The sequence below is a fragment of the Canis aureus genome, chromosome 26, assembly GCF_053574225.1.
Source record: "Canis aureus isolate CA01 chromosome 26, VMU_Caureus_v.1.0, whole genome shotgun sequence".
Classification (NCBI taxonomy): Eukaryota; Metazoa; Chordata; class Mammalia; order Carnivora; family Canidae; genus Canis; species Canis aureus.
The window spans coordinates 48,883,036-49,024,186 of record NC_135636.1 but is presented as its reverse complement, the minus strand read 5'-3'; the positions used below and the strand labels follow the sequence as shown (position 1 = coordinate 49,024,186).

The 141,151-nt window shown below is 51.8% G+C and overlaps 2 protein-coding genes and 2 long non-coding RNA genes across 16 annotated transcripts; 2 read left to right on the top strand and 2 right to left on the bottom strand.

Moving 5' to 3' along the window:
* Window positions 1–34,859: 34,859 nt before the first annotated feature.
* Window positions 34,860–52,013, bottom strand: NPEPL1 (aminopeptidase like 1). Of its 4 annotated transcripts, none has more exons than XM_077873743.1 (12): window positions 51,826–52,013; window positions 51,377–51,562; window positions 50,811–50,924; window positions 47,081–47,170; window positions 46,581–46,662; window positions 44,673–44,815; window positions 39,578–39,655; window positions 38,025–38,125; window positions 37,125–37,248; window positions 36,693–36,869; window positions 36,110–36,220; window positions 34,860–35,586 (listed from the first exon to the last, which is right to left on the bottom strand). In XM_077873743.1, the coding sequence occupies exons 1-12, from the start codon at window positions 51,973–51,975 to the stop codon at window positions 35,428–35,430; spliced, it is 1,515 nt and encodes a 504-aa protein (XP_077729869.1). In that variant the 5' UTR covers window positions 51,976–52,013; the 3' UTR covers window positions 34,860–35,427. The 4 variants fall into 4 exon arrangements, with proteins under 4 accessions (XP_077729869.1, XP_077729868.1, XP_077729870.1 ...); XM_077873742.1 differs by having other exon boundaries at window positions 50,754–50,924; window positions 51,826–52,012; XM_077873744.1 differs by lacking the exon at window positions 51,377–51,562 and having other exon boundaries at window positions 50,754–50,924.
* Window positions 52,014–52,280: 267 nt separating this feature from the next.
* Window positions 52,281–56,297, top strand: LOC144298607 (uncharacterized). 3 transcript variants are annotated; one of them, XR_013365552.1, is made up of 4 exons: window positions 52,281–52,592; window positions 52,737–52,978; window positions 53,519–53,793; window positions 54,052–56,297. It is a non-coding gene; the product is annotated as an uncharacterized LOC144298607 (long non-coding RNA). The 3 variants fall into 3 exon arrangements; XR_013365553.1 differs by having other exon boundaries at window positions 52,289–52,750; window positions 54,052–56,294; XR_013365551.1 differs by having other exon boundaries at window positions 52,289–52,978; window positions 54,052–56,294.
* A 6,617-nt stretch (window positions 56,298–62,914) lies between these two features.
* On the bottom strand, window positions 62,915–89,256 carry STX16 (syntaxin 16). 8 transcript variants are annotated; one of them, XM_077873734.1, is made up of 9 exons: window positions 88,411–89,252; window positions 80,204–80,215; window positions 73,241–73,348; window positions 72,712–72,852; window positions 71,600–71,765; window positions 70,448–70,539; window positions 69,744–69,887; window positions 68,369–68,449; window positions 62,915–65,980 (listed from the first exon to the last, which is right to left on the bottom strand). In XM_077873734.1, exons 1-9 carry the CDS (start codon window positions 88,489–88,491, stop codon window positions 65,876–65,878), a joined length of 930 nt encoding a protein of 309 aa, XP_077729860.1. In that variant the 5' UTR covers window positions 88,492–89,252; the 3' UTR covers window positions 62,915–65,875. The 8 variants fall into 8 exon arrangements, with proteins under 8 accessions (XP_077729860.1, XP_077729864.1, XP_077729863.1 ...); XM_077873738.1 differs by lacking the exon at window positions 80,204–80,215 and adding an exon at window positions 73,472–73,587 and having other exon boundaries at window positions 88,411–89,251; XM_077873737.1 differs by lacking the exons at window positions 80,204–80,215; window positions 88,411–89,252 and adding exons at window positions 73,472–73,587; window positions 79,104–79,764.
* On the top strand, window positions 83,693–88,697 carry LOC144298605 (uncharacterized). Its single transcript, XR_013365550.1, has 2 exons — window positions 83,693–84,211; window positions 88,284–88,697. It is a non-coding gene; the product is annotated as an uncharacterized LOC144298605 (long non-coding RNA).
* Window positions 89,257–141,151: the final 51,895 nt, after the last annotated feature.

Sequence of the window (141,151 nt, the reverse complement as noted above, 5' to 3'; positions counted from 1 at the left end):
TGCCGAGCTATCCCGTGACCCTTACGGGTCGCATGCTCCAGGCTTCCTCCGTCCTCTGTCTTCTCCCCACCCCCACCCAAGGGGCCACACTTGCAGGCCCAGGGCCCTCCAGATGCTTTCGGACGGCAGCGATCCCTTACACAGGCAGGTGCCAAGGGGAGGGTCCCTCGCAGACACAGCTCCCGCCGACAGACGAGGGACACCACCTACCACCGTCCCCAACACCCCGCACACCTTCAACACGACCTCACAGCTGCGGGTCTAGTGCTGGAATCGAGTTAGGATGCGGAGGGGCAGAGTCCTCAGGCTGTCTCCCTCCAGTGCTCACGCTCTCCCAAGAGTGTGTTTGCTTTTGGGAGTCTGAAGGAAGTGATTTAAGGTGCTCCCGCGGCGCCCTGCACACAGTAGGTGCTCAGGAAACATTTGCTGATTGATCCCAGTGGGCTCTGGCCACGCGTGTTTCTATTATTTTGATTTAATTTTATGTTTTGGCATCTCGGACATGATTTACCACCTGCTTTCTCTCTGGTGTACTTTCTGACTCAGATGCAACATTTGTAAACTTGAAGACAGCTTGTCCGCGAAATTAATTAGAGCAAAAGTTAAGTGCCAGTCATTAGGTTCTTTCTCCCATCACATCATTTTTATAAGGCTGTCTGAATGAACTATTGGTCCCCTGCCCCCAAGCGTCCTGGGCGGGGAGGAGGGGGCGCCTCCTGGATCTGAGGCCCCTCCTTGGGAGTCACTGGAAAACCCTCGCAGGGGCAGCCACTAGCCCTGGCTCTCTCTGCTCAGGCTCCTTATGCTCCGATACCCTAGCACGGCATGAGGTAGAAGCAAGATTTGCACTGGAAAAAAAAAAAAAAAAAAGAATAAATGCCATCACAAAGAATATTTTAATCCACTGGAAGGAATGTGCTTTTAAAAGTCCGTGCTATGTTTTTTTTTATTGTTATATATAAATAGATCCTCCTAATTACAAATGAAACATCTGGGATCCCTGGGTGGCGCAGCGGTTTGGCGCCTGCCTTTGGCCCAGGGCGTGATCCTGGAGACCCAGGATCGAATCCCACATCGGGCTCCCGGTGCATGGAGCCTGCTTCTCCCTCTGCCTGTGTCTCTGCCTCTCTCTCTCTCTCTCTCTCTCTGTGACTATCATAAATAAATAAAAAAAAAAAAAAAATTAAAAAAAAACAAATGAAACATCTAATTTGATTTACTGCCTATTGCTAATTCCAATAAAATTTAATTCACCTAAAAGTACTCCTATAATTTTGACTTTTGGTTCATACCCTCTCTTGGTCTGGCACATCTGCATGGTTTCATGTCCTGCCCCGTCCTCTGTCCCACTGGGGTCTCTGTACAGGGGTGTGTCCCAGGTTGTCAAGAGAGGGGGCAGCGGGCCTAGCAAGAGGCGGCTGAGGTCGTTGACTGGGGTCCACATCCCCTGCCACCACGTGGATGGACAGCTGCCAGGGGTCGACAATATCTTGACATGCGTGGCCTCTTCCTAACCCCCCACGGGACCCTGGGGCAGTGGCCGAATCACCCCAAGTCCTGCCAAATCCGAGGTGGTTCTCAGGGTGAAACCCACCTGCTCCTGCCCAGGGCCCGGGAAGATTCAGCTACTGTGCGCGGGGCCCACCTCCGGATGGAGAGCACCGAACAGGGTGTTTTGTGGAGAGGGACCCACAGACTCCTGTCCCAGGAGGTGCCCTGTCGGGGGTTTGTGGGCCCAGAGACGGCTGTGGCGTCTCCGTTCATGGTTCACCTGAACTAGGGGGCTGATTATCCTTCCCTGCGTGGACTGGCCAGCAAAAATATGTGTTTCTGCTTAAAGAGTGATGGAGGGTCCCAATGGCAAGTGCCCCCCAGGCCCTCCAGGCCCACCCCCTGATCTTACAGACGAGGAGGCCAACAGGCAGCAGGTAAGACGGGGGCCTGACCCCACCGGAACAGGGGCTCTCCACCTGCAGGCCTGACCCCACACGGCCCAGTGCCTCCCACCCCTGAGGGGGGGCCCCCTAGGCATGAGGCAGTCTACCTGGCTGGAGAACCTGAACTTTTAGAAGTTTGTAAACTGAAGCATTAAAGAAATCCCAAGACGCTGCGTGTGCAGCATTCCCTTCCCTGGTTTGGGATAAAGAACGGCCTCCCTCCCTGCGATGCGTGACAATCCAGCAGTGTTACCAGGTTGGGAACTTGGGGGTGAGCTTTTCCTCTTGCCAAAGGAAACAAAGCCACTTTTGAGCATTTTCAGCATAAAAAAGACAATCTCTTAAAATCACTACCCCGAGACTCGCTTGGGAGAGGGGACGGGCTGGGAGCACCGACTTAATCTGCCTGCCATGCATCAAATTGATTTAGCAGGCAACAAATGTCAGGAGAAATTAGAAAGCGGGTAATAGCTCAAAGAAATGAAAGAAGGCTGAGCGGCCTTCAGCAGCGTCGCATGGGGCCAACTTGTGTATTCACGGTGGTTTCTGTTTTTTTTTTTTTTTTTTAATTCCCCTTTAATCTCTAGCCTCTGCCGGCCACCAGAACGATCCCTTATGTTTACGAGGCCCGCCCGCACACACCAGGTGCTTTCCCGGGCCCTCACTTGTTCCAGGGCACGTGTGCGTGCATGCGCGTGTTTGCATCGGGCTGCTTGCCAGGAATTTATCTCTTTCTTCTTTTCTTCGTTAGGCCATTGTTGTGGTCAGATATTTTTTGCAGTTTGGACTCTTTCCCTGGACCACAAAACGACATGCTGGCCTCACCAGGGAGGAGCTATTCTCTCTGCCAGGCCTGGTGGGGATTGGACGGGGGGTGGCTGTGGTCGCTCACCTGCTTGCCGCCGCCCCCCTGGGCTTCCATTCTTCCCGGGCCGTCGTCTCTGGTCACCGAGGCGCGAGCTGGACCGACCAGGGCCAGAGTAGTGGTCCCGGTGCTGCCGATGAGGAGGCCCTGCCCCGGGGCCACCGCTGCAGACACTGTGCGTCCTGCGTGCCTGGTTCAGCATCTGGCTGCGCTGTTCCCGGTTCCAGGGTCTTCTCTCTTAAAGGGAGTTTTAAATGATTAGGTTTGAGGCTTTCCTGATCCCTGGCACATGCCTGCAGGAGTCGGAGCATCTCACCTCGTGCGGCCCTTGCCCGGTGCCCGACCCCGGGAGCCGTCCTTGCACCCCAGGGGGCGCCTGCCCCGCCGGTCTCCAAGCCCCCGGCTCCCTGCCCATGCACTGAGGCCCTCTGCCCGGGTCCCCTTCCTGTCCAGGGACCTATTTCATGCCTCTCTCCTCTGCATCCTCCCCACCGAAGCCTGCATGGCACCGGGAGCGAGGCTGGTCTGAGAGGTTGCCCTGTTGCACAGAAGGCGGTGCGCCCCCCGTTTCTGGAGCAGCCTGCAGAAGCATCCTCCTGCTTCTGGGTCCTCCTTCCTCTCTGGCCTTACCGCCTCCCAGTTCCTCCCAGGCATCCCCCGGCCAGCTCTTCCCTGCAGGTGCCAGTCTAGGTGTGGGGACACAGCCATGAGAACAGTTCACCATCAGCTCCTAGGTTGCTGGAATCCCAGTGTCGGGTCCCAGGAGCGGAGGGTGAACCTGCACACCTCACACCTGTTCATCATCCGGGGACCCTCCTGCGGCCACATTCCGTCTGTCTGGTTTTGGAGCAGCCCCCAGAAGAACGTTTTTACGAGACTCTTAGAGCCTTTGCTGAGCATCAGACTAATTGATTGTTGACTCCGTGGGTGGCCAGGGTGGAGAGGCGGCCGGGCTCTAAGGCCCCCTGAGCCCTGAGGCTGAGGCCTGCTTGCCGGCCCCTCTGCCTGGCAAGGTCTGCTTCTGCGAGGGGTTCAGGGCCTTAGAGCCGCCCTTGTCCCTAAGAGGCAGGGTGCACATCCTTCTGATCCTTTCTCCCTCCCTCCTGCAGATGCCCCTGTGTCCCTGGCTGGCATCCTTCTGGCCCCTGGCTAGCTTGGGAGCAGGCGTGTGTGGTCTGCGCCCCATGCGGTAGTGGCAATGCCCCACCACCTGCCTCATCCCTCCAGGGCTTGGTGCTACGGGACCAGCCGCTGGCTGACCAGGCTTGTTGCAAAGAACAGAAAAGAACAGAAGGAAAGGAAGCAAAGCTGGCAGAGGGGCTCCAGGTGGTGGCCGCCTCCAGAGACAGGCCAGGCAGGACCAGTCATCCCACGAACTGCCACGGCCACTGCCAACCCACTGCTGGGCTTCCTGTGGGGGACAGTGGGCCATGCGAAGCAGGTGTAGGTTTGCCCTGAGCCCCTGACCTTCAAGGTCTGGCCCAACGAGGAACACTCATTAGTCTCAACCCACTTGTAGAGTCTGGAAGAGTGTGGGCCACTGGGACCCCCAAGCCCCTGGGCTGGGAGGGGTCTGTTGGCCACCGCAGACTTCCTCCTCGCCCCATGACATGTCTGTCTGCCAGCTTCCCCACCCCACCAGGCTTCTTCTCTCTAGCCTGTGGTCCAGACCAGACCCCTTGGGATCAGGGGAGGCAACAGAGCAAGCTCCTGTCCCCAGCCCAGATGCTCACGGAAGCCATGTGGCACCGGTCCCCTTTCTCCCAGCCTAGGGTGGGGAGCAGGATGGTCCTGGCTAAAGCAGCTTCTGAAAGAAAAGGTCAAGGGGAAGGTCTGTATCATTGTGTCTTGCCAGAGGTTCCCCAAGACCCAGGATCCAGGAAGAGATGGGGCCTCGTCAGGAAGTCCCCATTCAGACAAAAGCAATCCAGTAGAAGGATGCTGATCTAGAAGCCACTGGAGAAAGCCAGGAAGCTGATCATTAAAAGGTGATTAGGAAAGCTCATTCAGGAGCGGTGGGAGAGCCGAGTCTAAGAGGAAGCCGATGAGGTGGGAGTCTCCCCCTTCCTCACGAACCCCTGGCTCTAGGTAGAACTGACCTGAAAAGCAGAGGTCCACAGTTACCACGGAGCCAAGTGCTCCTGGGAGGAAGACCTGGGCCCTCAGGTCTTAGAGATGGAGTGGAGCTGGGCCACGGGAAGAGCAGACATGGGAGTCAGGTGCTAGGCTTGCATCTGCTGTTACTGAGAGCACCCACCCTTCTGTCTTGCTGGGCCCTCTGTAGGACTGCAGAAGACCATGTGTTCATCTTTGTTTTTGTCCAGGCCTTTGTCAATTCGTACTTGTCTCCTTCTGTCTGTCCAATCATTCATCATCTAACCGTCTTTGATCTGGGCAACCACCCTCCTTCTATCTTTCCATGCTTCCTCTCTTTCACTGATCTATCATCTCTATTCCAATCCATCCATCTATCCATCTCCCCAACCACTGGGCCACCCACCTTCCCTTGCACTTGCCCACCAATCCATCCATCCATCCATCCATCCATCCATCCATCCATCCACTCCTCCTTCCATCCAGCCATCCACTCATCCATTCATTCATCCATCCATCCATCCATCTACTCACCTTCTATCCATCCACTCATCCATCCATCCATCTACTCACCTTCTATCCATCCACTCATCCATCCATCTATCCATCCATCCACTCATCCATCCACCCACTCACCTTCCATCCATCCACTCATCCATCCATCCACTTATCCTTCCATCCATCCACTTATCTGTCCACCCATCCACTCATCCTCCCACCGGGTTCCCTGTCTGCCACCCTCATGTTCATCCATAGGAGTTCCTGTATATTGCAGATAATCACACATGTGCATAGTATTTTCTCATTTCTAGTGCTGTTTCGTATTGACTCCAAAATATTATCTTCAAAGCCACCCCATGGCATAGTCAGGTCAGGGCTCATCATCCTCATTTAGCTTGGAAATAGAACAACTTACTTAGTTTCAAACAGTAAGGGTTAGAATCTGGTAGCATCCTACCACACCAGGCTGCATCTGACTTGCCTTTGGGTGAGACCCTAGAGATTTTGTGGTTGGGTTAGTTATGAGGTTTGACTAGGAGCAACCAGTCCTCATGGAAATGAAGGTATTACGAGAAAAAAGCCTAGCATTTGCTCAGAGGTTGGTCCCTGAAACCAGAGCAGCTTCCTTCTGTGCTCTTTGGAAATAAAGGTTTTGGGAAAATGAATCAGCTTTCCCACCCATCAACCAGCCTGGTGTGCAACATGTGTGTCCTCATGTTTTTGGTGGAGGCACTCAATTTTGCCATTATCCTATTTGGCTACTGGGCCTTCAAGGTAAGCCAGTAAGCCCTGGGCCCACGCATCTCTCCCCAAACTGCTAAGCTTAGCACTTTGGTTTTCTGGGAACAACTGCCCAGAACTCTGGGTTCACGGAGCTGCACTTCCCCTCTGTTGTTGGGGGGCAGGGTGGTCATCAGTTGTCTTTAATAACCCAGGAAATGACAGTACAGCTTTGCCATTGGCTGTCTTAATAGCAGAGAGCGGTCTCTCTCTCTCAATCTCTTTCTCTCTTGAATAGCAATTCCACTGACTCTATTACCGAGATGGCTCTTGCCTTCCATGTCCTGTCCAAGTTGCTATGTCGTTCTTTTATTGTTTCTCTGAAAAGCTCTCTCTAATTAAGGTAAAAGCCAGACACAAACCGGGCTGGGCTGTGTTGTGAGGCACCTGGACTGAGCTGACTGCACAGGCTGCCTTAGGGGCCCTGCAGCTGTCACTTCCTCTTTGTCCAGGGCCTCTGGCCTCCCTTGAGGATCCATTGAAGCCTGGGCCGTCACCCCAAGATGTGGGGGGCATTGGCCAGCCAGAGCGGGTCTGCTGGAAGAGACCGGACTGCCTGTAGCACCCTCCACTCTGCCTGTGTTCTGTGGCCAGAGGGCAAGGGGGGCGGTGACCATGGGAGCAGACAGGGTCCCCTCCAGCTTTGGATCTCAAGTGTTATGTCCTGTTCTATGTCTTGAGGTTCAGAGAAGTGTCAAAGGCACTGAACTGAGGAAATGGGACAGGTGTCTGGGAACAATAAGCCAACAGTCCAAGCTGGAGAGCATCCAGCACCCTAGGGCCAGGAGGCTGGTCAAGGTCCTGGGGCACTCAATGGATGATGGCTCTGCTTAGGGACAGGAGAAGAAAGGTCAGGGGTTTTTCTGGAGTCAGGAGACATTAGAAGAAGACCTTGAAGATCAAGTCAGGAGAAAGAGACAGAGAGAGCACGCGAGAGCAGGAGAAGGTGTGAGAAATGGATCCCCAGCAGTTTTCAAGGAGCAAGGGAAGGACCACACGCATGAAGGCTCATAGGGCAAAAGACCAGCAGGAATTGGAGGTTGGTGCCCAAGCACAGGTTGGAGGGCGGTGGGGACTCCAAGAATCCAAGCTAAGAAGGGGACGTCTTCTGAGTCAGGAAGGTGCACTCAGCCCCGGGTTCCACTGCTCAGCCGCAGCCCCCCTCCTAGGCCAGCCCTCTGGTCCTGGTAGAAATACTCAGCCCGACATGGCCGAGTCCCCTTGGAGGACAGGGTGGCTGAAGCATTCCTGGTGATGGTGCTCATCCAGTTTGGCACAATGCTGGTGGGCCAAGCCCTCTACCTGCAGAAACCCTTGCTGGGGAAGTATGCGTCCCAGGTCACCCCAACCTCAGCACCCACTTCCGCTCTCCCTCCTGCCCCGTGTCACTGGGAGGTATCTTTGCTGGCCTGTCGGTCCTCCCTGTTCCCTGTCCCCGGGAAGAAAAAAAGAGACGAGACCCACCTGCCAAGGAAGCATCTTGTAATTCCAAAGGAGTGAAAAGCCAAAGGCTTGCTGCTCATGTGTCTCTGCAGCTCCCCCAGCCCCAGCAGCTTTGTAAATAAGCCTGAGGAATATTTATCAGGCCTCGTAAACTTCCCCCAGAGAGATTCCCCCAGGGACCACCCTGGCTCGGCCCAGCTGCACGTTGCTCCCTCCCTACAAAGCAGGCTGGCTGGGGACACAATGAGCTGTCCCCGGGTCCCAGCAAGGAAGCGGTGGGGGGACGCAAGGTGGTGTCACCTGCTGCCCTCCTCCTCCTCTAAGCCCAGATTTAGAGGAGCAGTGCTACAAACCCTCCCTGATGGGGGCCCCCGGGGCCTCACCCTAAACTCCTCTCAGGGGGAAAAAGATATTTGCAGGGAGCTTACTGGGGGGCTCGTTCCTCCCACTTGTCCGGAGCTTCCTGAAGCCCCTCCGATCAGATGGTGTCCATTGGCCCAATGAAGAAGATTTAAGGATCATCTTAATAATAAATCAGCAACCAAGCAGCAGACAGCCCCGTAGCGGCGAGGCTTTAGCACCTGCGGCCGGGGCTGCGGCTCCTTTGTCAAGAGTAGATGAGGGGGAATAAAAACTCGCTTTTTTCAGGAAAGCAAAGGGAGCCCAGGTGTCCCCAGGGGCCATCTGCCAGCTGAATCATTTGGGGAAAGGTAGTTTTATGGTTTTTCTTTCTCCTCCAACTAACAATTACTCTTGAAAGCAAAACCTCCTTTTCCCTCTCGGCTTGGCTGAGCCCAGTGAGCTACGGGGGTTCCCGAGGGGTCAGGACAGCAGAGCACCGAGGCCCCGAGGCCCGGGCCCTGGGGGGGACCTGAAGGCCCAGTGGCAGCGGGATCACCAGCTCTCCGGGGCATGTGCAGGGCCTTAATCTCGACTGTGTGGCTCGGATCTGCACGGGATGAAACGCATCCACTGCGGCCAGTCTGCCCCTGCAGCCACCAAGCTGGATCCGTGGCAACTTCCTGACCCAAAACTTCAACTTGGTCAACCTCGTCTCGTTCCGAAGTGGAGGGGAGAACCAGCTTCAGATGCACCGGCTGGGACCTGCCAGGGGTGCGTGTGGCCTTCCCCGGGGCCACCTCTGGGCCCAGGTCTGGACGACTGGGGTCTGTTTGATGGGATGGGGTCCTGGCCTGAGCAGGACCCGAGACCTGAGCGCAGGCTGAACCGCAAGAGGGAGAGGCCCTGTTCCCATATCTTCTTGCACTGATTGTCCCCCTACTGGATTCAGACTGGGCGCAACGTGTCCTCCACGCCCAGAGAAGCCACCAGGCATCAATCAGTTCCCACCTTGGCATCTCTTCCCCCTACATCCCTACCAGCCATTTACACTTGATTAACACCACAGTTATTCAGGTGGGATGGGCTCGGCCCAGGAAAGGGGCCGCATCGTGCCCTGAGGCAGGGTCCCCCCGCTGCCACGCAGCTCCTAGCAAAGGACAGACCAGAGGACATCATTCTTGCCGAGATCATCAGCCATGCCACCGGCCACTGGCCCCGCCAACCGAGCAGCAGCGGTCGGGCATCCCACGCCACCCCATCCACATCGGCACCTTCTGGACCAGTTGGAGGAAAAGGCATCACCCAGACCCTCAGTCCTGTTGCGACTCCCCAGCCGAGGAGCTCTGATCCCGCGCCTGGGCAGGAATCACAGGGACTGACCTTGAATGAGGCCGCGCGGGACTCAGGCACCGAGTCGGGCCATCCGTGCGTCCTTCCTTTCTCCGCTGCTCTTCTCTCCTCTTCCTTCTTTCAAAAAACAATTTCTATGTTAAATTTATCTGCCGTTTGCCAAACCTTTCTCTATGGTTAACTTTGGAGGATTTGTTCTATTTTAAATTCTATAATAGTTGAGAACCATGGAGTCAAGTGTATATACACTCATGTATGCATAGATATATAAAGTAAGTGCAAAGGGGGATGCATTTCCACAGGCCGAGCACACGTCGTAACTGGCACCCAGGCCCCGAAACAGACCTTGGCCATATCCCGGAGCCCCAGTCGTGCTCCCCTCGGCGGCTACCTGCCCCTCGCGATGGAACCCACCGCCCCGACTTCCAACAACGCAGATTAGGGTTTGCCTGCTTTAAAAAAAAAAAAATCAGTCGCTATGTTTTGCTTTGTTTTACTTTGTGAGACAGAGTACCATTTGTTTTCTTTTTAATTACACGCTTAGAAAGAGCACGTTTTAAAAATGGACTTTCTGAGGGACAAACAATATGTTACTTGTCCCCAAAATACGTGGGCAATATGTTAATAGACATTTTATTATCGTTTTGCTCTATGATCTGTTTTGTGGCTTGTCGCAGATTTTCTGAGCAGTGAATCTGGAACATTAAAGGGGGTGCGCGAGGGTGCGGTGGGGCTCGCTGCAGGGGGAGCAGCAGGATGTATTTGTGGTAGCTCTTTTATCCAGGCAAGAGTTACAGGCAGTAAATCCACACACAAGTGCACAATTTAATGAGTTTTGAGTAATGCGAATGCCCGTGCACCACCACTCCCAGCAAGCCAGAGAACATTTCTATTGTCCCAGAAAGTGCCCTCGTGGTCCTTCCGGGTCACACCCACCACAACCACTGCTCCCATTTCCATCGCTGTTGATCACTCTCCCTGCGCATGAACCGCATCCACGTGTAACCAGAGAACAGGTGCTCATTTACTTTCAGACTCATCCCTACTGTTGCATGTATCAGTTTATTCTTTTTTCTTCTACATTGAGTATTTCATTGTATGAACACATACAATGTGTTTTACGTTAATAGACGTTTCAGTTGTGCCCATTTTTCGGAGGGACGTATATTCTTTTCTCTTGATGGGATGAAATTGGTCCGTGATGGGCTGGTTGTGCGTCTACCCTTGTAAGAAGCTGAGCAACAGTCTCCAGAGTGGGTGGACCACCCTGCAGTCCTACCAGCACATTCTTGGGGAGTTGTTCCCCATCCTCACCAGCAAAACATACGATCCGTCACTTGGATGTCAACCATTCTGACCGATGCTGAGACTGTCTCATTGTGCTTTTGTGTTTGCCCGGTGACCGGTGAGACCAAGTGAGTTTGCATGGGCTTATCGCCCATTTGCGTGTCTTCCCTGTGAAGTGTCTACTCAGGTCTTGTTGTGTTTTTGTTCTATTTCTCATTGAATTTTAGGAATTCTTTATTCTGGATAGAAGTTCCTTATCAGATACATGGATTGCAAATGTTTCCTTCCTCTCCGTGACTTGCCTTGTTACATACTCGGTGTTGACTTTGAGTGAGCAGAGGTACTTGTCATTCTGAAGAAGCCAAATTGGTCAATACTTTATTTTGATGGTGAGTGCCTTTTGGGTCCTCTCTAAGAAATCTGCCTGCCTCAAGATCATGAAGATACTCTTGTATGTATTCTGCTAGAAACTTTATAGTTCTAGCTTGTGTGTGTAGGTTCTCTGATCTGCTTCAAATTAAATTTTATATGTGGTGTGAACTAGAGGTCAAGGCTCATTTTTTCCTATATGTTTCCTGCTTTTCCTAGTCCATTTGCTGAAAAAACATTTCTTTCTCATTGAAGGTGCCACTGCCCTGACACCTCTGTAAAAAAATCAATTGACTGAATACATACAAATCTATCTCTGGATTCTTCATTATGATCCATTGATCTATTTCTCTGTGATTCCATCAATACCACACCATCTTGATTACGGTAGCTTTGGATGCATTTTGAAATCAGAAAGTGTGTGTTCCCCAGCTTGGGTGTTTATTTTCAAGATTGTTTTGGCTATTCTAGGTCCTTTGCATTTCCATTTTAGAAACAATTTGCCAGAAATATTCTACAAAATGTCTCACCGATATTTGGATTGGAATTCTGTTGAAACTATAAATCTCCATAGTTCGGTTTGAAAGAACTTGTGCCTTGGCAATACTGAGTCTCCGAGCCATCCACATGGTTTATCCATTTAAGATTCTTAATTTCTCTTAGCATTGTCTTCTACTTTTTTATATGCAGATGCAGGTTGGGACAACTTTTTAAAAAAAATATTTATTTATTTGATAAGGAGAAGGAGTGGAAAGAGAATGGGAGAGAAAGAAGCATGAGCTCTGGGTAAGAGGCAGAGGGAAGGGGAGAAGCAGACTCTGCCACTGAGCAGGGAGCCTGATGTGGGGCTTGATCCCAGGACCCCATAATCGTGACCTGAGCTGAAGGCAGACATTTAACCGACTGAGCCACCCAGGTGCCCCTGGTGCCCAACTTTAAAGTCATTCTCAAGTATTTCGTGTTTTTTGATGCTATTGTCAATGGAATTGTTTCAAAATTTCATTTCCAATTATTTGCTGCTAGGATAAAAAATATAATTGAAGGATCCCTGGGTGGCGCAGCGGTTTGGCGCCTGCCTTTGGCCTAGGGCACGATCCTGGAGACCAAGGATCGATTCCCACGTCGGGCTCCCGGTGCATGGAGCCTGCTTCTCTCTGCCTGTGTCTCTGCCTCTCTTTCTCTCTCTCTGACTATCATAAATAAATAAAAATTTATTAAAAAAAAATATATATAATTGATTTATATATTTGTATCCTATGGCCTGACTAAAAGTACTTATTAGTCCTAGTGGTTACTTTCACATATTCTTTTAAAAATTTTTTAAATTTAGGGAACCCTGGGTGGCGCAGTGGTTTAGCGCCTGCCTTTGGCCCAGGGTGTGATCCTGGAGACCCGGGATCGAATCCCACGTCGGGCTCCCGGTGCATGGAGCCTGCTTCTCCCTCTGCCTATGTCTCTGCCTCTCTCTCTCTCTGTGTGTGACTATCATAAATGAATAAAAATTTAAAAAAATTCAAAAAAATTTTTTAAATTTTAAATTCAATTAATTAGCATATAATGGATTATTGCTTTCAGAGGTAGAGCTCAGTGATTCATCAGTTGCATGTGACACTCAGTGCCCATTACATCATGTGGCCTCCTTAACACCCATCACCCGGTTACCCCATCTCCCCGCCCACATCCCCTCCAGCGACCCTCAGTTTGTTTCCTATGATTAAGAGTCTCTTATGGCTTTGTTTCCCCTTTGATTTCTTTTTTTTTTTAAAGATTTTATTTATTATTCATGAGAGACACACACAGAGAGAGAGAGAGAAAGAGAAAGAGAGAGAGGCAGAGACACAGGCAGAGAGAGAAGCAGGCTCCATGCAGGGAGCCCAATGCGGGACTTGATCCTGGGACTCCTAGACCACACCCGGAGCTGAAGGCAGGTGCTAAACTCCTGAGCCGCCCAGGGATCCCTCCTTCTCTGATTTCATCTTGTTTTATTTTTTCCTCTCTTCTATGATTCTCTGTTTTGTTTCTTAAATTCCCCATATGAGTGAGATCATATGATAATTGTCTTTCTCTGACTTATTTCACTAGCCTCTAGTTCCATCCATGTCATTGCAAATGGAAGATTTAATTTCGTTTTGATGGCTGAGTAGTAGTCCACAGTGTGTGTGTGTGTGTGTGTGTGTGTGTGTGTGTGTCCCCTACATCTTCTTTTTCCGCTCATCTGCAGATGGATATCTGGACTCTTTCCATAGTTTGGCTATTATGGACGTTGCTGCTATAAACACTGCGGTGCAGGTGCCCCTTCAGATCACTACATTTGTATCTTTGGGGTAAATATCTTAGTAGTGCAATTTCTGGGTCACAGGGTAGCTCTATTTTGAGCTTTCTCAGGACCCTCCACACTGTTCCAGAGAGGCTGCATCAGTTTGCATTTCCACCAACCGGGTAAGAGGGTTCTCCTTTCTCTGCATCCTCGCCAACATCTGTCATTTCCTGACTTGTTAATTTTGGTCATTCTGACTGGTGTGAGGTGGGATCTCATGGTGGTTTTGATTTGTATTTCCCTGATGCCGAGTGATGTGGAGCATTGTTTCATGTGCTTGTTGGCCATGTGTAGGGCTTCTTTGGAGAAATGTCTGTTCATGTCTTCTGCCCATTTCTTGACTGGATTATTTGTTCTTTGGGTGTTGAGTTTGATAAGTTCTTTACAGATTTTGGATACTAGCCCTTTATCTGACCTGTCATCTGCAGATATCTTCTGTTCTGTAGGTTGCCTTTTGGTTTTGTCGACTGTTTCCTTTGCTGTGCAAGAGCTTTTTACCTTGATGAAGTCCCAATGGTTCATTTGGCATTTACTTCCCTTGTCTTTGGAGACGTGTCTAGCAAGAAGTTGCTGTGGCTGAGGTCAAAGAGGTTGACACCTGTTTTCTCCTCTTGGATTTTAATATTTTCCTGTCTCACATTTAGGTCTTTCATCCATTTTGAGTCTATCTTTGTGTATGGTGTGAGGAAATGGTCCAGTTTCATTCTTCTGCATGTGGCTGTCCAATTTTCCCAGCACCATTTGTGGAAGAGACGGTCTTTTTACCATTGGATATTCTTTGCTGCTTTGTTGAAGATTAGTTGATCATAGGGCTAGGGTCCATTTCTGGGATCTCTATTCTGTTCCATTGATCTCTGTGTCTGTTTTTGTGTCAGGACCACACTGCCTGGATGATTACAGCTTTGTAATAGAACTTGAGGTCTGGGATTGTGACGCTACCAGTTTTGGTTTTCTTTTTCAACATTCCTCTGGCTATTCAGGATCTCTTCTGGTTCCATAGAGATTTTAGGATTATTTGTTCCAGCTCTGTGAAATAAGTTGATGGTATCCTCATAGGTATTCCACTGAATGTACAGACTGCTGTAGGTAGCAAAGATATTTTAACAATATTTGTTCTTCCAACCCATAAGTATGGAGAGTTTTTTCCATTTCTTTGTTTCTTCCTCAATTTCTTTCATGAGTATTCCATAGTTTTCTGAGTACAGATCTCTTGCCTCTTTGGTTAGGTTTATTTCTAGGTACCTTATGGTTTGGGGTGCAAATGAAAATGGAATTGATTCCTTGATTTCTCTTTCTTCTGTCTCATTGTTAGTGTATAGAAATGCCACCGATTTCCGTGCATTGATTTCATATCCTGCCACTTTGCTGAATTTCTGTATGAACTCAATTTTGGGGTCAAGTCTTTTGGGTTTTCCACATAGAGTATCATGTCAGCTGCGAAGAGTGAGAGTTTGACATCTTCTTTGCGAATTTGGATGCCTTTTATTTTCTTTTGTTGTCTGACTGCTGAGGCGAGGACTTCCAGTACTATGTTGAACAGCAGTGGTGAGAGTGGGCATCCTTGTCGTGTTCCTGACCTTAGTGGAAAAGCTTTTAATTTTTCCCCATTGAGAATGATATTCACTGTGGGCTTTTGTATATGGCTTTCTTGGTATTGAGGTGTGTTCCCTCTATCCCTACACTGTGAAGAGTTTTAATCAAGAAAGGATGCTGTACTTTGTCAAATGCTTTTTCTGCAGCTATTGAGAGAATCATATGGTTCTCGTCTTTTCTTTTATTAATGTAGTGTATCACATTGATTGATTTGTGGATGTTGAACCACCCTTGCAGCCCAGGAATAAATCCCACTTGATCGTGGTGAATAATTCTTTTAATGTACTGTTGGATCCTATTAGCTAGTATTTTGCTGACAACTTTTGCATTCATGTTCATCAGGGATATTGGCCTGTAATTGGCGAGGTCTTTCGGATCAAGGTAATTCTGGCCTCATAGAAAGACTTTGGAAGCTTTCCTTCCATTTCTATTTTTTGAAACAGCTTCAGAAGAATAGACATTAATTCTTCTTTAAATGGTAGAATTCCCCTGGGAATCCATCCGGCCCTAGACTCTTGTTTGTTGGGAGGTTTTTGATTACTGCTTCAATTTCCTTACTGGTTCTGGGTCTGGGCAGATTTTCTATTTCTTCCTGTTTCAGTTTTGGTAGTTTGTGCATCTCTAGGAATGCATCCATTTCTTCCCAATTGCCTAATTTGTTGGCACATAGTTGCTCATAACATATTCTTATAATTGTTTGTATTTCTTTGGTGTTGGTTGTGACCTCTCCTCTTTCATTCATGATTTTATTTATTTGGGTCCTTTCTCTTTTCTTCATAAGTCTGACCAGGGGTTTATAAATCTTATTAATTCCTTCAAAGAACCAGCTTAGCTTCGTTGATCTGTTCTACTGTTCTTTTGGTTTCTGTTTCATTGATTTCTGCTCTAATCTTTATTATTTCTCTTCTCCTGCTGGGTTTAGGCTTTATTTGCTGTTCTTTTTCCAGCTCTTTGAGGTGTAAGGTTAGGTTGTATATTTGAGATCTTTCTTGTTTTTTGTTTTTGTTTTTGTTTTTGTTTGAGAAAAGCTTGTGTTATTGTATACGTCCCTCTTAGACCATCTTTGCTGCATCCCAAAGGTCTGATTATTTTCACATATCCTTTAAAAGTTTTTTACATGGTCATGACATCTATATGCATAGTGAGGTTTGTGTTTTCTTTCCAATCTACACAACTTTTATTTTTTCTTGCTTTATTACACTAACGGGGAATGTCAGTACAATGGTGAACAGCCAATGGTGAGGGCAGACATTGTTGCCTTGCTACCAATCTTAGAGGAAAAGCCTTCAATGTTTCAGTAATAAATAAAATGTTAACTAGGATTTTCATATATGTGTATCCCTTATCAGATTGAAAAGGTTCTCTTTTTGTCCAATTTTGGGAATAATTTTGGCCATGAATAAGCACTGAACTTTGTCAGATACCTTTTCTGTATCTTTTGAAATGATTTTACCCATTTATTTTGTTAATATGGTGAATATTGGTTGATTTAAAATCCTATACCAGCTTTGCATTCTTTGAAAAGACTCTACTTAATTATGATGTATTATCATTCTACATGTCACTGAATTCAGTTTGCTAACATTACGTTGGGATTTTTGCATCTGATGCATGAAGAATATCATGTGTATAGTTTTCTTACAATGCCTCTGTCAGGATTTGGTGTCAGGATTACACTGACTTCCTAAGATGATTTGATAAATATTTTTCTTTTGTTTTTTTCTAAAGGAGTCGTGTAAAAGTTGTATTTTTTTTTCTTTGTGTGTTTGATAGAACTCACCAATAAAGCACTTAGGGCCTGGAATTTCCTTGTGTCATCTACATATCTTCTTTGGTAAAGTATGTGTTCAAATATTAAAGCTATTTAAAAAAATTTTTGTCATATCATTAAAGAATTATGAGTCTTGGGGATCCCTGGGTTGCTCAGTGGTTTGGCACCTGCCTTTGGCCCAGGGCGTGATCCTGGAATCCTGGGATCAAGTCCCGTGTTGGGCTCCTGGCATGGAGCCTGCTTCTCCCTCCTCCTGTGTCTCTGCCTCTCTCTCTCTCTCATAAATAAATAAATAAATAAATAAATAAATAAATAAATAAATCTTTAAAAAAAAGAATTATAAGAGTCTTTATGTATTGTGGATAAGAGTCTTTTGTCAATGATGTGTTCTGCAAATATTTCTCCCAGGCCATGACTTGCCTTTGCCTTTTCTTAACAGAGTCTTTGGGGAAACAAATGTTTTAAATTGTGATGAAACCCACTAGGATAATTCTCTCGTGATCCAAGCTGTGGTGTGTTTCAACAGCTAGGTCCTTTTCACTGCTGAGTAGTATTTCACAGTATGGACATACCACAGTTTATTTAACCATGCTTCCAGTGAAGCCCATCTATGTTGTTTTCTTTTTTTTTTTAAAGTAGGCTCCACACTGAGCTCAAATGTGGAGCTAAAACTTACAACCTGAGACCAAGACCTGAGCTGAGATCAAGAGCCTTCACCAGCTGAGCCACAGAGGCATCCCCATGTTGTTTCCTTTTTGTCTAGTATGAATAAATCTGCCATGAACATTTTTGTACAGGTTTTTGCATAAACGTTAAGTTTTCATTTCTCTGGGTGAACGAACGTCCAAGTGTGCGACTGCTGGGGCATGTCGCAATCAAGGTTCGTAAGAAACTGCTACATCGTTTTCCAGATTGGCCGTACCATTTGGCATTCCCACCATTGAAGTACGAGTGACCTGGTTTCTCTACATCCTTCCCAGCATTTGATATTATCACTATTTTTTAAGCCATTCGGATAGATACACCATGATAGCTCATTAGAGGTTTCATTTGCATTTCCCTAATGGCTAATGGCGCCGAGCAGCTTTCCATGTGCTTATTTGCCATCTATATACCCTTTTCAGTGAAATGTCCATTTATGTCTTTGGCCTATATGATAATTGGACTGGTTGCTTCTTAGAGTTTCAAGGATTCCTTATGCATTCTAGATACAAGTCATTTGCTGAATATGTGGTTTGCAGTTATTTCCTTGCAGTGTGTAGCCCGTCTTTTTATCCTCTTAACAGTCTTTTGCAGAGGAAAATTTTAAAATTTTGATGAGGTTCACTTTATCAGTTTTTCCTTTTACAGATCATGCTTTTGGGATCAATTTGAGGAACTCTTTGCCTAGTGCTAGACTCTGAAGATTTTTCTCTTCAGCATTTTTCTAAATGCTTTATGTATAGTATTTAGCTCAATGTTCATTATTTTGCCCATGGAGATCTAATTGCCTGTCTAGCACCATTTGTAGAAAGGCTGCCCTTCCTCTGTGAAACAGCTTTTTCACCTTTGTCAAAAGTCAGTCAGGCATGCATGTGCGGGTCTATTTCTGTGTTCTCCATCCTATTCCACTCATCTATGTGCTTTTCCCTCCACCGATCCCACACTGTCTTCATTCTGTAGCTACAGCACAAGCCTTCATATCCGGTAAAGTAATTCCTCCCGCTTTGCTCTTCATTGCTGTTTTAGCTACCCAGGGCCAGTACCTACGTAAATTTTAGAATATGCTTTTTTTTTTTTATGTCTATCACACAAACTTGGACTTTGATAGGAATTGCATTAAACCCATAGATCAGTTTGGGGTGAACTGACATCTTTATTACATTGAATCTTGCCATCCATAAATATGGTATGTTTCTCCATTTAGTTAGGTCTTTATTTCTTCAGCATTTTATAATTTTCAGCATATAAATCATGCCCAGGTTTTGTTCCGTTTCCACTAAGGATTTGGTTTTCCTTGGAGCAATTGTACGTACTACTGTATCGTAAATACTTTTTTCTAGAGCAGTTTTAGGTGCACAGCAAAATCAAGCAGCAGGTGTAGAGTTCTCATGTGACCCCCCGCCCCCGTGCCTGCTACACACCCCCGCTACACGCACAGCCTCCTTCATTGCCAATATCTCCCAAGAGTAGTACCTTTGATGCAGTTGATGAGCTACCCTGGCACGTCCTTACCACCCAGCATCCACAGTTTATGGTAGGTTTACTCTCAGGTTGTATGTTCTATGGGTTTAGACAAATGTGTAATGACCTGTACCACCACCCTAGTATCATACAGAGTAGTTTCACTGCCCCTCAAATCCTCTGTGCTCCATCTGTCCATCCCTCCTTGCCCCCAAGCCCCAATAACCACTGGTGCCTCCATAGTTTTGTCTTTCCCAGAATGTCATATCGTTGGATGTAGCCTTTTCAGATTGGCTTATTTCACTTAGTAATATGCATTTAAATTTCTTCTTCGTGGCTTGATAGCTCATATCCTTTTGGCCTTGAACAATATTCCATTGTTTGGATGTACTACAGGTTATTTATCCATTCCCTCACTGAAGGACACCTTGGTTGTTTCCAAGTTTTGGTCATTATCAACAAAAGCTGCTACAAATAGTTGTGTGCAGGTTCTGTGTGGAGGTTTTCAACTCATTTTGGGTAAAATACCAAGGATCATGATTGCTGGAATGGACAGTAGGAGTACGTTTAGGTTTCTAAGGCACTGCCTACCTGTCTTCCAAATGAGCTGAGCCATTTTCCATTCCCACCAGCCGTGAGCGAGCGCGTCTACTGCCCCACATCCTCGCCAGCATTTGGTGTTTTCAGTGTTCTGGATTTTAGTCTAAGAAGTGTGCAGTGGTATCTCACCGTTTCAATGTACATTCCCCAGATATGATGTGGAACATGTCTTCATACGCTTATTTGGGCGTATGGCACCTTCGGTCAAGGTCTTTGGCCCATTCTGAAAACAAGAGGTTTGTTTTCTTACTGTTGTGTTGTAAGAGTCTCCTGTATATTTCAGAGAACAATTCCTTTATCAGACATGCCTTTTGCACATAATTTCTCCCAGCCTGTGGCTTATCTTTTCATTCTTTTGGCAGTGTCTTTCACAGAGCAGAAATTTTTTAATTTTAATGAAATATAGCTTGTCAGTTTTCTTTTTATGAATTATCCTTTGGTGAACTTCAGACATGCTTCTCCTTTCCCTCCCTGCCCTCCCCCCCCCCCCCCAGTCCCCGTCTACCAGTGGGACAGAATGGCTCTTTTGGGCTGGAGTCAGTTATTCCCTTCCTCCAGATCAGCAAGGCTCAGGGTAAAACCCCAGCAAGTTAGGCTCCGGTTAAGTTGTTTCTCAGAGGGCTCGCGTTAGCGAGGAGAACACGAAGCTCTGTCTTATTTTCAAATGATTCCTACCCCTGCCAGGAGGATGAGGACATTTGTCTCTGATACTCACTGTGAGGACCTGGCTGACCTGAAGATGGAACACACAAAAGTGGGGGTGCCCCCAGCGACTAGATCCCCTTGGAGTCTTTATCTCTAAGACTCGCCCACACGGAGTCAATCATAGCTTGGTTTTCTTTACTTTGACCATGTCTCCTCTGGGGGTTTGTGGTTGCGGGTTTCTGCCCTGGTGAGTTGTGATGCTCCCTACTTGCCTGTTGGTATCTTCAGTTTGGTGGTGGGGGGGCCTACAGTTTGCCCTGTGACCTCACTTCTCTAACAGATCAGAGAAGACTTGTTGACCAGTCAGCCCGTTCATCTGGGTCCTCGGTGTAGGACACAGTGGCAACTCCCAGCTTCTCACTGCCACGCTGGAAACCAGGAGTCGAGCGTTCTGTTTTAAATTTTGGTTTCCACGCGTCCTCCGTTAACGTTTACAAATGTCATTGATTTTTGCACATAGATATTGTATCTTGCAATATTGCTGAACTTATTTATTGCTATTCAGAGGTTTTCGGGGGTGGGGGTTGGAGTTGGTTTCAAAGGTTATACTCAGATGCTCAAGTCACGTGCAAATAGAGACCGTGTCATTCATTTTTTGCACTCTGTATGCCTTTTCTTTCTTTTCCTTGCCTTATTACAGTAGCTTCAACACCCAGCACTATTTTAATCTTAAGGAGGAAACCCATCTTTTACTGTAAATTATGATGTTAGCGAAAGATTTCTGTTGTTCCTCATTGGGTTAATATCCCTTCTATTCCTAGGTGGCAGAGAGTTTTTACTGGGTATGGATATTGAATTTTGTCCAAGGCCTTTTGTGTACCTGTTGAGATGATCATATGCTTTTCGTCTATGGTCCATGGATATGAATTATGTTGATTTATTTTCTAACATCAAGGCAGGCTGAGTTCCCAGGACAAGTTTCCCCTCGTTATGAGATATTACATGTATATATGAATGGATTCAATTTGCAAGGATCTTGCAGGGGAGTTTTGCGTCTATGTTTATGAAGGATATTGTTCCGTCGTCCTCTGTTCTTGTAATGTTTGTCTGGTTCTGATTGCAAAGCACCGCTGGCTGCATACATGAGCTTTGACGTGCGTGCTCCTCTTCTATTTTCTGGATGAGTTTGCATGGAATTGGTATTATTTCTTCCGTAAATGTTCAGTAGAATTCACCAGCAAAGCTATTTGGGCCTGGAGTTGTCTTTGTGAGAAGGTTTTAAAGTTCAAATTCAATTTCTTTTAACAGTTCCAAGACTGTTCAGGCTCTGTTTCACCTTGAGTGAGTTCTGTGGTTTGTGTCTTTTAAGGAATTTGTCCATTTGATCTCAGTTACTGAATTTACCGACAAATCGTTGCTCCTAATATCCACTTGATGACATCCTTTTCACCTCTATGGGATTTCTAATTTTGATATTCTGATCTCTAATTCTGATTTTTCTCTCCCAATCAATCTGAACAGAAGTTTATCAATTTTACTGACTCAAAAAATAAACTTTTGATTTTATTGACTTTTCTATATTGTTTTTCTCCTTCCTCTTATGCTTTGGGTTTAATTTACGTTTTTTAAAAAATGTTTTTAAGGTGGAAATTTAGGTCATTCAAGTTTTTTTCCCCACTTTTCTCATATATATTTGAAGTTTTCTTCTCAGTTCATAAATTTTAAGTCATGTTTTTTCATTCAGTTCAAATATTTTATCCTTTCTACTGTGAAATTTTCTTTAACCCATGAATTAATTAAAAGTATATATTATAGTTTTAAATATTTGTGATATTCCAGGTATTTTGATATTTATTTCTAATTTAAGTCCACTGTGGTCAGAGAAGATCATTTGTATAATTGCAATCTTTCTAAATTTATTGAAAGTTGTTTCATGGCCCACAGTGTGGTCTAATTTGACAAATGTTCCACATGCCCTTGAAGGGAACATGAATCCTACTGTTATTACTGACAGTACCATTCAAGTGTTCTAGATCTTCACTGACTTTCTGTCTGTTTTACCAATTATTAAGAGAAGGCTGTTGAAAACTGCAATTAACTCTGGATTTGCTTATTTTTCCTTGAAATCTGTCAGTTTTTGAAGCTCTGTTCCTTGGTGCATACATATTCAGGACAATTAGTTTTTCTGGGTAAATAGTCCTCTTTAGGGGCGCCTGGGTGGCTAAGCAGCTAAGCGTCTGCCATTGGTTTAGGTCGTGATCTCAGGGTCCTGGGATCAAGTCCTGCATCAGGCTCCCTGCTCTGTGGGGAGTCTGCTTCTCCCTTTGCCTCTGCTCCCCCTGTCTCTAATGAATAAACAAATAAAATCTTAAAAAAAAAAACCAGTCCCCTTTATCCTTTAATATTCCTCACTCATCAACCCATGTTGTCATATTTAACCGGGAAGCTCCAGCTTCCTTTTGGTAAATTCTAGAATTGCTTCTTTCTCCATCCTTCCATTCTTCTGCATAAATCTTGCAGTAGGTTTTTTACAGTCAGTACAGAGTTGAAATTTTTTTTATATCCACTGCTACAGTCTCTTCCTTTTAACTGCTGTGTCTAGACTATTTGCATTTAATGTGAGAATTGGTGTGGTTGAGCTTAAATGATCTTGCATGTTTTTCCATCTACCCTCTGTTTGCCATTTCTTCTTCCTCCTTTTATTTATTTATTCATGAGATACACACATAGAGAGGCAGAAACACAGGCAGAGGAAGAAGCAGGCTCCGTGTGGGGAGCCTGATGTGGGACTCGATCCCAGAACCCCAGGATCACGACCTGAGCCAAAGGCCGATGCTCAAGCACTGAACCCCTCAGGTGCCCCTTCTTCTTTTCTTGTGGCTGGGGAGCCTCAGGGTCACAGCACAGGGAATGGGGATGCAGACAGCAGTCCTGCTCTCCATGAGCTGAGCAGAGTTTGGGGATCAGGGAGGCCAGGTGGTGAGAATCTGTTCCAGAAGAGGGAGAGAAAGGAGAACACGGAGAACACATCAGGCATCAGGAGGGGGTTCCCCTTGAGCCTAGCCAGGAAGCGCTGGAGGCGGTGGAAAGCCATTGGGGGAAAGCCTCAGGGAGATGAGTGCCTGCAGCTCAGGCACGGCCCCCACCATGGGAACAGTCTCACGGTTGCGCGGGGCCCAGAGTACGGCACCGTGGACCACCGTCTTATTGGTGACTTGTTTCTATGTGACCGGTTTCTGCCTTTGTTACTACTTTCTTTATCCTCTGACATGGCAGTAATTTGCTCTTCTTTTTTTAGCTTCTTGAGAGGTAAAATATATCACAGATTTTTAAACCTTTCTCTTTTCCAGTACGAATGAAAACAAACAGGTGTCCCTCTACCCCCTGCGCAGCCACGTCCGACAAGTTTTGACATGTTGAATTTTCATGACCATTCAGTCTAGTATTTAAAAATTTCCTTTGTGATTTCATCTTTGATCCACGTGTTATTTAAATATGTGTTGTATCAGGGCACCTCGGTGGCTCAGTCAGCAGAGCATCTGGGTCCCAGGGTCGAGCCCCACATGGGGCTCGCTGCTCACTGGGGGGTCTGCTTCTCTCTCTCCTCCCTCCTTGTGCTCTATCACTATCTCTGTCACTATCTCTCTCAAATAAATAAAAAAATCTTTAAAAAATTAAAATAATAAATATGTCTTGCATCGTTTCCAAATATTTGGGAGCTTTTCTATCTTTTTTATGGATTTCTAATTATGCACTCTGATTTCTATGCACTCTGTTCATAGAAAAATAAGACATCTGCGCAAGTTTTCAATCTTTTGAAATTTATGGAGACATTTTATGGCCCAGCATAGTGTCTATCCTGATGCATAGGCTTTGCTTGCCTAGGTCTTTCCACATCTACAAGGAAAGAACGTATATTCTGGAGTTGCTGGGTATGCTGTTCCACAAATGTCAAATAAGGAAAGGTGCTTGATAATGTTGGAATCTTTAATATGTCGATTTTGGGGGTCCAGTGTTACTATCAGTTTCAGAAAGCAAGTATTAAAAATCCATCTATGAAAAAAAATCTATCTATGATTGCGGACTTCTCTATGCTTTTGGTTCTGCTGAATTTTTCCTTCATGTATATTGAAATTTTGGTATTAGGTGCACATGCATTTACGGTTGTTATGCTTTCCTGATGGACTGTGAAATGTTTTCATTATCATTATGAAATGTTCCTTTTTATCTCTGGTAATCTTTCCTGTAGCCTACTTTGTGTGATATTAATGTGACCAGGCCAACTTAATTGTGCTCACTGTTTGCATAATCTATTTTTTCTATCCCTTTACTTATAACCTGCCGTGTCTTTATGTTTTAACTATTTCATGTACGCTACATACGGTTGGATCTTGCATCTTTAAATCTAATTGAACAAGATTTGCCTTTTAATTGGAGTGTTTAGTCTACCTGTATTTTAATATAATGATTGATAAGGTCGGTTTAAATCTACCCTTTGCTAATTTGATTTTAATGTGTCATTTTCTCCCTTCTCTGCTTTTTGCCTTCTCTTGGGTTAACAACATTTTAAAAGAATTTTTAATATTCCATTTTAGTTTCCTGTTATTAAAATATGCATCTTTACACTTTGTTTTTAATGTTTTTCCAGGGATCATAATATGCACTTTTTCCCCTCAATTTTTAAAATTTATGGTAAAATATACAAGCATAAAACCATGTATTCATTTTTAAGGGCACAGTTTCAGTGGCATTAAATACATTCCTAATGTGCTATGGTCACCACCATCCACCTTCAGGGCTTTCTTCATCTGCTAAAATGGAAACTCTGTCTTTTACCACTAAGTACCATGTTAGCAGTAGTTTTATTTTGTTTTGACTTTTGTAGATGCCCTTTACTGGGTTAAGGAAGCACCCCTCCATTCCTTGTTTAAATAATTTTTGCCAAAAGTGGATGTTAAATTTGTCAAATACTTTTCCCTCAACTATTGAAATAGGACTTTCCTTCTGTAGTCTGTGAATATGGTCAATTGCATTGATTTATTTTCTAAAGTTCAACAGTCTTGCGTTCCCAACATAAACCTCATTTGGTAATTTGGTATATTATCAATATTATCATTTTATATATTGCTGGATGTGATTTACCAATATATATTCTTTTGATCCACCAATATTTTGTTGATCTTTTTGTGCATATATATTCATGAGGTACATCGATCTTTAGCCTTCTTCTAACGTCTTTGGTGGTGACATCAAGGAGATGCTGGTGCTGCAAATAAGTTCGAATGTGTTCTCGCCTCTTCTATTTTCTGGAAGAGCTTATGCAGAATTGGTATTATTACTTCATTAAATGTTGGGAGAACTTGCCTTTGAAATAAGCTGGGCCTGGAGTTTTCGTTGTTGGAAGATTTTAATCTAAAAATTCAATTTCTTTAGTAGATATAGGCATATTCAGGTTATCTCTTTTGTCTTGAGTGAGTTTTGGTGTTTTGTGTCTTTCAATTAATTTGTTTGCTTCATCTAAATTGAATTTATGGCATAGAGAGATCACCTTACTATCTTTTTAATATCTGTAGCGCCTGCAGTGATATCCCATCTTTCATTTTTTTATATTTACAATTTATGTCTTTATTTTGTTCAGTTTGTCTAGAAAGTCATCAAGTGTACTGATCTTTTCAAATAACTTTTGGTTTCACTTATTTTCTCTATTTTTTGAATTCTCAATTATATTAATTTCTGCTCCTATATATTGTTTTTTCTTCCTTTCTTTCTTTGGATTTAATTTGCTCTTTTTCTAGTTTCTACAGTGGCATCCTAGATTATTTACTTAATACTTCCTGTGTGACCCACAGGTTATTTAGAGGTATGCTATTTAATTTCCAAATATTTGTGGATTTTCCAGTTGTCTTTCATTGATTTCCAGTTTAAGTCCCCTATAGTCAGAGAACATATACACTGTACAATTTTAATTCCTTTAAGGTTAATTTTGTAATGGCTCAGAATATGATTAATTTTCATGAATGCCCCATTTGCACTTGGGAAGAATAAGTGTTCTGTTACTGTTGGCGGGAGTGGTCTATAAATATCAACTAGGCCAAGCTAATGTGTTGTTCAGGTCTTCCCAAGCCTTGCTGATTTTCTGCCTTCTTCTATCGATTGCTGAGAAAGAAATGATTATGTCTCTAAATATAATTGTGGATTTGTCTATTTCTTCTTTCGCTTCAATCAGTTTTTGTCTCACCATGTCTGGTACTCTGCCATCGGGGGCGTCTGAATTTGGGACTGTTAGGTCTTGTGAGTTGATTCCTGCATCATTATGTAATGGCCTGTTTCTACCCGGTAGCTTTTTTTTTTTTTTTGAAGTCTTCTTTGTCTGCTATTAATGTAGCCACTTCTGCTTTATTTTGATCAGTGGTAACTTGATATATCATTTTCCATCCTTGTGCTTTTAATCTACCAACACAGGGAGCCAGCAACCTTTTTCTGTGAAGAGCCAGTAAATACATATTTTAGTTTTTGTGGCTACATATGGCTTCTGTCTCCTCTTCCTCCGCCTCCTCTTCTTTGCAACCCTTAAAACTTGGGAAAACCCAAGACAGGGCACAGGCTGCATGTGGTCTGTGGGCCAGTTTGTTGCTCCCTATACAATTATATTTAAGGTGCATTTCTTACAGGCAGCATCTAACTGGGCCTTTTTTTTTTTCTCTTTAATCCAATGTGGTGACGTCTGTTTTTAATCACCGTGTTTAGATCGTTCACATTTAATGCAATTATTGCTATAGTTGAATTTAGGTGTTTACATCTTATTTTCCTATCTTTTTCATTTTTTTCCTCCTCTGTTCCCTTTTCTGCCTTTTGATTTATTTGAAAAACTTTTTTAGTATTCCATTTATTTTGTCTATTGGCTTTTGGCTATATCTCTTTGTGTTACTTTTTAGTTGTTGCTTTAGGGACAATATACGTATCGAACATCTCACAATCTATTTAGAGTTGACGTTTTACCACTGCATGTAAAACACAATCATAGAATCACCTTTACTTTCTCCAGGTTACACCCTCACCTTCTCTCTGTTATAGTTGTCAAAGGTATTGTATCTACTTACATCCCATCTCCCAATGTCACGTTTGCTTTTTAGTCTCACATATTTTAAAGCACTACCAGGGGAAAAAAAAAAAAGTAGTCCATTCACCCAGATATTTAGTTTCTTTGTTGTTCCTCTTCTTCATTTCTGATGTTCCATGTTTTATCCTGTATCGTTTCCCTTTTATCTGGAGAATGTTCTTTCATATTTCTTTTGGGGCAGCTCGGCTAGTGAATGAATGAATGCCTTGGGTTTTGTTTCTTTTTTTCTTCTCAGTGTGTCTTCATTTTGCCTTCATTCTTGAAAAATACCTTTGCTGGACTTTGAATTCTCAGTTGACAGTTCTTTGGTTGTACATTTTTAAAGATGTTCTGTTTCCCTATCTTTCACCACTGTTTCCAATGACAAATCTTCCGTCATTATTTCCCTGCAGGTAAGGGATAACTTTTTCCTGCCTTCAATATTTTTCTTTATCTTTGGTTTATAGTAATTTGGTTTTGATGTGTCTGGGTGTGGTTTTCTTTGAGTTTATACTGTTTGGCATTCCGTAAGCCTCTTGAACCTGGAAATTTATGTCTTTTGATGTATTTGGGAAGGTTTGGTCATTATTTTTTTCAAAAACGTATTTTTTTCCCTTGGATGTTGGTGGAAACTGCAAATTTTGGGGCCATTTAAAATAAATATGTTCTGAAGATCCACTGTGATACAGAGGGCCTGTGATTAACAATACCGTAGTGTATAAACAGCTTGCTAAGAGTGTGAATCTTATAGGAGGTGCTCTTACCACAGAGGAGGACAGAGGAGATAGGGGACACTTAGAGGTGATGGAGGAGGTTGGCGCTGATAGTGACAATGCTGTCATGAGCATATGCTGAGCTCCAAATACACCAATTATCTATAGTTTATAATTTAAAATAGAATCTCTTACAATTTATAGATTATAAATCTATAATTCAATTCATTAAATATATATAGCTTTTTTTAGGTCAATCATACTTCAAGAGGGTGGTTAACTTTTTCTTCTGCACCAATTCCTTCCCTTTCAGGGGTTTCAATGGTAAGAGTGTCGACAAGTCCCCAAGATGCTCAGTTTTTGAAGTACTATTGTTTTTTTGCTCAGTTCTTCAGATTAGACAGTATCAATTGATATATTTTCTAGCTTCCTGTCACCTTCATTCTGCTACTAGCCTATCCAGTGAGATTTTTTACATTACATACTTTGTTTCCCAGTTCAAAAATATTGATTTAAAAAAATAAAATAAAGTAAAATAAAATAAAATATTGATTTAAAAAAATAAATTTTCTTTCATAGTAATTTACATACAAACATACGGAGTGTTTCCAAACAGCCCTCACCCCGTTTTCCCTAATGTGAGCATCTTACTTGGCCATGTCCTGTGGCATGTTTGTCAAAACTAAGATGCTAACATTGGCACGTGACTATTACCTAAACCCCAGACTCTCTTCAGCTTTCACCAGTTTTTACACGAATGTCCCTTTCTCGTTCCAAGATTCAATCCAGGATACCACATTGCATTCGGTTGATTCTTTGTTATAGTTTGTCTTCCTTTGCCAAAACTTCTATTTTTCCGTTCATCCCAAGGCTGTTCAGCTTTACCTCATGAAGGATAATTAGGACAGCTGCTGCTGAGTCTGTGTCTGCTAATTCCAACATCTGGGTCATCTCAGGGTTGTCATCTCTTGATTGCCTTGTCCCTGGAGGTTTGGTCAGATTTTCCTGGTTCTCGGTATGCTGAGTAATGTGGATTTTCATCCTGGACGTTTTGTTTGTTTTTGTTATGTGAGAAGACTGGATCCCGTTGAAAATGCTCTAGAGGATGTTGATCTCTCTCTCTCTCTCTCTCTGTCTCTCTCTCCCCGGCCTCCTCTTCTCCGGCCCTTCGGTGTCAGCAGGCGGTGTACCCAGCTGGGTTCACACGGCAACCCCCTGCTCTCCCCCTCACCCAGGAGGGGCACTGGCTCGTAGCGGGCACCTCCCTGTGGGCCCAGCCTGCAGGGGTGGTCAGCGGGGCAACCGGGAGGCTCACACTTTCCCTTCCCTGGCCTCTGGGGTCTGAAAATCACCGCTTTCTCTGTGAGTCTGGTTTTCTTGCTTAGGGGGCCAGGATGAAGCCGGTGCCTCAACGTCATTGTGGCTGGAACGGAGGTCAGACCAAGCTGTACGGGGGTGCTGACCATGGACATTGCTTCTTTGCCTTCAGGACATGCCCTGGCCCCCGTCACCACGGCCGTCCTCTGGCCCCGCAGCCCCGAGCCCCACCCTCTCACCCCCATCCCAGGAGGACTGCGCCCCCTGCGCTAAGGGCTGGGGCCTCCCCAGTGGAGGAGTCACCTATGGGGCATCCCTCCCATGGGCTCGCCCCCCAACCGTTTCTTACCGCTCGTCACTCATCAGTAACTCCCAACGGTTGTGTGCTGTTTCTCAAGAGTTTACACTTGCTTATCCAGGGGGTTTTCTATGACCACCAACACCGTTTTGACCCTCACAACCTCCTGCGAGGTGGACGTTAGTACCACGTTCTCCTTTTCCTGGTGAAGGGGCCGAGGCTCAGGGCCATGAGGTCACACGACCAGGCAACAGCCGAGCAGGTGCCAGCAGGACCACAAAGGGCAGGGATCATGGAGTGACCACCGCGGAGGTGGAACGTGGCTTTTAGGGTCAGGCACCTAGGAATCAAAGCCCTTCAGACGTTTGCTGTCTTAGAGCTCGGGCCTTCACTGGAGCTGGAGTTGGTCGCAGTTACTAGTGAGTGTGGTGTTGGGGGCAGACCCCTGGGGAGCTGGAGACACAGGGCTCTCTGAAAGGTGTGAATTCAACCTGTCTCTTGTCAGCTCAAAACTCCTCAATGGCTCCCATGGCCCTGAGAATAGAAACAAGTCCCACCAGTGGCCTGCAAGACTGCGTGTGCTTCAGCCCAACTCATCGCACCCACCCCTACCTCTCCGTACACCCACCCATCTCTCCTTTCTGGCCAACTGACCTCCTGTCTGCTCCTCTAGCTTGCTGTGGCCCAGGGCCTTTGCACACACGGTTCCCTCTACCTGAAATTATTCTTTCAGGTTCTGCATCATTTAAAACTCACTCATCCTTGCAATCTCAGTTCCGATCTCATTTCCCCAAGAAAAGCTTTCCCCAGCTGGCCCTCTCCCTTGCTGTGCCTGCCCCCTCTATCAAACCGCAGTCGGTGGGTTGTTTATTTACAGCACGTTTTCTTACCGGAGCCAGGGAGGAAATGGGACTGCGCTGTCTTGCATCCACAGGAGCAAACGGCCCTTCCTCGGGGGCCCAGCAGCCTGGCAGGACTGTGTTCACCAGGCCCTTCTGACCTAAGGCCCATTACCCGTGGATTACATTTAACTGGGCTCTGAAAAATTTCCTCCAAAAAAAGAAAGAAAGAAAGAACAGAAAAGAAAAAAAAAAAAGCCCTTTGTGGCCTGCCTGTGCTCAGAACCTCCCCAAGACGCTTTCCAGTGGGCAGCTGGTGGCGAGCGTGGGTGCCTGAGTCTTGCTGGTTAACCGAACTGCGGTCAAGCCACCGTGAACCCCCACTTGGAGCAGCCGCAGGTCGGCAGGAAGGCTAGTGTCCAGGCGCATGGCGGGCAGTGGGAAGCCAGGCTCTGACCGCCCCACGGCCTCTGCTGCGCCGAGCGTGACCCACCTGGCCTTCCTGCCCCCGGGAGCCTGCCCGCGTGCCCTCTCGCCGCTAAAGGAGGCGCAGGTGCGGCGAGGCCCATGGGAGGGCGCACACCGGGCTGGGCTGCGCTGGAGGCAGCCGATCAGGTGCAGGGCACTGGCCACCTGGGTTGAGGGTCTTGACACCCGCCCCCCATCCTGACGCACAGGCCAGCCTCCACACCCCACATCCTGGAGGGAAATAAGATCGTTTGCTACGTACTAGGCCGACTGCTTATGAAACCTTAGCTATTCAAGTGGTTGCCAGTAAGACCCTCGTGGCTGGTGCAAGAAAGTGAGCATTGGAGGTAGGCCTGCGGAGTCCTCCTGGCCCCCGCGCCTCACTTGGTGCACACCCCTAGGGTGCTGGGGGCACGGTCTCCTTCCCAGCACTCCCCCCCCCGCCCCAGCAGGGCTGGCTTCCCCTGTGAGGCTGCTGGAAACTACCTTGGCCAGAAGCTGGGTGCCCACAAGAGGGATGAGCTTTCCAGGTATTGCACACAGGTGGCATCTAATAAGTACTACTGGATGAGGAGGCCGTCTATCACCACGCTGGACCAGCCATGCTCATGGCCACCACTGAAAGCCACCCAGACTGTGGGAGGAGAGGGACTGTCTCGTAGTTGGGGACTCAGGGGCCGGGGGCAGAGTCCCCGCGCAGCCTGTCCCATCCACTGCTCGGCCAGAGGCCACCGCTTGTCCCCATCGTGCTGACGCTGAACGTAAACCAGGCCTCAGAGCTTTCCAGTTTGGGGATTTGGGTTTTGATTTTGTTTTCCTGCCCGAAGAAGGCTCTCTGGACTCCTCCCAAGAGCTCTCAGGACCACAGCGGGAACCCACTGGGAAACAGCCCCCCGGTGGGAGTGCGTGAGGATCTGTCCACCTCCTGGGCAGGGCTGGCTTCCCTGATGCTGATGCTCCCCTATGCTCTCGATGCTCCTGCGCTCACATACCTGGCCCCGTGGACCACCCCCGGCGGGGGGAAGGGAGGGCAGGTCAGGGGCATGAGGGGGCGGCCTGGCCCAGGGACAGTGCGTTCTCAGAAGCCGCGCCTGGCTCGGGGCGTGGGGTGCGGGGCCGCTCCGCTCGCTCCAGGATGACAATGCCTCACATGTGCGTGGGGCCTGGTACTTTTCCAAGGGCTTTAAATGCATTATCTTGTTGGCTCATTTGAGGCAAGGACTCAGAAGCAGACTGGAAAACAAGTGATTTACTGAATTCTGAGTGGAGAGGAAGCCGAATGCAACGTGTGTGTGTGTTTTTGCTGAATTTCAAACCAAAACAACCTTTTGTTAAAGAACAAACAAATAAACAAAAATGCCGAACACCAATTCACCAGGGAACACAGTCTGAACAGAGGTTCTGGGCAGAGAATCACGCAGCAAATCTGAGTGCAGCGAACATGTGCTGGGGGAGGGGCCGCTGGGGCCCCGGAGGTGCTCCCGAGGGCCCCCCGAGAGCTGTGAGGGGGCATCCAGCGTGCACCGGGACAAGGCTGGTGCTGCCAGGCGACTGCAAACACGGGGTCCTTGGGGAGGGAGCCGGGGGGAGCCCCAGGGGAGGCCCTGCACAGGGTGAGAGGAGGGGGTGCATTTGGGGCCCCCGGCCATGCTGAGCCTGAGGGACCCTGCGCTGCCTATGGGGGCAGCACCTGAAGGTCCTGGGGCCCCGTCAGCGCCACTGGGAGCACCACGGGAGCAATTCCTCGGGGGCCGTGAGGGGCGGTGGGACGTCCTGAACTGACTGGTCAGCATTCCCCGAATGGGGTGATTTCATCCGGTTTGAATTGCTTCTTTGAAATAAGTCCATTCCCCCGATTTTGGGGGGCACAGAAATGAGAAGTGACAGCTGGAAAGGTGTGCGGGTGTTTGAGGGTCGGGCAGGTCCGTGACCCAGGCCAGGCGGGAGGTGCAGTTGCTCGATGAGCCACGCTCCCCGAGCTGTGCCAAGGGGGGGCCCTGACTGTGGGGACCCCCGTCCCACGGGCACAAGGTCCCCCTGAAGGCCTGTGGTTTCTCCCCGCTGGAGGCCGACTTCCCGAGGCCAGCTGCTCGGGGAGTGGGGCGTGGGCGGACGGACAGACAGCCTGGCTCTGGCCTGGGCTCCATGGCCCTAAGAACCGCCCCGAGCCCTGGGGTTTTCAGACCTTCCTGGGCTCTGCCCACCGGCTCCCCAGAACTTTCCTGGGAGGGAGAGGGAGCTGGAGGCCTGTGCTCCCGACACCCTGGAAACCCGCTGGCTTCCAAGTAGGCAGGGTCTCGGCGCTGCCACAGAGGACGGCGCCACCCGCCCGCCGAGCCTGGGGGAACCGGGAATCCTCTTGGCCACTGCTGTCCTCTCCCCCAAAGAGGCATCTCCAGCGACGCCCGCCCGCAGGGCGACCTGGGACCTTGCTTCGGTCCAAGCAGTTGCCGGGGTCCCCAGGCCCACCCGCAGGAGGCTTCGGCCGCCAGGGCTCCTCCTTGCTCCTCCGCCCCCGGCCCCCAGTGGCGTGGGGCCGCGGCCTCCTGTCCCGGGGGGCTGCTGAGGCCTGCGGGGCGCCCCACCTCCGCAGGCCGAGTCCACCATCCTGGGTGCGCGGGGCTCCGCACCCACCTCCTCGGGACCACGAGCTGGGCGAGCTGCACCCTGCGCCCGCCAACCTTGTGCCGCTTGCTGGAAACCACGATCAAGGGGACCCGCCGGCGCTCACCTGCCCCCCCAGCGCCGGCCGCCCCTGACCCTGCTGCTGGGGCTCCGGTGTGGCCCGGGGAAGCGGCCGCCCCGTCTTCGAGCCCTTTGGCCCTGGGCAAAGCGAGGCCTTTGGCTCACCCCCCACGGCCCCCTGACGCCCGGCGTGCGGGCCGGCCCGAGAGCCTGCAGCTGGTCCCCAGCTGGGTCCCCGGCCCTGGGGCTGCCTTTGTGCCTGCACAAGGGAGACTCAGTTCATCCCCTGCTCCTTGACCCTGCATCCTGCAGCCCCCTGGTGGGGGGAGCCGACAGTGCCAGCTGCCCGGACAGGGAGAGGGAGAGGGAGAGGGAGCCAGACCTCCTCCGTGACCTCCGCCTCCTCCAGGGCGGCTGGGGAAGCTGGAGAGAGCTGCCTAGTGCAAGGCCATTAAGCAGGCTAATGAACCGTGAAGGCTCCTGGCCCCTCCGGCCCCCCACGGTGCCTCCCCTCGGCTCACAGAGCCCGCTGCCCACCTACCACCTTGTGACTGCTATTATTGTCACTTAGCGTGTCGGGCCATGGTTTTCCCAGACAGGGCCGGGGCCTCGGAGCTGCTCCTTGCCTTTTCCGGGCCCAGCCAGCACCGCGCGCGGCAGGCAGTTAATAAATATTTGTGTGGGATCGAGCCCACAAAGTCACCTTGATTTCCAGAGCTGGGGAAGGGACTTGGGAGTCTGGGGACCCTTGAGCAGGGGGGAGGCGGTCAGTGGGCCAGGGCACAGTCGGGTGACCCGCGTCCCGCAGCCGTGGTCTCCACCTCCCTCCCAGGGGAGGCGGTGCCCGATCCCCCACACCTTCCTCTCCGTCCAGGCAGCCCACCGGGATGGAGCAGCGCAGGGCCCTGCTCGCTCTCTCGCCCCAACAGGGGGAAGCTGGCTCCCAGGTGCCCTGGGGCCTGCCTCACGTGCCACACGCGCACCCGGGAGGGGAGTGTCCGGAATCCGTGTCCTTCAGCACCCAGGCTGCGCCCAGGGGGCCTCGACACGCCTGACTCCATACAGCACCGGCCCCCTGACGAGCTCAGGGGGGAGCACACCACAGGGGCGCAGGAGAGCCCCCCAGACAGCCCCGGGGGCCTCCAGGGGAAGTCTGCTCCATGAAACCTCAGAAAACCACCACAGCCTGGGCCAGGCAGCCACTGATGGAGACCCGGGCCCGCTCCGGCCCCCTCCCGGGCCCCAGCGCTCCCAGGAGCAACAGTGAGGTCACGCAGCCGCATCTCCATGCTGGAGGCTGGTTTTCAAGAAGGTGCGAGTATCTGGAGCCTCAGAGCCATGGACAGGCCTCAGGGTGAGAGACAGAGGAGGCGGAGGCAGAGGTGTGATGTGATACAGCTGTGTTTACTTCAACCTCCAGGGAATCCTAAGGGCCCAGAGACTCCCCTTGTGCTGTAAGATTGTGTCCCTGAAACAAGTCACCTCCAGCCTTCCAGAGGGGTGGGCTGCCTGGAGGCAGTGGCACGGGCCTGGGCTCTCTAGAATGTGGGTGCCATGGGCGGGGTCTGGGGCCGAAGACAAAGCCATGGGCACCCACCGTGTGTACTGAGCAGGGGCAGGAGGCCCAAAGGGCCACCCATGCCTCCAGGAGCCTCCGCAGGAGGGAGCAGAGTCTGTAGAGGCTCACGGAGAGGCTGGAAGATCACTGGAACAGCAGCAAGCCATAGTGCTCCCCACCCAGCAAGCCGAAGTGCTCCCCACCCATCCCAGGCCATCCTCCAGACCCTAAGCTCTCTTCTACGACAGAAGGAGCTGTTTCTACCACTGTGACAACTACAAATAAAAACAAACCAAAGCCTATCTTAAGATATAATCTTCCAATTGCTTAAAATTAATCAGTGCAAAGTGAGGTAAAGAGCCTTGTGTCACAGGGGGCCGGGGAGTGCCGGCCTCACACGAGCCTGCGCCTCTTGGAGTCCCTCTCCACGTCCCCCTCCTGGGCATCCACTTCGCAGCCGAGTGGGGACACCAGGTTCAGCAGAGGGTCCTCAGAGGCCCGGCCGAAGAGCGCCAGCAGGAGGGCGACGCCGAAGCCCGTGGCGCGCTCACCCTGGGGATGAAGGACAGGCTGGAGACCCTCTGGCAGGCTGAGCGCGGCCTTGTCAGCGAGCCCAGCTCTGCGGGAAGGCGCTCCGGGTCCAGGATGAGGGCGCACACCCCCCACTTACCCTATGGCCTCCCTCCTGCTCTCCTGTCACTCCCAGGACCCAGTGGGGGACAGGGTGGTGGGATGGCTCTGGGCATGCTGGCCCCAACCCCCAGGTCTTCTTGGGTGGGACAGGGTGAGCTGAGGGCCCTGGGCCTCCAGCTGACAGGCTGGCTAGAGAGGGGCCGCCACAGCAGCCACTCTGTTTCCAGGGACGAGGAGACCAGAGACTGGGGGCGCAGCTGGCCGGAGGTCAGGCCACAGGCAGTGTGACCCCAACACAGAACCTTCTGAGAGCCCAGCCTGGAGCCAGAGAGGGGTTCTGAATGCATGTGGGAGTGGGAGCAGCCAGGGCAGTGTGTGGGGTGTGCAGGGGGGTCTGGGCAGGTGGGGGAGGAGGGCACGGGGTGGGGGGGGCTGGACTCACGGCGTGCACTGGAGCGGCGATGTCCAGGTGGACCCAGACCCCAGGCCAGTCGAAGCCAATGTGTGAGGCGATGAAGAGCCCAGCACAGGAGCTTGGGCTGTTGTCCCGGTCCTGGGGGGGCAGAGAACGCATCGTGACCTTTCCGTCCCGGGCAGTCAGGACATGGGGCAGGGGGTGCTCCGCCAAAGTGCATCCGGGGCTGCCTCCGCTTGGACTCGTGTGGACGCCCCTGTGCCCTCTCGGCCACCGCCCTCAGCCACGGCCTCCCCCCGGTGGCTACAAGAAGGGTCCTGGGGGTGGGGGCCCGCTGCCAGGACACTGCAGAGAGGGACCCCAAGGACCTCGCGCGTGGGTTGAGGGGTCTGCCTTCACCTGGGGGCCACTGGAGCCAGTGAGGCAGCCGACCCAGAGAGGGGGCACCCTTGGCTCCGGTCACCCTGGACGCGCCGGCAGGGAGACCAGCGAGAGACCCGTCCCCGCTCTGGGGGCTTCCACCCTGAGCATGGATCTGGGGCGCCCCACTATGTCCGGGGTCCCCCGGGTTTCCCCAGGCCGGGGCTCGGCGGGCGCCCTGCGAACCTACCGCCACCGAGTTCTTCATGTCGGCCACGGCCGAGGTGAACTCGCTGAAGTGCAGCTCGGGGCAGTAGACCAGGGGATGCACCAGGTCCCCGCACCTCCGCCCGGCCTTCACGCAGGCCGCCTCCCACTCGGCGCTGTTGGTGAGCACGGCGGCGTGGTACTTGCCGGTGGCGATGCCCTGGCGGGGGGGGCGGGGGGGGGCGGGGGCACAGGCAGGAGGCGGGTGAGAAGCAGAGCAAGCAACCAGAGCGTGAGCGGCCCCCCGGGGACGGCGCCCCTCGGCTGCCCGGCGCTGGGACCCAGCCCCCCAGCTCTGCCCCCCCAGCGCGTCGGGCACCAGGGACCTGGGGCACCCCCGCCTCCTCGGCCTCTTCGGCCAGGCCGCCTGGGTTAGGACAGCTGCAGCTCCGCCTCTGGGGTCCCAGCGGCCCACCTGAGCCCCGGTCAGCGTGGCCATGTCCAGGATGATGTCGGCGCCCAGGTCCTTGCAGGCGTAGGACACACCGTCCGCCAGCACCAGCCTGCCCTCCGCGTCGGTGTTGTTGATTTCCACGGTCCTGGGCGCAGCAGACACCCCGGCTCAGGGACCCTGCTGCCTGGGGCACTGCGGGGGAGGCCCCTGGGAACCGGGGAGGCTCCACTCACCCCTCCCCCACTGTCCTCCCCCGGGAGCCAGGGAAAGCCACCCAGCCCCCGGCGCCTCAGTTTCTTTGTCTGCAGGATGGGAGAGCAAGGCTGTGCGGGTGGCATAGACGGCACTGGGCCAGCCCTTCCCCACAAGGCCAGACGCTGGGTAAATGCAAAAGGAGAGGCATGTCTCGGGGTCACCCTGGGGACCAGCAAACCCGGATGGGGAGGTGAGTGGACTCTCCTACTGTGAGCCCAGGTCACCTGCTCCTGGGCTGCACCCGCACCCTTCTAGGGGTGTCCTTCGGCAGCCAAGAAGGAGCAGTCCCAGGGCTGACTCACCCGGGAGGGCAGGGAGGGCCCCCACGGAGGGCCTCGGAGAGGGCAGGGCTTCAGACCCACCAAGACCTTAAGGTCAGGAGGGGCTCATCCCACCACGGCAGGGTGGATCCTACGCCAGGCACCGGGAGGGAGTCCCACACCTCCACCTGCCACCTGCCTGAGAAGCGGCCACTTCCCCTCCCCCAGGGAGCAGGCGGCCTGCTGCCTCGGGGGGGGGGGTGGGGGGTACAGGGCATCCTCCCCACGGGATGTCCCCAGGCTGGAGTGAGCAGGGTGAAACCAGCCCCCCGGCTGGGCGGCCCTGACAGGGAGAGGGCCCCCCTGCGAGCTGTGGCAGGGCCGGTGGCGAGGGGAACAGCCTTACTTCCCCGAGTACAGCAGGTGGATGTCGTCGGGCCTCGTAGCGTTGGGACCCACAGAGTTCTCCGCCAAGCAGAACACGGCGTGGAGGTTGTCTTTGAAACCCTGGAGGGAACAGGGGCAGAGGGAACAGAGGCTGGCCGCGCATGGGGGAGGGAGGACGGGCCGGAGTTCTCCACGCCCCTGGGCAGACGGAGGCCCGGGGGGCAGAGAGCAGACTCCCCACGGTGGGGGGCCGTGCCTCCTCCAGCAGAGCCCCCACGATGCAGCAATGAGCCAGGGGTGGGGCTGGGCTCCCCGCTGCAATCCTGGCTCTACCACCCAGCCGGGCGTGAGCCGGGCTGGAAGCTCAGTCCCTGCGGCCCGTCCACAAAGCGTGGTCAGCGGTCAGTGTCCCCGCGGCACAAACCCCCGAGCTGCGCACGGCCGCACCAAAGCAAGCTACACTCAAGCAGAGGCGTGGGGGCTGGGGACAGCTTGCCTCACAGAAATTTAGGCACGAGGTCAGGGGTCTGATGCCAAATATGACGTTTGTACGCTGAGAAGTGTGCAGGAGGCAGGCTGAGGCAGGTTCTGCCGTCCAGGGGTCCTGAACCCACCCCAGGGGGCAGTGGCAGGGCCTGGGGGCCCCACGTGCCGTCCCTGCCGGTCCTCTGCTCCTGGACACCAGCCCTTAACCGGGACGCGTCTCCTCTGGGCACCAGGCACGCCAGGCCCCCTCCTGCCCCCTCCAGCCTTACAAACAGCTCCGCCAGACACGGCGGCGTTCCCTGCCGCAGGTGCCCCTAACGCCACAGGTGCAGTCCTTCGCCTGCTCCCAGGCACTGCCCCACTCGGGTTCTAGCAGCGATGCTCGCTCTCACCCGAGGCGGTAGTCACAGTGCTGCCTGCCCCGCAGCGACCTGCTGCTTCCATCCCTCCTCTGCAGCGGGCAACGGTAGGGGGCTCTCGAGAAACAGCGCTCCCTCCCCTACTTACTCATTCGACGCTTGGTTCGTACTTAGGGATGTACAGGTTCTTAGTTTAAGTTATAAGCCATCGCCACCATTATTTATTTTGTGGCTCACGTCAAGGTCTACAGAATTTGGAGTTAAGAGTGGAGCCTCTAGGCCGTGGCCTTTGGGGGGTAGGGGACCCTCAGCACCCCGCTGCAGCACCCTTGGAGTCCTGAGACCATTCGAGGCCACCAGCTGATGAAGCCGCGCTGCCAAGTGGCTCCCTATGAACAGGGAGTCCGAGTCCTGAGCATTCTACGTGCTGGGGCGCTTCCCAGACAGCCCGTCCAGATGCCAGGACAGACCTGGCCACTCAAGAAGAGGTGCTACTTTCAGGAGAGTGACACCCCCAGGAGAGGTGATACTCAGGTAGTGGAGCCCTGGCGAGAGGCAGGCAGCTCTGGGAGCCCTGGGTGCCCCATGTGACAGTGCAGAGGTGGGGGAGAAGCATGGAGCCAGGGGTCATAGGAGCACCTGGGCAGGGACCTGGGGGAGGAGGGTGGACAGCTCACACGAGGGAGCCCCCCTCCGAGAGGACTGCAGAGGGCGGGGCTGCACTCACCTGCTTGATGGCAGCTCTGAAGGCCCCCAGGACGGCCGCGGCACCTCCGCAGTCCCTCTTCATCCCAGGCATGGTGGTCTGGAAGGGGCACAAAGAGCGTGAGTGGATGTTGATCTGTGGGGCCCGCTGCCAGGTCCCCACAGCACACACAGAACCCAAGAAACTCCCCCTGGTCAAGTGGCTGTTGCAATGGGACAGAATGGCCCAGAAGCAATGGGACAGAATGGCCAAAGGCGATGGGCTCTTTTTGCTGGAGCAGAGCTTTGGGGTTACCTGATGAACCAGAGGTGGGAGGGGATGGGGACCCGGGGCACCGTGGCCTGGCTCCTACGACACTGCCACCCTGGCCCGTCTCCGGGGCTGCCAAGTACCCCTGGGGTCTGTCCGCATCGGCCCTCTCTGCCCCTGTGCCCGGCCTCCCTCCCTGACGCCACCACCGAGGCGGCCGTTCTGCAGCACCTCCACCCCGCCCTGGCCACCAGCCGCCGGGGGAGCGGCCCGCAACCTGCCGCCACCTGGCCTCAGCGACCCCTTCGGCCTCAGCTCTCTCTGCTCCTGACGTCACTGCCTCAAACAACCCGCCGGGGTTCACGTGAACCCTTCCCCAATGTCGCTGTCGCATCCCCATCCCACCCCGCCGCCCGCCCCGTCGCTGTCTAATGAGGGCCGTGAGTGGCGCAGGCTCCCTCCCGCTGCAGCGGGAACTGTGATTTTCTACAAACCGGTTGAGAGTGGTTACACATTTTTACATTTTATAGGTTCCCAGCTCTAATTGACAAGTTCATACTTTAAATTAACAACAGGTCATCGGATGTAGGATTTGGGTTTGAAATGTACGGAGTGATTTTTTTTGAACCCTTATCGGATTACACGAGCCTCAAGTTTTAATGGAAAGTATTTTTAGACATAAACCGAGCTGCTTTTACAATTAAGTTGAGTGAAAATGACCCAGCTAGCACTATTGAAAATAAGCTGTCTCTTTGACCTAATCGGTGAGAAAGCACAGAATTGTTTAAATGGAAAAACGGGGCCTCAGATCTGGAATCAAACCACTCGCAAAACGGCCCCTACGGAGTAGCTCGAGGCGGCCACTGAAAAAACGGTGTCTGCCTGTCACCGGGGGCCTCCCAACCAGACAGAACAAACGCCAAACTGCAAATGTAACTCAATTGACTGTGTGAGCTTTGCAGACTGCCCCCCCCCCCCCAGGTTACTCCTGTGTTTATGAAAGACACGATTTCCGGAGTCACTCGAAGATGTCACCTCCCGTTTCAGGGGGTTGACACCTGCCCGGCGCAGCAGAGCAACGGTGGGCCGCAGCCCCGGTGGGGACGGTCCCTGGCCTCGCCTCTGCTCTCTAGGGAAATAAAGCACCGCCGACCCCACCGGAGTCTCCTCGCTGAAGCAGGAGAATCACCAACCGTTCGAAAGCTCAAGCGCCGGACGAAGGTGTTTTCAATATTGTGTGTGATGGAGGGGAAGGTTCGCGCACAGCGTCCCACGCTGTCCCCAGGCACTGGCCGGGTGCGTAGAGCGGAAGCCTCGGACTCCACAGCACCGTCATTTCTTCAAACAACAACTGCCACGTGATGGGTTATTGGGACTCGGGTATCTAGCTGATGTCTCCTCAAAGAAGAGCAAAGTGAACCTCTCCCTTCAGGAGAACCGCTGCTGGAACTGGTGCCAGTGGTAACATTTGAGCTTTCAAGCAAAGAAACAAAAAAATCGCAATCTTGAAAAACTTCTATCTGCGTCCGTGACAGCTTCTTAACAGCGATTTTTAAAATGAGGAGGATGGTGGTACCAAGCGTGACTTCCAAAAATTATCCCACGTTGGGCCAAAATGTGGAGGTTCCACAGAACTCCGGGAACCATGTCTTCTGAAGGACCCGTGCGTATTACGAAATCATGTATTCAAAGCTCAAGGTAGACCCTCGACGCTAGGGTAACCGTACAGATTCACTGTTGGTTTCTGGCCCACACGATCACTCGCCTTTCAGAGCTACCCACTTGTCGAGTTTTGGTGTAATAGCAAAGAAGAATGTCCTTCGTGATCTGTAAAGGGCACTAAAATATTTCTCCCTTTTCCAACTACAAAGTGAGTGAGGCCAGATTTTCTTTTTCTATTTCGACTAAGACAACATATCACAACAGACTAAACACAGAAGCAGATACACGATCACAGCTCTCCTATTAAGGCGGATGTGCGAGAGAGATTGGCAAAATGTAAAACAATGCCACTCTTCTCAAGAACTTCTTTTTGTTTTGGAAAATCTAGTTAATTTTCATGAAATTGTCTTACTGACATTAAAGTGCAATGGATTTATATACGGTTGTTTTGCAGTAAATTACTACATATCTTTCCCGGTCTTAATTTCTAATATGGTAAATATCAATAGACATCATTCTTATGAAAAAAAAAATCTCCTTGGGATCAATGCTTTCTTAAGAGAGGAAGGGGTCCTGAGATTAACACATTTGAGACCTGCATTCACATTGACTCTGGTTTGGCTTTGACGTCTTTGGACATGGAGCGGCGGCTCGTCCTCCACAACTGGATCGGGTGCCCTCCCCCCACAGCAAAATGAGTAACTCCCAGGAGCCCCCGCTTCTCACACTGGCCCTCCAACTAGCCAGCAGCCCAAACAAGCATCAGATCCTAGGAGGAAGGAGCTTACAATTCTACCCACCAGCACTCAGGTGCCTCCAGGGCAAGAGAGAGAGGGGTGGCCTCGTGGATGAGAGAGGGCTGCCAGGACCAGGTGCAGCTAGAGGGGGCGCATTGTCTGTGGAGGGTCTGAGAACTAAATACAAGTATATTTTGTAAAAAAAAAAAAAAAAAAATCAACTAAAAGTCAGTCGGCCGCTGTCATTGGTGGCAAAATGGTTCTCTTGAAAAATCTGCTGGAGTGAGTTCTAATCAGAAAGGAGGTTCAAACCCGGCTGTTTACCCAGCTGGCCCCACAGGCACAGGCTCCTCCCGGCAGGGAATGGAATCAGAGCCACGTCCACGGTGCCTGCGATGCCACACTTCTGCCTCTAGCAGTGGACTCCCAGCAAACGCACGGGTGCGGGGAGCCCGGGACTCTCAGCTTCCCCCCGTCTACGGGAGCTACTGGACTCAGGTTTAACACATCGGTACTCCACAGACCTGTGAAGGCCGCTGGACTCAGGCTCAAAGAGCTGAAGACACAGAGGGGATCAGGATCTCTGGCGTTTCTCGGGAAATGCCAGCCTCTGCCAACCGATCCTGATGGGAAAGCCTTCTCCTGGGTGTCTGTATCCTGACTGCTTCAGGCAATAGAAACTCTGCAAAATTAAAACTGATCGGGTTGTGGGACCAACCACGAGTGCAGACAGACGGACACATCTGATACCTCTGTCCACGTAGTGAATGTCAAGATGCGGAAAAGATCAGTTTTGATAAAGTCAGTGACAAATCTGCAGAAGCGACAGGCCTGAAAACAGAAACTTGGAACGCTAACATCCGTTTTACCACAATGGACCAGTAGGGAGGCATAAGTTCTTTCCATCCCCAACATCACAGTAACGTTATTTAAAAGTGTCCCCCAAAAAGTGTCCACCCGGTGCTGTTTTATGTGCACTGTAATACTTATATATTCATTTACCTATTTATTTTAAAGATTTTGCTTTTAAGTCATCTCTCCACCCAACATGAGGCTCGAACTCACGGCCCCAAGATCAAGAGTCACACACTCCACTGACCGAGCCAGTCAGGAGTCCTTGTGATATTTATTTTAATTTTTTACCGGCATGATAATATGTATGGAATTCAACAAGGGTGAATTCACTATTGGCGTTTGCTTCTTTACACCTTTATTATCGGATCATTTCCTGATTAGTCCTGAAAAGACTAATTGCTTATGGGGGGAGGGACGTGAAACAAAAGACCATCCACTCTAGGTACCAAACACACTCGGCTAATGGTGCAAATGGTCGCACACAATCTCTCCCTCAAATAGCGACTGACACTGCGGTTCAGGTCAGAAAGTGCTAGAACTGCAGCGAGCCAGACCGTGCAGGCTGCGTCCGTGGGGTGGCGCCTCTCAGCTCCCACGGGCTGCCACCAGATACCCTGAGTTTCCAGAAGGTCAGACAGCCAGTCTTCTGTGAGCATTGTTCCTGTTTTTAAAATATTGGCAAGTAATTCAGATTATAGACCAGCCCTGGGGCCAACAGGACACATCTGTGAGCACGCGGGCTGCCAGCCCTCGATGTGAGCTTGGCTTGTCCTCTTTCTTCTAGAGCTTTCTCTCTGGGAAGGCTGCCCCTCTTCTCCCAGGTCTCCAAGGGCACGGATTTCACACGTCTGCTCCTTCCCGGGCCTTCCGGGTCCTGGCACCACAGAGCCCAGGCTGGGCCCGGTGCCCAGCAGTTGCTCAACCCGAGTGTGTGACATGAGCAGATGAAGACGTGTCCCTCCTCCCCTTCCTGGTGCCACCTTGGCTCCCGACGCACAGCAGGCCCGAATGTGCCGAGCGTGGAGGCGGGCAGGTGCAGCCACAGCCGGGGTCCGTGGGGGCCCAGCCTCCCGACACGACTGGACCTAGAGGCTCCATAGGAGAGACCCCTGTGGCCGTGCCTCCTGGGAACACGGGTGGGTGGCTTGCGTGTGGGCCCACGGCCCTCGGCCTTCACAGGGCGGCCTGCACGCCAGGCTGGCTCGTGCACACCGCACCAAGCTTTCTGTCCGTGCAAACCCTGATGGTCGTGGGGACAGTGGGCACCACCCGCACCCCTCTCTTCAGACAGGACCACCGATTCCCTAAACCTTGCCTCGGTAGGCTTGTTTTTCCAGCCTTTTAATCCTGATTGTGGCTTTTCTCTGGATCCTGTCCAGACTCTTTGTTCCCAGACCCCTGCATGGAGTGTGGACACAAAACTGTCTCCCCGTGGGAAGCGGGATCAGCCCTGCTGACTCTCCTGAACCTGGCTGCCCGGAGGCATGCCCCAATGCCAAGGTCCCAGAAAATTTGCTCGCTGTCTTCCTCTGGCGCCTCTGAGAGTAACGAGGCCACCCTGAGCCCTCCCCGCCCCTGGACCTGCCCAATCACTGGGCCCCCCAGCACCTCACCTTCCCTTTGATGCTGAGACCCCCAGTGTCATAGACGATCCCTTTGCCCACCCATGCAATGGTCTGGGTGGCTCCTTCTGGGGTGTGGCTGAGGACGGCCAGCGCGGGGGGGTGGAGGGCAGCTTTGCCAACACCATAGATTCCTACAGAAAGCACAGGGGGAGGGTCAGTTGGACTCAGGCTGAACTGAGCGGAGAACCCCCAGCAGCCCCCCGGAACCAACAGCTCTCCCCCCGCCCCCAAAATATCCACTGGCGTGTGAATATTTCTCCTGGAGAGTGTGCAGCCCAAGCCCGAGTTCCCCGCTCCCTCTCCTGCCCCCTGGCCAGCGTGGGATCGGGGAATGCAAATCAGTTCCAATGCTCTGGGACTGCAAACGAATTCTATGCGAAGTATCGTTAAGCAAGAAAACCCGCTGAGAAACAAAACAAAACAAAACAAAACAAAACAAAACAAAACAAAACTGTATCATTCCCAGAAAGAAATGAACAGGATTGCAGAATGAAATGATTTTTGGATAATGCTTCAAGGCCACTCCAGCCCACGCTCGTTTTCCCCTCCCAGAGCCCTCCGTGCACTCAGAGCCACACCCCCCTTTCCGAGCCTGCTCCCCCACTGCCTCGCCGTTGGGTTCATGGGCCCCATCTTCTCAAGAAAGCCTCTTGTGGGCAGAGACCATGCCTCAAGGTCCCCCAGTAACCGAAATGAAGAATCACGAAAATCAGGATGAGAACCAATAATGGCCACCCGACAGATTCCCGTACATCCTGCAAGACCCGCTGCCAACGCCATGTCCTCTGTGAAGATTTCCCTGACGCGAGTAGCCTGTCCCTCCACGTGTTGGTGCCTTACATGTTCCTTGGCAGGTCCTCTAGGAGAGTCCCCACCGATCCCCGCCTCTGCGCCTTCTGGAACACGTGGATCCCTTCACCCCAAGTGTGGACGGAACCTTAGGTGTCACTTCCCGACATGTTAGAAGTGCTGAGCTCCTACTTCCAAGATTAGTTTGCAAACAAAGACCTTGCCTCCCTCTTGCTTGCTCACTCTTCCTCTCTTCCTCACCCAGAAACCTTGCTTCGAGCGAAGCGGCAGCTACCTGTGAGCTGCTCACGGAGAGGCCCACATGACAAGGAACAGCCAGCATGGCCCCAAGGCCTGGTGACAACACTGTGAGTGAGACTGGCTGGGACCACATCACCAGCCCCAGTCGAGCCTTCAGATGACAGCCGACCTGATCAACACATCATTCTCCACCTGGGAGAGAACCCAGGCCCAGGACCCAGCCCGGCCATGCCCGATGCCCCTCGCACAGGACTGTGTGTTGCCTTCAGTCACTTCCTTCTGGAGTAAGTCGTTGGGCAGCCATGGATAAGGAATACGGTGACCACCCCAGCAGGACTGAAAGTGCCTTATCCTACTTGTCACCATACCTCCAGTGCCTGGGGGTGGGCAGGGAGGATGGGCCTGGTCAACAGGAAAGGCCCTCTGAGGAGGTGGCTTCGACCTGAGACATACAGGGTGAGATGGCCCCGCTGTGAAGTATCTCAGGAAGTGACTCCAGGGAAAGGGAGCTGTAATGATGAGGCCCTGATGTGAACGTGGGCTTGTGTAATCAAGGAGCAGAAAGGTCCCGCTGAGTTGGCCCAGCGAGCCAGGACAACAGCCCTTGTGGACATGGAGTGGGCCAGAGAAGGACTTGGACACGGCAGCTTCCAGAATCTGAATCAGTGCCTCCTTTCTCCCCTAGAGATGGTCTGCTTCCCAAGGTCTGGCCTTGGGGTTGGACACAGGCTGGCTCCTTTCAAGGGAAGCCTGAGGCAACATAGCATGTGACCCACTGCCACCCTGCCACCCCCAGCACCCAGGACCAGCCCCAGGCCACGGCCCACAAGGCCTAGCCCGACCCACCTCCAAATCCTCTGGTTTTCAGCTCCTCGTCCCGGATGATAGTTGGGGTGATCCCCAGATCTTTTCCAACTTTCTTAATCTCCTGGACACGTTCGTGGAAAAAACAACACAAAAGACACGTGAAGATGGCTTAAATCAAGGCAAGGCTGAGGCTCTGGGCCAGAGATGAGCCGACGCCTGCGTGGCAGAGAGGAGTGGGCTCGGAAGCCAGGGCCTCAAGTCTCTCAGCTTTGAGCACGATGAAATCCAGGACAGAAGGTTCACCCTCCAAACTACAATTTCCTGCAGATCATGGCTGCAGGCCTGCAGAGAGGCCTTGGGGAGGAGGCTCTGTCCCCCCTCCACCCTCAGCAGAGGCCGGGGGGCCCCTCACAGCTGAGTGGACAGCAGGACCCTGCCCGCAGCAGCCCCGGGTGTCCCCGGTGCCCTCTGACTTCCGGGGGCTCTCCCACCGCCTCTCCCACCCTGGTCCCACCCTATGACTCCCTGGGGCCACGAACCTCGAGGAAGGTGTCTGTGTTCATCTCATTGCAAGGAGTGTCCACGATCCGGGCAGCCAGCCGCACGCCTTCCGTGGCGTTTGTTAAGCACTGGGGGGAAGAAATCAGAGGCATCACTGGGGACCTAGGACCAAGGAGGAAGAGCTGTCCCTCCCTGTCCATTCCCCCGGGGACCAAAGGCATCGGCAGCACATGCCACTGTGGGGAGGTTTCGGGGCTGCTGACAGGTCATCGAGGGGCAGGTCAGGGGGAAACCAGAGCCACGGTGCCTGTGACCCACCCCGCCATCTACGGAGAGTTCAACACAGCTCCGTACCTCACCTCCAGGTTACACAAAGATCCTTCGGCCTGGCATCCCCACCTGCTGTGAGTGGGGCCCCCCTTCCTTTCCAGGGCTCTCCTGCTGCTCACTCTGCTCATCCTGGTGGCAGGTGGTCCTCATACCTGGCCCTGAATGCATGCTGTGCGCTTCCACCTCAGGCTTCCCTTTCTTCCCTAGATGCCACCAACTCTCTCGGGAGAGGTGCTGTCCTTTGCTATGGGCTGAATGCCTGCACCGCCCCCCAACTCATATGTTGGAGCCCTAAGCCCCGATGTGATGGAGGGTGGGCCCATGGTGGGATTAGCGTCCTCATAGGAAGAGGGAGGGCACAGCCAGAAGGCCACCCCTGCAAACCAGGAAGGGATCCTCATCAGAGCCCACCCTGATCCCAGACGTCCAGCCTTCAGAACTGTGCAAAATAAAAGTTTGTTGGTGAAGCCACCCCATCTGCAGTGTTTTGCTGTGGCCGCCCCAGCTGACCGATGCGCCCTCCCTTCGCCTCTTGTCAAGATCCTAGCCACCCTTGGTGGCACTTAAAGGCCATGCCTTCTGGAAGCTTCCTCCCAAAGGAGTAAACGTTCTCTTAGTCCTGTGCCCCTGGACCCGCTAGTCCCCCTTGTGGCCCTCTGGCCAGGGGGTAGCATTTTTCTCCTGTGGGAGTGTCATAGACTTTGCCCTTGCGCAGCTCGCACACTGGCCCAGAGCCTAGAAGGGGACAGGGTCCCGACCCCATCCTGCACCCAGCCCTGGAGACAGATGTATGTGCTCCAGCATAGAGGCCACACAGGAACCTCCCCCGGTTGTCCTCCCCGGCTCCCCTGCCCCCACTTTCTGCAAAGAACCTCCGTCCTGCTTCTGCTTCGGCAAAAACCACTCCTGGAGGTTCTTGGCCCTCTCGCTCGTCTCCGCCCAGCTGCTGCCCACGGCGGCCCGTCTGCACCCCGATGCCCGCCCCCACCCCCAGCTTCGGACACGGGGCATGCCGGCCGCCTCTCCCAGTGCAGGGAAGACGCAGCATCCAGAGGGCAGAGCCACACAGGTGGAGCGGAGGCGCCGACGGCGTGGGCATCGTCGCCTTCCCGGCACCCGGCGCCCCGTCCTCTGTGGCAGCCCGGCCACCTCCCAGGCCCGGCAGGATTGCTCCGAGAGCTTCTGCCCTCCCGAGGTAATTAAACCCCAAAGCCTCAAAGGCAGAGACGCAGGACTTGACAGCTCGGATATGAGATGTGACCGTGTGGTCTCCGCCGCCTGCCAGCGGGCTCTCCTCTGGGAGGCTGAGGGTCTCTGTCTGTGGGCGTCGCGGAGACCGTGGCTCATCTGTGACGCAGCCCGTGGCTGTCTGGAAGTGCGTCAGTGCCCTAAGGCTTGTCTCTAAGGAGGCCCTCCGTGGGCTCAGAGCTCCCGAGGCAGCGCGGCCGGGCCAGAGCGCAGCCGGCACCTGCGGGGGAGGCTGGGGGCGGCCAGGGAGGCTCCCGGGGACCCTCTGCCACCATGCAGCCTCATGGCCTTGGGGAAGAGCTTGTGCCTCGTCGTATCCCAGGGTCGATCATTCATTCATTCATTCATTCATTCATTCATTCCATTCACGTTTTTATGAGCACCTACTGCATGCCAGGCTGCACACGAGACTCGGAGAATTCAAAGATGTCTAAGGTTCTCCAGTCCAGCCGAGAATCACAACACATCAGTCCATCAAACACTCCAGGGCAGGAGGGTATGAGAGACCGCAGGGACTCGGGGGGAGGAGGCCCCCAGAATATGGAAAAGGCTACACAGGGTGGCCCATGTTCCAAGACAGACAGGAGAGCAGGCTGGCAGGTGGTGGGCGCCGTTAAGACCTGGCTCGGCCTCTGGCTGGCATGGGCCCGCTCAGTCACCAACGTCTCTGAGCCTCAGTCTGCAGAGCCCTACGACGGGAGGAACAGCAGGTCCCATCTCCGAGGACCAAGCAGCTGCCTGCGTGTACACCAGCGAAGAGCGGCGGTGGGAGGGGAAGTGGAGGGAGGGCACCTGGAGGCAGCGAGACCAGCAGGGCCTGTGGGGGGTGTGGGTGGGGGCTCCCCCAGGCCGCGGCGGCACCCAAGCAGAATGCACTGGCTAAGGGGGACAAGGAGACCCACCGACCCACCGGCCCTCGTCACACAGTGGGTCAACGCTGGGGCCACACACTGGGTCCTTGTCCCCGGAAGCTCCTGTCCCAGTGCAGGCCACAGAAGCTAAGCAAAGATGTGTCACATCAGGTGGGATGGCACCCAGTGGGCAGAGGGCCCGACCCCGAGGGAAGCCGTGTCAGCCCATGGCCAGCTCCCCCTGGAAGGACAGAAGCCGGATGGAGGCCAGGCAGGCCCGGAGCAGGAGGGGCCTGGAGAGGGAAGCTGAGGAGGATGGAGCCTGGAGAGGCCCTGGGCCCCGGGGTCTGCAGGGTCATGGCCCGGAACTCAAAAGGAATTCCCTGCAGCTAGAGGGCAGGGGTGGTCGTCGGCGCCCGTCGCTGGGATGGAGCCCACAGGCCCTCCAAGAACCCAGAGAAGAGGAAGCGAGCCGGGAATGCCAGACTGCTCGGGAAAGGCGGCAGGCTGGAGGGGGCATGGGAAGCAGGCACGACTCGGGGAGGGGGGGGCAGGCCCTGCAAGGAGGGATGACAAATGTTCATGTCCAGCAGACAGGGCCCTTAAAACAATGTCAGGAAGCGGGGTGGAAACTCGATTTTGGTGGGCTGAGGGGGGAAAGGGGAGGTAAGACAGACAAAGCAATTAGACCATGTTTTTTCAGAGTTTGGAGATCAGTGGAAGAAAAGAAAAGGAGCTGTTGCAAGATGGTAGACACGGAAGCGTGTCCTCTCCTGCTAGAGCAAAGAATCCAGGCGGAGGAGGCGGCGGGTGAGGGGTGCCGGCGGGACAGCAGCGCGGGGTGGGGTGGGAAGGGCAGCCGGGCCGGCCGGGAGGGTGGGGCCCCGGCCGCGGGGTCTGGGAGAGTCGCCACCAGGAAGGCACCCGATGTTGGGCCCACACCGCGACTTCTAACCCGGAATCCCTCCCCGCCCTGCTGGCCTCAAAAGGATTATTCTGAAGATCCAGTGAAGTAACACATGTCACAGTGCGCCGCAGAGGGAACCGTGGTCCCCGCGCCGGCAGGATGCTCCGATAAGCAGCAGCGTGCCTGGCGCGGGGCAGGTGCTCGGGGGCGCCTTGGTCTAAGGCCCTGCGGTCCTGCCCAGGGCCCGGCCGGGGTCTGGAAAGGCCTCCGGGGCCTCCTCGGGGACGCCACAGCACGGCCGGCCCGTCCTCCCCGGCTCCCCTTCCAGCCGCCCCAGCTGGTGCGGGGACGCGGCGCGAGCTTGCAGACACCCACTTGCAGAGTGGACACCTCCACCGGCCCGTTGTCTTGTCCCACCAGGAAAAACTCTACCGTCACCGTCTTCTTCTCCGAGCGGCGCGAAGCCCCAGAGCGGTGGGTGAAGAGCGGGAAGGCCCGGGCCAGGGCGCAGGCGGAGGCGAAGGCGTCCGAGCGCTCACACACCATCTGCAGCACAGAGAGGCGCCGTGACCGGGGGAGGGGGGAGGCCTGGGGAGCCCCCCGCCCCGCGAAGTGGCCTCGGTGGGGACAGTCGGGGTGGGGTGGGGGCGGCAGAGCCGCTGCGCGGGCCCTTCCCGGGGCCACCGTCTCCCCGCGGGACAAGGCACACGTGGGCCCGGGCCTGGACTGCCTCCAAGACGGGAAGTACCACGTGGAGGGGCGTGGGTGCGGGAAGTCTGGGTCTGGGTCTCGGGGCTGCCGCCAAAGCTGATCTGGGGTAAATGGCCTGGTGTCTCTGGCCTCAGCGTCCCCGTCTGTAAGCAGGGGTGCCGCGTCCTGGGTTGGGGCCGCACGGCCTCCCCGGAGGGCCCGAGAGCCGGGGGTGCCCGGCCCCGCGGGGGGCTGAGCTCCGGAGCGGCGGGCTCCCCGGCGGCAGCAGGGCGGCCCCCGGCACTCACCAGAATGCACCGATGGGTCCCGGGGGGCAGGCAGGTCCGCACGAGCCGGGTGACGAAGTGGGCAGCCGAAGGGCTGTTGTGCCGGCTGACCCTGGAGGGCAGGGCGGCCACGGTGGCATAGTTCAGGTAGAGGGGACAGCTGTCCGTGGGGTTGGGGTTGAGCGTGCTTAGGGCGGCCTGCCAGAGCTGCAGGGGGAGACAAGGCACGGGCCCTTCACCGGGCGCATGCGGGGAGCCGGGCCCTGCACGAGGCCGCTCACTGGGGCACCGCCCGCCCGCGTGGGCCGAGGCCCTGGGCATGGGGCGGCCGGGCCTCGGGCTTCAAGCGCTGCGGTCAGCCCTGCCGGCCCGGCCAGGTGCCCCGGGCGGCTTCCGGAGCTTGGCGGCTCCCGCGGGGCGGCGGGGCCCGAGGGCAGGGGGCGGGGGCCTGGGCGCCGGCGGCCGCTCACCTCCTCGGTGACCCGGGGCTGCAGCTTCCCGCGGACGTGGCTCCAGGGCACGCGGTGCAGGTGATGCAACTGCCCGAGCAGCAGCAGAGGCCGGCTCTGCGGGTCGGCGTCCCCCGCGCTCGCCTGGAACTGCAGCCCCACGTTCGCCATCTTCGCCGGCCCGCGCCCCCCCGCCCGCCCGCCCGCCGGCCGGCCGCCGCCCCGCTCCGCTCGGGCTCCGCTCCGGCCCGGCCCCGGCGCCGCCCCGGCCCTGCCCGGCCGCCCCGGCCCCGCCTCCCCCGCCGCTCCGGGCCGCTCGCGAGACGTGCAGGGCCCGCCCGGGGCGCGAGGGGGCGCGAGGGGGCGCCGGGCCGGCGGGGCGGAGCGGAGCGGCCGCCCTGACCCCGGCGCCACCGGGCCCGGAGAGCCGGGCGGCCCCGACCGCAGCCCCGGCCCGGGCAGGCCCCAGGCGCGCAGGCCCGGCCAGGCCCCAGCAGGCTGCAGGCCCCGGCAGGCCGCAGGCCCCGCAGATCCCCAGCTGGGTCCGCCGCCGCCCCGGGAGCCAACAGCTCTCCAGGCCGCCTTTCCAGGAAGCGGCCCGGGCCCCCCAGCGCCGGCGCGGCCCGGTGGCCCTGACCCCCGGCAGGTCGTCAGCAGACCCAGGCCCAACCCGAAGTGCACCCCGGCAGCTCCCGCCGGGCACCCAGCAGGCCCAGCTCCGCCGGTGGACCTGGGTGGCCCCCTGCGCTGGCAGGGCCGGCCCTTACCACACTCGCACCGCCTCCCCGGTTAGGATCGGCTCCGTGATGCCTTGGATCCGTGCCAGCTCCTGCCTGAGGCCCCTGGGCCTGGCTGGCCGGGCGGCGTGGGCAGGCCCTCTCTCCTCATTTAATGGGCTCCTTGACATTGATCGGCCCCCCACTGTTTTGCAGGCACCGTCCTGGATGTGAGTCGGGGGTCAGGATGTGGGTTTCCACCCAGGTTACTGCTTCTGGGTCGGCCGACGAGAAGCTCGGGCATCGGCCCGGCCGGTGGAGGGCCCTGCTCCCACCCACCCCCGCCAAGCTGCCCCCTGGAGCCCCCCCACCGTGCCTGGGGAGAGAGGAGGAGACAAGAGCCAGAGGAGGGGGCAGCACCGGAGCCACTCTCACCGAGGGAAGGCTCGTCAAGGAGGGTACCAGGAGGGAGGGTGTCGGGGGCGTGTGGTGGGTGGGTAAGGGGCGAGGGGGCACCTGCTGGGCGGCGGGTGTGCCGTTGGTGAGGGTCCCGGCTCCCGCTGTAACTCAGATGCATGGTTCAGGGAGTGACGGCCTAGCTGAGGAAGCTCCACCGGGACTCGTTTAAAAATAAAGATCCTGCCCACATCCTGACTGCTCAAGGGCCTGCTGGTACCCCTCTCCGTTATCTCCACGTGCCACTCTTCTCCTTTTGAGTTTCTTTTTCATTATCAACCTTAAAAAAAAAAAATAGCAAAGCCAACTCCCGAGCATGGCCTCCAAGGCTTTCAGCCCCTACTTCCTGGCACGTCTCCCCCACTCCCTGACTTGCAACCCACCCTTGAGCCACAGCGTCATCTGCCCCGGCAGCTGCCCTGTGTGTCCCCCTCGGTTCTGAGCCAGGGTCCCTGGTGCCCGGTAGATGGTGGAAAACATCCCCGGAGACCGGAGAGCCTCCGCATTCTGAAGGCAGGGCTCGTGTCTCCTTTCTCCTCCAGGGCCTAGCACAGGGCAGGTGCCAAAAACGCAGTTGTTGAATGAGTGAAAGGAATTCCTTCGAAACCCACTGCTTTTCCAACATGAAAGTCGACGCTAATTGGATCTTATTTTCCTCAAAAGATTTTTACAGCAGCTGAATGTTTTCACACATTTGTAAAGGGTATGAAGAGCATGTATGAAGATCTATCACTCTTTCTTCTGTTTGCAAATACGCTGCAGACAGGCACAGAGCACTGAGGCGGAGGGGCCAGGCCGCGGGGGATCTTCTCGGAGGGTGAGCTCTGCCCCGATGGGTAAAACAGAACCCCCCTCAGACAAACGGGGCGGGGGAAGGCATTTGGGGAAGGGAGAGAAGCCTGGAAAGACAGCGGAGACCCACAGTGCCCACGTGGCTCTGAATCCCGTGGGTAGGAACGTGGGGTTAAGCCTAATTTTGGATGCAATACACTGAATGTTTCAAACAGAAAATGGAGTTCCTTTTACTTGGGTATGAATTTCTGAATGCAAAACAGATTTATTTTTGTTTTGATAGCTTTGGATACCCTGTGCATGGCTTCGGGACACCGGCCCCGCGGTTCTCTTCCCAGAGAACAGAGAAGGAGTGGGCTGTGGTTGCAAACCGGGGATTCACTCCACAGACTCGTGCACACTAGGGAAGGATCCAAGACGTGTCTTGGCAAGCCAGGTCTGGCAGTGTGACGTACAGGGAGTTGGAGGGGGAGAGAAACTGTTGGTGGAGAGATCATTCTGGAGATTTTCCTTTTATAATTCTTCCATATGTAAGAATAACCCCAGCGACCCCACGGAAGGATGAACGAGATGACTCAGTTCAACCAGCATTTCTCGAACACTTATGATACACAAAGCAAAGGAAAATGTGAGATGCTTGTTAGAAGCAGATAATCCTGATTTTGGGTCTAAGCACCACCCTCCCTCCCCACCCCCCTGCCGGGTTGAAGAAATCCAAACTAAACAGAAAGCTAAGGAATTATTTCACTTCAAATGCCTGCCAATTTCCTCAAGATGTAGCTTGTGACAGATACAAATATATTCCAGGAAAGTACTTTCCCCTTTGCACTGCAGACTTTCCAGACTTCAACATAAATAAGACAGGCAGCACTTTGTTTAGATAAATTTTTATGAAGGTATTAATCCGCAGCTTGGTATATATTTCACTGTCAATGAAAAATCCACCTCCATTTAATTTTCTTTAAAAAGTGAAAATTCAAAACAACTCACCAGATCTTTAACGCAACCCAAGAAGTAACTCATGTTTTTGATGAGGTGCGACTCGTTCCGAATTCAACCGGGCGTTGAGACTTAGCAGTTGAGGAAACAAGGCTTCAACTGCACGGAATCAGAATGAAGTCCCCAGGACTTATTAGGAAGCTTTTGGTACAGTTCACGTTCTAGAACACATTTCTGAGATCCTATCATGTAAGATGGCCCTGGGTGTACGAAGTGCGCGTTTATGTATTAATTTCGCGCCGGGAGAAAAACCTCCTCTAATGCCTGCTCGGGCTGATTGCCTCGAGATTCTCAGATTCCATTATTCTGATGTGAGAAACACTCATCCCCTTGGAGCACTTGCTGCTGCCTTCTGGTATTTTCACTCATTCCTTTATTCAATATATTTTTGTTGAATATCAGTTCCCAAGAGCTCTAGGCCAGGTCAGGCTGTGGGATCCACTGGTGCGTGCACAGCCAGGGGAGCAAATACAGCGGTAAAACCCAGCAGTCCAGTCCCGGGGAGAAGAGTGAGCTTGGATGAGCGATCCAAGGACGAGTCCAGGTGTCCCAGGCAGTCCGATCCCCGACAAGGGAGTTGTCCACGCAAGGGCTCACAATACTAAAGGGCCTGGTCCCCTTGGACCCATCACAAGCTCGTGTGCGCACACATAAAATGCTCATGAGAAGTGGGCTGAGCCACGGAGTTTGAATTTGACCTCGTGGGTGACAAAGCCAGGGGAAGTGCCTCCGTCAAGACTAACATGGACTCGGCAGCCCCGGTGGCTCATGGTTGAGCATCTGCCTTTGGCCCAGGGCATGATCCTGGGGTCCTGGGATCGAGTCCCACATCGGGCTCCCTGCAGGGAGTCTGCTTCTCCCTCTGCCTCTCTCTCTCTGTCTCTCATGAATAAATAAATAAAATCTTAAAAAAAAAAAAAAAAAAAAAGACTAACATGGACCCAAGGTAGGGTTCATTCCTGGTGGATGGCGAGCTGCTGCTGCACATGCCAGAGGGACCAGAGGCAGGCTCAGCTCCATGACCTCCCTCCTTGGAGCAGCTGGCCTAGGTGAGGATGGAACACCTGCACGACTTCCTTCTGGGATGTGGCCTGGGGTGTGGACGTCTGCGCCTTCCCTCGCCACACCAGCGGTGGCTGCACGTCAGGGAGTGCCTGCCTTCCCTGCCTCAGTTACACTCTGTAAATTGTCAGGTGTGCCACCCAGAAGATTCGTGCTAAATGTTCCCTGAAGGGTTGAAAAGGAACTTAACTGCCGTGAAAATCACATTTCTCTAGAAACTTTTTTCAGCAATGCATTAACTTATGGAAACGTTGAGGGCACCTGGGTGGCTCAGTCGGTCAAGCGTCTGCCTTTGGCTCAGGTCGTGATCCTGGAGTTCCAGGATGGAATCCCAGATCGGGCTCCCTGCTCAGTGGGGAGTCTGCTTCTTCTTCTACTCCTCACCCCACTCATACGCGCGCTCTCTCTCTCAAATAAATTAAATCTTTAAAAAAAAAAGTATGGAAATGTTGAAAAATCACCACAATGAATACTTGTATACCCTTTACCTAGATCAGATGTGTGTGTGTGTGTGTACATGTATTATTTTCTGCACTATTTAGTTACCTACACTTAACCTTAAATACCTCAGTGTGAGTCTCTCTTTTAGGAACAAAGACACTAGCCCACATAATCACAATATCCTGATCAGACCCACGGAGAATTAGCATCGAAACAATGCTATTATAGAATACACAGTCCACAGTGAAATTTGTTTAATTGTCCCCAAAATGTCCTTCACTGCCTTTTCAAAATCCAGAACCTAAATCAGGACCAGGCGTTCCGCCTGGTTGTCAATTCTCTCGGTCTCCCTGAATCCAGAACAATCCCTGCCTTTGTCCTTCCTGACATTGACATGTGGTGGAGAAGGTCCCACAGTCTGGATTTGCTGGACCATTTCCTTATGATTCAATTCGGGTGCAACACCTCGTGGCTGCCCCTGGACCTTGTCGGGAGCCTCACGACCCACGTCTCCCGTCACCCGCCAAGGTGGGCTGTTGGCTCATGGGGGCCGTCCAGATCCCTGCCCGGTAAAGGCCCGTTTCCCGCTGCGTTATTCAGAGCATTCAGCTCGGCGTCCTCTTCAAAATGCATGGAGACTCTGAGGCCGTGCAGAGTGTCGTCTCCTGACCTCTCCCCCAGAAGCTTCCATCTGATCTCTGCCTGTTGATGATCTCTGCCTGAATCAAGGTCTGGTTGCAACAGGGGGATTTTCCAGCTGGATCCTCCCTTCCGTCCTCCCCACCTGGAAGTCTCGAGTGGAGACCTCCCTCCCTCCCCTCATCCCCAGGCCCAGCTCCCATCATCTGGGGGCCAGTGCAAAAAAAGAAATCGCAGGGCCTCTTTTTCAAGAGAGAAACTTCAAGATGGTGGCAACGGGGGATTAACCCGAAACCGGGCCTGTGTCACGGGGTGGTGGCTGCGGGCTCCGGGGCTGGCCTTGCCCCAGTTCTGTCCCTATGTCTGGATCTTTCACGGTCACTGGCCCATCAGGCCAGCCAGGGCCCCATCAGGCGGGCACTCGCGTCTTTTTTCACTTGTTCCTATCAGTCTCCGAGGACTCCTGTCCTCCTTGGAACAGGAAGATGATCCCAGGCTCACGCTGCTCCTTCCTCGCCCCAAATCGAGTCGGCTGGGCCTCCCAGGAGCCCTGTCTCCTGGCGATCGCGGGGGATGGTGGTTCGGATTCCCATCTGGAAATCCAGTTGGGTGTGTGGAGCGTGCTCACTGCTCCTTTGCTTGGCTTCTGATCCTTTTAGGGGAATCTGATTCCTCGGATTTGAAGCCCGAGTTGGTTACGGGGCTCTTCCTCCTGTGCCCTCCCCTGCCTCAGTGCTTCCCTCCCCCCAGTGAGAACCGGAGCTCCCAGCACTGTCCACGGACACTCGGGTGGTCTTTCCCACGGCACTCCCCACAACAAACCCGCTACCTTGAGGTCGGGGGTGTTCTTGGACCGATCCCACTGGCATAGTCAACATTTACTCGGCTCTTGTGTGGTCTGTCCGTCTGACAGCTATCTAGATTCCTAGGTTTCTGTCTGTACTGAACCAGAGGGTTTGATGTTTTCTTTTTTCTTTCTTTTGTTTTTTTACATTTTCTTTTCTGAATTTGTACGTTTATGTAGCTCAAAAGTGGAAACTGCAGGAAGGGAATGCTCACAGAAGTCCCCCATCCCTTGCACTCCTTTCCCACTCATCCCCCTAGAGGTAACCATTTTTATCAGGTTTTGGTTTATCTTTCCTGGTTCTTTTTGGAAAGAAAAAAAAAAAAAACCCGCTTATGCACATTCACGGATCTATACAAAAGACAGCACGTTGCATGTAATCTTTTGCACTTTGCTTGAAAAGCACATTCTGTGATTTCATCTAAAGCGCTTTTTACCTTCTGATATCAGCGCGATGAGAGAATGGTGTTAATAAAAATGTACTGGAGGAACCACTTATTAACAACAAAAAGCGTTCCTTCCCACATCAGTTTTTAGGACTTTTCGATAAAATGAGGGGCTGAGCTAGTTGCTCTGGGCAGTCCCCCGCTGTTCCCGCAGTCTAAATTATCCTCCCAGGAAGGCCACCGTGTCGGACAGTAATAACCCTCCTGTCTCGGAGACCAAATTCTTATTTACTTCTGAACAGCAGCAAAATTATTTTTGTAGCTGCAGAAGTTTTCAAGGGCATGTGGGAGACCTGGGGCCTTGGGATGGGGGGGCGGGTGCAGGCAGGGAGAGAGGTCATTAACCCACCAAAGGTGGCTCTGCGTTCCTTGAGGCTACTCAGCATATGGAAATGCAGGTGTGTGGAAAGGCAGCGGGAGGGGGGAAAATGTTTATTTTGATCGAGAGAAGTCTTTTCTTTAGGAAAACCTTCACCTACAGGATCCTTTTAAGCTGTCTGTTTCTCTAGTGCGTCAAAAAAGAAGAGTCAATCTTCAAAAAACCTGAATCACATTTTTTTTTTCCTCCAGAAACACCCTCGTGGAAAGCAACCTGTCTGTCTGCATCATGTCAGTGTGGATCTTTTACACAGCAAAAACAAACAAACAAACAAAAAAACAGTCACAAATCTGTTGCTGAGGCTCGGGGCAGCTGAGCAGCATGAGCAAAGGGTGGGGGGCAGAAAAACTAAGCAGGAATTGTTAGTTTTTCTTAAGGGCCCCAAGAAGGAAATTCAATATATAGATATGTATACATATTTATCTATGTATCTGTTTATATTTTTTTTCCTCACTAATTCTAGAAGGTTCCATCTCTCAGGCTGGTTCATAGTTATGGATGGATGGAAAGCACTGGGTTGGAGCAACCGTACCTATGTTACAATGCAGGTTAAAATGCCAGATTGGAAATAAGATCTCTTATCCCTGGCTCAGTGATTTACAAAACTGGACTGACCTTATAACCCAAACAGAATAAAAAGCATTCCAAACGGGTTCCTGGTTCTCCTGACATCTTCCTAAATCCAAATACTTAAACGTCACCTATGAGAACCCCAAAAAGACATCTTGAAGTCCTTTTCGGAACACGTGGGGAACACGCGGTCAATACACAGTGCAAAGGACGATTTTTAAAACATGATTTCTTTGCCACCTTATAAACTCACGTGAAACTGAGTGCTTCCACGTGTACCACCCCCCAAGGGTATACACACACGAAGAACTCTCTTTTTCCTCTTTAGGTGAGGTTACTTGCCGAGCGGGGACCAGGGCTCCCCAGGGTGGGCTGTGGGAACCGGAGGGGAGGAAGCGCCGGGGCTGGGGGCGGCCTGGGGGCTGCCCGGGCCCGGGGTCACGGTCGGCTGGCGTGTGGGCACCACAGCTGGGGACTTCGGAGGTGCATTTTTGTGCAACACGCACGACGTCTGCCTCCACAAGGCACGATGGAAGTGCTCGAGTTCTGTGTAAATTTAATTATTAGCATGAACTGAAGGTACTGTCATTGTTTAACTCAGCCGACCTTTTAAATGGATAACCAACCTTGAGGCTTAATTGGATTTAAAAAAAAATCAATTTCTAGCCATTGCATAGTGTGGAAATGAAGTGCTACATGCTCAGGCAATTGTACAATCAGTTTTCGCTCCAGCCTATTTTTTATTATTTACAACTTTAAAATGACATCCTCTGTCTTGGGAAGCGTTCCGTGTACACATATGCCTTCCGCAAGGGCTCACCCAGACCCATGCACACGCGCCGCGTCATGTCACCCAAGAGTCACAAGAGTTCAGTGGCGGGATTAGTCAGCAGCAATCTCTTCACACCAATTACACGAAAAACTGAACTAAGGATAATGACATACCACTGTTTGCAAATCTCTCCCAGCCTCAGTCTGGTCTCGTCTTTGTAATAAGGAAAAAAATCCTTGAGGAGCCTTTACCACATCCCATCTTGACCATTAAATCTTTCTGGAAGAAGGTCATTTAATTTTATGGAAAGAAATGAACAATTAAAATGGCATAAGCAGCAATAGTGCTGGTCTGGAAATTAGAAAGTTGAAGATTCTGGTTCCTGCCCCGGGTTATACGGGTCGTGTGACCTCGGCGGGCCCACGGGAGGGCCTCAGTTTCCCTGCTTGGGGAAGCGGGGGTTGGGGCGGGGGTGGGGGAGCAGGGTTAGATGGTCTCGCTGCCCAAGCAGCAATGGGAAGGGAGATCGGTCATGGGGTCCTGAGTCGAACACCAAGTTAAAAAAAAAAACACGTGATTCCCTCAGCACTTCCTCCGAGACACCAAATTTTACATCTATAAAATGAGAAATAGTGATTACTAATGGCAGAATTGGGATGATTAGCTAAAAGCAATTTCAGAATAATAGTTGACAAACAGAAAACACTAAACCCAGTGGTCTACTTTCACTAAGTCTAATTTAAATGTACATTGTATTGAATGGAGTCTCATTTAAATGGTCCATTTTAGCCAGATTACGGAGCTGAAGTGGAGGCCCACACAATTATCCTACGCATTCAGGACAGTCCAGAGAGCTAATTTGGACAATTGGACAAATGATTATTTTCTTTTGCCTCAATTGACCAGATAATTGTGCACAAGTCTCTGCCATTTGACTCCATGGAATGTCCCTTTGTTGGTAAGAAGGCCTGGCCGGAGACCGGTAGAAGGAGGTCGAGGGTGGTGTGCAGCTGGGGACAAGGCTGACGCCCACGGTCTAACTCCGAGTCCCAAGTCTGGAACGCCTTCAGACGAGCTGGAAGTCTCTCGGCACGCCCACCCAGTGTGCACATGGGCTCACCCGAATACCCATTTCCCTCAATTTCAAAACAAAACTAAATGGAAACATCAGGCAACGGGGTCAGAGGTGGCATCTGGATGGTCAAGGGAATCTGGAGAGAGAAAATCAGAGGAAGTTCTGAGAGCTCACACACACCAAGATATAGTTCCAAGCCCACGTTTATACGGACACACACTGCTCCGTTTCAACGGTAGCCAAGAGTTTGCCTACCTGGTGCTGTGCTGTCCTGCCTGCACCTGCCTATCGAACACCCGTCTGTGAAGCCGCTCCCCAGGCCTCTCCACCGAGCCCCCACGGGTTTTCACGGGGATGAGGGAGCCCGGAGAACAAACTTAAGCCAGCGTGTTAGGATAACGCTCTCTCCTACTAAGCTGACCGATACATTACGCCAGGCTGGCAAGTCATTTTGCTGTGGCGACAAGAGACCAGCGAGAATGCTAGGTTGCTCAAATTTGGGGTGACGATCAGAGCTCTTGGAGGAGGGGTGCTAGACTGAGTGGACAAATCTACACCCAGCCGTCCTCCTACATCGGCGTGGGCCTTCAAAAGGAGCGAGGTGGCCCACGCTCCTGTGCCTCTGGGCAGGTCGCACCCGAGGGCCAGGACCGAGCCTTCGTAGTGCTCCGCTCCCCGGCCAACGTGGCTGGCGGTACCTGCACACGCCTGCGGTGCCACCCAAAATTCAGCTGGAAACACAACCCATGAGCTGCCCACAGAGGAGGCACACACACCCCCTGCAGAGCCCACAGGCCATTCACACACGTTGCCACTTACACGACCGTCCCATCATCCCATCAGGGGTGGGGGCTTTCTTCAATGCTATCGCTGGTCAGAATGTTCTTGAAGCCTGCGGTGAACGTCTATCCTTTGAGAGGTGGGTTTGATGCTTGGACAGAGCCAGCGGCTTTTGAACAAGTTGAGGAGATAGAATTTCTGGCCAAAAACCAAGGTGAGAGCACAACCAGAGAAGGTTGCTCCCTTTATGTGGTTCATCAACAGGCGCTGGAGGTAATTAATTGCTCTAAGCAACAGGAGCATCTCAGGACGAAATGCCTGGCTTGCCAAGGTGACTCCTGGGAAAAGCCCGCTCCCATGTAGTAGACTCTGGTGTTTAACTACACAAAGACAGACCTCATCACTCCTGGATGATATGAAAGGTAACGCTTGGGTGACAAAGACGCACCCCGGCCTTTGAGGAGGAGCCGAGACACAGGGACAGTCAAGGGGAAACACAGTCCTTGCTCTGACTTCGGCTGGCCAAGACCATCCCCGAGGTTTTCAGTGTAATAGAACAGGGAACATCCAAAGTCACTTAGAAATTCAAGTCTCGGGATTCCCTGGGTGGCGCAGCGGTTTAGCGCCTGCCTTTGGCCCAGGGCGCGATCCTGGAGACCCGGGATCAAATCCCACGCCGGGCTCCCGGTGCATGGAGCCTGTTTCTCCCTCTGCCTATGTCTCTGCCTCTCTCTCTCTCTGTGACTATCATCAATAAATTAAAAAAAAAAAAAAAAGAAATTCAAGTCTCACGGAGCCTGGCTATGACTTCTCAGCAAGGCACACAGACTAAATTTTATTGGAAGATCTCCAAATATTTCTTGGTATGTATATGAAGCATACATTTTCATAAGAAAAAGAATTGTCTGCCTTTTAGGCAGTTTCCCTTTTGTATACTGGATAGCAGACAGATTGGTCCCTCTGCGAGCATCCATTAGGCAGATGGATGGACTTTCAGACACTGAGGCAAGGCCTCAGACACAAAACAAATAGTCATGGGCCCAAACGATCACAGAATGGACCAGGCCCTCCCGTAACACAGATGCATTTGAAGAAAACACGAGCCCCATCGTTAAAATTAATACTAGGATTGCAGGATGTTCTTTAATCCACATGATTGCTTTATTGTACAAAAAGTTTCCAGTAACAGTAAATTAGTTTTAAAAAAGGACAAAAAAAAAAAAAGTCATTTTGGATAGAAGCGCTTCACTAATTGCTTTATTTAAGCACACAAGAAAAAAAGTCTTATCTGACCAATTAGGTTGGAAGGGTTTTATTACCTTTAAGAAGCCATTAGCTAGGATAAAACACTGAAAGCACTTGTGTCAAAACAAATAAATAATGCTCTCTCAATTAGCAGAGAAAGCGGTAAATCCGTTAAATTAGAGACATACACTGCTTCACGCCCATGGCAAAGCTAGCACCCCCACCCCCAAATTAATACAAGAGACAGTAGATTTCAGTTACGACCTAGGGAAAGATCAGGAGCTTTGGAGACCTGACAGTAAACATTTACTTCTCTCGTCCCCAGTCCCATCCGAGGAGCCACCCCAGGACACGGAAGGGAGCAGGTGCTCAGTGGCTGAGCCCAGAGCTGCCCAGAAGGAGCTCTCCCTGCTGGCCCTCTTCTCTGGTTGCATCCCAGGAGAGGGGAGGGACCCTCCCCACCCCCCCCACCCCCGCCCTGGAGCCCAACAGAGAGGGATGGCTTGGCCTTCCCACAGACAATGGCTGTCTGCAGGAAAAGGAGCCCCCATCGCCTTCAGCGGGGAAGAATGACCCCAAGGGTACTAGGACTCCATTACCAATTTTCTCTTACTTCCTCCAAGGCTGTTGATCTTTCCCTAAGTAAAGGCTCAAAAGAAAAATACAGTGTTTCGCACAGGCTCTGGGGCTGCTTCCCGCCTTGGGACAAGGGAATGGCAGAGACAGCTGGGGCTTTCGCTGGCACTGCACTGGCTTCACACCATTCGAGATTCTTAAAACCACTCCTATTTAGATCTATTATTTTACCCAGATGGGTTGGGGGGTGCAAAAACCAACCCCTATCACCCCCTATCAACTGAAAATAAATATAAATAAACGGTGAATTTTTTTTTTTTTTTTTTTGGTGATCCTTTCTTAAAAGGTCACCTTCCTTCAAGGGAAGACTGAGCATCTTAAAAGCTTTACCAATAATCCAGCACCACCACTGCAGACTGTCAGGGAGGGAAGACCCCTGATCCTCAGGCCCCGTTCCTCGGAGCGCTGGTCTCGGGGATCGGGGATCGCCTCGACTCTGCCACTGGATTAGAATCTGCTGTGAGCAGACAATGCCTCGAGCTATTCTCAAGATCTGTAGAAGCCCCACATTTCAGGGGTGATCAGGTAGGTGGTAGATTTGTTTTCCTGACCTTTCTCCCTAATAAATAATTGTCAGGGAATACCATGCGATTTCCCGAAATGCCAGGGACACCCTTAGATCATTCCACAGCCACATCAGTAATGAGAAATCAGTGGGGGCCTGAAGTCGCAAACAACTTGGAAAGGGAAGGCTGGAGCGTGGGTTTGGGTATTAATACCATGATCTGTTTGGATGACTTGAACCTCTGGACTTGAGTTTAAGTTTCTGGAAACAACTTCAAAGTCAATTCTAAAGAGACATTTTATGTGATTGATCCAAATAAAACATAGCACATTTAATGAGGTCATGCTCTTCTTAAACATTTTTAGGAGAGGCAAACAACAATGGAAAAGCCATCGAAAATTATACAAAGACCATTAAAAAGATACCGTTATCTCAAGACCAAATAGAACATGAACAACTTCAGCTTTCAAAGTTACCATCACCTTACACATTATTCTACAGTTCCAGGAATATATTCGAGCACCATATTGATAATAGGTAAGTAAACGGCAAAGGCCTACTTTGGCGATCTGATTCATGCTCATATAAATGAGGGATTTCCTAATCAAGATTTTCAGAATCTGCAGGAACATGCCTACTTTCGGGGCATGTTAAGTAGCAGTGGAAGAGCCGATAAATCATACCACTGGTGGAATATTTTACTTTGAAATGGAGTGATGTTTGGTTAATAATTTGAGATCCACTAATCCTAAATGGGGTGACCCATTTAGAATGGCCTCTGTGTAAATTCACAGTTCATTAAATGGTGTCTGGTTTGAACAGGCCATTATGTGGTTAGTATATAAGTAATGGATTGAGCAAGGACGGCTGGGGACGAGTACAGGGACACACTGGCTGATTCTGGTGACTTTCATGACACTGCCAATCTTCCATTTTCATGTTTTCATGTGAGGTTGGTTCAAATCACCAACTTTTAAATTTAGGTGGTTTTGTGAGTAACCCCTTTTGGTTTACAGTAGAAAATGCAGGGCACAAATTCTAGATGAGGAATAGTCCATTTACAATTAATTTAAACTTATGAAGCTGTTTTAACTGGCCCATCTAAATGTGTTAATTAACATCAATGATGGTTTCTTATTTTTCACACTTTGTTACTCTGATCATTAACAGTGATGGAAAAGCTAAATTAAGTTAATGGGGAACGGATTATAAATTCTTAAAGGACTTCTCAGTTTGTTTTCAACTGGAAAATATACAGAGAAAGATGAAGAGGCATTTTTGCCTCTACTCATAAATTTTTGGTACCAAATTTTTTAAAAACCACATGGTTTTTAAAAAAATGTTTCCAAAAATTATTTTAACATGCTGCTCAGACATGACGGCTAAAAAAATAGCATATGCACATACAGTATCGACCAGCTTGTGGCGTGCCTGTAAACATTCAACTCATTTTCTCTTTCTAAAAAAAATATATATTATAACCGATGACAGAGCTCAATCTCTATTCTGCAGCAGTAGCAAAGGTCCTTAAATTCTTGACCATGAAGGAAAACCAGAAGCCCGTTCCCTCTGCTTGAGCACGACTGCGAGGAGTCCAGGCCAGTGCTCGCTGCCCCCACGCGGTCCGCGGCCCGCGCCTCTGCTGTGCCCGCAGGGCGGCCGAGCCCCTCGCGCCGGGAGTCCAAGCAGGCGGCACACGCAGCCCCACGGACGCCTAGTGAGACTTCACGCCGATGAGGACAACAATGAGGACAACGATGAGGACAAATAATATTAAAATCACAAGCATCTTCCGATTCTTCTTTTGATACTGCTCTGCCTACAGAGAGAGGGGGGAAAAGGCCGTCATTTTCCCAAAAATCCAAAATCAAGCCTCGCTTGTTTCCAGTTCTGGGCTTGCAGTCTGTCTGTGTCACTGGCATCTCTGCTACGGGCTACGTCACATCATTATAATCCCTTCTACCAATTCAAGCAAATTTAATCAACACAGCGGACAACTTCCATGACCCTGGAGCCACCTATTTACCCCAGATGCACTAATGCAAGGGGGGGAGGGTGCTGGAATCCACTCTTAAGACAAAGGCTAGCAGGAGGAGTCCAAGGATTGGCTACGTGGCCCCGCTTCTCCTACTTCCACTGACTGGGAGGAAGCCTTCTTTCAACGAAAGCCTCCCGTCTCTGGACACAGTTCTTTGGATGAACGCACACCTCCTTCACGGTGACGTCAAAATACTGGCTAAGGTTACCCCAGCCAGCGCGTGTAGAACTGGTGGGCCCGTGGGGGGCCGTGTTCTGCCTCCCCTGATTTTGGAAATAAGAACACACTCCTCCCTTTGAAATAGCAATGGGAAGAGTGTGCCCCATGGCTCTCAAGTGCAGAAAGAACCGCCCTGAGATAATCTCTCGCTGTGTTTCTGCTTCCAGCGCTCAGCATCCTCGCAGTCCTCCCCTGCAAACTTCAGCCTGGATGCCCCGGGCTGGGGTAAACCCTCAGTTACACCATGCCTCTTGTGCACAAATGCAAAAATGCCTCACCTGGGTTCCTGGGAACTGACCAGAGAAAGGAGCGTGGACAAGGAGGAGGTTCTGCGGGTGTCGCTAACCATACCTAGGGACAGCATGCCCTGTCCTTCCCCAGGCGGGGCCCTTTCCCAGAGAAGGACATGAAGGAGACAGCTGGATGGAAACGTCTGCTAAGAAAATCCAATCTTTTCTGCTTTACTTCCATGTTTCCCCACCAACCTCCTGACTGGTAGTTCTGTTACCTAAGAACTACACCCACTGGGAGCCACTCATCAGCCAGGAGGAAACATCAGGATGGACAGGTTAACCTGTCTGGAGAATCTGCCTGCATGAAGCCACTCCCAAGGCTCAATCTTCCTTCGATGAGGTGACTGCCAAGGAAACGGCCAGCCATGCCACTGACAGCAATGTGACTTGAGAGATAAGACGGAGCATGCTTACTTTTCTAATAAGGAACCCAGAACACCAGGGAAACCAATACTAAATGATATACTTTAAAGCCTCTCAAAATGATTTATAAAGTAGAACCTAAAACAAAATTTTTAGTTCCCACTAGATTTGTACACTCCTGCGGAGAAAGCTTTGCCCTTTATCTGTGCTTTATTACAAAACATGTTTCACTAGTTTTTATTTAAGAAACTTCAAAACCAATGCATAATTCAACAGCATATCAGAAACTGGATATTATAGAGTGGAAAACTCAAGTTAGTTATAACTGTTTTCATACACAAGGCTCGGCAGCAAAATGAATCTAAATGCTTAAAAAGCCCTCTGCCTACCAGAGGCAGGCCTTTTCTTTCCATCGTGTGTTAGAGTCTTATTCCCACCCTGCTGCGGCAGTGAGCACACGAAAGAGAAAGCGAAGGGTTTCTGGTCAGACCTCGGTAGGTCTCACTTTCTGTAAACCTGACACCATTCTCAGATGGGGCTGCCGGGGCTGCCGCTGCCTCAGAGGACAACCAGCTTCAGAAAAGCGACAGAGCAGTACATTAGTGGACTGGAAAAATGCTCATTATATGGCTACAAATATCACAGGGTCTCAAAGATACAAGAAAATGGACAGAATTTATTTTACTTGTGAGGTATTAGCATTCCTTTTAAAGAAAACATGCACCCAATTATATACGAGATCCACTCGGCAGCATATGTATGTTTCTCATCACTGATGACAACATTTCTAAGACGCTTCCCGTTTATTTTTAACAAATATCATGAAAGATATTCCGGAAATAGCTACCTTATTAGCAAAGAGTAAGAGAGCTACTCTCACTTCAACAAACTATTCTTTTCTCAAGGTAGCACACAGATATACTGCAGTAATTAAAAGGGAAAATGAGATTTTTATCTGCTCCAGAATGATCCTCTACCAGCAATTCATCAGAAAGGTGTCACAGCAAGAGACCTGAGTCAGCAGCAACAAGCACACAGAATGTTCAACACACACCTAGCAGGTGCCCATTCCCTTGATTCCCTAAAGCAAGATGATTCAAAGAATCAAAGACTTTCCAAAAGAAAGAAATGGCCAAATCTTTTATAATCTATCGTCACAGAAAGGAGTTCTCGACAACTTCAAATCGAAGTGCGAGGTGTACCTCGAACCACTCCCCACAGTACAATGGCGAACAACCCACGTGATCAGCTCTGACTAAAATGACCCCGGACACCTGGACACGTACAACATTACCTTGTGAAGCTGTTTCAAGCCATCTTCAGTTTTGATACAGGACTGCTCAACATTATAGTCAATTCTATCAAGGACTGTACCCTGGGTGATAAATGACAGTTACAGACGATCAACAACTGCAACTGGAAACGTGGAATTTCAAAACTGAGATATGCAAATTGCAGACATCATTATCCACAGGATTATCTGTTTTACTTAACTGCTGCTGTAAAGGTACACACGGAAAGCTCTGGAATCCATCATCAAGCAATATTAGGCACTCAATGGCAGAGCGCTGTGTTAGTCACAATAAAGTATAACTCATGAGAAAGAAATACTGACAAATTGAGGTTTCTTTTTTGGATTTAGCCACTCTAAGATATGCCACATTCAGACTTACTGGGGCTTTAAAAAAATATACGGTTCAGTGGAAATAGGCTCTGAGAGGCGAAAGGCTGGCTTCTGTGCCCATTTGCCGCTTAAATACTTGGATTCAAGTAAGCAGAGAGAGCTGGTTAAGCTAGACCCAGTTATGATTAGGCCTGGAAATAGACTGTCCTGTCTATAAACGTCAACACGGGTTTCCATGGGTCAGAGCAAAGACGGTGAGCTCCAATCCACCATGTAAAATTACACGTTTGCCTCAAGGAGAATTTTGTTTTTAATTGTTTAATTTGTCGGTTCAAACAGAGAGAAGGGAACACCAGGCTATGTGGAAGAACAGGGCTCTTAATGGAACACACTGTATCAGAAGAGATAGCAAGAGCAGTTCCTTGGGAACCGTGGGAGTAATTACTGTAACTAGATCTTCCATGGCCTCAACACTCCATTGTGCAGCTGGTTGCAGGGGGATCAGGACCCAAATCCCTGCTGGCAAGATAATAAAATACCCTAATCAGATTGTAACAGTGAACAAACAATTTAATTCTACTTGAAAGCTAGTGGTTCCAGTTGCCCTTACACAATAACCTGCCAAAATTAGCAGGGAAACCTTATCTATTGCCAGAATCATTGCTGAGTGGGGGCAGAACCCACCAGACCCCCGAAGTAGGGTGGTCCCATGAGCATCCTTGGTGTATGGGCAAAGAATCTGAGATCTTCTACTGATACCTATTTTTTACTTAAAAAATAAAAGGTTATCAATAGTTTTATAGGGAATGACATTAGTATATGCGTATAATTTGCATATACAGATCTCTGTGCGGAGAAAATATACACATATTTGTGTGTGCATGTACACACAAAAGTGTGAGCACACACAACATACATACATACATACGTGGAAGGGCAGGAGGGTCAAATTTTGTTTCCTGACAGGAATACGGAATCAAAAGTCTCAAGAAGGACCAGATGTCATGGCAGGAAAACTCAACGATGAGGAAGGTAGACCACGTACCTGCTCCACAATCATTGCTCCTAAGTCCCTAAATATTTCATTCAGGTCAGAAATGGACTGCACGATCTGGCGAATTTCCCGCTCCCTCTCCTCCACCATCAGAGTGTTCTGCTCCACCAGCACTAACTGGTCATCTGTAAAACCCTAGCAAAACAAAAAGTACAGGATTTGTGTGTCAGATTCTCTTCTCCCACCTCCAGAAAGGTATGGTGTACCGCTGTAGGTATCATTTAAAGAATAAATTCTGAAAATACTTCTATAAAGCACATAAACACAACACATAAGCACTTATTTTTCCCTAACGGGAAAGATCCAAATTCCTAAAACAAGCAGGACCTAAAGCACTAGTGGCCAAAGCAGGGGACACGAAGAGAACCCATGTCTGCAGCTACACAAGGGCTGAGTAGCAAAACCACCAGGGATAGCCTTGCACTTCTCTGGGTTCTTCCCAATGAGGGGTGTGCAGACTGCTTTCCCGAAGGTTCTGAAAGGCAGATTACAAGGCCTCCTTGTAGCCTATAGAAAGGAAGAAACAGTATGGCCCCCATGACTGTTCTTCCACTTGCTGCAAAAACTACTTGATGGATGTACAAGTCAAGCAGTGCTGACCCATTTGCATTGCACAGAAGTTACAGGTCTATGAAGAGAAGGAACAGAACTGAGCGCAAATGTACAGCAGTCAACCTTGCAGCCCCTTCACGTACCCGATCATAAAGAGTATTATCGTCTCCATCATCCATTAGTGGTACTGATGTATCAAAAAAATGCTGGGATCTTTCCTCTCGATTCTTCATGCCTATCATAGATAGGAATTCACTTTACTCGAATATGTAAACCATCCTGGTTACTGTTCCACCATTAAAAAGGGGAAATCTAGAGTAAAACTCAACAGTCAAAATGGAGATACTCTTAGCTTTACAGGAAGCCTATCTCCAACAGAGGTGGGGGGAAGAGTAAAGGATTATAAACATATAACAATATGCAAGCATTGGGGGTTATTCCAGACAAAATCACATTATAAATGTGTACTATTCACTTGATGCCAAGTGAGTGACAAAATGACACTTAAAACAATCTGAGAATCCCTAAGAGAGGCAGAAATATTTAATCTAACTGCTGCTACAAAACATTTTTTTAAATCAATATTTCTTTCCAGAAGCATCTCTAGTAACAATTCCAAATGACCCTAATCGAATTTTAGAAGTAATAAAATTAAAATACAAATATGCCAGTTGTCAGAGGGAGGGGCAATTATTATTAAATTTTTTGGAGTGTGTGGGGATATTATTGATTACAATGGCAATATAGGAAAACCCAATTTATGAGGTAATTTGAACACAGATGTGGCCAGAACCGGACTTTTCACGGCCTCCGAAGAAAAGGTAGGCTGAAATCACTTGTGCCAAAGCAGCAAGTGGCTCAACTACTCCCAAAAAAAGTTTTCAGGCATTCAAATACTTCAGTTGTTATGCAAATATAAAGCTTTCATGTGATTACAACTTATTTTACTTATTTGTTAGGAGCTTCCCCCAACCCAACATCTGGAAAGCTCCAGGTTTTATAAATGTGCTAGAATGATTTTCAAATTTTTGAAGCTCGACACAGAGTACGTTGTGTTTTGTTGTGTGTGAACTATTGCAACCCCGGTCCCCAGCCTCCGTCCGTGGGGGCGGGGCGGGGCCAGCTGCCAGTTGCCATGGAAGGTGTGAATGTGCTCAAGGGGTTAAGGACGAGGGTACAGGAAGAAACGGAGAACTAGCAGCAAAAAGGAAGGATGAAAACAGAAAGTGGCCCATAATCCTAGTGCTGAAACTTTCATGACTCAAAATCCCTGAAATCAGCCTGGTGACACTCACGTTTGAGGTAGCCCGACTGTGCACGCCGGAAGCTGGTGGACAGCTCCTGCAGAGCCTGCGCCAGGGAGGCCACCACGTTGCGAAGGAGCCGCTCCTCCTGCTCGGAGCAGGCCCTGCGGGCCCGGTTGGGCAGAGCCTGCACCGCACGCTGGCACCTGTGAAAGAGCTGGGAGAGGAAGCACACGGCTCCCAGCGAGCCGTGAAGGGAGACCCTGAGTGCTAGTGTGTCTGCACTCACGAGTCTGAGAGACATCAAATGCTCTGTTCATCTGTTCACACGGATGAGCCTCGAGAAAGGTGACCAGATCAAAGTGATCTGAGGCCTCACTTATATGCACAGAAAGACTGATCGGGATGTGAACAAACGCTGTGTGCTTGTGCGCTGTGTGCTGGGGCACTGTGCACACATTCTCAGGCTCCATCACCACGTGTTGCTCTATTATTGCAACCTTCTCATTTAATCCCTATCACTACCCTGGGGCAGGTATTAATATTATTGTTCCCATTTTATAGACAAGAACACCAGAGTCAGAGGGCTTAAATGAGAACCACGGTGTTGTTACCCTGCTAAGAGCTGGAATTCAAACATTGCAACACCCAGGGCTTTCCTACAGCACATCACCCCTTCACCGATGACCAGCATCAGGAGACGAAGACAAATAAAAAATGTACACACTAAAGTTTACACGCTAGTCATATAATTTAAAATTACTCAAATTTAACATTTTACAAGGAATTTTTCTAAGGTACTGAGTTTCTCGAGGATACTAATATACTCAAGCCTAGGGCAACAGCTCCCAATCTTTTCCAATTATGAGGACCATTTTTTAAGATGAATAATTTATAAGCACTAGCGTACAATAGAAGTTAGTCCGTTCACGGTGGTAACTATCAACAGCTGAGAAAACAGTCTCCATTCCTCTAAGACCATGCTGATACCTGGGGGAGCTCAGGTCCTCCTGTCCCTTTGTGAACTTCAGGTTGGGAAGTGCAGCTCTGGGAAACTGGCGTGTGATCTGTTTTACAGTCTATACTTCGTGATGCCTTTTGAGGGGGTCATAAGAAGGTTGGGAAATGCCCCTTCCAACCTGGGGACCCATTTTCATCCTCACCTGAGTAATCTCTTGGGTGGTTATTTCAATGGCGTGCTCCTGCTCACTGCTGTCATCCAGGGTGGGTCTGTTTAAATGCTGGTCATGAAGGCTGGCTAATTCCTTCATCTTCAGTTTAATTCGGCCAACATCGTACTGTATCTAAACAAATGAAATCACCAGGACTCCTCTGACGCCTGCCAGGCATCTGTCTACCTCCTAGACAATTAAGCTACACTCAAGTACAGAGTTCAGGCTTCAGTCAACTTGTAGGGTAGCTGATGTGTGAGCAACTTTCAAGTCCGGTACCACGCCTCATTATACAGTTCCAGTTTCTCTCTATAATCCAAGTAGTTACTACTAACGCCAAGGTCACTAACATAACATCCCCTTTCTTTCTTGTGGTGGGTGAATTAAATAAACCTAAAGCAAAATATTTCTAGGGACATGCATTCAAGTGTAGCCAAATCAGTTTTTATGGCAGATATCTTAACAAATGTTGGCGTCATAATTACTTAAAGAAATAAAGTATGAAACTAATTCAACTTACTTCATCCACTCCATCCACCCATTTAGGAGGTGACCGTTTTGTCACACCAATTGCTGCTTCTGGATCTAAGCTAATGCCTGATACCAGAGCCATACGGTCATCAGCAAGCTACAGAGAAATAAAGGGACATTAAAAAAATTATTCATATTCCATTTTCATATGCATACTCTTACACCCTCTTAAATCTCGCTCCCTAAGAAGACAAAGAAATGGAGGAGTAAGTGCACTTGCCTGATCATAAGCTTGCTCTGATACTGCTAGGATTTGGGACTGTTTTCCTATCTTTTCATGCACCAGTTCTTAATTTTCTTGGACATACTTGTGAACATGAATTTGACTTGATCTGGCTATAGAAATGTAATAAAAAAAATCAACAAAAGATCCTTAACAGAAAGACCTCTTAGTACTAGTACTACATTTGACAGGATGGCATGAACCTCAACAATTAATGCGATCAGATACAAGTTAAAAAAAAAATACTAGGCTACAAATGGAACTCACACAAAATGTTCAATAGGAGCAAGGTTCACTTACACACATTTAGCTTATTTTGGAAATGGGGCTGATCCAGTTATCTTGGTCACAAGATCATTAACCGTGTGTTAAAATGTGTGAAAGAACTGCCTAAAACGATTAGCAAATTACCCACCATTTGGTAAAAGCAATCCTGAAAAACCTCAATGCAATCCTGACTGTCGCTTCCTTTCTTCGGCTCAATGTCCACCGGCAACGTTCTCACTTACTTTGCAATGATACCGAGAGCTCTCGTTGATTTTCCCTGTATAAGACACTGCCTTAGAAAGTCCTGAAGATGGGGAGGGAGATCGTGGGTCTGGCTTGGTTAAGCTGTTCTCTTGCCTGGAGGCAGTGAACAGGTTGAAAGAATCTTGAGGTGCCCTCCGGAGCTCAGAATTTATAATTGCCAGTTTCCAAAGATCCAAATCATGATAAAAAAAATAATGGAAAACAGTATATAAAAGTCTTGTACAGGTAATACTTTGTAAATTTTCTAAATCATAGTGTAGAAATGGATAAAGAATTTATATTGCTTTTCTCCCCCCCTTGCATTTATCTAAATTTATTTTTTCATTCATTCAGCAAATACACGTTTGCTTTTCTAATTAAGGAACAAGACAAAATTTAAAAATCCACAGATAAAGGGAAAAAAATAGAACATAAGGAAAAATCTACATTAAAAGAATTCTTCAAGTAATAAGCCCTAAATCCTCAACAGTTTATAGCAAGATTCCTACAAGCAAACTGGCATCTTGCATCTGGCCCCCCCCAAAGGCCCCCACCCCCTCGCCCAGTTCTGCCCCCATGGGCTTAGGGCATTCTGTGTGTTCATGGATCACCCCGCGTGCAATGACCACACTGAAGGGACCAGAATCCTCAATAACTACTCCCAGAGCGTCTGTGAGTCGTGATTAAGTCACCAGCATTCCGCCGCCGCGTGGACCCTGCAGGACCACAGTGTCATTTCAGGTCGTAAACAAATGGTGTGTCATCCAACCTGCACGATCTGGGGCTCTGAGTCCATGAAGCGGTAATTCTCAACCACGGCCACCCTGTTTGTTTTCAAGAGTTCACTAATAGGGATCTTTGATTCTTTTTATTGTTTTAATCCTCATAGAAACTAAGTGAGCTAGGAACTATTATTTCAATCTATAAATGAGGAAATTGAAACTCAGAAAAGTTAAGTAGCTTGCCCAAGGTCACAAAGCTGTTATGTGACAGATTAAAACCGGGTCGGCTGACTCCAGAAGCCCCATCTACTCCACAAGTTGCCCATCACTTTGGCAGGCCTGTGAAATATAACTGCAATTTGCTAAGAAAACAAATCAGGACAACAAGTCTTCAGAACGAAACACCACCAGGAAACACAGTCCTCAGACCCTCTCCGCACCAGCAGTTCCAAGGACTACAGGTCAGGCTCCCAGTAAGCGCATGTGCATCAACAAAAAGCACCTTCCCTCCCTGACCATCCACGGGTGTGGCGGTGAGGTTCAGACCTCATCCTACACAGAGCAGGGACAGACAGTGAGAAGCAGGGCCACTTATTCCTCCAAAGTCACCAAAAGATATGCAACTCTGTGCAAGGCACAGTGACCAAAACGGGAGAGACAAACCAAAAAAGCCAATCCCAGCATCTGCCAGCTGCACAGCAGGTGCTGGACACAGAGCTGTGGGCCCTACTGGAGCAGAACTTAAACCTCAACCTCCAGCTGTTTATACCAAGCAAAACCCAAAATTGCTAAGGTACCTCTTCATGGGTCACGGCACTTCCAACGACGCCAGCTTATTATTGAATCTGCTACATTGTATTATTCTATCATTTTCAATAGAGTAATAATTTGTTTTGTTTACGGCTTTTAAATTCACAATCTCATTTTGTACCGTTTTTACTGTTTATACAAATACATTAAACTAAAAATGATATAGAGGTGATATTTATCTAAATTTATCTAGATAGTAATTAGTATCAATTTATCTGAAACAAATGAGAAATGGCAATCACACATGAAAAGTCACTTGAAGCAGATTCACCTTTTTAAGTAGTACTGAATTTTACATAAGAGTTGTGCTCCCCCCAAAAAATGCATGTAAATTAAAACTGGGGCAAACACTCTCTTTAAATGTTCTAAGGAAGCCTGTTGATGAACAGACCCCTACCCCAAGGGGACAGATGGCAGCACACGAAGCTGGCCCTAGCATCCCCGTACACTGTGTCAGGGTTTTGCCAGTAAGATAAGATTTTTTGGGACTGCCAACTTGAAATATAGGAAAAGTTGTCCCCTTTTTAATACAGTGTATAGCCACAGCTCATCAGGAAAAAGAAATTCAGCAGTACTCAAATGAAACATGTCATTTATTTTACCAGTATGAATTTAAAATTAAAAAAAAAAACACCGTTTTGAGAAGGTAAACATAATTGAAAATAAATGTCAATTATTTGAAACAGGAATATGAACATTAAAAATATGTATTTTAAGTGCAAAATAATCACCCTTTCAGTTTCTAAAACCTCACTTCACATTTAAAAACACGTTTTCCTATTTTTTAAAGACCCAGGACACATCATTTTTCAAACTACCATTCTAGTCAATACAGGCTTTAAAAAAAGAAAAAGCCAAATTTTTAACTCTCTTTACTTCTCCTTGCTGAATTTTGGCTTATCCCCTCTCCGAATATAGGATACTGGTGTCTTTAAAGCTCTTCTCAAATGAACTTGTGCTTCTGCAGTAAAAAAAAATCTTTCCATATTTTTTAAATTAAAAAAAGCGTTAACAGAAATTGTACGTATGAAAAGTAAGAATTTCAGAATTCTTGTCTCTGATTTGTGGCTGTGTCCTCCTAGAGCTACAGGGGTGTGTGACCCTAACCTCGATTCACCAGCGCAGGGAAATTGCAACCGAAGACCAACACAGCACACCCAAAGGCTTCTTGCTAGTCTCACTGAAGTTATCTTTTGCCCTTGGTCCACTTTAGATGTTGACATTTGTCCCTTTAAAGAGCACCAGACAGTATGGACAAGTTGTTGATCTATGGAAGGAACGTGCACACTTACATACTCTTATAAATCTGGCTGCTCCAAATATAGAGCCCTTCTACTCTTAGAAAACCCTGCCTTTACGAGAAGGCTGATTTAGTGTCCTGTAAGATTAAGGACATGGCAAAGCCTCTGTTGAGATTAGCATAGTCAGACACACTCCCAGCCACCCCAAACCCACATCTAAAAAAAAATAATCTAAGTTCAACCATAATGCATTGGTAACAAGAAACAATATTGACAATTCTGGACTGTTTGTGGCAATAACATTTAAGAAGTCCAGAAAGGATGCTGAAAATCATAGCCTGGCCACTCACGCTTCCACGTGAGACTCTAGGAGCGCGTATGATGAAGTCAGGCCACGGGCATAACTCATGGGGCTCGGACGGCTCGAGGACTCTGCTAATAGACAATTAGGCTTACAAAATCTCAGTTTTTTGAAGGAGTAAATAAGCACATGGATAAAAGAGAATCAAGAGATGTCAGCACTACATTGTGCTTTTAAAAATCTGTGATAAGTTTTTAAAATCGTGATTACTTTTTCTGGTTATGAAACAATAAATGTTCAAAACAGATATTTTAAATGTACAAAAAATAGAGTAATAAAAAAATCAGAGAATCATATCATCCAGACAGATATAAATTTTGCTATTGCACTGATTTTCCTTTTTTCTCAGTTATTACACACACCCTTAAAAAAAAAAATCCGTAGGGGCAATGATGGGCTGTGCTGTCGGTACTGCCCTTCCCTTCAACAAGTCTTCAGAGGGGATTGTCCTCTGAACATATTGTGCAAATATGGACACTGAGCACCCCCCCACCCCTCGCCGCCCACAGCTCCCCAGCAATAGAGACTTTCTGAGCAAGAAACCAGCGGGCCCAGCCTATGGCCTGTTACCCCACTGTATCACTTCGCCCTGCCCAGGCTATGTGGTTTGAGAGCTTGACATTTACTTCTTGTAATTTTTTATTATGTCCTATTATGAATTTAAAAAACCCAACAGCTTGGGAGATGACTTTGTTATAGGAAGGGAAGCAGATTAGAGCAGGAGCAAAGGCGAGGGGCAGATTCTTCTCTGGATAAGAGAGTAAATGGTGAGTGAGCTTCCTCCTTAGGGACACCTCACTTGGTACTTCTGGAAAACAAAGAGTAGTATCCCCAGGGTGCAGATTTTCAAGTTGATTTGAGTAGAATGATGATCTAACGTGGACACACTGCAGGATGCTACCAGATGGCTTTACTCTGGGAGATCCAAGGGATGCAGTCAGGAAATTCTGCTCAGGTCTCAACTACAAAGAGGTGGGCTTCCATCTAACTCATGCCCAGAGCTGGAGGGTCACTCTCAGTGTCCCCAGAGGGCACTGATTTGAAGCCCCACTGCAGCTCTGGTGAAGCAAGGCTCTGGATACCATTCCCAAACATTCCCAGCTCCTAACTCAGCACCTGGGAACTTAATAATGATAAATATACAATTATTAGCTGAGTCAACAAACAATAAACAAATGGAATGAAGTAAATAAAATACATTATCATGTACAGTTCTAGAAGCTATACTTCAAGATATAATGGCTCTGGATAAAGGACATGAAGGGCCAAGTGAAGTGCTGAAGAGGATGAGGTGGCCATGTGTACCCAAAACAGTGACTGGACTTTGAGTCCAGAGAATTCCAACAGCATGTGAGTTGTGTGTGGCAAACTGGCTTTCCATGTAGGGTCTCTAGTGACAGAATGTAGGGACCCCCTTTAAACACTCAGAAGCTAAGAAGAAGAAAAGCAGAAGGGCCTGCTGATTCCTACAGTGGGTGCTCAATTTGTGAAGAAGTAGGAAAGACTGGAAATGGGCTCCAAGGACAGAGCCCTAAGTAACATAGCTAGATGTGCTCCTCATCACACACTTCTTTTTGGGGGGCCACAAGCCGTGCATCTCCCAACTGTTCAGGAAGAGATAATACCTATTCTATAAGACCCACATGCATCCTATCTGCTGTGCTCCAGAGATGCTTCACTTCACTATGTGCTGCAGTGGTTTCTTCTCCCTCTAGGGCCCAAGGGCCCAGGCTCAGGCTGGGTGCTGGCAGGGAGCCCATGGTACCTGGCTCAATGAGCTACCCATTTAAGAGTAGCTGTTTTTAAACCCTACTTGTTTTTTTTAATAACAAAAGTAATACACGCACATGTTTGAAAAATAGATATCTAACCTAAGAAAAGGGCAAGTAATAGACAGGAAGTTTCCCCTCCATCCCACACCATTCCTGGAAGATGTCCACTGTTAATTGTTTATTGTATCCTTCAGAAATGTTCTAAGTACATACAAGCATCAGTGTGAGTTCTTCTTCTCAAAATCAAAAACAGAAAGAGTGGGAATCACACGTGCACACTATCTGGCAGCAGGCTCCTTGGCACTTAGTGATGGGTCTGGGAGCTGAGTCTGCTGAAGCCCACAGGGACAGGCCATGTTCTGTAAGAAGGACGGACAATCAAGACGCTACCTCATTTATTTAACTAGTTCCCGATGAAGGATATTCAAGTTGGTCCCTGTCTATTGCTATTATCAAGTAGTTAAAAAAGATTTTAGAGCTTACAGGCAGATCTTAATCTAGTTAGGAGCCTCACTGGTTTTGAAGACAGTCACCCTAATCCCACACCTCACTGGTTACACTTCTAAATTAAAACATAGCCAAAAATCACCCCCCACCACCACTCTTATTAAAAAGCCTACCCTCTGGAAAAATATTTTTACCCCTTCACGGCTGAAATAGGTAATGGAGACACGAAACGGACAGCCACAGTTCAGTCTCCTTTTTCCTCAACCCTTTCATTAGTGCTCCTAGCATAAAGTGCTATGAGTATGCACCCTCTCCATCTTCTCGGTGAACTGTTAGTAAGTCAGGAAAAGGCCAAAAGTGTTCTGCGGGAAGGGTGCAGAAAGTGGACCCCGCAATGCCAAGTTCCGTCAGCATGCACAGTGGGTCACTGGCTGCACCCCAAACCCAGGGGCCGTGAAGCCTCCTTGGCAGGTCCAGGGGGTCTAAGCCCTCCTTCCTTTAGGCTCTCCCTAGACATCGTGTCCTTTTGCACTCCACATGAGTTGCACACATAATCCAAAAAACAATCTGGCTTTTTGGAAGTTCAAGAAAAGGCTCAACCATTACTGTTGCCAAGGTTGAGACCCTTTCCTAAGAGCAGTAAATAATAATAGTTCCTTAAACCCTTCTCTAAACCACCAATTTACCTGGTGTGAAAGCATATTAAATAAATCCTGAGGATTAAACTGTTAAACACAACAATTATAAGTAATCAAAATAAATGCTAAAATACATTTAAGCTCTGTTAGCATTCTGTATATGACCAAAGACTTCAGAAAAAACAGACATAATTTTATTAACATACAAAAATATTCAAAACACAATACCTCATCCAGCTCCTGAAGAGAGATGTTGTTCCCATCAGTCCCATCCAGTTAGGGATAGCAAAGAGAAGAGAAGGATGGGACAGACAGATAAGGTATGGTCAGTTGAGAAAATATTTTGATCTTAAACAACTCTGAAGTTGACTAAAAATAAAGATCTACTAACCAAAGCATTTAAAAAATCTCCCCCTTTTGATTGTTCCTTTAAAAAAAAAAAAAAGCTACATCAATATACATTTACTTTTTTAATTTACTGTGATTGTTATTTCGGTGAATGAGATAGGAAACAAACAATAAACAATTGTAAAAATACAGCAAAGCAAATAAAATACACTAGCTTTAGTTTCACTAAAATATAATGCTAATCTGTTTCATAAATATAAAATATCACACACAATATTCTAAATTTCCCTTAGGAAGATAAAAATAAGGGAGCAAAGCTAAAATGCCGTTTTACTATGTCAAATAAGTGTATATTTTAGGATGCAAATCAACCCCGCAAATGCAGCAAAATTAGAAAATGAACAACCCACAAGAATCGTCTATGGCTGTATTCAGATAATATTTGAGTGACCACACATGTAAGGTCTCCACAAATTCAATCCCGCAGACACGGCTTTATCCGTGGTAATAAGCAAGCCGAGAAACCATTCTTCCCCGGAGAGAGACACAGGTGGTAAAAGAAAAGAAAAACTCTTCCCATTTGCTTGCCATGTATTATTATTAGTCTAGAAAGCACATAGTTATTTATAAAGCTATTAGAAAAGCCAGTAAACAAAACAAAACAAAAAGATTAGGAGATTTTTTTTTAAGGGGGGTAGGAAGGAAGAAGCACCGGCAGCCAGAGGATTAAGTTTCAATTTAAAACTAAAGGTTCTTTTTCAAATCAACATGGAACTCTATCCTCTGAACAGATATTTACTAATGATAGATAATCTAAACAACTAGGTCTTTTTTTCTCTTCTACAGTATTGATCAGTGAAATAATTAGTGGTAAATTTCAATAATAAACTGTGTGGGTTTTTTTATGCTTAGCAGTACATTTAGAAAATTAAAAAACGTAACTTCCTTATTTAAAAATTAATAGTGCAAATGAAACTGGTCTATCAGGGCCAAAATATTATTAAACAATGACAGTAATAAAAAGTGTCATCGAGCAATAGTCCTCCATGTAAAAATTCAATTAGCTGATACTATAGAAAGCTGAAAGTCCTCTTCATTCCTTCCACAATTTGCTGAGAGCAAAGAGAATTATATTTGTATACACACCCTGCCCTAATAGTAGTACTAGAAGATTTTAATAGAGTAGATAGTGTCAAATGGAAATCTGATTTAATTACCTTTTACTTTAAAAAGAAAAAAAGAAGATGTTTTTATTTTTTAAAAGCTTAACATTTTTCATAAAGAAAGCACTAAAATATTTTTGTTAATAAAACAAGGCACAGGACAAAACCCCTAACTCCGGTATCTGCCTATCCATCTGCCTGTTGTGCAGCAGCTCCTGGGCATCTAATCTTTGAACAAAGTATTACTGCAAACCACGCCACAGTGAAGATCTCTGCTACACAGGAGCCTGTCCTCCTAGATTATTAACCAAGCACACACTCTGATCTTTTGGTTTCTACAATTATTAGTTGATAAGAAGTGGAATCAGAATCACGGGCTAGATAAAGCTCCTTCTGTTGCAAATAAGAAAACTAAGCTTCAGAATGTATAAATCCATTTCCCTAAAGTCCCAGGGCTTAATGGCTGAGATGAGGACAGACCCAGGTGTTCAGGCCTCCTTCCACCCCACCTTCCAGCATCTCTAATGTATTAACAATTCTGGGAACTACTAGCCATAGGCACCTACTACCATACCACATTGGGAATTAAATTCAGAAGGTCATCTTTTCAAAGAGCTCCCCCCACCCCATTTTGCTACTTAAAAATAGAAGGCCTTTAAAACTCCCCCAGCCATCAAATTACCAGAAAATTCTGTCAAGACCTAAATTAAAACATTTAGAATTACCATCAGGAAAAACCAAAATACAGCCAAATGAAAACACCTTACTATACATCATCACCTTCTAAATCTTTATAATGTCTAAATCTAGGTTTCTGACCTGCCCATGGCATATAATCAAGCAAATATTGAAAACTCCAAGCAGCATGTGGAATTTATAGTCTCAAGAACTTTCTACATAAAACTGAAAAGTAAGTGGAAACCCATCTGTGTTTACTCAGGAAGTCTGGGAAAGTTAAGCAAACGGAGTTGGAAGCACAGGTCTATGCTATAGTGCTATTTACTTTATTTCCGTGACTGCCCAAATCAAAGTTTGCTTCACTTTTATCCAACAAAGTACCCTTATTCTCAAGTAAGCCTCACTGCTCATAGGGAATCTTTAGAGGCAGGAAAGCAAATGGATCTAAAGAGAAATATACAATGATTTCATACTTGGATTCTAAAGACAGAGAATGAATTTTCCAGCAGACTCAGTATGGACTAGAACCTTCAATATGCTGGTAAAAACAGACCCTGTATGGTTGCAAACTGACATATAGAAGATGCTAACCTCGTGTAAGAAGGAAAAAAAAAAAAACATACACACACCAAGATTTAAACAATGGGTCCTTCCATTTTGCAGGACCTGTACCACCAGTTCTGGAAAGGAAGTCAACGCTACTGTGGCCCAGTGGGTTAGCACAGGGCTCTGGGGCCAGGGCCGCCAGGCAGGTGACACTGGGCAAGCTCCCTGACTCCTGCAAACCTTAGTTCCCTCATCTGCATCACGAGGAAAACAGCAGCACCTATGTGAGGATGAAATGAGGCTGCACGTGCAAAGGGCCCCTGCACCCACGGCTCAGTGCCAGGCACATGGTGAGCACTCAGTAAAACTTGGCTAATACTACAGTCTTGACTGAAGAAGGACTTTGGGTTTCTTACCACCTTAGTTAATCCTTAGTATCTTTTTTCCCCCTAAAACACACCATGTTTTATTAAAAATAATGTGCTAGTTTCAAACTAATCTAAGACCAATTAACTCTAGCTTCCATTTATAGATTATGCATTATTTTAAAGCAGAGGATAGATCAAGTGGTAAACACTAAACAAGTCGCCCCAATCCCTCTATTAGATCCATTCCAGATCAAAGGCAATCACACGTCCAACAGCACCTCATCAGATCCGAACAGCAACTCAACTACTTTTTATTCATGTCAGACTCTACACATTTTTTGGGATGATTATTTTACTTTGTAAATTCATTTCGGTTTCTTAAAGCCAAGCTGCCTATAACTGCTTGAATGAGGTGGTGTCTTAAAACCTGCACTTGGCTGAAACAATGTCAAAGTTATTTCTGCAAAGTACCGAAGCTGCTTCCCAGGATTTCTGCGTGACACTGGGCTAACCGGCACAGCGATGTTGTTGACCATTTCTCCTTTTCAAATTAAAGCTGGGGCTGTGTGCCTGGGTCAGGAGAAATAGTGCATTGGAAGAGAAATCACCTAACTCAAACTCCTCAACTTAAAAATAAGGCAAAAGATGTTAGGATTAAAAACCATGCCTACAGATATGTAATGGGTCAGCCGCAGAGCAGGACGAACCCCTAAATTCCCAGACTTTGAGTCCAGTGCTCTTTATTTCACACCTGCCCTGAGGTACAACGGTGATGGAGGAATCCAACACTGAGGCCCAAACACAATGAATGAGAAATGCCAACCACTGCATTTTGTTCCACATCTTAAAAAAAAATAATAAAAAAAAAAATCAAACCCCAGTCTAACAATTAGTTTTACTAGAATACAAGCAAAACCACAATTAAGTAGAATTTTGCTCAGCTCTGGGTGCTCAACTTGAAAGAGCAGACAGAAACACTAGATTTCATTCACAGGCAAGAAACTTAACCAGGCTGTCTGAACCGGGGACTGCTGAGCCAGAGAAAGCTGTCGGCAACGCGAAGGCTGCAGGGTTATCATGCAGAAGAAGGAAGAGGCTTCCCGTGTCAGAGACCCTGAGGGCCTGAACGAGAGGTATGACCGCAGGATACAAGGTACAGGGTTGGGGATTCATACGGGCGAATCCTTTTTTTGGTAGCACAAGAGGTGGGGGTGAATGGCTGCTGGAATTTCCTATAGGCATCACGGAACGTGGTCAAGGACGGGAGGTAGAGGGGTTATCACAGAGGGGATGTTGGGTCAAGGACCTTTAGGTCTCTGCTGGCCCTCCGGACTTAGCTTGTTTTGTCACTGTACATCCTCCTTCAATTCCTGCTTAGCTGTGACATATTTGCCTGAATGCTGCCCAAATCTGTTTTAGTATGCATATATATAGGTCCACACAATAAGCCCACCATCACCATCACCCAACTTGTTTTTTTCCCTCTAACTAGGATGCAAAAAAAAAAAAAAAAAAAAAAAAGAAAAGAAAAGAAAGGCATGTTTAAGTTTCTTGAATGATAGGGCTTTAGGTGTACTTTGTTTTGAGGGGTGTGAGGTACATACGTGTATCAACTTTACAGTCAATTTCCACAGCCTTTTCCTTAAATAAGTTTGTGAAAATTCAGATTTAAAACTTGAAAACAAAACAAAACAAAACCTCCACAGCCTCCCCCCCAAAACTATCAGTTCAATGTGATTTAATTTGGGTTGTGTGTGAGGTAACAAGCACACTGAAATGAACTTCTGCAGCTTTTTTTTTTTCTAATGAGGAATTAGAAATTTCAGGTTATGATTTTTTAAATCAAGTTAAACTCTAGAATTTGGTTGCTTCCTTTTTAATTACCTAAGTTTTAGATATTTACAAATTGTTTCCCCTTGTTTTATTCATGCCTTTAATGACCTGTATCTTTTTAAAGTTTTTACTTAAAATTTTTCAAACATACAGAAAAGTATGTAAAATGGAATAATGTCTCTCCACATGTTTCTCAGCAGACTTAACAATCAGTAACACTTTGCCTTACTGGTTTCATTTATGGAGGGTTAGTATATACAAAAGTGGCATTTTAACATTTGACTACTAAACATTTCAGTAGGTATCTCTAATAAAATTAACAAATTTAATTATCATTAGTTTAATTAATAATTTCTTAGTACCACCTAAAACCTAGTTCATGTTCAAATTTAATAGCTAGGATTTTGTTTGATTTGCTAGATGGTTTTGAAATTTGCAATTCAGAAATGAAGTATTAACATTGCTATGAGCTAGACATGCAGTGAAAAACACTGCATAAGTTATTTGATAAAGTTTTTAAAAACTGTGTTAGATGTGGCTTTCCCCCAAAAATGTTAGCACTTTCCCAACTTCCAGAAAAGTCCAAAGAATTATACCCTCCACTTAGTTAACGTCTTGCCATGTTTGATTTTGTGTGTGTTGTGTGTGCAGAATAGTTTCTGTTGAATCAACTGTAAGCAAACTGAAGATTGCCAGTTTGAATACTTTGCCCCTAAATGCTTCAGAAAAATCTGACATGCCATGTGTTTTTTTTTTAATGCAAACAATCAAAAATACGAATGTGTGCTTTCTTTTTAAATTCTAACTCAAGCAAACCATTTTTGTTTAATTGCAAATTCTATTTTTTTTTGATTCTCTGGACTACAAGAATGTTTTCCATGATCGGATTGCTTACAATCTGAGAAAGATTTCAAATAGACTAATCTAAGCATGTAACATTTTAAATGGTAAAGCATATAAAAAATATTTTTTAATGTTCTTAGATATGTATATTTAGTCTGATTCAGAAATCTGTTTTCAAGAAATTGTCTGAGTTTGCTATACATGTCTGTACCTTTTGTTAACATTATCTTCTTTTTTCCAAATTATATTCTCCAGCTATCCATATTTAATTATCTGCCTTAGCTTAACACATGTATTTTTTTAAATTTTTTTTTTTTTAATTTTTTTTTTTTTTTTTTTTATTTATGATAGTCACAGAGAGACAGAGAGAGAGAGGCAGAGACACAGGCAGAGGGAGAAGCAGGCTCCATGCACCGGGAGCCTGATGTGGGATTCGATCCCGGGTCTCCAGGATCGCGCCCTGGGCCAAAGGCAGGCGCCAAACCGCTGCGCCACCCAGGGATCCCACATGTATTTTTTTAATTGCCTAACTTAGAAAACCATTTAAAAAATTGGTTTGACTTAGAAATGGACTTCTAAAAAGCTGCCCGGCTTAGACACCAGGTTTCTAAACTGTCTGACTTAATGATTAATAATAATAATAATAAAAGTCTCATGTTACCCAACGGTTCAGGGTGTTTTGAACCTTATATGATTAAAAATTTAAAAGCAAACAACGTTTTTCAATAAAGTAAAACCAGTACCTTAGAAACATCAACGCAAGTTTTAGTCCTGTGGGGTTTTTCCCCCCCCCATCAGGTAGCATAAAATCAAGTCATGTAAGGAATATGCAATTTTGACATCTTATTTGATAAAACTAAAGTTCCATTGAGGAGTTTTATTCATTCCGTTTCTACTCTCTAATTCTTGGCTTATTTCAGAACATTCTTTCCAAAATCAGCATTGAAATTAGCCCGTGTCCACTTACACTTATTTCAGTATAGTACCATTTCTTTCAGTTAAATGCAGAAAAAAACCTTCAAATTCTCAAGTAAATAAAAATCTAAACACACTCCGTCCATGTTTTCTATGCTTTTTGGACCTGACTTTACACGATTTTATTCCTGAAACTGTTCACACGGCTTAAATTAGCTTTTCTATAGGAGCAATACGGCCAAAGACATTTTCCACTTGTGATTTACAAAAAGGAAAAACTGTCTTTGCGGATGCTCTGTCAATAATCAAGACCCATGACATGATTTTTCTGAAGCATTTAGCAAAGTCCTAAAGGAAAAAAATTAAAAGGCAATATGGTTCCTAAGAGGTGAAATAAGTGTGAGATCCCCACAGCTGTATATTTCAAGTATAATCCCTGAGAATCTGGTTTGGGGTGACTTTATTTCCCTCATCCTCCAAGCCTGTCTCTGTTCAAACCTAGCCAGTCTACAGCAAGGTGCTCCCACCCACTCCCTACCACAAACTAGTTTCATAACTTCACTTTTCAATTTAAGGTATTCCCAAGCTCATCATCGTCTTGCATAAACCATGCCTACCCGTCCCCTCATTTATCAGAGCAAGAAACTGAAGCTCAGAAAAGGAAAGGAGACCTCATCAAAAAACAAACAAAACCACCTCAGTCATCTTCCCAGGCCTTCCCTAGAACAGATTCTACCGCTGGACTAAAGAAAGGTTCAGGTTAAATAAATTAAAAAAAAAAAAAAAGTGCTATTTTGAAGGTTAATTTTCACAGACACACATACACACCACGTTTTTTTCTTTTTTTTTTTTTTTAAGTTCGAATGGAGGGAAAAGCTTAATTTCCTGTGTGGGAAATGGAAAACGAAGAACCTAGCACCTTACAGGTCTCACAAACACGAGCCCCCAGGAAAAAAAAAAAAAAAAAAAACAAAACAGAGAGGCAATTATTCAGAGGGAACGCGGCCACACCGAGGAGGGCAGCGAGGCCATTAAAAGAAAACGGGTGGGAAAGGCTAAAAAAAAAAAAAAAAAAAAAAAAAAAAAGGCAAACAACAACACCAACCAAAAAAAAAAAAAAAAGGCGCAAAAAAAAAACCCACAACAAAACACAACACACACACACACACACACAAAGCCTCCTCCTTTTGGGGGTGGAGGGGGTTTGGGAGGGTGTCTTTCATTTGCAAGGATCCGGGCTCTGTGATCCTGCAACCCCAGCTCTCAGAACCAAAGTGAGGCCCAGCGTGGGGGTGGGGGGAGGGGGCCTGCAACGGAAAGAAACAAAAAGGCTCCAGAAGGGCCCCCATTTCCCCCACCCCCCACCCCCAATCTTCGTGTTAAAACATATGTAAATGGAAGGCGGCCAGTCGTGCGGCGACGGGCCCGAGCCCCGGCCCCGGCCCCGGCCCGGGCGGGGGTGGGGGTGGGGGTGGGGAGGTGGGGGCGGGGGAGGGGTGCGGAAGTGCGGAGCGCGGGCCTCCCGCTGGCGGCTCCCCGTCCAGGGTTATGGGCGCCCCCGGACCCTGCGTTTCCGGTGCCTCTGAGGCTGCTCACTCTTCTTTCCTTCCACAGAGAGACAGACAGACAGACAGACAGGCAGCCCGCAGTGCACACGGGCGTGCGTCGGGGGGGCCGCCGGGAGACTCACCGCAGCAATGCTACGTGAATGCAGAGGGCTGGAGGTGGTGTGACTACTCACTTGCTCGGCTAACAGCTGCCGGGTTTGGATGGAATTATTCCGCAACAACAAGAAAGCGTCGGTTAAACGCCTGGTGGCCATGCCTCACCCTTTGTGACCCCCCGCTCAGGGGCCCCCCGCCCACTTAGCGTCCTGGTTTGTTCACTTTCTTTCCGGCGGCCCGGCCGGGGCGGCCCACCCTGCACAGAGGCCGCGCGGGACGAGGCCTGGGGCCCCGCGGCGCCGCGTTGCGCCTCGCCGAGGCGCGGAGACCCCTCCCCAAATAACCTCCTAGGCTTGCCAATTGTCTGACTCCCCCTCCTCAAGGCCGGCCTTCGATCTCCAAGCGCCGGAATCCCCCCAATCCGGGCCTCGCTGGCCCGCGTCCCGGAGACCCCACCCCAATCCGGCCTCGGATCTACAAGCGTCTGGCCCGCCAATCCGGCCGTGCACGGGGAGGCCCTGAAGCCCCCTACCCCGCGGGCTCGGGGACCCCCGGGGGCCCGCGGCCCCTGCCCCCGCGGCCTGCCTCGGACTCAGTTTCCCCGCCAGAGGCCCGGCCCGCGCCTCCTGGTGCTGGGGACGAGCCGGGGCGGGCCTGGGCCCTGGACTCCAGGGCGCCCGGCCCCCCCCGCCCCTCGCCTGGGCCTCGTGCGGGCCTGCTCAGGCCCGGGCCCGGCCGCCTGACCCCTTCCCCTCCGGGGCGGCCTGGTCCTCCACTGCCACCGCGGCCTGCGGCTCCGGGAGGGCAGCGGGGCCTGCTCCCCGCACTCCTCACTCCCGTCCGGCTCCCTCCATCCCCGGATCTGACTGCAGCTCGGCCCCGGGCCGTTTCCGCGCTGTGGTCCCGGGTTCTGGCGTCCCCCCTGGCCCTCTTCCTGTCCGTCCCTCGCGAGTGCCCCCCTGCGACGTTCGCTAGGCTTGCTCGCAACGTTCCGGGCGCGGGAGCTCCCTGCCCGGCTGCCCCAGGGCGCGGGAGCGCTCCGCCCTCGGCTCCCGGGGCGCTCCCTGCCGGGGCGCTCCCTGCCGGGGCACGGGCCGGCCGCCGCCCGGAGCGGGCCCGGGCCCCGGGAGCGCGCGCGCGGGCGGGCTCGGGCCTCGGGGGCGCGACCCCCGGGCCGCGCGGCGCTGCCAGGGGGCCTGGGCGCGCACGTTCGAGTGGAGGCGGGCGGCAGGCAGATGCGGGCCCGCACGGAGCCCAAGTCGGAGGCGCGCGGACTTGGGGCGGGAGAGCAAAAGTTGGAGACGACTGCCTCTGGAGGCCGAGCACGCGCCACTGCAGGCCGCGGCGCGCGCTCGCTTTTTTTTTTTTTTTTCGATTCTGAAAAAAGATGTATCCGAAAAACAACCAGGAGAGAGAGAGAGGGAGAGAGGGGGGAAAACACACAAAAACGAGCGCCAGCTCGGAGGCCGCCCGGCCGTCGGGGGTCGCGGGGGGCGCAGGCCCTCCCCCGCCGCCCGCCCTCTGTAGGGGGCACTGCAGGGTCGCGGAAGCTCGAGCCGAGAAGTTCCCCGAAGCTCGGCCGGACCCCCGCCCTGCGCGCTCAGCTCCGTCCTGCCGGGGGGCGCCGGCGCCGCCGACCGACCTGGGGGCCCCGCCCCCGCCCGGCCCCGCGCCCCCCCCCGTGCCCCTCACCCCGACCCGGCCGACCAACCAGCCCGCACCCGCCTTCCCGCGCCGGGCCCCGCGACCCCGACGCGCCGTCCGGACCGGGGCTGGGCTGCGGGCGGGGGCTCCGCGGGGGGCTCCAGGCGCCCGACCCCGAGCCCGAGCCCCGCCGAGCGTCCGACTCGGGGCCGCTCCACGCGCGCCCCGAAGTCCAGGCCCGAGCGGGCGCCGTCTGGGCCCAGCGGCCGGGGGGTCTCGGAACCGGGTCGAGAGCGCCTCCCCGGGCCCAGGGGTCTCGGAACCCGGCCGGGAGCGCCTCCCCGGGACTCGGCGGTGGGGTCTCCGGGGCGGGAGGTCACCCCCAGCGTGCGCCGTCGGGGCCCAGCAGCCTTAGGGTCTCGGAACCGGGCCGGGAGCGCTTCCCCGGGCCTGGGGGTTTCCCAGAACCGGGCCAGGAGCGCGTCCCCGGGACTGGGGGGTCCCGGAACCGGGCCGGGAGCGCTTCCCCGGGCCTGGGGGTTTCCCAGAACCGGGCCAGGAGCGCGTCCCCAGGACTGGGGGGTCCCGGAACCGGGCCGGGAGCACCTCCCCGGGCCTGGGGGGGGGTCTCGGAACCGGGCCGGGAGCGCTTCCCCGGGCCTGGGGGTTTCCCAGAACCGGGCCAGGAGCGCGTCCCCGGGACTGGGGGGTCCCGGAATCGGGCCGGGAGCGCTTCCCCGGGCCTGGGGGTTTCCCAGAACCGGGCCGGGAGCGCGTCCCCAGGACTGGGGGGTCTCGGAACCGGGCCGGGAGCGCCTCCCCGGGCCTGGGGGTTTCCCAGAACCGGGCCGGGAGCGCGTCCCCAGGACTGGAGGGTCCCGGAACCGGGCCGGGAGCACCTCCCCGGGCCTGGGGGGGGTCTCGGAACCGGGCCGGGAGCGCGTCCCCGGGGCTTCGCAGTGAGGCCTCCGCGGCGGGACGTCAAGCCGAGCGGGAGCCGTCTGGGCCCAGCGGCCCGGGATCCCGGAACCCAGCCGGGGGCGCCTCCCCGGGCCTCGGGAGTCTCGGGGTCCGGCCGGGAAGCCTCCCCGGGGCTCGGCGGTGGGGTCTCTGCGGCGGGAGGTCGCCCCGAGAGCGGGGCGTTGACCCAACTTTGCCCCCGCGTGTGCCCCCGCGTGCTGCGCGCAGCGCTCCAAAGCGAGACCCCGAGGCCGGGCCGGCTCAGCGGGCAGCACGGGGGAGCCGGGCCGGGGCGACCTGCACATCTCCATCCCTGCCCAGGGGAGGACGTGCCCCTGCGGCGCTTGTGCAGCTAACAATGCCCGTGAAGAGCCCCGGGGAAGATGAAAAGGCGGAGCAGCGAGGGAAGGGAGCGGCCGGGAGCCGGGAGCAGGGCGCGCGCGGCGAGGCAGGGGCTTCGGCTCGGAGCCGGGGGGCGGCGGGGGGCGCGGACCCGGGGCGCCCCCCCTCCCCGCCCAGCCCGCGGCCGCCCCGGTGGGGGGGGGGTGCAGGCCGCCGCTGCCCGGGCGCCCACCGTACTCGGACTTCGGGGAGCCGGGCAGTGCGCACCTCCCGGGGCGAGGCGGGCGCCCCTTTGCCGATGGCGGGGCCCCCGGGCTGCGAGCCCAGGCGCGGGGCGCAGGGCCCGGTCCCCGCTCGGAGAGCACGTATTGCGAATAACAACGGAGCCGGTGTTTGGGTTCGGGACCTCAGGTCGGGAATGTGGTCGGCGCCCTGCGCCTCGCTCTTGAGCACTCATCACCTTGCAAAGCAGAGACTTGTTTACTGGCACTGGCTCTCCTCCCCGGGCGGGAACGCGGTCTTCCTCCGAGCAGGGACCGTGTTTTATTCATCTTTGTACTCACTGCCATCTCACCTGGCTCGGAAGAGGCTCCGGATAAAGGTGTTTTCAATACGCCTATGAATGAAGGAGAGACCCACGGCTTAGTCCCCAAACTCTCTGACCTCCCTCGAGTGACTTTAAGCCTTTAGAGACCTCATCTGTTAAGAATGGGGCGGGGGGGGGGGGGGGGGGATGTGGGGTTTTAATAATCCTTGTAATCCGTGCCCTGTCTGCCTCTCTGGGGCTATCGTGGAGATCAAGTGGGATACGGGTGAAAACCTTTGTAAACCATCAGATGCTGAGCAAATAGTATATAGGATGGTTATTCATTCATTCCCTTCGCAGGGAAAGCTTTTAACAAAGTAATTCCTGGGCTTGTTTTTCAGCAGATGGTGGTCGCCCGTCCCGGTCAGTCTTAAATATTTATTGCAGGACAATCTCGTTCTTACATTTAGGAAATCAATCAGGCTTCCATTTCTTAGAGAGAAACGAACAGTGCTCGCGCACATAAATAATGGAAGAAAAATCCTCGTATTCCCAAAACAGCTACCTCAAGCAACCCAAGGGCCCGAGAGCAGGGAAATCATGAAGAATCCATGAGATTGGCATAGCAACTCAAAGGCAGTGCCGTACAGCTATAAGCCAGCCGCATCCAGGCATGGGGTTGTGTGCGTGAAATAGTGTTAAGTGAAAAGAAGAGAGCCCTGGATTGCACAGGCACACTAGCAGAGGTGGTGTCCATGTACGCCCTGACCCATATTGGAAGCAGAGGGGGTGGGGGGAGAGGGATGTAAATCATTATATTTGAATGTTCCTTGGCTGTTTTATTTTCCTGTCAAGTGGCTTAAGCCTGATTTTTTTTTTTTTTTTAAGCATTCCCTCATGGCCAAGTATGTGTTTCCTTGGAATTGAAATCTAGGTTGATGGTTTTATATTTTAAAAGCTTTCATTGTGACTCATTCTTGGCCTAGGATAGGATTCTGTAATACTCCCCAAGCTCAAAGAGCCTGGGTGTCCTGTTTCTTGGGCTCTGTTAGTACCCACTTTCTAACATTTTGCCAATGGATCTAAGAAGTCACTCTTGGAGACAAGTGTTTCATTGTCCTCCTGTCATCTTAATCAGTGCGGAAGGGAACCATAAACATGGAATTTCCCGGCTGAAGCCAGACGACGGCAGGGGCAGGAGAAGGTTTTCAAGTGCTGACAAGTTAGTGGTTAGACAATATGGGTCAGCAGTGCGAGACTCACACCCTTCGGTGAAGAAGTGGAGATGGGACAGGGCTGGCGAGGCCCTTATTCGGGCCGGTGCGTAGTAAGTGCTCCGTAAATGGGCAGCATGGTTTATTACAGCAGCTGTCTTGCTGACACACAAAAGCTCTGCTCTCCCTGGAAGGGACCAGCTCCAAAGAGTAGGGCAGTGTGGTGGGCACTGGGTGCTCTCCAAGCACGTTTTTGGGATTTCTGCTCTGTTTGGGTTTCCAGATGTGTCTACGATGGTACTTTCACATGGACGTGGTACTCTCAAATGGACACCTTTTAACTTTGACCTTTCTAGTGCCTATTGAAAGACAGATGGTCATTCTTTTATCAAGATGAGCAGCAAAAGCCTGATAAATATCTCATTTGCACAGATCTGACACAACAGGCAGATTCTGGCCAGATTTGGGAAACAGGAGCTTTATGTTCTGTCTCTCCAAATAGCTCCTCGAAACCTCGAATGTCTCCAATCTCAGAGAACTCCTTAGCTCTGTCTTCAGCCGCGACACCCCCCGCAAGCAGAATGACTCCAAACGGAGGCAACGGTTTTTGTTTCGTCCAGACTCTATTATACCAGGTCGTAATACCAGACAATTCAGTTCAATGGGCGTTTCTACGAACCTAGCAGTGGCTGTATCTAGCTCTTGCCGGGTGCTGCTAAAAGGGATGACACAGAGAGCAAAACCCTTGCCTTCAAGGAATTTGCAGTCTCTACTGACTGCGCCCGCACGCCGGTTCTCACTCTCTCTCCCACGGCCAGCCTCCCTTCCCCTCCATCCACTCTGCACGCTGCGGCCGTGTGACCTTTCCAAAGCGCAAACCTCATCATGTCACTGCCTGATTGAAGCCCTGAAACAGCTTCCCTCTGGCCCACACCCGCGACACTCAGCAGAAAACAGGTGCTCTCTAAGCCAGGCCCTCACTAATAGTAACTAATGATGGTCTTTTCATGGTCGGCAGAAAAAAAATTAACTTAATTGATGGAATAGTCTCCATTTTAAGTGTTTCTCTCCTCACTTTTCTTAAGCCTTTGGTCCCTGCTACCACTTGGCTGTATTAGATTATACTAGAAGACTATATCTGGGGGGCACCTGGGTGGTTCAGTTGGTTAAGCGTCTGCCTTTGGCTCAGGTCATGATCCCAGGGTCTTGGGATCGAGCCCCGCATTGGGCTCCCTGCTCAGCGAGGAGTCTGCTTCTCCCTCTCCACCTGCCTCTCCCCACAGCTCATGTTCTCTCTTACTCTCTCTCTCTGTCTCTCAAATAAATAAAAAATCTTAAAAAAAAAAGACTATATCTGATTTGTCCCAGAATCATGAATTTCATGAATTTTTTTTCACATATCAACATTTCCCGTGTTCTGCATGGAGCTGTTCTGCTTTCTCAACACAGTGGAGTCTCCACTGGGATGGAGGCCTGACATTCAAGGCCATTCCCAACTGGCCCACCTAAGTGGTGAGCTTTTAAGTGCCTGGATTTCAAGTCTTGCCCATCAGCTTGTTTAACTCTTCCTTTAAGACTTAGTGCCACCTGTCCTCTGGTGTAATAAATATTTGTGGAATGGATGGTCAGTACCCTAAGAGGGTGGCATGGACAGAGTACAGTGGCCCTGTCTTCCCCATCACTTGCTGTGCTTTAGCCCCACTAACCTTCTTACTATTCCTCAAACCTTAGCACTTGCTGTCCCCTGCTCACCTAGGCTCTTCATGTGACTGGCTCCCTCTCATGATTCAGGTCTCAGACCACCCCATAAAAAGTAGCACCCCAACCTTGCCCATGCCATTGGGAAACAGCTGTCCTCTCCCAGAGCTCTAAGCCCTTCATACCATGGGCCCATGCTCAGTCAACCTCAAGACTCAATCAACATCTAACCTCATGGGTTTGGGTCTTTGAGGCCAAGAAAGAGATCTGTTTGGTAATAGCTCATGCCAGCAAAGCCTATCTTCCATATTCTTTTTTTTTCTCTCTCTCTCTCCCTCTCCAAGATGATGTTGACACATGTGTACTCAAATAAGCCAACCTTCCCATCTTAACCATCTCCCTTGGCAGGAACAATAAGTTGATGTGCCAAGTCAGGGCTGACCTGTATGACTCAACCCTTGAAAGATATAAAGGAAATCATTGTGTTTTCACCGTAAAAGGTAGTGAGGCACTGAACTCATCCATCTCGTTTCTTCCCATGACTGTAGCCACTGACCTGTTTGTGGTTCTCTGTGTGATGTGTGAATGCAGAGCTGGACTCTAGTCCTCGCCCGATGCCACCGTTGTAAGCAGCATTCTCTCATTAGCTGTGTGGCCTTGTGTGGATCAGGAGTCCTTTGGATGCAAGTAGCAGAATCCGAATCACATTGGCTTAAGCTTAAAAACAAATGCGTTGGCCCAAATAGCATTAAAAGAAAAGAAAAAAGAAAAAAACAACCCCCAAAACAACAAGTCAGCAAAGCTAGATCCGGAGGGTACACCGGTATCAACAACAGTCTCCCCGTCTGTCAGCCTTGCCTTCCTCTGCGCTGGATCATGCTCAGGCTAGTTCTCCCCAGGAGGTAGCAAATTGCTATCTGGAAGCTCTGCCCTGGCATCTCACAGCAGAGCAACCCCATAGGACAGACACTTCTCATCCCTAATGAGTCCAACAGAAGTTCTAGAATTAACTCTCATTAATGAGAGTGATGTCTTGAGTCACATCCTCATCTCTAGTCCTGAAACCCTAAACTGAGGCTGGGAAGTAGGGATCACCTAATTGGCCAGGGCTGGGTCGTGTGACCACTTCTGGACTCTGGAAGGTGAGGGAGGCCGGGTCAGAGCCACCCAAACAAAATGCTCTACAAGTCTTCCTTTCTTGAAATCTGCGTTGGATCCGAGAAAAGGGACTCTAAGTTGCTCAGATGGCGACAGATTTCTGCCTTGGGCAAGTTTTCAATCCTTCCTCCGGGCCCTTCCCACATTGCCATCTGCCTTTCCTGAAACTCACTCCTCTGGCTTCTGGAACTTTGGTGGAGACGGGTCATCCTTCACAAGCTCTCCATCACCCCGCCCCCAAATGTTGGTTTGCCTCTAGTCTTTCGTATTGGCTTTTCCTACCCTTCACCTGCCTGTGGTTTCAGGTGCTACCTACCTGCAAGCTATCTCTGCAAATGCCACCCTCTGCTCTCACCTCTCATTCTGAGCACTCCATTCCAGCCGCATGAAGCTGCCTGGATGTCCTACACATCCCACAGCGAACCTCACCTTCCCATCCAGGTATGTTCCTCCTCTTCCTCTATTACAGGGCTTCATCAATGGCACTACCAGTCATTCAGTCCCCAGAAACAGAGCCCCACCATTCCAACTCCTCTCTGCCTGAACTAATATATCATTCCTGACCAGAGTAGGGGAATGTCCACAGCCCTTCCTCCTGTCCATCCCTAGGGCTGCTCCACTGGTCTTGTCTCTTTTGCCTGGAAAATCACAACAATAGCCAGGCTACCTGGTCTCCATGCTTCCAAAGCTGGTCCCTGCTGTAGGAGAAATGATCACCTTTCTGAAAAGATCAATTGTTCACGTTCCTCTCCTGATAAGACACTTGCTTTGTTATCCCCCCACCTACAGGAAAAAAAATTAACTCCTTAACTTTGCCTCTAAAAGCTTAAAGTGCCCGTGGTCTCTCAAATCACACCTGCTGCAAATCCTTTGCTTGTGGAACATTCTCCACCCACTTCATGCTTGTGCTTTTTGTCACTTCTGACATGTACTGTCCTCTGCCTTAGGTTCCCCTATTCCCACCCTCTTCTCCTGGAACGTTCTCACTCACCTTTCAAGATCATGATGATGATGTCATTGATGAGGCCTTCCCCTTCCTCGAGGGAACATCAGTCATTTTTGCTTCTCAGAGCACAAAGCACCATGTTCATTAGTGGCTTGCAGGGTATACCACCTTGTCTTGGGTTTTCCCATGTGTCGCCTCCACTAACCGGGGAATTCGAAAAGGGCAGGCGCCGGCCTATCCACCACTGAGTCTCCAGCGCCTGCCCATGGAAGCTCTCACTCATCCTGCACCACCTAATGAATGACATGTGAGCCTCCCTCACGGGGGATGCAGAGTGAGGTGGGCCCACCAGGATCAGAGAGGGCCGGGAGGCATCACAGGTATTCTGGTAGGGAGAAGGATCCTGGTTTACAACCACAGCCCCAGGGTCAGGATGTGAGGTTTCTGAGGCTGGGCCAAGCAGAGTCCAGGTAAATGTCTTTAGGGCCTGCTACCTGTAATCGGGAGCCATCAATAAGCCTCAAGGCCTCAAGGGATATCTGGGCTAATGAGAAGGTTGTGATGAAGAAGACAGGGAAAGAATCTAGCTAAATTTTGTGTCTCCAATTGTCACATCTCCTCCTCCTTTTGAAAGGCCAGTTCATCCTCAGCTGGCAGTCTAAATCAATTTGAGTCTCAAGGTTGGATTGTCGGTGATAAACACATGTCCCTGGTACTCTCTTTTTCTTTTTTTCCTTCCAAAGTTCAGTAGCAAACCTAGTTAAATGTTTTCTTTGGCTCTATTAGATGTGACTTCACTATTCTCCCCTGATGGGATCCACAGCCTGTTTCATGTCTTTTTGATGGAAATAAAGACTGATTGAGTCAGACTCATGTCAAATTATCTCTGGAAATATGACTGGACGTGGGGTCTGGGTGAAGCTCATTCGATTCTCTCTGGGTGCTCCATTTCTCACGAGGAGCCAGGAAAGCAGGATGCATGTTATGTGCACCTTCCGAGGGAGAGAGGTTTTTGGGCCTATGGGGACTGCAGAGTGGTACACCTTGACATAACTGGGAGTCACTTGTGTGGAAGGCCCAATGCAAGTAGGGTGGGGAAGGGTAGGATGGGTCTAGAGAGAAGCCAAGCGCCCATGGTCTCCTCTGCATGGGTGGTATCTCCTACTACAAAGGCTATCGTGATCATGACGTTTAGCGCCTCCTCATTGCCCCGAGGACCATTTCCAGCAATCGGTATTAAGATCTGAGCCAATCAATGAAGGGACCAATTGCTTTACCAATACGGAAGAATTGAACAGCCACAATGAGCCCAGCATTGCGGGAGATGCTAGAGCTGTGTAAGACACTCTGCTCTCAAAGAACTCACAGCCTAGCTGGGGACACAAAGCCAACAGACGGGAAACAATTAGTGAGCAATGGAGCTTGAAAAAATATGCCAAAGTGACTATAAAGGCAGCAGCAGTTCAGAAAAGGGAGAGATTGATCATCTCAGCGGAAGCCTCCTTCATGAAGGAGGTAAGAGGAAGACCTACGCCTCGAAGGCCCGGAAAAAGCTTCAGAAACCCAAGGGCATGGCAGAGATGGGGGTGGGCGTGGGCCAAGCTGCAGAAGCAGTGCTCAGGGGAAGGCAGGTGAGGGACGAGGGGGGAGTGTGACAGAGCTGGGACGGGGTGGGGGGGGACCAGGTGGTGAGAGAGGAGGATGCCCCCAAATTACAGGATCTGGAGGGCCCTGAAAGTCAAGGCTTTCACTCTGATGTTTATTCAGTTCACAAACATTTATCACGTGCCAACTGTGCCCGCCACTGTGAACGGTGCTGGAGATTCAGGGATGGACGAGGCACCAGGACAGTCAGACGCGGGGACCCCTCATAGTCAGTGCTACCATGGAGGAAAGCATGAGGGGCCTGGGAGCTGAAGAGGAGCAGCCAGCCTGACTCAGCAAAGATTTAAGCAGGCCTCGTGGAGGGAATGTCAGAGAGTGCGAGGGATGGAGGGATCGGCAGGACATCAGAGGGGCAGAGGCAGGACCTGGGCAGGAACAAAGATGTTCGATGCAGTATTGTTTATCAGAGCAAAAGAGTGAAAGCAATCTGCATTTCTAACAAAATGTGACCAGTTAAATCAATTATGGTCCCCCCATAGGAATCCCATGGAGCAATTCAAAGAATAAAGCAGTTCAGCATACATTGACTTGGAAAGGTCTCCAAGACAGAGTGTTAAGGAAAAAAACCCTGCAAGATCCAGAAAAAAAAAATACTGTTTGCCATCTTTCATGTGAGAAACATACATATAGATTTCGTTGGCAAATGAATAGATTTATCTGGAAAGAGACACGAGAAACATGGAATGATAATTGTTCCCAGGGAGGGGAAGGGAGAAGAGGACAGGGGAGGAAGGCTCATGTCACTCAGGCTCCACGTGAAATGATTCCATAAGGAGATGGTGCTAGAAATCTGAATCTTAAGAGGTGCTGAAGCCCACCCAGGTGGAAGGGCGAGGAGCAGCATTCTGGCACGGGGGACAGGCCAGATGTGACCCCTGGGGAGGGTTGGGAGGAAGGTTCTCTTGCGACAGGCGGCTGGCAGGTCAACAAAGGCTGGACCACAAAGAGAATGAGGTGCTGGGCTGAGTTCACACTTGGGTCTGAAGCCACGCACTCACCCTGTTAGCGTTAGGTGGACCTCGTAGGATGGCTTCCCCTTGTGTGAACTTGCGGTCTCACTCTGGCTGGGCTGCTATAACAGAGTACACAGACCAGGGGGTTTATAAACGGCAGAAATCTACTTCTTGCAGTTCTGGAGGCTGGAAGGCCAAGACCAAAGTGGCAGCACAGCCACGTTCTGGTGGATGGAGCCGAGGAGCTCGGTGGGGTCTCTTTCATAAGAAAGGGCACTGATGGCATTTGTGAAGACTCCACCCTCATGACATAGTCTCCTCCCGAAGGCTCTGCCTCCTAACACCATCACATTGGAGGTCCGGATCTCAACAAATAAATTTCGGGGGTGGGGGGCACGCAGATGTTCAGACCACAGCACGTGGCCATGCTGAAATGCACTTCCTAGAATTTCCTTCCTCCTGTGTTGACAGCGAGTACGGGCTACCAGGAGAGGCCTGCAAGATCTGGGAGGCACTGTCCTGTCCCCACCTTGGGGTACAACAAGAACAAACCAATGCGATGCTTGCCTTCCCACGGTTCACTTTCTAGCAGGGGGAAGCAGAAAATAAGCCAAAAATAAATAATGTGAGCTCAGAGATCAAGAAGTGCCAGGAGAAAACCAAAAGGGAGCTGGGGGCTGCTCTAGACAGGGAATATTTCAGGGGGGCCTCTCAGAACAAGCAACGGAGCCAAGGAGGGAGATCAAGCCGGGTGAGACCAGAGCCAAAGGTTTTGTTGGCCTTGGAAGCCAGAGTCAGGAGTTTGGATTTTATTCTAAGAGCATCCTGGAATCAAGGCATCTTTCAAAGTTGGCTGCGTGAAAGTTCCCACGTAGCTTTTCCTTTGAAAAGTGGGGATGAAACGGGGTTTTGGTGTGTGTGTGTGTGTGTGTGTGTGTCAGGGCAGGGGGTGGTGGGAAGATTTCATGTCTCTGCCTTTGCCTGGGGTTGACCTGCAGCCCTTTCCATCCTGTATCTGTGTGAGGAGGACCCGACTCCCTGCTGGTCTCACCAGAATTCTGTCTTTCCAAGAAAATCAGACTTCCTCCCGCTAAGGAGTTTTTTTCCAGGGCCCCTGATAAAAGCATCATGTGGAAGCTGAATTACTCGTGTGGTTTTACGCTTCATTTCCCTAGGATGTCATTAGCAACATCAGGCACTTCTGTCTTCATTCGATAGAATTTCCTACCCTGTTCTGCCTGGAACAGAGGGAAAACAAAAGGAAGACGTGGTGTCGGGAAGTTGGCTTGGGAGCAGTGGAGTGGCCCTTTCGGGGCTTCAGGGAGTCCAGCAGAGGGAGAGCCCCTCACAGCATGACAGATGGCAGCCATCGTCCCAAGGGGTCACTGGTCAGCCCCACGTACCCTGGCTCCTGTTCCAAACCTCTTGGCCGTAGCATTTCTAATTGATTTAGAAATAACGAATGTACTGGCTAGACGCCCAGAGACCACGCAGGCCAGAGAAGCGAGGCCATTTGTCCAAGGCCACACAGCTGCCCAGTGCCAGCGTTGGCCTTAAACCCAGTGCAAGTCCCAGAGCAGCCCTTTAGTGCACTGCCACGTCCCTCAGAGAAGAATTAGCGCCTTCCCAAAGTCCACTATGAAGACCAGTATCTCCCATGTGTGATTCTCTGGGACAACGGGCGCCGTTTCTCAGTCTGGAGACGAAATCGCTTAGACCACGATCTAGTTCAGAAGCAGGGCCTGGGGTGAGGTATGTAGGTCAGAGGGAAGAGAAGCAAGGAGCCATTTATATGCTGGTAAAAGGACTCAGACCCTCTTGCCAAGCCACCCATGTTAGAACACATCCAGCTTTCCTTGGAACCACCCGGTGTGTAGTAGGTCTTCACCTAACGTGGGGTGGATGGGTCAATAGGTGGCTGACCACCCCGTGGGACTGCTGGCTGCACTCAACTCGTCTCCCGTCATTCAAAGACCTAAAGCTCCACCTTCACGAGGCCTTCCTGGATTGATGGAAGAATGCATGGATTCTTTGGCCTTGACTAGTGTTTCTGGACTCATTGGTCATCCCAGTAAAGGTCCCAGAGCTGAGTCTCACTGGCCTGACTTAGGTCACCCAACCCAATTGGTTGTTCTCACCCGGGGAGTGAGGCTCCGTCTGGCCCGGCCGGGTTCACCTATTTATCAGAGAGCCAGAGGTGGGCCGGCTCCCCCCGACCGCCCAGACCGAGGCAGGTGAGGGATGCTTTCCCGACTAAAATCACAGATTGCTGCCAGAAGAAGGAAGAGCAGGTGCTGGGCAGGCCAGGAGCTGTGAGCCCCAGGAACCGAAGGCAAGCACTTCCTTATCTCCCTCTCCGACCACAGAGAGCCGTGGGACTGTGTATACCCAATTCATTTCTATATTATGCTCAAGCAGAGTGAGGGCTGTGTAAATATTTGTTGAGTGAATGAAAGAATAAATGAATAGCAAATGAATGAATGAACCTCCTGAGAGCAGAGGCGGTCCTTGCGGTGGGAATAAAGCAGGGCCCCAGACCAGAGGCGCAGGGAAGGGCCCAGACCCCCACCGGGCCGCCCGGTGTGCGGAGAGCATGCGGGGCTGCAGCGGCTGGATCGCTCCCCGCGAAGGCTCTTGGGCCTGAAGTTCACCGGGAGGCCGCGCGAGCTGGCAAGCGGGGGGCAGGTCTGCGGGCTTAGGGTGCAGTGTGGTGTGAAATGAGGGGCTCTCTCCTCAAATGCCTCCGCCTTGGCCAGTGGCCCCGGTCCTGGAGGAACTTTCAAGGCAACAGATGGATCCGAGTGATAGGAGAGAGCCCCCGGGCGTGATAATTTCCTTGCTCCTTGGAAGCTGAGCCCTTGCCAGCCCAGGATGGAGGATCATCGATAGGTATTTTTCTTGAGTCGGGGGATGGGCTGGTGGAAGCCCACATCGCATCGCATCCCGCAGCCCCGGCCTGGACGAGGCCTCCCTGGGTGGGCCTGGCCCATGTGGGCTCTCTGGGCCTGAATGAGAGCAGCAGCGCCGGGCAGATGTGACAGTGAGGGGACCTGTAAGTCTTCAGTTTCCAGGAAAGGGAGCTGCCGTGGACAATCGTGAACATTTAACGTTTGGAAAGGGTGAGAGGCGGGGCCGTGCGTGTCTGAGGCCGCCCTGGGATGCTTTCCCGCAAACCCCAGGGCTCGGTTTCCCATGTGGAGGGAGAAGCTTTGTCACAGCTCCTTGATCTTTGAAAATGAGAGGCACATGGAGGATGGAACAATCTGGTGGCCCCCCAAGGGCCTACTAGGAAAGGAACATCCCAGCCTCTCGGCTCACGAAGAGAAAGCACGTCGGTTTCTTGAAAACACGCCTGGCCGTGTGCCTTCTTGTGTGCATGTGTGTGTGTGCTGTGGGGGGGCTGCTGTGGCTACAGCGAGGCGAGGCTCCCGAAATGCATCGCCTCCCACAAGTGAGAAGCCAGGGCTACCCGCCCCCCCCCCCCATTTAACAGACGGAGAAGCAGGTGCATGTGACTGCTCTGAGGTCTCAGAGGGGCAGAGCTGCGCTGGGGCTCCGGTCCCACTGGCTCCAGAGTCCACGCCGAGCCCCTCAGTCATGCTGTTTCTGGCGGGGGCGGGGGCAGGGGAATCTACTCACAGCACCTATGGCGATATCAGTGAGGCCCACCCCGCTGAGGGCACCTTGTAAGAAAGTCCTCCGAGGACTGACCTCACAGAGTCCCCAGCCACAGGAGTGGGACTCAGTCATCAACAGGTATTGACTGAGCAGCGACTACATGCCAGGCACAGAGCTGGGGGGACCCCATGGTCAGCACGACCCAGGGGCCCTGCCTCAGGGCACACAAGGAGGCTCATAGGAAGGGTGATCAGGGAAGGCCTCCCAGAGGAGGTGACATGGGAGCAGAGAGACTGTCATGGCTGAGGCTATCACAAGATAGCAGGAGACAGGGGGGCAATGGGGTGAAAACGTAGCAGGGCCCAGAGGATGCGGAGCCTAAGAGGCTGTGGGAAGGGCCTTGGATTTGGCTGGATGAACCGGGCCGCTGGGACTCCTGGGGTGTTTCCATGTGGGTCCTCTCAAGCTGGGGTGCGCCCAGCACCCTGAGGACGGAGGTTCCCAGCGGCACGTCCTCCGGCTGGAAGCAGTCCTCCTGGCCTTCCAGGCTGCACCCGCGGAGAAGGTTCTGAGTGGGGCGTCAGGGTGGTCTCCCTGCCCCATCCCTGTCCCTGGGCCCCTGCCCCCGCTAACCCCTGGGATGCATGGATTCCCAGGCCCTCCTCCCGAAATTCCTGTGGACGTGCTGCCTGAGCACCCGCAGGGGGCTGCTGGGCGCTCTGGCCTCTCCATGCCGGGGAAAGGCCTCACCTAAACACTTCCTTCCTGCTGGTTTCTGGGCGTCTCAAGCACACAGTTCCCCTGCTGGCTCTACTCCCCTTCCTCTGCTGCGGAAGGGGGCGGGAAGGGTTCTGGGACTCTCTCCCTCATTGGCCTTCTTGCTGAAGGTGTCCCGGGCCACCCATCCCCGGAGTAGGGAAGGGAACGGGGTGGTGGTGACGCCCGCAGGTGAGTCTTCCTGCCCACCCGACACCTCAGTTTGCTCCTGCCACGAATGGGCGTGGCTGCCCTTGACCCACGGCACAGTCCCGAGGGACGCGATTGCGGCAGGTGTCCTGCTAAAGGGAGGCGGGAGAGGACGCTCCCTGGACCGGGCCCCACCCCGGGCGCTGCGGGGCTGCGTAGTGCCCTGTGGTGTTTAGCAGCATCCCTGGTCTGCATCCATGAGATGCCAGTGGCTCCCCCCGGGACTGGGACGGCCCAAAGTGTCTCTAGACACTGCTGGATGTCCCCTGGGGGGGCAGCCCCCTACCCCGACCGGGGTCCAGACCCACGGCTCTTCACGTCCGGGGCTCTGGATGGTGGCCCCGTGGCTGGTAACTGTCTCGACTTGATGCTCTTCAGAGAGGCTCCTGGAGACTCGGGCGCTGGGGCACGGACACTGACCCTGCGAGGGACCGGGGAGGACTGTGGCCCCCCACCCGCACCCTCGTGGCCATCAACCCGGACGCCTCTCCCTTGGTGTTCCTTGGCGTCCCCTCTTCTGAATGCTCAGAAAGGCGCTCGGGACACAGAGAAGGCTGCCGGGAGCATCCCGAGCGTGGACGCGACCCGAGCCGCCGGCGGGGACCGAGGGGAGTCTGCGGATCAGTCCATCCGCTCCAGCCGGGCGCGGCCGTGCTCGGGGCCTGGGCCTGGTGGGTCTTCGACGGAGCTCCCCGCTACGTGGCTCCCCAACCTGGTGGGGATGGCCTGACCTTTACTTTCCATACACGTTCAGTTCTAATTTTTTTTCCTGGTTTCTTGGCTCTGGAAAAAGTGGAAAAAACGTACACAGTGACCATACTGTTGATGTCTTGGTCAGGGAGGAGGAAAGATTTCACAGTTACTGAGAGAAAACACTGGTTGACATGTGGGCTAATAAATCACGCCCACATTTATGCATTTGCGGGTGTGGGTCTATACGGTATTTTTCCTTTCTCGAGAAGAGAATTTAAGCTCTAGACTCTCTGACAAGGCCCCATTAAATAGGGCCTTTCTCCCGCCTGCTGAGGTCTGCTTTTATAAGAGTGTTTATCAAACAGAACCTGAGCCCCCTTTCCCCTCCACCGGGAGGGCACCTCTGGGGGAGGCGAGCGCGGCTCCTTGGCATCAAGTTCACAGAACCAGAGATGGCAAAGGTGCCATCCCGAGCAGGGGCCGCGGTGCCCGGCATCTCAGACAGCACCGGGCGTCCGTCGGCACTCGGTCGGCGTAGGAAGAACGACTGCTGGTCTCCGGGTTGGCAAGAAGGTTGGCCTTTGCCCTCAGCACGTTGCCTGTCTCCTCCCTGGCAGCCGGTCCCTCCACCACCTCGCTCTCTGGTCCCCTCTCTTCATCCAGCCTGTGGTCGGTAGGCTATAAAATGACTGCTGAATAACTATCGATCAAATAACAAATATTTTTAACATCTATCATGTATATGCCACTGGGTTAAGACCTAGAAAATGTATGGGGCTTTGGGGAGGGGGAATGAGGTTCTCAGTTATGAATGATGGCGAAAACACGGCAGGCCCGTGCCCACTCTCCCCTCCCACGCTCCGAGCAGACATTGCTAATCAATCACTGTGCGGGGAGCCCCGGAATTCTGTTTGACACGGGGCCCCCGGCGGCTCCTCCCTGGGAAGGTCTATTAGTACAGAGCTCTGGGAGATAAGGGGTCACCTGCTCAATCAGCGAGAAGTGTCACATCAATCTTGGGGGATCAGCGGGATAAGAGACATCCTGTTGCCCTATTCTATCTTGGGAGGATAAGAAACCCACGTCTCGTAACATAAGGAACTTAAGAGGTGAAGCTGCAGGTGATGACGGCTAGATGAGGCTGGGGGTGGGGGGGGAGCAAGAGGCCTAGACGTTCTGTGGTCCTGACACTCACCTCCACTGAGGCCACCCTGAAGGGCTTCCTGGAGGAGGTGACATGCCAGTATGATAGCAGTCTCACCTCTCCTGGGGCATTTGTCTTTGATTAAATGGCAAGCCTTCATCCCTGCCCCTCACTGGGGCCCACGGCTATCCAGCCATGGTGGTCTTGGACATATTCCTTCCAAGGGGCCCTGGCGTCTTCTGTTCCCTCTGCCTGAAATGCTCTCGCCCTCACTCAGCCCGTGGCTGGCTCCTTCCCATTCTCCAGACCCCAGCCTGAACGGCTCCTCCTCAGGGAAGTCCTCCGGCGGCCCTCTGCCAGCAGGTCTGCACATAAGCCTCTATCTCAGCCCCTTGGTGAGCCTTCTGCCCGCCGTTGCGGCCCCAACACCGAGCCGCAAGCACATCATAGATACTCATAAATATTTGTCCAAAGAATGAACAAGTAATAAAGCCCAGAGGGTTTCGTGGAAGGCACTGGGGACAGGGCGGCCTTTGCAAAACCTCTCCGTAGAGTAGCTAATTACAGTACATATTTCATGGAGCCCGGGTCGTACTCCGAAGCTGCCAGAGCTCTTGCGCCGCAGAACTCACGCCGGAGCCCCCGTCCCCCTGCAGTGAGTCACCGGCCCTCTGTGAGGTTGGCTTCTGCATGTGCCCTGCCACCTGGACGCTCTAGGAGCCCGGCCCTCATGGGGGCGAGGTTCTGGGGGATTGTCCATCCATTTCTCCCAGTGTCACCAGCCATGGGAGCCCCAGGCAGCCCAGAACAGTCCCCACCACAGCCCGGTCCACCCTCCCCTTTGTCGCTTCCTCGCCAGGGCCCAGTGCCAGACCCGAGGGTCTCAGATTTCTGCAACTTTCTCCCAACCAGGTTCAGATGAACTCCTTGGGGTTATCTTAGTTTTGTGTGGCTGTTGTAACATTGTGCCACAACCGGGTGGCTCAAGACAGCAGGGATTTCCTCCCTCCCAGCGCTGGAGGCCTGATATCCAAAATCAAGGGCCACACAGGGCCACGCACCCTCCGCGGGCTCCAGGGGAGGGTTCGTCCATGTCTCTTCCAGACTCGGGGACTCCGCCCCCACCTTCACGAGGGCCTCTTCCCTTGTGGCTCTGGTGTCCCCTCCTCTTCCTCTAGGGACACCTGTCATTGTATTTAGGATCCACCCTCACCCAGGATAGTTTCATCTCAAGATCCTTAACTAAGTATACCCTCAAAGATGCCACTCCCAAAGAAGGCCACTGAGGTTCTGGGCGGATGTGGGATGGGGGTGTGGGGAGCACCCCTTGGTCCACTACCGGGGCATTGGCAGCCGTGGGCAGAGATGCCTAAGTACCCAGGGATGCCTGCAGAACCAGGTGCCCCCGGGGAGACGGTGGCAGCAGCAGCCAGGGCTCCCGATCCCCCCAGCGGCACACTCTCAGAGGGGCGCTCTCTCTTGGGGCGGTCTGTGCGTACCCTGTTCTCCGGGATGGCCGCGGAAGGGGTCATCTGCAGGGGCCAGCTGGAGGTCATGGCACCTTGGATTTCATCAGCATCATCACCAATTTTCACTGTTTTCATTGTGTGGGTGTGTGTTGAACTTGTTTTGTTTCTTAAAAGGCAGAGTGGGGCCAGGAAGGCGTCTTTAGGTCCTTGTAATGTTCCACGGGCTGACAGAGGATCCGTTGTCCGCAAGTCCAGGGGCCCTCTGGGGAGATGTAGGTCTCTCTCCTTCTGGGGCCTGGGGCTGGTCTCAGCTGTCCCCAAATCCGGATTTGCTGGGAAGTGGGCTGCAGAATGGACCCCGGGAGAGTCATAAACCCCAGGCAGGAATGAAGCGTGGTTTAAAATGTGAGGATTTGAATGGAATAATATACAGCCTGGGAGATAAGCCTCTTCTTATTCCGGGCCTGGATTGCTGTCACAAAGCCCGCAGATGGGATTACTGCAAAGAACGGAACCAGGAAAGAAGCATAATGACCTGCCTGCCTGCCTGCCTTCCAGGGGCAGAGACGGTCAGCCAGCCTCACCCGCGGGGGTGTGGGGGCAGCGGGGCCGGGGCCAGGGAGCCCGCGTGGGGGGAGGTCGGAAGGAGGCCTTTGCCACGTGCCAGCTTCTCTCCATCTCTTCTGCCCTGCCCCCCGCCCTGAGCTCCCGGGCACCCCCCTGCGCCCCCCAAACATCCTCCACACAGGAACCAGAGGAAGGGCTTAAAAATCGGGTGAGGGGGGTCAAATGGGCGGAGCCCCATCGGACGGTTCAGTAATAACCACTTCACGGAAAATATCAAGGATGAGTTATCTTTTAAAATATATTTAAAATATATTTCATACATTATCTGTGCCACATACATGTATATTTTTATGTTCTATCCATATGATGCTTGGAGTCTGGATCTCCCTCTGGCCTGGGCCAGGAGGAGTAGATGCAGGCACAGGGAAGGAAGGTCTGCCCCCCACCTGGCAGTGAGCAGTGGGGTCCCCCCTCCCTGCACCCCCCGCACGCAGGGCCTCTCTCAGCTCCCCCAGGCCAGCGCACTCCCACTGCGACCCCTCCTCCCTGCTGGCCCTGCTGGGGAGAAGCTGATGCGCATCTCTGCCTACAAGCCCTCTACTCTTCAAAAGTCACGCACAGCTCTTGAGACCAAAACAACCAACTTGGCCCAGGTTTGAAGGGTCCTTGACTCTGCGAGGCCAGGGAATCAATGCATCCCTCAGGAGGGAAGAGCACCTGGAGTGGCCACCTGGATTCCAGAACACTCCAAGCAAGTCCATGGGCACCCTGGTCAGGTGGCTTCTGGAGCACCTGTGTCACACCTGGCACAAGAAAGGGGCTGATACATACCTGAGAAGACCAAACAGCAGAGACATGAACAATAGTGCCAATATTGGTGGCACGAGCAACCAATGGGGGAGCACTTCATTCTTCACAAGGAGACACGCCCCTCGGCCAGATGGTGGCAAGACCAGGTGCCTTTGGGTTAGGGGCAGGGGAGAGAGATGTGGGCCCATCGCCTGGCCCTTTGGAAGCTCACATCTAGTTAGAAAGACAAGATATTGAAAACCTCACTGCTGATAAGGGTTAAACAGCCGGTCAATACAACAATAGGAAAGATATTCAAGACATTACATGATTAATTGCCCGGAGAATCGTAGGGATGATAAATGTTTTAGGAACTCAGGGGAAGGAGCCTTTTTTTTTTTTTCCCAAGCTGGGCAGAATGGACACCATGGGGGCGACTGTGCCCTTTCAAAGGGGGCTGGTGGGGCTGGGGCCTAAGGGGGCCACTGTCTGGGGGACTCCCGATGGTGGGAGTTTGGGGGGAGAGCTTTATTTTTAAGGAGTGGGTCTGACATTCAGTTGCCCATGGTGGAGTCTCCAGAGAACCAGTGAATTTGTGGAAATGGGGAGCACGTCGAGGCTTGCTATTTATCGCCCGCCCCCCAGCTGTTTCGGTCTCCCCAGGACAAGCCACCCGTCTGAAATCTCCCCTCTGGAGGAGGCACCAGAATTCGGCGTTTGCACTGTGGGAAACAAGGGCAAAGACGCAGGCTTTGAGCCCCGAAAGCAGCTGGGGCCTCTCTCCCCTGGCAAACGGGTCCCACGTAATATTACAAAAACACATCGTTTTCATGGTTGTGATAAGACTGACAAGTGTTTGGATTTTGCCCCAAAATTTCAAGAGGCCAGAGCCGAGAAGTTTCTTTGAAGCTTTCAGAGCTCTGGATTGTGTTCAGTTTGGGTATCTATTAAGAAAACAGCCATTTCATCACGGCTAGTACCGTAAATTGGTTCGTGGATGCCCAGGGCTCTATATCATTAAATCGTGTCGCTATCTCTAAATGGCATTCGGGCGGTTTCTCTGGGAGCAAGGTTATCTGCCCGCTTAGAACCTCCAGCCCGGATTGGCGAGGCGCAGCTCTCTGCAGCCCTGGGCGAGACAGGCGGCGTTCCCAACCCTGCGAACAATCCAGAAAGGCCTGCCGCCCTTCCAGGGCCGGATGGGGTCAGGGTGCAGCTGCCCCTTGGCCCGCGGGCCCCGCCCTGGGCTCGGGCTGTCCCCGCGGTGAGAAAGCAGATGGCTGAGCATGAATCACGGGCTGTCATCTGCAGGGGCGACGTCACAGCTGGGGAGGGGGCTTCTGGAGCCAGAGCGACCCAGAGAGAAATGTGCTGGGCCCTGCATTAGCCGTGGTGCCTCCCTCTCCTGCTCGCTCGCTCTCTTTTTCTCTCACCCCTCGAACCTAACTGACTCGAATCCCTCATGAAATCCCTAGCATCTCCAGAGGGCATCTCTGTCCCCCGTGGGAAGCCATCGGCCTGCGCCTTCCCCAGCTGCGCCTTCAAAGGACAGAACCATGGTGAGCGGTCCCACAGAGGCCGCGGAGCCGGGGCTGGGACAGAGCCCCACGGTGCGACGCCGGTTGGGCCCGGCCCCCCAGCTTCCCAGCCTGTGAAATGGGTTTGCGGTGGGGATGACATCCAATAACGCGCCTCAGCGGAGAGCCAGTCTAGACACAGGTGGTCCTGTCCCCAGGAGAGCAATTGTACTCAGGCTTTTCCTCCAAACCCCCTCCAAAGGCTCAGAACCCGGCAAGGGGAGGGAGAGGGGACAGGCTGGGGAGGGAGGAAGGTGGTTGGTTTGCCCAGAAGTCAGACGCGTGAGGAAGGGGGAGATGGGAAGGGTCAGCACGTCTGTGGGGCTTTCCTGGTCCCGCCAGGGCCTTGGTGCAACCCCTGAGGCCTGGGGAAGTTTGGCCAAGCCAACGGGGCTGGCAGGGGGGTGGGGGTGGGGGTCGGTGGGGAAGATTTTCCAGGCTGGACAGAGCTACAAAGCCCCAGAGGTAGCAACAGTCCCATGTTTATGGGGCAGCCAGGAGCGGTGGCAGCAGGCAGGGGAGTTGGGGAAGGAGGGAGTCTGTTGTTCTATGAAATTAAAAATAAGTTCTATATGTTGATGGTCCCCAAGGAAGGCGGCCTGGCCGCTCAAGGCCCTGGCAGGCGTTGGAAGACAGGCTCTCCGAGGGACGGGGCCTGTGGGGGGCACGCCACCAAACACATTGTCAGCTGTTGGAGCCTTTGGAGGAAAACAGTATCCCGTGAGCTCCCCTCCCCGGCACACGACGCTGTCGGGACAGTAAGCTGGAAGGAAACAAGCAGAGGAGAGTCTTCCAGAGACCCCAGACCGGATGCTCCCCAGTGACAAGGCTGGTGAGAGAGAAGTTCCCAGAACCAGGAACAATAGCTGTCACTCTGCAGCCCTGAGGTCCTTCACCCCACTGGCCGGCAGTGACAAGACGGTGCCTTGCCCAGTACAGAAACTTTGAGGGGCTGCCGTCCCCGCTCCCCAGCCTGCCAGGGAAGTCCAAACCCGTGGCCTGGTTTTGCAGGCCCTCCCCTGGGAGGTGGAAACCGCGATGGAGAGTGTGGCTCCGGAGCCCAGGTGCAGTAGGACACGGGCTCCACCACCATGCTCGGTGGCACCGCCCCCCGCACCCCTGTTCTTCCCCTGCCACCTGGAAGCCCTGGTGGAGAATCCTTCCATTGAGCCCCGGTCCTGAGGACTGAACGGTACAACATGTCACACGTGCCAGCCACTCAATAAATGTCTCCTGTTGTTCTGTTGCAAGGGAGGCACCACGTCCCCCTCTAAGTGGTGGGGAAATAGGATCCAAGGAGGTGAGGGGCTTGCCTGAGGCCTCCCAGCCAGAAAGCTGTGGAGCCAAGAGGGAGCCCAGGTCTAAATGTTCTTGCCCACCTCACTTCTTTGTCTCCCCCGGTCACCCTTCTCTTCCCCCACAGCCCTGCCGCACGCCTGGGCAGCCCACCCAGTCCCTGGCCTGGCCCACTCCGATGCCACTTCCACCCAGCACCATCTTGGTTCCCCACCTGGATCTGGGCTTCTCTCCTGGACTCTTCCACTGGCCACGCCACACTCCGCCTTGCATCCGGGCTGCCTGGGGCTGTGTCTGGCTCTCTCCTGGGAAAGTGAGCCGCCCCGCAGGTAGTTGGCACCCAACCTATGTGTGGTAAGTGGAACTGGGCATCACCTTAGTCTCGTGACCCTGGGTGGACATCACGGTGCAGTTGGCCGTGTGTATCCCACAGACTCTTCTAGAAAAGCAACTTCAGCAGATGCAATGGATCCTCTGAAGGAACACAATTCTCACTCTGAGACCAATCAAGGCAAGGGATCTGCAGAATCCACTCATGTCATGTCTGTAGAGTTCCTTGGACTCAATGCAGAGAGAGGAAGGGAAAGAGGAGCAGAGGTGGAAGGGGGTGGAGAAGAAGTAATAGAGATAAGGAAGGTGGGGGAGCAGAGGAAGCAAAGCAAAGACCCCAGAAGGAGGGCGCCAGAACAAGAGGGTCAAAGGGAAAAGTTTGAGACAATCAAGAGAGATGGAACATCTCTGGTGGTTGGAGCTCCGCCATCTTGCAGGTTCACTCAGGAAACCCATATCTAATCCCAAAGTTGGACCATCCCTGAGTCAGGCACAGCGCGAAGCCGAAGAGCGGAACATCGCCGAGGTGCTGGGCAAAGGGAAGGCTGCGTGGCAGGAAGGCCCACGGCCACGGTGTGGCTTTAGCTCCCAGGCCCTCGAGGGCAGGCACGGGCATTTATTCCCAGCACAGCATTCTGATCAGAAATATCCGACACCCAAACCTTTCAAAGCTTTTGCCGTTAATAGCGTGATTTCTTTCTCTGTCATCAGTGGTAACAAACAGATCTATAAAGGGTTTTAAAAGTGCTACAAATAGCTCCTCCAGTCCCCCGAAGTCAAGCTCATTGGGGAAATGGCTGATTGTCTTTCTCCCCGCCGGTCTGGGTGTTTGCACACGGGTGATAGACGGCGCTCACCTCTGCGGTCTGCAGGCCGGGTGTGCCCCCCTGGGAGTGGGGGCGACTCTCCACCCCCCCCCACTCTGCCCCTCTGTCCCCTGCCTCCTTCCCAGGGGTAGGGGGCGACGAGGGCGAGGCAGGCCAGGCTGGGAATGTAAAGCTTCTGCAGGTGCAGGGCCCGGCCCCCACCGGCGGCGTTCACGTCCCGGGATGTGAATAAATGTGGACGGTGTTTCCAGCGGTCCCAGCAGCTATGATGGGACGTGGAGCAGCGCCTCTCCCCGTCGGTCTGTTTTTTGTTACATGTCTGTCTGTCTGCCCATCTGTCTCTCTGTCTGTCCACCACCTGTCCCTCGCACCAGCCCCGGGCGGCCCACTCAGGGCACGACGCGCCCCCAGGACCTCTGAGGGGACCCACTGGGGCAACGCATCCTCCGTCTCTAAGCCCATCTCTCTCCATCCTACCTCAAGAGGTGCCACTTTCAACACGACAGCAAGTGCAGGCGTGGGTGTGGGCGGCCAGGTGCGGGGGGTACAGGGGGGCCTGGGTCAAGAAGGGAGGCCAGCAGGGATTCGGTGCCAGCGCGGCCCCCACATCTGCATTCAGACGGTGAGTGACTCACCCGGCAAGCGGTGTGACTCAGCCTGGCCACACACCGATGAGACCGGCATTAAAAATGCACAGTGATAATGGGAGAGCCAGCAGATAGCCCCGGACGATGCCACACACGCACACTCACACACATCTACCTGTGCACACTCACAGCACACTCCTACGCACCCACCCATGCACGGTCTCCCACCCGACACACACATAGGTGTGCACACACACAGCTGCTTCCTTTCCTTCTTTTCCTACCCCACCCCCTTTCTGTTTCTTCCCAGAGTTGTCCCTCTCCCGTCCCTCCCGGGGACGTCACACCCCAGCCCACCACATCCCGGCCATCTGTGACCGAGACACATTACTGCAGGGCCGGGTCCCTCGGGCCCTTGTCTGTGAGACATGGAGGCTTACGAATGCCACCTCCTGCATTAAGCTCTGTGCCCAGTACTTGGAGCAAGGCCGGGCACACGGCGGGTGCCCGGGGTTGGCCTGGGCCCCTGCAGCGAGGATCACCGGTGGAGTCCTCCGTCCAGCGGGCGCCTACTGGGTGCCTGGTCTATGCCAACCATCCTCCACAGGCCCAAGGGCCGTGCGCGGAGCCGGCTGCTAAACAAGCGAATTACATGCAAGGCGGCGAGTCAATTACAGAGCTTCCCGGCTAAGTGGGGGCGGGGGGGGCGCAGCAGGCCGGTCCCCGGAGGAAAACCGCAGCAGGATCGGGAGGCGGCAGCGGGGCAGGCGGACGGCCCCTGGCAGTGCCAAGTGCTGCCTGGTTTGGTTACTCCTGCAAATAGTGCGGGGACAAGAGTCCGTAGGGACTCAAGAGCTGGGGATGTGGCCTGTGGCCAGAGGGTGGGCCATCAACCCTGAGATGACCGAGGCTGGGTGGGAAGAGCACCCGCTCCCTGGGACCCTAATTTTTGTGATTCTTTGGGAGGAAGTGCAGGATATCTTCTATGAGCGATGCTCCTTTGGTTGACAAGAAAAGAAACCCAGTTCCATGGGGCTCAGGGAAAAATGTGGGATTTCAACTGATTCATGAAAGTGCACATCTAGAGTGTGAGGGTGGATTTCAGGCCCGGTAAGATCCAGAGACCTCAAAGCTGCCATGAGCATCTTGCTCCACTCTGAGCTCTGGGTTTCCTCTGCATTGACTTCATTTCTAGAAGGCTCTAGGCACGCATCACCTGCACAGTGGCTCGTGACAGGTCCTGTTTTATAGACTGTCTGATTGGCCAACCCAAGGAAAAGCCTTCCTTCATTACAGCCCCACTCAGAACCCCATGACTGCATCTTCTTGACCCACTGGGTTAGGTGCCCATCTCTAAGTGAGCCACAGTGGCCAGAGGATGGAATGCTCTGACTGACTGACCAGCTGGGGTCATAGGTTCCATGCAGACCTCATGTATTACAGATTGGGGAAGGGTAGCTCCCCTCAACCCCAAAGGAAAACCAAGGCACCACAACCAGAAGAAGGGGAAGAGATGCTGGACCATCAGAAGCAACAATGTCTTCTCCTCCAGCAGCAGGGTGACAGCCTGCCTCTAAGGGGGTGATGGAAAGCAGCCGGAGGGCAGCTGAGAGCAAGGGGGCAGAAAGTTGAGAGGGGCACCAGGGGGCAGGGGGCAGGCTGCATCCCCAGTTAGAGACTGGAGTTCAAGGTGAATGAGGATGGGGGACTATAGTGAGCCGATGGCGTTCCTTGGGGTGGGGGCAGTAGATCCCATAAGTAGGACTGGTTTCTGAGGGCTGCCAAATGACCACAAACTGCAAGGCTTTCAACAACAGAAATATCTTCTCCCACAGTTCTGGAGGCCAGAAGCCCAAAGTCAAGGTGTTGCTGGCAGGGCCGCGGTCCTCTGAGGTGTGTGGGGAAGGGTCTGTTCCAGGCCTTTCTCCCAGCTTCTGGTGGCCGCCAGCAATCCTCAGAGATCCTTGGGTAAGACGCATTGCCCCACTCCCTGCCACCATCGCAGGGCTGCCTTCCCGAGTCTGCACGTCTCCTCTCTATCTCTTATGGGGACTCATGGCATTAGCTTTGGGGTGCTCCCTAATCCAGAGGACCTCATCTCCAGACCTTAGTCACACCTGCAAAGGTCCTTATGCCGGATAAGGTCACATTGTAAGGATCTGAGTGGATATATCTTTTGGGAGGAACAATTAAAAACCCGTTCCAGGGGGCTTGATTTTTTTTTAAAGATTTTATTGGCTCCCTTGCCGATCTACCCAAATGTTACTAAGCATCAACCACGTGCATACAGTGTGTCCGGCTCGATGAGGGGGTGGCAGTGGAGGTGGTGACACCCTACCCCCCCTTGCTGGTGCTCGCCCACCAGCTGGGGGTGTGGACACTGCAACAGAGCCAATTCCAGGCACGTATGTGCCTCCCTGGCCAGTCAGCAAAGCCCCTGGAGGAGGTGGCGTGGCCAGGGTCAGCCGCGGAGGGAGGGAGAAAGTGTGCAGGACCGGATTGAACCCGGGGGACCGGGGCGGGGGGGGCGGGGGTGGTGGTGGTGTCTGAGAATAGGAGGCGCAAGCGGTGTGAAGGAGACCAGTCCCTCAGCAGGTGGGATGGAGGGTCGGATGGGGACCCCCATCTTCGGACGGTCGCGGGGGCCTTCTGGAGGAGGCGGCTGGGGTCCAGGGCTGTGATTTCCATAGCAGCTCTAAGTGCTGCGCTTACAGCTCGAGCCCCCGGCGGGAGCCCCTGGAGCTTTAGAAAGTGTTCGCTGTGGCGCGCCCGGGCCAACAGAACGAAACTCTACACCGAGGTCAGACCCTCGTGGGGACCCAGTCTTCATTTTCTTGGGCTCCAACCTGGTGGGTCTCGTCAGCAGTCCAAGACCACCTTGTGAAACCAGAAGGCGTGACAAAGGCTTCCTGCAGGGTTCTGGGAAGCCCTGGGTCGCTGCCCTGAGCACTACCCATCTGGCCTCCCCAGGCCCGGGGAAGGAGGGAGGAAGAGGCCCCCCGACAAGGAGGAGAGGCCCTCAGCGGGGAGCTCTCAGAGCCCCAAACCCACCCCACGAGGTGGCTTGGCAAAGCAGGCTCGCCCTTCACCGGGATTCTTGTTGCTCATGGATACCGAAGGGTTTGGGGCGATCATCTCTGGGACCACCCAGGAGTGGGCCAGGTTTAGATGCCAGATTTATGAAATAGAACAACACACACATACTCACACACGAATATGCTCTCATGCTCACACATAAGCACACAATTCACTAGACAGTTCCCACTCACAGAAGAACGTGAGAGGAGAGAGGAGGGAGAAGGAAGACAAGTCACCAAACTCTCGAGATCACAAAGAACCCGCTCCTGTGAGGAGTTCCTGCAGATCTTAGATTCCCAGATGCTCACTGGGGCCTGTTGACCCATCTCCATCCCCTGATCAGGGGAAGGCTGCCTTTCAGGCCTGGAGAGAGGTGATTCTTGGCGTGCGTGTAGCCATGCCCTAGCTAAGGGAGCATCCACGTGGCCCAGGGACACTTCTGTCTCTCTCCCCAAGGCTCAGAGGACGGAGATCCCACCTACCACCACCACCTCCAAAGCAAGAACCAAAGGGGCAGACTTCCCACCAGGGCCCACCATGGCAGGGACCAGGGACCAGTCATGCTGGTTGTAACCATGCCCTGAGCTCCTCCTCACATCACACATGGGCCATAAAGGTCCAGAAATAAGGCTTGAATGAATGATCCACCTTATGGGGTAGGCAGCATTTATATTGAGGACAATGACATGTGTGTGAGGCTCACCTAAGGTCACAACCAGTATTACGTGCTAGAGCCAAGACACAGACCCAGCTCTACTAACTCTGAAGCCGTTCGTATGAATTCCCTGTTGCTGCTGTTCCAAACTACCACCAATGTAGTGGCTTAAAACAACACAGATCTAGTATCCTACAGTCCTGGACGTCAGAAGTCCAACATGGGTCTCACCAGGTGAAGCCAGCTCTTGCCAGTACCAGTTCCTCCTGGAGACTCTGAGGCACAGTCCATTTCCTTTCCTCTTCCAGATTCTAGCAGCTTCCCACATTCCTTGGTTCATGGCCCCATTCCCCCACCTGCAAATCTACAGATGTGCATCCCTGACTTTGCCTCTGCTGTTACATTTCTGTTTGACTCCAGCCTGGAATGTTCTCTGATTTTAAGGATCTGTGTCATTAGATTGGACCTAACCTTTTAACCCAGAATAATCTCCTCATCTCAAGGTCTATAATTTAATCATGTCTGCAAAATTCCTTTTCACAGGTTCCAGGGATTAGGATGTGGGCAGCTCTGGGGAGCCAGAAGTCTGCTCAGGATTGTATAGCCGTGCTCTTAGCTGCTTCCCAGGCAGCCAGAACCTCCAGGAGCCTCCTGACAGAGCCCAGCTCTATCTGTAGGACACTCAGCCTAAAATCCAGGTGGAGCTAGCATGAACAGGTCACGCTGTCCCACTGGAACCCCCCCAGCAGGGCCCTGGAGGTGCGAGGCAAGGTGTCGGCAGTGAGGCTGGCAAAGAGGAGAGCAAGCATGCTGTGTGGGAGGCAGAGGGCATTTGGGGAGCGCAGGAAGGTCCCTGTGCTGGAGAGTGGGATGCAGTGCTGGCAGTCCATCAAGAGGAGGGAAGGTGGGGCTGCCAGAGGTCAGTAGAGGCTGGACCACAAAGGGCCTGTGTTGTATTCCAGAAGACTTGCTGAGGTGGTGCTTGGAGAGGGCAAGACTGGAAACTAGGGCTCCTCCCAGGAGGCTCCAGGGTGATTGAGAGGTGGGGGCAGCTCCAGGCAGGTGGTAGTGGTGGAGGTGGAGATAGAAGAATGCTTTCAAGAACTGTCAGTGGGGGAACTGACAAGTCTTGGTGATTAATTGAGTGAGAGGGTGGTCTGGGAAAGGGGGGTCAAGGACTCAGGCTGGGGCTGCCCAAAGCAAAATTGATTTGGGGATAGAATAAGTGTTTCTCCCTTTTATGAGGCAATAAGATACAACTCTGCTTGACTTGGTCCTCCAGACAAGATAAACTAGCCCCTTGACCCTAAGAACTGGGTCTGGGGAATCTGCTCCTCCTTCCTTGAGTCACCTCTTCATTTTGCTGTCCAGGCTGCACACCATGGGAGGGCTGTTATGGAGACCTACCCCATAATGACAGTCTTAAAACTCACGTGAATTAATGTTTGTCTAGGTGAAAAAGTCCTCTGGTCTTGGCTCTGAATACCACTCAGTGACCCAGTCATGCCCAGAATGGAAACCCATTCTATTCCCAGGAAGGGGTGAGAGAGGATGGGGAAAGGGGAAAATATGTATTTTCTTTCCCAAACGGACCCTAACTCAGCCTGAACATGACCTATATTAAACTTGATCCCAAGCCCACTGGAAACCTAACTGCAACTCCAACCACAATTCAACCCAACTCGACTTGCAGTCCCAACTCTAACTCCAGCCCTAAACCCAACTCAATTCAACCTCAACCCCAAATGTAGCCCCAATCCTAAACCCAACCCAACCCAATTCAATCTCAACCCCAACTCTAGCCCCAGCCCTAAACTCAACCAACTCAACCTCAACGCCAAATCTAGCCCTAGTCCTAAACTCAACCCAACCCAATTCATTATCACTCCAAATCTAACCCTAGCCCTAAACCCAACCCAACCCAATCCAACTCAACCTCAACCCCAAATCTAGGCCCAGACCAATCCAACATAACCCAACTCAATGTTACTCCTCTCTAAATCTATCTTAAACCCAACACGACTTTAGCCCCATCTCAACCCAACCCAATCCAGTTCTAATCCAAACTTCACTCCTGATCCTAAATCTTACTCTAACCCTGACCACAACTCAAAGCTTACACAATTCTAATTTCAAGAAGTTCTCCATTGGTGCTTTCTCAGAAAGCAGCTCCCTGTGCATTGAGGTGAAGCACACAAGCCCTATTGGCCTCATTCCCCCAAAGATAAAATGAACAAAGAGGTCGTGAGCCCCAGGAGCACCAGGACTGAAGTTCTGGCCCCTGGGACCAATGCTGGAGCCACATCCAGGACTTGGTGGGAGTCTGCCCTGGGCAGAGCCCCGGCACCTGTCTTTCGCCTCGATTGCCCGTTGGATCCTGCACCCTGTTGCTGAGACTCCCTGGCTGGGGTGGATTGAACCTCACATCGCCAGGCTGACCAAGGGAAATGGGATGACCTTGGGCCTGACTTCATGTTTTCGACAAGCTTAAGGAAGCTGGGAAGGGAGGTGCAGAGAGGTGCAGAAGAGGAGCTCTGGGAAAGAGAGAGTTAGCAGTGAGAGTAGACGTGAGAGCCCTTCCAAAGGAAAGAAAATTGGGCTGTCACCAAGACGTTATTATCCTGCTTCCTCCAATCTGCTTAATCCTCTGAGTGGGGAGCTGGGGGGAGAGGAAGGCATCCAAAAAGCAGACACCCAAACCAGCATACTTCCCCGCTGAGAGAAGCAGACGAGAGTTCCAGATGCAGGCAGCAGCTGCCCATCCTCACTGCCTCCAGGCCCACGGCGTTTATCTAATCTTGGCTGCCAAGCACATGCTGGTACCTGCCGGCCCAACCATCCCTCCCATGGGCCACCTCCTGGCCTGCCCATGGCCCGCTCTGAGGGGCAGGGGGCCATGCACACCCACCCTGGGGCAAGGTGATGGGCCTGGGGCTTCTGGCCTGGGCCCCAGCATGTGAGGCATGCGCATTTGCTTGCAGGCAGCAGCCCTGACATATCTCACTGTCCTCGACCAGAGGGAAAGGTGCAGGCGGCTGCATGTTTTCCACTGTTGTCCAAGGCGGTTTGGGAGCACGAGTGTCCGGGTGTCCCCTACAACTGTCTCAGCTTCAATATAGAGCCTGAGGGATGCTGGCAGTGGCCTGCTCTGCCTGCCTGCTGCCGGATAGAACAGGTCCTGTGCTGGCTGGCCTGACACAGGACCTGCCTGGAAGAGAGGTCAGGCCTGAGCTGAGAATCCTGCCTCCACCACCAAGTCAGGAGTGTCATGGGCCTCACCGTGACTGGCCTGGAGCTACCCTACCCTCGTCCCAAGCAGTAATGTGGGGATGAACAGGGTTGGAGCTGAGCTGCTGCAGGGGGTTGAGGGGGTCCCCACAGGCCAGGAGGGGCTCAAAGCTTGGTCCCTGCCCTCAGGGAAGAGTTGGCATCTGCACTTTATTTACAGTCTGAAAAGCATCAGCTCAGGGCATGGCCTGTGCTCGAAGGACGCTGATCCTGCTCCCAAAGCTCTCCTGGCTCTCTGCACCCACCGGGAGACACGGGGAGATGAGATCATGATAGTGCTCGCTCAGCCACCGCTCCCGACGTCAAACCAGTCAGTACACACAACGTCTGCACAGATCCAGCGCTTACCACACTACCTATTAAGCACTCAAGAAATTACTGATTATCACTATTATTGTTTTTGTCCTTGTTCCTCACCCTTTGTGGCGCGGTAAGATTGGCGGTCTCCGCCACCTTGCCTGAAGTGGGCAGGCTTTTGCTATTATCCCTCATCACGTTCTTTTCTTCTCCTTCATGGCACGTTGCACATTTGTAATTATATGTTGACGTGCCTGGTTCTCTTATTTTGTGCATTTCCTCCACCAGACTGGGGCACCGGAGGGGACGGGCTGGGTTTTGCTCCTCACTGCATGGCTGGAGCCCGGCGCAGCCTCAGTGAGCGCCGGTCCCAGTAAATATTGAACACTAATAGTATTTACCCGATCAGATGGCCGGTCCAATTTAGTAAGGGAGGGGGTTGGGGGTGGGTAGGGGTGCCAAGCCAGCTTGGCCTCACTGCACGGTGACGATCCGGCCACCTGCCTGGCCCATGAGCCCTGCAGCTGCTCTGGCCATTGACTCCAGCTCATGGGGGCCTGAATTTGGAGAAGCTTGTCCGAAGTCCAAGGCATACACCCCCAAGTAGGGCCCATGGGGAACAAATTTCTCAGTCAATACCCCAGCAATCAAATCATGCCTCAGCCCCAAAACACTGTGCAGCATCTCCAATCACACAGCCAACACATCAAAGCTAAGACAGGTCTTGAAATATGAGTATGAGCCGAACCCAGTGCCTTTCTCCTCTCGAGGTCTCCTGAGCCACCTGTGTGGCTGAAGAGCCTGGCGGCGGCCTTCTTCTTCACAGACCCCAACAGGCGGAACTGCTTTCTTTGCTGAATTTGCTCAGGGCTCTGTTCTCTACAACACACCCGTTGCAGTTTCAGGGAAACAGGAAAAGGAAAGAGCCCCTCACATTCCCAACACAAAACAAGCAGACTTGCTTTTCACGGAAAAGTCCTAACAGAACAGGGTATGCTGAGTATCCAGAAAACAGATAAATCACAAGTGAAAGCCCGAAAGACAGTAAGCAGATGGCTGGAGATGTTTGCACGGTTATTACAGTGAGACTTTCTGTAAAGCTCAGGCACTTGGCAGGAAGCCAGAGGGTGACCTCGGATGGAGGGTGTGCTTTGCCCAAATCCCTGAGCTGCCCAGGGAAGGGAACTGTGCTCCAGGCCCTAAACTGGACCGAAGAACTGAGACCTCAAATGCAACAATCACACAGAGAGAGCTACTTGTAAGGAATCTGGAAGCCCCGTCAAATAAAAACACCAAGGGAGGGGCTTCCCTAAATGGACCCGCTCCCTCCGTGTCCAGGGAGCTTATATTACCAAGATGGAAAGCGTTGAGATCTTAACACACTGCAGAGCTTGGTGCTGCTTGGACAGACCTGGCTGGCCCCGAAAAGGGACTTGCCACACGTACGCGGGAGCAATTAGAAGCCCACTGCACGGACCATTGTGTTTAATGGTTACAAAGGCGCTTGTGGCTGCTTATGTGTGTCCACTCGGTCACAAATGTCAGCTGTTCCCATCTCCGTGATTTGCATGAAATCGCTCTAGACACAAGCTGGCCTGCAATTTAGGGACTGCTCACAGCTGGAGGGATCCCATGGACTGCGAAAATAAGCTTGCCCTCGCTAGGTGCCACCTTCCCCAGGGCGGAGAGGGGGGCGTGGGGAGGATGACACAGCCCCACCTCCCATATTCACAATGTCCAGCACACAATCAGTGATCAGTAAATAGTTGGCAAAGGAGGAAAGGAAAAGTGGAGTCTCTTATCCCTCCCTCTCTTCCTACAAAACCTTTCTTATCCTTCAGGGCCCCTTCAAGGACACGGTTCCCTGGAGCCAGTGCCCCTCCCAGAACTAGCCATGCCACATGGAGCTGGACGTGAGCCCTCGTCTTCACCCCAACCTCTCAAGGCAGGGCCAGACACGCAGCAGGTGCTCGGTCAAGAGCTGTCCATTGACTGTGAGTAGGGAAAGAAGAGACGTGGTCTTATCTGCTCGGACAGTCCCATCAACGCTGTGGAGTCCCGCTCGCGCAGGGCTCACGAAGCCGATGCAGGGAAACGGGAAGGACGGCCTCTGCCTTCATTTGGTAGCGGAGGAAAGGCCGTAAGTGAAAAGTGGCGGGTCCGTGCCAATCAAAACCACAGCGAGGTACCGCATCGCACCCTCCAGGATGGCTAAAATCCTAAAGACGGGCGAGAACCGGCGTTGGCGAGGGGCGGAGAAACCGGAAGCCGGTGTGTTGCTGTGGGAATGAAGGAAGGTGTAGCTGCTTCGGGAAACAGTCTGCTGGTTCTTCAAAAAGTTAAAACACAGCGTTGCCCTATGATCCCGTAGTTCCACTCTCGGGTATATGCCCAAGAGAACTGAGAACACGCATCCACACCAAAACCCGCGTGAATGTTCCTAACGGCGCCGCTCACGATAGGCAAGATGTGGAACCGCCCAAATGTCCATCCGCTGATGCACTAAGAAATAAGATACAGTGTATCCACGCATTGGGATGTTATTCAGCCACAGAGGGACAGCGTGCTGGTACCTGCCAGGACGCGGAGGTACTCGGAGAACAGGACGCCAAATGACCAAAAAAAAAAAAAAAATCACAAAAAACCACATGTTGTATGAGCCCATTTCTAAGTAATGTCCAGAATCCACAAGTCTCCACAGATAGAAAGCGGATCAGTGTCAGCTCAGAGGTGCAGGGGACATGGGAGAGGAGCAGGGGGTGACAGTGGGTGTTTGGGGGTGACGAAATGCTCTAGAATTTCGGTCATGCCGATGGTGGCACACCTCTGTCAGCAGGCCAAAAGCCACGGAACCGTATATTTTAAATGGCTGAATTGCATGGCTGGTGAGTTCCGTCGCAATAGGCTGTGAGAAAGGAGGGATGCGGGTTCGTGTCTTGCCCTGGCCACTTCCTGACTGCCTTGAGCTCCTCACGGCATGACCAGGACGGCCATCCTGTGGGTTTGCTGGGAGATGAAACGAGAGGCGACCCACAAAAGACTTAGCTCCCTGCCAGGCACAGAGCGAGCCCCCCCTTGACGTACGTGGCACCGGCTTATGGAGCGCTTCCCCCCCACCCGAGACTGGTGGGGGTCGAGACAGGGGCTCCCCTCTCAAACTGACCAGTGGCCACAGACGCCCTCGGCTGCACACTGCCCTGCGCCTCTCATCTCCCTGGACCTTCTAAAGGACACCGACCGCCAGAGAGGGTGCCACACTTTTGGCCAAGTGTCGCCAGGAAGAAAGGCCAGGTGGGATTTAGTTAGCAGACACCCACCCCCCATCTGAGACCCCTGGAGCCCTGAGGGCAGAGGGAACCGTGGCCTGTGTATTCGACATTTCCCTGGTGTGGCTGTGGCTTCCCCACCCCACGCCAGGCTCGGCCCCACACGGCCCCCTGGGCTGCGTCTCTGGCCGCACCTGGCCCAGCAGCTCTGAAGGGCAGTGACCTGCCCTGGCCTGCCCTGCCCTGCCCAGGCCTTACTCTGCCCTCGCCCCCCACCCCCCGTCCCGGGGGTGCCTACCAACCACGTGCATGTGCGTGTGTGTGCTCTGCGCCTCCTTTCCCTCATCCCATTGGTCACGGAAATCATGTCATGCCAGCCCCCCTAAAAATGTGTCACAGCTGGGCCCTGGCGCCACCGTGAGCTCTCTGCCCACCTCACCTTGCTGTTCTTTTTGGGAGGAAATGCATTAAAGGAGGAAGAGCGTGCGGACAGCTCCTGATTACCATTTCCTGCGCTGCCAGCAAACACCAGCCTCAAACCCAGCCCGAGCCCTGGTGAGGTCTTTGGCCCAGGGAGCGTAGGAACCGCCTGCATCCTGCAGACAGGGCATCCCAGGGAGGGATTCGCGCCTGCCGCTTTCCAGGGGACACGTATGCAGGGTCCACGACGACCAGGAAAGCAGGCCGCGGGGGGGCCCGGGGTGGGGGTGGCGGGGGCGGGGGCGGGAGCAGGCGCTGCGTCGGAGTGCCCCGTGTGCGGTGCTCCGGTTCCTCATCTGTGATACAGGGATGGGAGGGCCCAGTGAGAAAGGTGTGCAAAGCCAGTGCCCCGCACCCAGAGGGCACAGCGAGTGCCGGCGGGGCCGTGGCCGCATCTCCCATTTCCACATACACAAGCTCACCTGCGGGCCCGGTGCTGGGCAACCTGCGTGTAGGCCTGGGACCCCAGCCCACCGGGGGGGGGGGGTGCAAAGACGAACAGGGATCTTGCCCATGCCACCGGCACGGCTGGAGGCACTTCACACGTGGGAACCTCCACATCCCCGCGGTGACCCCGTAAAGCGGGGACTGCTCTTTGCCACATTTTCACAGGTGAGCAAACAGAGGCAAAGAAAGATTGAGTCATTTTGTCCAAAGATGCACAGCTCGGAAATGGCAGCGAGTCCTGGAAACTGCCTTCTAACAAAAAGCCAGCTCCCCGCCCCTCCCCTGCACTATTTATGAGCCTGGTGACTTTAGGGTGTCCCCTGCCCTCCCGGAGGAGGTGAGCCTGCCCATTTCTGATGGAACCTCCAGGTGGAGGGTACAGAAGGGCTCCAGGGGCACACACGACCCACTGCCCTAAAGCTCAAGCAGTGACCTTGCCACTCGCAGGGTTGACAGGTGGGAGGTGAGTGGCCCATGATGACGCCCCCTCCCCCTCCCATGGAGGCTGAGCAGGGGGAGGAGGGGGCCCGCAGCCCAGGATGGTGAGCGAGCTGGCGAGTGCGTGAGCAGAATGGGACCGCCTGATGGGCATGGGCCTAGGGGGTGGGTGGGCCAGCCTCTGAAACAAGGGCAACCTCGCGGGTGACCCTGGGGCCCCAGGGAGGCCTCCGTGTGCAGGCTTCCAGGCCGGGATGGCGAGGGGTCGTGCCCCTCTCCCTGTGGGCTCTCGGATGTTCTGGCGCATGCATGCATATGCGCGTGTGCGGGTTCACCGGCCCAGAGATGGGTCCCCCGAGGCCCCTCCAGGGTCAGCCTGGCCAGTGGAGCAGCTGGTTCTAAGCAGCACCTCCTGCTCCCCGCCCCCCACGGCAGACCCCGGGCCCCCCTGCTGCCCTGTTCTGAAAGCACAGTCCCCTCCTGCCGCTCACCCTGCCCATCTCCCCTCTAGCTACAGAGAGGCCCTCCTGTCCCCCGGACGACCGTGGGTGTCCCTGTTCTCTGTCCCCCAAGGCACACCCTGCTTTCCTCTAGTGCCGAGCACCTGCGGGGGCCTCGTTCCCTCTGGACTGACAGACAGCTGTGCGTCCCCGTCTCCACTGGATTCCTAACACCCAGACTCACGGAGTAATCGTGAGAGGGTGGGAGGCAAGGGGAAAGGTCTCTTTTCGGCCGAGGCAAGTGCCGAGCGGGCTGCAATCACGGAGTTCCCCCTGGGGGAGTGGCTGAGAGGCCCATTCTCTGCCGCTCTTGCCCAACTAACCCAAACCAACCCAGTGGCCGTGGCAGTGCAGGCTCTGGCCACTGGGTCCCAGCAGAGCCGGGCCGCCCGGCACCCCACCACCCCCACGGCATCAGGGCATCTGTGTAAGAACAAACTCTCAGTTGGGCACCTGGGTGGCTCAGTGGCTGAGCATCTGCCTTCGGCCCAGGGCGTGATCTTGGGGTCCCGGGATCGAGTCCCGCATCGGGCTCCCCGTAGGGAGCCTGCTTCTCCCTCTGCCTGTGTTTCTGCGTCTCCCATAAATAAATACTTTTTTTTTTTTTTTTTAGAAGAACAAGCTCCCTGTGTGCTGAGGCTGCGTGTCGGGCCAACACTGACGCGGGCCCAGGGACGTGGCATCTAAGTTGGGGATCCCGATGTTGGTGGTGGGGCCGCCTCAGTGGCAGGAGGTGGTGGTGGTGGCCCCTGCGCTTCAGGACAGGTCCCCGGGCCCAGACCTTCCTCAGTTTTGTCCTCTTCGGTTAAAATCACCCCTCGCCCTTCTGGGGGCCGACGACTCAGACAGACGCTGAGCAGGTTTCATTCCAAGACTTTTGTTTTCCCTTTCCCTCCTCTTTCCTGACTGCGCATTCCTCTCCCCTCCTGAGAACAGAGGGGTCTCTGCTCGGGGAAGCCCCTTTGTCTCTTTCCCTTCTTCCCTTTCCTATTTATTTATTTATTTATTTATTTATTTATTTACTTACTTATTTATTCTAGGAAATGACCAACCACTGTCTTCTCCTCGGAGGGTCGGAAGGAGAAAGGAAGCCCTGAACGTGATGAATGCAACGTGGTCTATTTGGAGCTCTGGGAAGCCCGCGGCCTGGAACCGTCTCCTGTTAATGCGCGGGAAGAAAAGTAGGAAAAAAAAAGCCTTTCCCCCTCCACCTCCCACCCAGCCCCCTCCTTAAAAGGCGGGGGGGATGGTTTCTGTCCATTCAGGTTCCCACAGTGATATAATGTAAGTTTTTAAAACAACACAAACATTTACCTTGGCAGATGGCCCCATGGAAAGAATAGGCATTATCGACACAACAGAATGACTTAAAACAGACAAGATGCCCTCCCCAAGGAAGCGGGAACGTGGCAGCTCCCTCCGCAGGGCTATTCACCGGCTGCCAGAGCAAACAAGGCCGGCCCGGGGCCTCCTGCAGGGGTGCAGGTCCGGGGCAGCCCCCCCATCTGCAGGGAGCTGCCCCTTGTCCATTGTCCTCTGCCCTCGGGAGCCTTGGGGCTGCTCCCTGAGAAGTGTTAGTGGTCTGAGCGGCCTAGTTACTAGAGGGGACAGGGAGGGAAGGGGGGGACGAGGACTCTGGAAGTGTGGAGGAGAAGCAGGGGGAGCGGGAGGTGGGAGCCGTCCTCTCCGGCCCCCTGAATTTTCCAAGCCAGGGGGCCGGCGGGAGAGGGGGGTAAGAAGTCGGGTGGAAAGTGCAGAAACTGTGCGGTCCGACTCCCCGCCCTGCCCTTCCCACCGAGCGCGCATCTCCTTCCCTTGCTGGGCCTCTGTGTGTGACCTGCCGGCTGGTGGGGCTGGCGGAAAGGGAGCTGCAGCCCCGGGTCCGCGCGGTGTCACCCGGGGGCAAGGGGCCAGAGGGCGCCCGGTCAGCACTCACAGGGGGGCCCTGAGGGAGGACCCAAGGGTTTGGAAGGTTGGCAGGAGGCTCCAGGTGCACATTCCCTTCCACACCTGGGGAGAGCACCCCACCCCACGGGGCTCAGCGGGGAGACACGGTGGGGCCGGAGCCAGGCCCCTGGGCCCTTGGCCTGTAAGGATGGAGAAACTGAGGCCCAGAGATGTTTAGGTCACTGCCCAGTTCAAGCTCACCATTCCGGCGCTGGCCAGAGACAACCCAAAGGCACTGGTGCCACCCCACTCTCCTTCCGGGCACCCCCACCAGAGGCCCCCGGGCAGGAGCACCCACGGGCGGTCTCTGTGGCCCATGCATGTCCCCCTACGACTCCTGGGCGGGGAGGGTGCTGGCTGGCGGCCATCCTTCCAAGAGGCCCATCTGCTTGGGGCCCAGGAGGAAGGAAGTCTGCAGGGAGGTGCTCTAAGCTCACAGAGCCCGGGGGCCCTCCAAGGCCTTGTCTGAGCGTCAGTTTTCATTAGTGCCACCTGTCCCGTTTGTCTGGCTCTTTCTGCCTAATTGAATTCTGGGTCGCTGCACAGCCCTGCTCACTTGTGGAGACGCAACAGGGAGGTTTTAAGAAAATGCCCCTTTAGGAGAAATGGGAAAACCGCGGCCCGGATCCCACTCTTGCAGCTCTGAGGCTTCCCTTCCTGCCCCGCCTTTTCCTGGATCCCAGGTGAGGGTCCTGGGCATTTCCCCGAGTGATGACACACGTGAGGGGTCCCCACTCTCACAGCACACATCTGTAAGGTGGGGGTGACAGCTGCGGTCAATCACCAGGGCGGTAAAAGACCTTGGCTGGGCCTCCTGCCCATACAAGCAGGTCCTGAGGACCTCCCAGGCCCAGCCCTAGACCAGGAGCTGGGGGCACTCGAAAGCCCCTGCCCCCGTGGAGCTTATCATGTCACACAGGAGAAGGACGAGAAAAGGGCACACAAAGAAAAAAGCAGAATTGTTATTCATGATTAAAGCATTAAAAAAATGAAGTCAAGCAGGACTGGGCAGCATAGGGAGCCCGCCTCAGATCTGGTGGTCTGGGAAGGGACAGGTGAGCTGTGGCTTGGAGGCTGAGAAGAACACAGACCTGGGAAGAGGGTTCTAGGCAGTGGAATAGCATGTGCAAAGGCCCTGAGGCAGGACAGGCTTGGTGGCCCATGTGCTGGAGCCCACTCAGGGAGGAGGGCAGTAGGAGAGGGGGCAGAGGAAGGAACCAGGGCTGGACCACCTGGGGACCAGGGCGACCTTTCTGTCCTAAGACTGTGAGTCCTCACCAAGCTCTGAAGGTCCAAATCAGGAGAGTGAGGGGCTTACCTTCTGCCTAGGGAGTCATGGGAACGGTGCAAACCCTTCCCTCTCTGCCTTTGCCAGGCCAAAGCATACAGAGGGTCAGGGGGACAGCTGGGTACAGTGGCCATAAGGCTGGGGATGGTGACCCCGGCTCCTGCGTGTGACAGCTGGTTATGCCCCTCCGATACCGCTGTGGTCCCCAGCGGGGACCCAAGGACAGGCCCCGGGGGTGGTGGTGACGCTGGAACCAGTCCGGACACCCAGCAGAAACAAGTCCTGGAGGGCTCACCTGGGAACGCACCACCTCCCCCTAGGACGACTGGCCCAGGTCCCTGCGCGAACGATAATAACAGTTTCAGTAATAATAGCAGCGGCTCGCTCACTGAGCGCTTACGATGGGCCCCGCGCTGCGCCGTACACGCTACGCCAATCGACTCACGTCATCTAGACAGTAACCACGTGAGAGAGCTCCAAGCCACTTGCCTGAGGTCACACAGCTGGAGAGTGACAGAGGCGGGATTGGACCCCCGGTCCCCGGTGGGTGGCTCCCAAACCCAAGCTCCTGAGGGCTCCTCCAGCACCCCTGCTGCCGGCAGCAGTCTCGGGAAAGCAGCCAGGGTTCACTGAGCACATCCTCCAGGCCGGGGTGCTCCCTGCACCCCCCCACATCTGGCGTTCCGGAACCTTCCGGAACCCCCCTGAGGAGCATTTCCCCGTGATCTTTCCCAGCTGCCCCTCCCATGAAGTCTCAGCGCCACAGATAAACTGGGCATCTCTTTATGCGTCTGTGCTTTGTCCCTAGAGAGCAAAATCTGTGCCCCGCGTCCAGGAGGCGGACTCGGCCCCCCGGGTGGCAGGTGGTAGCGAGATGCCACGCTCTGCCTCAGTGGCCCCGGGGGTCCCACGACCACTCTGCGGCCCACGTGACTGCTGGGCTAGCTCTGCGGGGAGCCTGAGGCTCGAGGGGGTGCGAGTCCTGCTCCCGGGTCGCAGGGCAGAGCCAGGGTCTGACCGCGGGGCCGCGGCCAGGCGGGCGACACGGTACACGCGGAGATGACACACACATCCCGGGACCGAGGGATCGGGGCCACCCGCTCCCCGAAACCCAGTGCGATGTGTTCGCACGTGCCATTCCCAGAAGGGCGTTGCCCCTGGGAGGACCTGACCCCGAGCAAGGCCCCAGGGTGGCCCCTGAGGGAGGAAAACACTGTCACCCGCTGGGCCCCAGGCTGGCGGCACTGACGCCGGGCCCCCTCCCTCCTTCGGGGAGGAAGTCGGGAACGCCGTGGGAAACGGAGCCAACGGGACTGATTTACCTCCCCGGCCGGGCCCACTGACCTTTCTCCTGAGAAAAATGCTCACAGCAAGCAAATCCAGGCCTTCACCCGGCCCCCGAAATAGCTGGCACCTCCGGCCTGGGCCTCCACGTCCTGAGGAAGCTCCTTGGAGTGGCCGAGGAACAATGGGGCATTGTGCGGCCCGGGGCCTCCCAGACAGGAAGCCGGGTCCCGCAGAGCCATCCGACGGTGACCCCGCCGCCCCGGGGCCCACACGTGTGACCCAGATGCCAGGTGTGGCCTGGCTTCCACCAGCTGGAGCAGGGCGAGGAGAGGGAGGGCAGGAAGCGCCAGATGGCCGCCTCACCCCTGCGTCGCAGGGCCTGGGCAGAAGCGTGGCGGGTGATGCAGGAGTGAAGGCACGGACAGCCAGGGAGGCAGGGAGTCATGCCAAGCCCTGGCTGGACCCTGGCTGGACCCTGGCTGGGAAGTCCCTCCAGAAGGCTCTTCGAGATGTTGGGGACAAAGCCCAGTTCCAAAGGCCAACAGCTGGCAAGCATCTGCTGTGCCAAAGGCTGCATCATGCGTGGTGACGCGCCATGTCCCTAGGCTCTCCTCCCCCGCATTCCCCGCTCTTACTTCGGCTGCCCTGACCCCTTGCCATTCCTTGAATGCGCTGTGCACCCCGGGGCCTTTGCATTTGCAGCTCCAGCCCCTGGAATGCCCTTCTTCCAGCTTCCGATGCCATCTCTGCAGAGAGCCTTCCCTGACCAGGTCCTCCCTCTCTATCCCCTCGCCTCACGTCTTCGGTGGTGCACCAACCTTGAGGCATCACGGTGGCCTTTGTTTTGCAGTTGATTTCTGCCTCTTGCCCTCGAACGTCAGCTCTGAGGGGACAGAGGCTCTGCTGGCGTGCTCCTGGCCGGGTCCCCATGTCTGCACACAGAGGGGTTCAGTTGGCATTTGTTGAATGGACGCGTTGGCACATCTGCTTGGTTTGTGCAGTGTTTGCCTCTTCCCCGGTTTAAAGAGGAGCACGTTCACACCACCAAAGAGGAACTAGCAAAAATGCAGTGTGGCTCAAGCGTAGGGAGCGTCAGGCAAGGAGGTGAGATCTTCTGAGTCCTGCTGGGGGTGGGCACGCAACCCGAAGGGCCGAGACCAGCTGGAAAGCCGGGGAGACACAGCAGGCAAGAGATGAAGGTGGCCTGGCCGGGGAGCCACAGGGCCCTGGACGGACGGCAGCGGCACACGCCAGGACCACTGAGGCCTCCTCGGAGCCCCCAAGCTCACCTGCCGTTCTTGGGGCTGCTGCTGTGTGACCTCCCGTGAGATGCTTACCCTCTCTGAAACGCACACGGGACAATGGTGGCAGCTGTGCTATGGGATGCCGTTGGGACGTCCTGCCTCTGCCATCAGAGCCCTGGGAAGGTTGAACCCTAGGAAACTGCTCTTTTATATGGATCCGAAATGCCAAATATTGGCCATTTCCCACGGTTAACAGTATTAACCATGTGAGATGTCAGCTGTCATTTAAAGTCAGCTGCGCTTTCACACGAAATGCCTCCAGGGTACCCAGGGGGACACTGCAAAGTCACATATGAAAGTGCTTAGCTAACTCTCGGAGTGAAGCAAATATTATTTACAAACATGAGTATGGACTGCACTTTGAAATAAAGCCCAGAGCCTGGTCCCTGAATTCATAAGGAATGGGGGTTCGGTCACCCAAAAAGAGCCCCCCGAGGGGGAAGACCAGACCTTTTTAGGCACAGATATTAAGCTCACACACGTGCCCCAGATACAACTGGTCTTTTGGGATGAAGTCACAGTCACCAAACTCACAGGAGACTGAGGTCTAACCTCCCCCCCAACCCCCACCTGTTTGCTTCTCCATCTGAAGGGACAAACGTGCCTCCTGGCAGGACTGGGATCCGTGGGTTTGGTCTCCACAGCTTCTGCTTGTCGCCCTGAAGGACTCCGGAGAGTCAAACGGGCCTTCGAAAGACTGATGTAGGCACAGGAGTCAGAGAAGCACCACCCAGGAGACGGAAACACCCGCGAGACAATCCACGGGCTCCAGCAGGGGCGGATGAACATGATTCGCACCAGGAGGTACCAGGAAGCACGGCCCAAGACCTGGCGACTCTCCTTGACAGGCGTTGGCTACGTGTGAGCAAGCCCCTGGGCTCTGACCCCTCCTCTGTCCCCAGCACCCCACGCCCTCCCCTCACCCTCTTGTCATCGCCTGGAGCTCCCAAACCTCCTGGTGGGAATCGGTGTGAGGTCGAACGTTTTGATGGTGATGCTCAGGATCTCAGAAGGGACCAGAACGAAGGGAGGCAGGAGCACAATTTAGGGTCTGGGCCTGAACACAGGCCTGGTGCTCACCGTGTCCCACATGCCTCCTCCTTCCCTGCAGCCCCCACCCACCCTCCTAGGAATTCACCTGAACGTGAAATGAGCCCCCCAAAGCCATGATTGAGCTGGGGATTTTCCCCCAAACCATCTCCTGTTCTTGGGAGCCCTTGCCTGCACCAGCGTGGGGCGGGTGGGGGGCCCTGGGAGCCTCCTGCCCGCGGCCTCCCCCTCGGCCTCATCCTGACCGTGTGGGCTGGTGTCCCCTAGGCCCTGGGGAAGGGAGTCGGAGCGGATGTGGCCAGGAGGCAGGTGCAGCCAGGGGATGCTCTGCCCTCCCGCTGCTGCGCAGACCGTGCCCGGGGCCCTGGGCCCAGCGGGAACGAGCCGACTGGCATGTGGCTGGGGTACCTGAGCCAGGGGCCCGGCCCCAGGGCAGAGGGCTCTGCTGCGGCCGGCGGGAGGCGAGGCAGGAGACGGGGACCGCGTCTATTTTGGCACCAGCCGCCTCAGCAAAGCCACAGAGAACATTTCACCACAAACTAGCAGGACCCAGGCGGCAAATGGCCTCCTTTCCCTTCCTCCCTCAGACCCCACAGCCCTTGGTTGGCTGTGGAAGGGACCCAGAGCACCAGATTCTCGGGCCTTCATCCTTCTGCTCCTTCCACCCAGGGACCCACGTGGATCGGAGGTGCTGGAGATTGTGACGAGCAAAAGGACACACGGCCCCCGCCCTCTCAGAGCTCATGGACCAGCGGGGAGGGAATGAAACCATTCTGCCTCTGCCTCTCTTCATTCTGGTCCCTTCTGAGATACCAAGTGTCACACCAAAAACGTCCGACTCCACACCTTGCTCTGGGTGGGCATCAAGCCACAGCTCTGAGTCCAACGAAGGAGGAGTGTGGGGTGCTACTGGCAATTAAATTAGAGGGGACAGGCATAGTCAGGGGGCTCAGGAAAGAGAGGGCCTTGTAAGCAGAGGAAACAGCATGTGCAAAGGCCCTGAGGCAGGAGGAAGCAAACGCGGCTGGTAATAGGGGGCCGTGATATGTTTTTTGAACCATCCTCAGGTCATCGTGGAGAATGGACCAGAGAGGGCTGGAGGGGAAACATGGAGACCTCAGCGGAGGGGTGATGTCAACACCCTCTCTCAGCCAAGCCCTTTGCAGCTGACCACGTTCTCTACCCAACTGTTTTCATTCTTAGAACCACAACAGCCCTGGGAGGTGAGTTTTGAACCTCCACTCATCACAGGAGTAAAGTGAGGATCAGAGAGGGTCCCAGAGCTGCTGTGGGTAGAAATCAGGACCCTAACCCAGGACAGACTGGTGTTGGCACCCCCACGTCCCCTTCCTGGGTCCCCACAGGCCGTTTTCTCTGATCACAGCCAGCCACAGCGTGTTTGGGATGCCCACATCGAGGCTTTCATAGCACAGAGGTCGGGGGGTGCTGGCTGGCCCACTCTCTTCACAAACCCCACACCCAGGGCCAGTGGCGACCTGCCAGTGAGGCCACACAAGCATCCCTTTCTCTTCCAAGAGGAACCTTCCTGGGCCGGTGTCCCTTTGGTCCACCAGCCACAGGCCCGAGCTGCCAGGCCAGTCAGTTTAGCTCGGGGGGGTCCACCTCTGACTCTCACTGTCATTTTCCCAGGTTTATTTCATGCCCTGGGGTCCCCTGTGTCCTCACTTACATCTGGACTTGGGAGCGGCACGACTGATTCTAACAGCCACGGGTCCCGAGCATCTCATGCCACGGTGAACCGTGGGGCCTGAGAGCCCAATGCCACGCCAGCCAGCCTGGCTCTCAGCAGAGCTGTCGCCTCGAGCGAGCATATTGCTCCTGTCTGGGCCTCAGGGTCTCCACGTGTTAAATGGGGTTGGCACAGAGCGGATCCCTAGGCTGCTATATACAGATGTTCAGGCCGTCCACTGCACAACCCCACTCACCGTGCCTGCGGCCAGCCTGGTTGGGATGAGGATTCTCTGAGCTAATGTAAACAGAGGACCTGTAACGACGCCAGGCACAGGGGCGTGCTCGGTGTGTGTTAGCGGGGATTGTTATTATTACTATGCTCCTGCTATCAATCATCATTATGTTTCAGTGCTGTGCTCAGCGCTTTCCACGTGGGAGCTCCATTCTTCTGACAACCGGACGTCTCTGCACAGAAAACTGGGGTCCAGAGAGAGGTTGACTTGCTCGAAGTCACACAGTGAGTTGGGGAGCCAGGACTCGAAGCCAGGACCACCCGACCACATTCCAAGGCTTTAAGGCAGGACACGGAGCTGCCCCAGGGTCCCACGCCAGCCCCGTTGACAGAAGTGGTGAGGGGAAGGCCTGCTGCCGCGTTCACATGCAGCTCCCGAGCTTGGCCCGCCGGAGACTGAAAGACCCCGTGAGGAGGGAGGTCCAGAAAATGGGAGCAAAATGCAGATTGCTAAGCCCCATCCCACATGGGTCATGAGTGCCCTGGGTCTCTGCATGGCTGATACCTTCCCAGGGTTGGGATTTAGCAAAGGAAATGCAGGATGCACAGTTAAACATGAACTTCAGGTGAACACCAAATAACTTTTCAGCATAAGTATGTCCCCAACAGTTTGGGGGCTATACTCATACTAAGAGACTATTTGTACTTTATCAGACATTCAGAGGTACCCGGGCGACCTGCATTCACCTTGGCAACGCTTTCCCCAGGCGATACAGGTGCCTGAGGAATAATGACTCTCACAACGCCTGGTGCTTTGGGAACCCAAATTGGGCAGATCCCGATGGAGTCCGCAGCTGGGCGCCTTCCCCAGCATGTGCTCGAGGCCCCAGCTTGAGTAACCCGGGCGAGGTCCCTGCTCTCGGGGAGCTCACACTCCAGCTCGCATGGAGGCTCAGGCATGCTTGTGGAGGTCCCCATCGAGGAGCTCGGGCCTGAGGCAGGCCTTCCCGGTAGTCAGGGGCCATCTGGGCTCAGACTCAGACACCTGGCATCTCCCGAGCGGGAAACGGCCCCCCCTGCGCCCCTGCCCCGGGATGCTTTCCCGCCCGCGTTGGCCAGATGGCCCAGCAGAGCACGGTGGGGGCTGCGGGCCGGGGAGGGGTGGGGGACTATGCACTAGAGCCAGCCCAGATGCCTTCGCAGGGCAAGTGTTTTTATTCCGGCTTTGGAGATTGGCCCCGTTTCTGGGAAGGAGAAAGCATATGCATGTACAACACCCTGCAGCCCTCTGGCTGTTTCATTTCAAAGAAACCCAGTGTTTAGAAAGAATCTAATCACGCATCTCCTGTGCAGTCTTATCTTGCATGGGATGGAAGTGCTCATGAGTCCTGGCTCATCGCGGACCAGGTGCTGGGGGTCAGTGGCTCCACTGAGATGTGTGTGCGGAGGGGGCTCTCCCACAGGGCTTCTTTTGGACAATGCTAGAACTCGTGAGCCAGCCCTCTCCCCCTCCCAAACACTATCACAGGTTCTTCAGCAGTTTTAGAAGTTGACTGTCTTCCCCAGGTCACCAGAGCCAGACGGCACTGGGTTTGAAGCCTCCTGACTGAATGTACAACCTCGGGCAAGTCCTTTGCTCTTTCTGAACCTTCGTAAAATCTGTAAAATGGAGCTGATCATTGTTGTGTTCTAGAATTGTTGCAGGAATACATGAAACACAGGCCTGTCACATCGTCAGTACCCAGCGAGTCATGGGCGCTATTCTGATGTTTCCATTCCCTATAAGTTTTGGTTTCCCTCCCATAACCCATAACAAGCTCCACAAGGATGGGACCTTTATTTTGTCCGCTGCTGGATCACGAGCACCGAGCCCCTGGAAAAGCTTTGGGCTCGTGGTAGCTTTCCCGTCAATAAATGCACAAGAGAATGAACGCCCCAATGCTCTGCTTAGCTTCAAGTTGCTGAATGCAACCTTCAAGGAGTGTGGGCTGAGGCGGGATGAGGGTCTGCCAACAGGTCCACAAAGTGCTTTCAAAAGTGTTCTCAAAGTGGGATCATCCTCCCCATTTTCAGATAAGGAAACTAGTGCTCAGAAGGGAGCCTCAAATCCCCCAGGGGACTAAGAGGATGGAAATACACATATGGTCCAAGGTCACCACGGTCCCCAAGGACTCCCACCTCTTACTACTCATTCACATCCTTATATAATCTACTTCCATCCTGAGTAGAGCAGACCTGTGTAAACCTCCACAGGATTTCTTGGAAATGACTACGTGTGAGGCCATCTCAGAAAACATTCGGTCTCCATCTTGCCTTTTCTTAGACTGTTCCTCAGGAGGACACCAGCCACTGTGTTGTGAGGACACTCAGTGCTCTGGAGCAGCCCCTATGACAACCAGCACCACGTGAGTGTGCCCTCTTGACGGCAGATCTACAGCCCCGGTTGAGCCTTCAGACAACGAAACCATGGCCAACACCTTAGCTGAAACCTCGTCAGAGATCCCAAGCCAGAACCACCTGGCTGAGCTGTTTCTGAGTTCATAAGCCACAGAAATTACATGAGATAATAAGTGTTCATCATTATAACCACCAAGTTTGGAGTTAATCTGTTATGTGGTGATAGATACAACAAACCACAATTGGGAGAAAATGCTTGCCAGGCACATATCTGGTAACATGTAGCCAGAATATGTGAAGAACTCTCACAACACAATATCCAAAAAACAAAGAACTCAAGAAAATGAGCAAAGATTTGAACTGGCATTTCACAAAGGGATATGTGGATAGCCAATAAACATGTGGAAAGATGCTCAACATCATAAGTCGTTTGAGAAATTCAAATCCAAGTCACACTGAGATACGTCTCTATGCCCATTTTTTTTAAGATTTTATTTATTTATTCATGAGAGACACAGAGAGAGAAAGAGGCAGAGACACAGGCAGAGGGAGAAGCAGTCTCCCTCCAGGGAGCCCAAAGTAAGACTCGATCCCCAGACCCTGGGATCATGCCCCGAGTCGAAGGCAGATGCTCAACCACTGAGCCACCCAGGCATCTCTACACACCCATTAGAGCAGAAAACATTTTAAAATATGATAATACCACATGATTACAAGGATATAGAGTAACCAGAACTCTCGTTTTTGCAGGTGGGAATGTAACATGCTACAGCCACCTTGGGAAACTGTGCGGCAGTTTCTTATGAAGTTAAATATATATCAATCACATAACCCAACGATCTCAATCACAGGCACTTACCCAAGAAAAATGAGAACTCACACTCACACACACAAAAAATGTGGGCATAAATGTTAAAAGCCGCTTTATTTGTGATTGCCAAGTCAAACAATCCAAATGTTCCCTTCAAAGTGGTGGTATATCCCTACAGTGGGACACGACGCATCCAGAAAGAGGAACAGAACGCCGATATACACACAGCATGGTTGAGTATCAGAGGCATTCTACTAAGTGAAGGAAGCCAGACTCAAAAGGCTATGGTATGATCCCATTTATGTGATACGCTGGAAAAGGCAAAACTACACGGACAGGAAACAGGCTGGTGGTTTCCAGGGACGAGGGTTAGGGAGAGAGCTTGACTATACAAAGAGGCAGAAGGCAACTTGGCGGGGCTGCAAAGCTGTTCTGGACCTTGTTTGTGGCTGTGGTTACTCGGCTGTATGGGTTTGTCAAAAATTCATGGAACTGTGCGCAGAAAGAGTGAACTTGAAGTCAATTCTACCTCAATAAACTTGACCTTAGAAGAGGTCCCTCAAGAAGCGAGCAAAGAAAGACCTCTCCGATGATGACTCCAACATCCAGAAGTCGTTGAAAGGAAGACTAAGTACAACCACATAATCGAAATTGTGATGTGATACAACAAAACCAACCAGAGAATCAAACCCAAAAATCCTGTAAGCAACATCAAAAGGCAAGTGACAGATTGGTAAAGATATCTGAGATTTACATGGTAGAAAATGGCCTAATATCCCTAAAATATAAAGCACATTTCAACAAATAAGAATAATAAAAATACATAAAGGATATGAATGGATAATCCACCAAAAAGGAAATTTAAATTTGTCTTAAATGTATGTGAAAGAAGTATAATCTCGTTCATAACATAAAGAATAAAGATTAAAACTACACTGAACTGCTTATTTTTACCTGGCAGATGGATAAAGAGGCGAAAATTTGATAATTCACTATGTTGGTTAAACTTTGGAAAAACAGGCACTCTAATACATAGCTGGTGGGCGTATAGCTTGGCACAGCCCCTGATGGAATGTAATTACAACAAATTTGTAATATACTTTTGGAATTAGCTATTCCAATCTTAAAATTTCATTCTATAGCAGTACTTGCACATATGAAAACTGGTGTGTGTACATAGTTATTTGCTGAATTATTTTTAACAGCATAAAAATAGAAAACAATCCAATGAAATATTATGCAGCTATAAAATAGAGAGACAAAGAGAGAGAGAGAGAGAGAGAGAGAGAGAGAAGGACCCTACCCCTGTCTGCTCAGTGGTTTTTTTTTTTTTTTTTTTAGTAGCTCTTTACCTACCTCCAGTTGGAAATCTCAAAAGTTACTCTTTGGTATTTTGGGGACTTCTCAAGAATCATATCCAAGTGCCAATGACCAGAAGCATAGGTTTTATTTTTATTTTTATTTACTTTTATTTTTATTTTATTTTATTTTTTTATTTTATTTTTTTTTATTGGTGTTCAATTTACTAACATACAGAATAACCCCCAGTGCCCGTCACCCATTCACTCCCACCCCCCGCCCTCCTCCCCTTCCAACACCCCTAGTTCGTTTCCCAGGGTTTTTAAACTTAACTTACGGATCAGTCTTCAAGAACAACAACAAAAAGGATTGGTTTTGCTTATTACAATCTGTTATATATATAAACTTGTAAAATAATTATAGTTAGATATAAAGTCACCCACTGGGATGCCCGAGTGGCTCAGCGGTTGAGCGTCTGCCTTCGGCTCAGAGTGTGATCCCAGAGTCCCGGGATCGAGTCCCACATCGGGCTCTTTGTGTGGAACCTGCTTCTTCCTCTGTCTGTGTCTCTGCCTCTCTCTCTCTCTGTCATGAATAAATAAATAAAATCTTAGAAAAAAAAAGTCACTGACTACTCACCTCTCTGTTTTAAAATACAGGAATAAGGGGTGCCTGGGTGGCTCAGTTGGTGAAGCATCTGCCTTCAGCTCAAGTCATGATTCCAGGGTCCTGGGATTGAGCCCCACGTGGGGTTCTCTGCTTAGCAGGGAGTCTGCTTCTCCCTCTCCCTCTGCCTGCTGCTCCCCTTGCTTGTGCTTTCTCTCTCTGTCAAATAAATAAATACATAATCTTTAAAAAAATAAGAGACCCCCCACTTTTAACAAGGGTGCTAAAGTGATCCAATGGGAAAAGAATAGTCTTTTCAACAGCTTGCATTTGAGACAGCTGGATATCCACATGCAAAGCAATGGTTGAATCCTTACCTCACACTGTATACAGAAATCGATTCAAAATGGATCAGAAATCTAAATGCAAGGACAAAACTATAAAACTCTTAGAAGAAAATATAGGGACAAATCTTCATGACTTTTGCTTGGCAAAGGATTTTTAGACATGACACTAAAAGCATAAGCAATAACAATAAAAATAGTTAAAGTGGACTTCTCTAAACTAAAAATGTTTGTGCCTGAAAGGACACCATCAAAAAAGTGATAAGACTACACACAGTATGGGAGAAAATATCTGCAAATCATATATCTAATATGAGACTAGTACCCAGAATATATAAAGAATGCTCACAGCTCAACAATAAAAAGACAGATAACCCAAAGTTTAAAATGAACAAAGGATCAGAATAGAGGTTTTTCCAGGGAAGGTATACCAATGGCCAATAAAAGCACATAAAAAGGTACTCAGAAGTATTAGTAATCAGGGAAATGCAAATCAGAACTATAGTAAGATACCACGTCATACCCACAAGGTGGCTAGAATCCCAAAGTCCAATAACCAGGGTTGGCAAGGATATGGGTAAATGGAACCCTCATATGCTGCTGGTGGGATTTAAACTGGTTCAGCTGCTTTGGAAAACAGTATAGCTTAAACATAGGATTACCATAGGACCTAGCAATTCCAGCTCCAGGTATGCAAGAGACACAAAAACATATGCAACTTGCACTCAGATATCTATAGAAGCATTATGCATAACAGCCAAAAACAGCCCAGATTTCCATCAACTGAATAATGGATAAACAGAGTGTGGCTCATCCAGACTATGGCCTATTTATTATTCGGCCACGAAAAGGAACGAAGTGCCCATTCATGCTACGCCACGGATGAACCTTAAAAACATCATGGTGCCTAAAAAAAGTCAGACACAAGAGACAGTGTCTGATTCCATGCATGTGAGAGTCAAGAACAGGGAAATCAAAAAGATTAGTGGTTATTTAGGGCTGGGGGTGGGGCTCAGGGGCTAAGGGTGTGAGAGCTCAAGGTTATAAGGTTTTTTTTTTTTTTTCTGAGATGATGAAAATGGTTTAAAAATGACCAAAGTCATGGTTGCATGTGTCTGAATATACTAACGACCATTGGGCGAC

Bases quoted from the DNA above. Each gene is read 5' to 3' on its own strand.
- STX16 (XM_077873732.1), bottom strand. From the start codon at position 88,491: ATGGCCACCAGGCGTTTAACCGACGCTTTCTTGTTGTTGCGGAATAAT. The intron at 73,349-88,359 runs GTGAGTCTCCCG...ATTTCTCTGTAG, and splicing joins ATTCACGTAGCATTGCTGCG to CTTGCTGATGACCGTATGGC. The intron at 65,981-68,368 runs GTAATGTTGTAC...CTCTCTCTGTAG, and splicing joins GCTTGAAACAGCTTCACAAG to GCAGAGCAGTATCAAAAGAA.
- NPEPL1 (XM_077873742.1), bottom strand. From the start codon at position 51,975: ATGGCGAACGTGGGGCTGCAGTTCCAGGCGAGCGCGGGGGACGCCGAC. The intron at 44,816-46,580 runs GTGGGTCGGGCT...TGCTTTCTGTAG, and splicing joins GAAAACCAGAGGATTTGGAG to GAATCTATGGTGTTGGCAAA. The intron at 36,221-36,692 runs GTAGGTTCGCAG...CTGCCCCCCCAG, and splicing joins ACATGAAGAACTCGGTGGCG to GACCGGGACAACAGCCCAAG.